General features: G+C 48.3%; 2 protein-coding genes, 1 long non-coding RNA gene and 1 other non-coding gene across 16 annotated transcripts; 2 read left to right on the top strand and 2 right to left on the bottom strand.

Moving 5' to 3' along the window:
* Positions 1-794: 794 nt before the first annotated feature.
* Positions 795-46,634, top strand: TRAF5 (TNF receptor associated factor 5). 13 transcript variants are annotated; one of them, XM_060396213.1, is made up of 13 exons: positions 795-856; positions 1,375-1,526; positions 21,790-21,855; positions 30,650-30,868; positions 31,588-31,645; positions 33,261-33,362; positions 35,971-36,135; positions 36,755-36,832; positions 37,141-37,215; positions 39,498-39,590; positions 42,370-42,510; positions 43,841-44,009; positions 44,666-46,634. In XM_060396213.1, the coding sequence occupies exons 4-13, from the start codon at positions 30,651-30,653 to the stop codon at positions 45,241-45,243; spliced, it is 1,677 nt and encodes a 558-aa protein (XP_060252196.1). In that variant the 5' UTR covers positions 795-856; positions 1,375-1,526; positions 21,790-21,855; position 30,650; the 3' UTR covers positions 45,244-46,634. The 13 variants fall into 13 exon arrangements, with proteins under 13 accessions (XP_060252196.1, XP_042085172.1, XP_042085171.1 ...); XM_042229238.1 differs by having other exon boundaries at positions 21,787-21,855; XM_042229237.1 differs by lacking the exon at positions 1,375-1,526.
* On the bottom strand, positions 43,093-54,849 carry LOC132657481 (uncharacterized). The gene is made up of 2 exons (XR_009595760.1): positions 54,592-54,849; positions 43,093-47,568 (listed from the first exon to the last, which is right to left on the bottom strand). It is a non-coding gene; the product is annotated as an uncharacterized LOC132657481 (long non-coding RNA).
* A 12,539-nt stretch (positions 54,850-67,388) lies between these two features.
* RD3 (RD3 regulator of GUCY2D) lies at positions 67,389-84,378 on the bottom strand. Its single transcript, XM_042229234.2, has 3 exons — positions 84,101-84,378; positions 73,083-73,557; positions 67,389-70,859 (listed from the first exon to the last, which is right to left on the bottom strand). Exons 2-3 carry the CDS (start codon positions 73,376-73,378, stop codon positions 70,568-70,570), a joined length of 588 nt encoding a protein of 195 aa, XP_042085168.1. The 5' UTR covers positions 73,379-73,557; positions 84,101-84,378; the 3' UTR covers positions 67,389-70,567.
* On the top strand, positions 80,456-80,528 carry TRNAF-GAA (transfer RNA phenylalanine (anticodon GAA)). Its single transcript has one exon. It is a non-coding gene; the product is annotated as a tRNA-Phe (tRNA).
* Positions 84,379-121,896: the final 37,518 nt, after the last annotated feature.

Below are 121,896 nucleotides of genomic sequence, written 5' to 3'. Positions count from 1 at the left end.
ACTTCACAAAGTTTCTAAGATCACAGGAGACGTCTGGAGAGTCCTAGGTACAATGGCAAGCCCTACAACTCTAAGGGATTGCTGGGCCAGCAAGGAGGGGGCTGGCAAATTGGTCCTGTTGTAAAGGAAGGTCAGGAGGGCTAGATTTGAACCAGACCTCTGGTGGCTGAGATGTTAAAGAATCAGCCTGCAATGCAGGAGACCCGGGTTTGATCCCTAGGCTGGGAAGATTCCCTTGGAGAAGGGAATGGCAACCCACTCCAGTATTCTTGCCTGGAAAATCCCACGGACAGAGGAGCCTGGCAGGCTAAAGTCTGTGGGGTCCCAAAGAGTGGGACAAGACTGAGCGACTAACACACTTTCACGAAGGGAAAGGAAAGAGAAGTCAGTCGTGTCCGACTCTTTGCGACCCCATGGGCTGTAGCCTGGAATTTTCCAGGCAAGAGTACCGGAGTGGATTGCCATTGCGTCAAAATACGAAAGGACTGGTTGAGCTTAGTTGTCCCTGATTGAAGGGTTAAGACGAGTACAGTTCAAATGCAGCCAGGGAAATCAGAGATGACTTCCTTGTAGACACTCAAGATTCGAGGGAGGGTCGGCTAGGTTTCCAACTGGCCGGTTTTCTCCCAGTCTCTCAGCACCCCGCCCAGCACCTGCCTGCGGTCCGCCCTCCCTGGGGGCCCGGCGCCCCCGCCCGCGCTCGCTCCTGGGCCCCCCAGGCCCCGCCTCTCCGGGGCCCGGGCCCGCCCCCCTTCCTCGGCGGGCGGGGCCCCGCAGCTGGGAGCCGAGCCCCTGCTTCGCAGCCGCTGCCTTGGAGCAGCCAGGCGCCCTCCGAGCGCCCGCGCGCCGAGCCCAGGTGAGTCCCGGTGGGTCGCCGCGTTGGGCCTGAGGGAGCACACCGAGCACCGCTTCTCAGCGCGTCGCGATGACTTTGAAACCGAAAACACATCGGCGGCAGGAGTCCGGCAGCTGCCTCCCCGCAGCCCGGCCCCCGCTCGCGCCCGGCGAGTCCCCGACGGCCGCGGCGGGTGCACGCGAGGAGGCCCAGGGGCCCGGACCCCGGGTCGGGAGAAGCCGGCGGGGCAGGTGGCCCCTGATGCGGGCGAGTGGGTGCGGTGTGTATTGGGTGGGGGGCGGTTGGGTTCCGCGGCCCGGAACGAGTTTTCTGAGCAGAGAAGGGGTATTCCGAGGATGGAGACTGGGGGTCCCGAGCTGGGGAGCGCCTCCAGGGCGAGGGTGTCCACTCCGCGGACCAGAGGCAGGTCGGGGTGCAACGGGCCGGGGAAGGACTTTAGGCGTGCCTGGCACGCGTGCCTGCAAACCCTTGTCTTCCCGCATGGCGCCGTGAGGCATCCGCTCTTTCCACTTTTGCAGGACCTTCCAGCCAGAATATTTTAGAATGAAGCTTAAATACTGGCATGCGTGGAACCTCAGGGGAGCCGTTCGATTGGGCGTGCTCATTTAGAACCACCCTCACCCCCAGCCAAGGAGAGCTCGAAGGGGTCTTGCAGGAAACCAAGACTCAGGTAGGAACGAGTTGCCCAGGGAACACCCAGAGAATTCGTGGAAACTGGGTTCTCCACAGCAGATGGCCTCGCCCTTGTTACTGCTCTGCAGGGTTTTGGCACTTCTGAGAATTCTCAGTGAATTCTGGGGCCGCTGCTCTTGCTACTAACCCCCCAGGGTGTCTCCTCTGACTCTCTGGGCTGTTTCTGCCCCCTCCTGCAGAGTTTCCATATTTGGCTATTTCAGATTTACTTTCATCAGAAGTCAGTTACCTCGCAGTGACGGTACCCAGGACTGCTAAGCGCTCGCGGTGGGGTTGGTGAAACGAGGCGTGGCTCCCAGCCGGGACTGTCCCCTGCGCACCCCACCCTCCACAGCCCCGGGCTCTGACCCGTGTCCCTTCCGGACAGGCCTCTAGTAACCAACTGAATTCAGTAAATATTTATTGGGCACCAGTGCTGGGTGAGAAGTGGGGAAGGGCCAATGGAATACATTCCTTCTTTCAGAGATACTTGCATTTTGAAAGGAGACATAAAATGAAAAGAAATTGGTTGAAGTGCTTCTGGGTATAGAACAGTTCTGGGGAGCGGGGGTGAGATAATTTTAGGCAGGGAAAGCCTGGGCTAGAACCTCTCAAATGGAGCATGCAGCTGCCTGCCTTGCCTTCCCCGCCTTCCCCACAGACAGCTGCAGACAGGGCTGTTAGCGCGATTGATGGTTTGGATGAAAACCTTATCATCTGAACACTCTCACCTCCAACTTCAATTTGAACAAGGGAGACAGACGTTGCTGCAGAAGAGATGAAGGTGCATTGGAGGCAGAAAATGTCCAACCTTTATTTATCAAGGTTGTTGTTGTTGCTGTTTTGGTTCTTGTTTTGGACTCGGTGGAATGGGCTGACCCTCAGATGCTGGAATCTCTCTCTCCCTGGGTTCTGGACACTGGGAGAAGAAAGCCTTCTGTCTGAGCCAAACTGCGGAAGCCCTGCCAGAGGGATGGTGGTGGAGGGGGAGACTTTCTCCGGTCCTCTGGGCTGAGGTCTGAGGACAAGCAGGGTTTCCACTGATCCGCAAGCATCATCCACCCGGCCTGGGTGGCAGAGTAGTGGAAAAACTATGGAAAGGCGATGGGGTCCCATTCGCTGGAAGTACTTGCTGTCACCACTGGAATGATTGCAGAGAGAGGGGGCTGGATGTCTGTGAGTCAGTCCCATCAGGCCAGCCTGAGAAGCAGACCTTCCGTGATTATCTCAGCTTTATTGAAGAGGACCCTGAAGGAGAAATATGAAAGCCTTGCTCATAAAGCCCTTCCCCTTTCAAAGCCTTTCCCCATTGCTCTGGGCATTTTGTTCTCATTTTGTCCTCCATGATACCCTTGAGAGTCAGGCCACAGCAGGATTATTGTTCACATGGCCCAGATGGGGAGGGTGAAGCACTGAGTGAAATAACCCTTTGGGCACCACTGCTGGGTGAGGCCTGGGTCTCCAAGGACTGTGGTTCCTCTGCCCCAGGCCCCTCACCTTGGTTTCTCAGAGCTACATCCACCCACCTCCAGCTCAGTGAGGGCTAAACAAGGGGAGGTGCCTGCATGCTGCCGCGCTTGGTTGCCTCTGACTCTTTGCGACTGTAGCCTGAGGACTGTAGCCCACCAGGCTCCTCTGTCCCTGGGAGTCTCCAGGCAAGAATACTGGAGTGGGTTGCCATTTCCTCCTCCAGAGGATCTTCCCAACCCAGGGACTGAACCCACATCTACCCAAGTCTCCTGCACGGTAGGTGGATTCTTTACTGCTGGGCCACCACGGCTTCCCTGGTGGGAAGAATCTGCCTGCAGTGTGGGAGGCCCAGGTTCGATCTCTGGTTTCAGAAGATATTCTGGAGAAGGGAATGGCAACCCACTCCAGTATTCTTGCCTGGAGAATCCCAGGGACAGAGGAGCCTGGCAGGCAAGGAGTCAGACGTGACTGAGCAACTAACAAGTGGACTCAGACTCTGATCATGCCTGGATGATCTGTTTCCGGTAACACAGAGCAAGTTTTCCTGGAGACTCTGCCCATGGCATGAACAGATACCACCTCTGTTAGTTCCACCTCCGCTAGCAAACTCAGGGTGAGACTCAGGGTATCTGGTCTTGTTTGTAGCCTGGCATCTAGCACAGAGGAGGACTAAACAGATGCTGGCATTGAATTCAGTGGAAGTGTGTCTCCCTTGGGCTTCGAGCTGCCGGGGTCCAATGGCTGAGAAATGCATCCTGGGTGGGGCTCTGGAGACACTGCGCTGCCAGCAGGACTCATCTGCACCCCGAAGTCAGCATAGCGCCGTCCAGTTGACAAATAGCTGTCTCACCTGCTGAACCACTCATCGCCTCGCCAAGAGCAGGGAGAGGCAGCTGCTGTCCTTGTACATTACCAGGCTGCAAGCTGGGCCTCAGACGTGACTTCAAACATCTCACAGCACGTGGGGAGTGGCCGGGACCCCAGCCCATGTCTTCTGACTCTAGTTCATGAGCTCTGATAGTTTTGTGGCTAGAGGAAACCAGGATTCTGGGCAGGAGGGTGGGGGGACCCAAAGAGCATTCATCAAAGTTTGCCTGACACCTCTGTCACCCATCCGGGTTCTTTAATAAGAGTCAGGAGACCAGGGCAGGAGGGCAGCAGCTGAGGCCTCCTCTGAACAGCAATACCTGTTCAGATGGTGGCTTTTCCCAACGTTCCTCTGGGGCAGGAGCTGTCACCCCAGTAGTGTTGTAGGTGGGGTGTGTGTGTGTGTGTCGGGGAACAAGCTGCAGGGCAGAAGTCACCCCCAGGGCTGCTGAGGCCAGAGCCAGGCTACAGCGTTTGCTGCTTTGCTCAGAGTGAAACTGCGTTTGGAGGGCCAGACAGCAACCGTTCCCCTCGGGTCCCCAGCAGGCCTTGTCTTGTGAGGAAGTGGGCTGGAGGGCCAGGGGGAAAATAAAAGTGAAAACACTCAGCGGTTCTCATAGAAAAATTCAAAGTCCCTTTGCGGTGACAGTGATAAGTCGTTTCTGCCCATTGGCACCTGGAGGCAGGCAGTGGTACATACAGGTGGGGATGGGGCTGTAGAGAGACCAGTGTGCAGCCAAGTGTTGGCGCAAGTCCTGTGGCCCCGGAGGTGACTGAGGGAGCCCAGGGAGCTCCCCGCCCCAAGGTTCGCGTTTGCGGGAAGGAGTACCCAGCTCACTTCCTTCCAGGAGAGCCTCACGCCTTTTTTCTTGACCCGCGCTCCATCATCACCTCTCTTCTCCAAGCCAGAGCATCCCCGAGGTTTCCTCTACAGCTTTTTTCTCTCTCGAGGAAAAGGAGCTCTCTTGACCAGCGGGAGGGCACCTTCTCCATCTACACCCCCGATCCTGCCCTTGCCTCTCTTGGAGACAGAGACAGACCCACTCCCTTCATAATTCCCTGGCCACTGACTCCTTCCCCTCTGCCACATGCTCCGTCTCTGTTAAACAGGACCCCACGCTTCCTCGTCCTTTCACCGACCAGCTTCTGGAAAGAGCAGCTGGCACTCGCCCTTGCCCTTGGCGTTCTCTTCCTCATCAGCTCCGTGCACCTGCCCCGCTGCCTGTGTTGCCCTTTGCAGGCTTCCAGGGCTGCTAATCCTCAGTCGCCAGCCTGCTCTGCAGCTGCTGCTCGGCTCCTGGAAGGGGGCTGCACTGTCCCCACTGATGTTTCCTTCCTTAACCTGGAGCTCCTTGTCCTCTTCCCGCCCTGAGCGGGGCCACGGCTGTGTCTTCTGGCTCCCCTGGAGCCCTGCAGTGCAGCCAAGGTTAACCAGCGCTCCCAGGGAAAGGCTGATCAAGTCTCTGCCTCTCAACTTCTTGGCCAGTTCAATTTGTGATGTTTCAGGAGCCCCTTGGGCTTCCCTTGTGGCTCAGCTGGTAAAGAATCTGCCCACAATGTGGGAGACCTGGGTTCGATCCCTGGATTGGGAAGATCCCCGGGAGAAGGGAAAGGCTCCCCACTCCAGTATCTGGCCTGGAGAATTCCACAGACTGTGTAGTCCGTGGGGTTGCAAAGAGTCGGACACAACTGAGCGACTTTCACTTTCATCGGAGCCCCTTAGACACTCACCCAAGGCCCCCCTTCCCCCGTGTTCTCCCTGACCTGACAGACATCCCTGCTGGGCCCTCATCATCTCGTCCCCGTCTCCAGCCCGTCCTGACCTGCTGTCTTTCCCTGGGGCTGCTGCCTGAGTTCCCCGGTCCAGCCCCCTCCTTCCTGTGATCCCTGAGCTGTCCGTCTGTCTTCTCTCCACACCGCTGCAGGGGGGCCTCCTTACTGCAGAGTCTAATCAAGACCTACTCTTTCCACTCACCGCGTGGTAGAAATAGTGTGGACTTCAGATCTGTTATTTATGACTTGCCAGTTGTCGTATGGTTGGGGCAAGTTGCCCAACTTCCATGAGTTTCTGTATTCCCACGGGTAAACAGAGATAGTAATGTCCCCCACTTGGGGTTGCTGGAAGGATTAAGTGAGCCAATTATATACACAGAGCCTAGTGTCTGGCAAGTATTCAACAAAGCTGGGTTTCTTCTTTTATGTTTTCGGCTGCATAGGGATTTGTGGGGTCTCTGGGGAGGTGGAAAATGTTTGTCTAGCCTGAAAGCATTCAAATTTAAATTAAAAACAGAGAGCACAAGAGCTGCCACGTGCCAGGGTAGACCATCATTTAAACTAGCCTACTGCTTCCATTCTGCAGTCTCTAGACCAGGCCAACCTCAAGGGCCAGAGTAGGCGAACCTCCACGGGGCAGGGCATGGTTGTGCTGAGCCCACAGCAGGTAGAGGGCAGAGAGTGGGTCTAACAATCCCAGATAAAAGGAGGCCCAGCTCCAGGGGTGGATATCAAAGGGAGATTTCCAGTCCTTGAGAAAGACTCGTGGGCAGAGCAGTGCAACTTTGGAGGCATAATAGTGCTGGGCAGCGAGGCAGCATGGGGACCCAGCAGAAGAAATAAAATGGATTTGGGAAGCCAAATACAGGCACTGGCTTGCTCACCAGGAACAGAGCCGTCACTTCAGTGGAATCAACTGTGAGGTCAGAGCAGATTGAGGAGTGAGTCGACTTGGGGCCAAACTGCCAGCCAGACCCCTCTCTGTGCTCCCTTCCTAAGGGGGTGGCTCGGGACAGCCCCATCTGTGCCCTGAGCCTCCATTAGAGGAGCCCTTGATGCTGGAGGATGGAGGTGGGGGTGGGCATGGAGTTAAGCTGAGCTAGTCATGAAAGTCTGTCTTTTGCCTTCAGGATGTGGGGACTCTGAGAAAGAGACTGGGCAGATATCCCTGATACAACCTAAGATAACGTCCCATGCTTCCCTGGGTTAAAGGCAAAAAAGTGAAGGCTTGAATGCTAAGTAGATGCAGAATAAAAGAAATGACTTAAGCAACTGGTGGGATCATTCCAGGAAGCCCCTCCTGAAGAATGGGAGGACGGAGGGCTGGGAGGAGGCTGAGGAATACTGGGCTGTGGGCAAAGGCGTTTCTGCAGGACATAGGAAGGAATGTGTGCTCAGTGGGTCTGACTCTTTGCGACCCCGTGGACTGTAGCCCCCCAGGCTCCTCTCTCCATGGGATTTCTCAGGCAAGAATACGGGAGTCAGTTACCATTTCCTCCTCCTGGGGATCTTCCCAACCCAGGGATCAAACCCTTGTCTCCATTTCCTGCATCTGCTGCATTGGTGGCAGATTCTTTACCACAAGCCACCTGGGGAGCCAGGTGAATAGTTGTTCTTAATGGAGGGAAAGTAGATTATTCTAGAATGGATTGATATTGAGGTAGTTGTTATAGAAAAACACCCAATAATTGGGGATTTGCTGCAACCTCTCCATAGCGTTCCCACAGACCTTCCTCCAAAATGTCCAGTGCCATGTATTTGCTTTGGATGGGCACATGGTACACTCTTTCAATCTTTCCTCGATGCTGACAAAAATTCCATATGCATGAGTTCAGTGGTTCACTGACACTGGATCTGTCTAACAAGTGTGACTTCTATAGCCCCTATCTCTTCCACCTTGTGACTATATTGCTGGGTTACGCTGGGTTGAACAGCTGCAGGGCCTTGTCAACTAAAAAAAAAAGATGCACAACCTGAGAGCTGTGACTTCCCTTTTATTTGGGGCAAATTGAGGACTGCAGCCTGGGAGACAGCACCGCAGATAGTTCTGAGAAACTGATGCAAAGAGGTAGTGGGGGAAGGTCAATACATAAGATTTTGGTGAAGGGGAAGTTCAAGGCAAGCAAATGTTTACTTTACAAGAGGCTTCCTGCTAGTCACAAGGAGTTGTCATCATGAAGGGATTTAGTGCTTTTCTAGATATGAAGAGAGGCAAGGATTTGGGATTATGAAATTAGTTCCTGAAAATATCTAACTATCTAAAGACCTGTTCCCAAAACCATCCCAAAGAAAAAGAAATGCAAGAAGGCAAAGTGGTTGTCTGAGGAGGCTTTACAAATAGCTGAGAAAAAAAAGGGAAGCAAAAAGCAAGGGAGAAAGGGAAAGATATACCCAACTGAATGCAGAGTTCCAGACAATAGGAAGAAGAGATAAGAAAGCTTCGCAAATGAGCAATACAAAGAAACAGAGGAAAACAATAGAATGGGAAAGACTCGAGATGTCTTCAAGAAAATTGGAGATATCAAGGGAACATTTCATGTAAGGATGGGCACAGTAAAGGACAGAGATGATAAGAACCTAGCATAAGCAGAAAAGATTAAGAAGAGGTGGCAAGAATACACAGAAAAACTATATGAAAAGGTCTTAATGACCAGGATAACCACAATGGTGTGATCACTCACTTAGAGCCAGATGTCCTGGAGTGTGAAGTCAAGTGGGCTTTCGGAAGCATTACTACAAACAAAGCTAGTGGAGGTGATGGAATTCCAGCTGAGCTATTTAAAATCCTAAAAGATGAATATGTTGAAATACTGCACTCAATATGCCAGCCAATTTGGAATAGTCAGCAGTGGCCATAATACTGGAAAAGGTCGGTTTTCATTCCAATTCCAAAGAAGGGCAATGCCAAAGAACGTTCAAACTATCATACAGTTGCTCTCATTTTGCAGCCTTTGACTGTGTGGATCACAATAAACTGTGGAAAATTCTGAAAGAGATGGGAATACCAGACCACCTGACCTGCCTCTTGAGAAATCTATATGCAGGTCAGGAAGCAGCAGTTAGAACTGGAAATGGAAAAACAGACTGGTTCCAAATAGGAAAAGGAGTACATCAAGGCTGTATATTGTCACCCTGCTTATTTAACTTCTAAGCAGAGTACATCATGAGAAACGCTGGGTTGGAAGAAGCACAAGCTGGAATCAAGATTGCCAGGAGAAATATCAATAACCTGAGATATGCAGATGACACCACCCTTATGGCAGAAAGTGAAGAGGAACTAAAAAGTCTCTTGATGCAAGTGAAAGTGGAGAGTGAAAAAGTTGGCCTAAAGCTCAGCATTCAGAAAACGAAGATCGTGGCATCTGGTCCCATCACTTCATGGGAAATAGATGGGGAAACAGTGGAAACAGTGTCAGACTTAATTTTTTTGGGCTCCAAAATCACTGCAGATGGTCATTGCAGCCATGAAATTAAAAGATGCTTACTCCTTGGAAGAAAAGTTATGACCAACCTAGATAGTATATTCAAAAGCAGAGACATTACTTTGCCAACTAAGATCCGTCTAGTCAAGGCTATGGTTTTCCTGTGGTCATGTATGGATGTGAGAGTTGGACTGTGAAGAAGGCTGAGCACCGAAGAATTGATGCTTTTGAACTGTAGTGTTGGAGAAGACTCTTGAGAGTCCCTTGGACTGCAAGGAGATCCAACCAGTCCATTTTGAAGGAGATCAGCCCAGGGATTTCTTTGGAAGGAATGATGCTAAAGCTGAAGCTCCAATACTTTGGCCACCTCATGCAAAGAGTTGACTCATTGGAAAAGACTCTGATGCTGGGAAGGATTGGGGGCAGGAGGAGAAGGGGACAACAGAGGATGAGATGGCTGGATGGCATCACTGACTCAATGGACTTGAGTCTGAGTGAACTCCGGGAGTTGGTGATAGACAGGGAGGCCTGGCATGCTGCGATTCATGGGGTTGCAAAGAGTCGGACACGACTGAGCGACTGAACTGAACTGAACTGAACTGAACTGAAAGAGTCGGCACGACTGAGCGACTGAACTGGAACTGAAGGTTATGCTCATCACTTCATGGGAAATAGATGGGGAAACCATGGGGAAAGTGTCAGATTTTATTTGGGAGGGCTCCAAAATCACTGCAGATGGTGATTGCAGCCATGAAATTAAAAGACGCTTCTTGGAAGGAAAGTTATGACCAACCTAGATAGCAAATTCAAAAGCAGAGACATTACTTTGCCAACAAAGGTCCATCTAGTCAAGGCTATGGTTTTTCCAGTGGTTTCGTATGGATGTGAGAGTTGGACTGTGAAGAAAGCTGAGCACTGAAGAATTGATGCTTTTGAACTGTGGTGTTGGAGAAGACTCTTGAGAGTCCCTCGGACTGCAGGGAGATCCAATCAGTCCATTCTAAAGGAGACTGGTCCTGGGTGTTCTTTGGAAGGAATGATGCTAAAGCTGAAACTCCAGTACTTTGGACTGCAAAGAGTTGACTCACTGGAAAAGACTCTGATGCTGGGAGGGATTAGGGGCAGGAGAAGAAGAGGACAAGAGAGGATGAGGTGGCTGTATGGCATCACCAACTCTATGGATGTCAGTTTGAGTGAACTCCGGGAGTTGGTGATGGACAGAGAGGCCTGGCGTGCTGCAATTCATGGGGTCGCAAAGAGTCGGACACGACTGAGTGACTGAACTGAACTGAAGGTTATGCTCAAAATCCTTCAAGCTAGGTTTCAACAGTATGTAAACAGAGAACTTCTAGATGTACAAGCTGGGAGGCACCAGAGATCAAATTGCCAACATTTGTTGGATTGTAGATAGCAAGGGATTCCCAGAAAAACATGTACTTCTGCCTCATTGACTACGCTAAAGCCTTTGACTGTGTGGATCACAACAAACTGTGGAAAATTCACTTAATTCTTTAAAGTGATGGGAATACCAAACCACCTTACCTGCCTCTTGAATGTAGGTCAAGAAGCAACAGTTAGATATGGACATGGGACAAACGGACTGGTTCCAAATTGGGAAAGGAGTACGTCAAGGCTGTATATTGTCACCCTGCTTATTTAACATATATGCAGAATACATCGTGCGAAATGCCGGGCTGGATGAATCACAAGCTGGAATGAAGATTGCCAGGAGAAATATCAATAACCTCAGATATGCAGATGATATCACTCTAATGGCAGAAAGAGAAGAGGAACTTTAGTTCCTCTTGATGAAGGTGAGAGAGGAGGGTGAAAAAACTGGCTTAAAACTCAATATTAAAAAAAAAAACTAAGATCATGACATCTGGTCCCATCACTTCATGGCAAATAAAAGGGAAAACAGTGCAACAGGGACAGACTTTATTTTCTTGGGCTCCAAAATCACTGTGGACAGCGGCTGCAGCCACAAAATTAAAAGAGTTGCTCCTTGGAAGGAAAGCTATGACAAACTTAGACAATGTATTAAAAAACAAAGTCATCAGTTTGCCAACGAAGGTCCACCTAGTCAAAGGTGTGGTTTTTCCAGTTGTCATGTACAGACGTGAGAGCTGGACCGTAAAGAAGGCTAAGTGCCAAAGAACTGATGCTTTCAAATTGTGGTACTGGAGAAGACTCTTGAGAGTCCCTTGGACAACAAGGAGATCAAACCAGTCAATCCTAAAGGAAATCAACCCTGAATATTCATTAGAAGGACGGATGTTGAAGCTGAAACTCCAATACTTTGGCCACCTGATGTGAAGAACTGACTCATTGGAAAAGACCCTGATGCTGGGAAAGATTGAGTGCAAGAGAAGGGGGCGGCAGAAGATGAGATGGTTAGATAGCATCACCGACTCAAAAGATACAAATTTGAGCCAACTCTGGGAGATAGTGAAGGACAGGGAAGCCTGGCGTGCAACAGTCCACGGGGTCACAAAGAGTTAGATGGGACTTAGAGACTGAACAGCAACAAAAGGTCTGTCCCACCAGTTTCCCTGGAGCACAGAGTGCTTCACTCTCCAGCCTGAACTGCCTTCAGGGGGTGGTGAAGGTCAGCAGCTGCAGCAGCACAGGGTTCCGTCTCCGCAGAGGGAGATGGCAAATGCCCTTGGCAAGCGCCTGTTTGGAGGTGATAGCCTTCTATACCTGACCTATCTGTTCCTAACTTTCTTCATATCATTTCTCCTGCCTGGAATGCCTCCTTGTTTTAATCTACTATTTCATGCCTCTTTCACTCTTTTCAAAGAAAACTCAAAATTTGTTTCTCATTAGAAAGGCTGGCCCCCAAGTCCATGCCCAGGTTCAATAATTTGCTAGGAGGACTCACAGGATTCAGGGAATAGTCATACAGCTAGGGTTTTTCACAGTGAAAGGATGCAAGACAAAATCAGCGGAGGGAAAAGGCACTTGGGACAAAGTCTGGAGGAGACCAGGTGCGTGCTTCCAAGTGTCCTCCCCCAGTGAAGTCACACAGGACGTGCTTAATCCATCCTGCACTGTGAATTGTGGTAACGCCTGTGAAATGTCATCTATCGGGAAAGCTCGTTGGATACTCAGCATTGAGGGTTTTTTCTGGAGACTGGTCATATAGGCACCTTCTGCATAGCATACACCAAAAATCCCAGACTTCCAGAAAAAAAAAAAAAAAAAAAAAACAGCAACAAAAACAGCAGATGTTCAACCCAAACCATATTGTTTGCACAGTTTAGGTACCACGAGCAACTCAGGGTGGGGAGAGCCCACCCCAAATCCACCTTCCCAGACATCATGCAAGGGCTCTCTAGGGGTGGCAGTTGCAGCCCTGCTATCTTAACCCCTTCCTGCCCAGCTTCCCTGCATAATCCCACCTCAGTCAGTTCACTCAGTCTTGTCCAGCTTGTTGCGATCCCATGGACTGTAGCACGCCAGGCTTCCCTGTCCATCACCAACTCCCGAAGCTTACTCAATTCATGTGCACTGAGTAGGTGATGCCATCTGACCATCTCATCCTCTGTCGTCTGCTTCTCCTCCTGCCTTCAATATTTCCCAGCAGCAGGGTCTCTTCCAAGGAGTCAGTTCTTTGCATTAGGTGGCCAAAGTACCGGAGTTTCAGCTTCAGCATCAGTCCCTAACTAATCCCACCTCAGTGCCTAACTATAATTATGCTACAGAGAGAATCCCCCCATGTGAGGGGCCAGAAGACCTGGGTTCAAGCCCAACATGGCCATCTACTTCTGGGTGATCCTTTGGATCCCCCAAACTTCATTTTCTTATTTGGAAAAGGAGAGTCGTAGTTCTTCTTTGTAGATTTCCAGGGTGACTGTGAGGATCAAGTGAGATGACTTAGTAGGTATCCACCCCGCTTGGTTGAGCACCTGCTATGTCCAGGGCTGTGAGTGAGCTTGCAGGGCATGGAGGGAATCGTGGTGCAGTGGCTTTGATAGGAGACAAGCCCAAGGTTGAGTCCCGGCCCGGAAGTTGGCAGCTGTGTCACCCTGATCATGCTCTTTGAGCTCCCTGAGCTTCAGGACCTGATCTGCAAAAGGTGAGCGTGAGTCATGAAACTAGTGCCTATCGTTCATGGGGCTGCTGTGCAGAGTACATGCAACAACCCAAAGGAAGCAGCTAGCCACAGTATCTAGCACACTGCAGGCACCCAAAGGGGCAGCTGTTCGTTTACTCAGATATTCGAGTGCTTGCTTGAGACACAGTCCCAGCCCTGCTTTCCATGTGTGGATGCAGACTGATATTGAACAGATAATTGCCTTAAAAATGAGTGTACTCAGAAGTGCGATGAAGGAGAAGTCCAGTGTGATGATGGGCTTGTGCTGAGGAAGAAGGGGGCCAAGCTGGCTGAGGGGGCCTGTGAGGCTTCACTGCATAGCGAGGCTTAAGCTGGGCTCGGATGACTTGAGTTCAGTGAGAGGTGGGGGTCGGGGAGGGGATGTTTCCAGAGCAGAGACAAGAGCGTGAGCAAAGGGAGACCAGTCTTAGGATGAGGGCTGGGGGAAAGAAGGGTCTCCACTCCTGTGAGGAATGGCAAAAAAAAAAAAAAAAAAAAAGCCAGAGAGGCTGGAGAATAAGGGGTGGGGAGTGAGGTGCCCTGGAGAAGTGGGCGGGGCCATGGTTAGCTCAGTGACGGGTTTGGAACCGTGAGAGTGATGCGAGGCGGTGGAAAGTCTGTGGGAGTAAGAACACTGTGACTTTTTCAGAGGCCAGTCAGGCTGCTGTGTGGGGGATTCCTGGGGGCGGAGCGGTGAGTAGGGTAGGGAGACCCGCTTTACGAGGGGAGGCCCATAGCAGGAGACCGGTGCAGAAGGGAGGGTGGTGTGAACTGGGTTTGAGAGGAGGAGGGAAGGCTCTGCCAGGGATGATTCCAGTTGTCTGGGCACAACAGCAGGATAAAAAGTGGCCCTTCCTGGAGAGGGAGCCCTGCAGAGAGGAGATATCAGTTCCGTTTTGGGTGTGTTGGTGCTGGGGTCCTGTGAAACCCTGAAAAGGAGACACCAGGTGAGCAGTAGCCCATGTGGGCCCAGACGCAGTGGGGACACTGGGGAGCGGCTAGTTTGTTTGTGGTCTTTGATGGCAGGACACTGTGGTTTCGGGGAAGCTAAAGGGAAAGAGTGTTTTAAAGTGTGCCTTTGGGGTGAGGGTGGGGGTTGGGGTCACTAATATCTGATGTAGCTGGGAAGCCAGCTGAGATAAAGTTGGGAAATTGACTACTGGCTTAAGTGACCCGGAAGTCCCTGGGCCCTGGGTGAGAGCAGCATGGGGCGCTTGGTAGGGGTGTTAGCCAGGCCCAAGTGGGCTGAAGACTGGATGGATCGGCTTGACCAGAGGCCGGTGGGGATGGTCACTCCACTGCATGAGGCGGGGTGGGAGGCGGTGTCAGGAGGTTTGGCTGGGAGAGGAAAGCAAGCTCGAGCTTCTTAGGCAAATGTGAGAGTGGGAATTTGGAAGGTGGCTTGCCTCTGAGAAGAGACCTGTGCTTCTGTGAGTGCCAAGGAAGGAGGCAGCTGAATGGGAGAGGCTGAAGGGAGGAGGCTGAAGTCTGGGGCATGACGAGAGCCTGGTGCAGAGGCTGCCTCTGCGAGGGGGTGTGGGCCGCGGAGCAGACCCCCCACCCCAACCCACACAGGGGGACAGAGCATGCAGGACAGAGCTCTGCTCAGTGGCAGGAAGTGGAGGTGGCTCTGGTCGGAAGACGTTTGTTTTCTGTGCAGTAGGAAGGGAAGTTTCCTGGTGAGATGGAGGGAGATGTGATCAAGGTCTGTGGAGAGGAGAGAGGCTTGAAACAGATGTTGGAAACGAGAGAGTGAGCTGAAAGGCAAGCTGGCCCAGAGCCCTGTGACCTGTTCTCCTGAAAGAAGTCTCTGGTGAAATACTCAAGCCAACGTGATTTTGAATCTCTAGAACCTTGTGAGGTGCCTCAGTGAGGATCCCATAACTATTTGGGGGGGGGGGGGAAAGTCCTTCTTAGCATTTTCCCGCCTTCCCACATACCTGTCTGCCCACCCAGGGGCTGCTTCATGCTGGTGGGACCGAGGAGCATCATTGAGGCTCCAATCTTCCAACCACCTCCTCATGCCCACTACCCCTCCACCCACCAAGTGCCCATCATCGGCCAGCTTTGCCTTCTCCAGCTGTGACCAGTAGACCACCAGGACTCAGAACAGACTGTCAGGCCCTGGGAAGCACGCTCAGTGGGAGAGAGCCTGTCCTGCCTCCTCCAGAAACTCCTGAGGCTGTTGTTCAGTCTTTCGTGAGTTCTTACTGATCGCCCAGCATGTGCCCTGTTCTAAGTATTGCTTTCCTCCAGAAGCAGAAGAAACATTCCCGGAGGTAGAAGAAACATTCCCGCCCTCACGGAGCTTATATTCTGGCAGGAAGGTAGTAAAGAAGCAAGCACCTGGCATGCTGCATGGTAATAATTGCTTTGAGGAGGAATGCAGCAGGCTAGGGGGCTGCTGGGATGTTATGATTCCAGATGGGTTGCGAAGTCCTTGCCTGTGAGCTCACGTATGAGCAGGGAAGTGAGGAATGAGCTATTCAGGGGTCGGGGGTGCGAGCATTCCAGCAGGGGGACAGCACGCAGGAGGCGCGTCTGCCAGTCAAGAGAGAGCCAGGCTCGTGCGACTGGTGTGTCCTGGGAAATAGAGATGGAGAATGGAGACCAGGTCACAGGACTCTGAGGACACCGGCTCATGCCCTGAGTGTGATGGGGTCCTTGGGGCAGAGGAGGGACATATATCTGACTCTATTTGACTGCTGGGTTATGAACACACTGTGAAGGGACAGAGGCAGAGGAAGAGACCAGCCAGGGGACAAGGGCTGTACCTAGTGGGGATGATGGTGACTTAGACTGGGATGGTTATGCTGACAGTATGAGACATGGGTAGATAATGTTTGGAGGAACAGCCAATAGGATTTGGTGTTGTGGGATGGAGAGAGGGAGGAGCCAAGGATGACTTCACAGCTCTTGGTCCAAGCTTCAGGTGGATTGGTGCTGCCCGTTTACTGAGCTGGGGGAAGGTGGTGGGAGGAGCCAGCTGGATGGAGGAAGACGGGATGACTCATGTTTGAGATATTTAATGAATAAATGTGGAGGTCTGGACTAGGCATTCGGGATGACTCATATTCAGGACGGGGACCCAGCCTGCAGATAGGAACCAGGAAATTTTCAGCCTTAGATGACATCTGAGCCCCGATGAGCTCACAAGAGCACCAGTGTAGGTGGAAGCGGGAAGAGGGACAGCACCAGCCCAGGTGCCAGAGAGATGGGGCAGTGAGGAATGGCCAGCGAGGAGAAGGTGATCTGGAAGCTGGCACATGTCACACTGTACCAGGCTAGAATCCAGCTGGGGAACTTGTTAAAAAGGCAGACTTCTGGGTACTACGGAGGGATCCTGATTCTGAAACATGTTAATTAGGGCACTCTCAACTATTGTGGGCTTCCTTAGGTGGCGCTAGTGGTAAAGAACCTGCCTGCCAATGCAGGAGACGTAAGAGATGATGGTTCAGTCCCTGGGTCGGGAAGATCCCCTTGGAGAAGGGATGGCTACCCACTTCAGTATCTTGGGCTTCCCTGGTGGCTCAGACAGTAAAAAATCCGCCTGCAATGTGGGAGACCTGGGCTTGATCCCTGGGTTGGGAAGATTCCTTGGAGGAGGGCATGGCAACCCTATTCTTGCCTGGAGAATCCCCGTGGACAGAGGAGCCTGGTGGGCTACAGTCTGTGGGATTGCAAGGAGTTGGACACGACTGAGCGATTAAACACAGCACAAACTATTGTAACAAATGGGCCCCCGAAACAGAGGTCTGTTTCTCTGGGGTATGGTGTCCAAGCCAGTATTTTTTTTAATATTTTATTTATTTGGTTGTGCTGGGTCTTAGTTGCAGCATGTGGGATCTAGTTCCCTGACCAGGGATCAAACCCAGGCCTTCTGCATTGGGAGCATGGAGTCTTAGCCACTGGACCACCAGGGCCAACATTTTGATCATGTCCCAGGGCACATTCTTAGCAGAGCATCCAGGGACCGAGCCACTCTGGAAACTGTTGCTGTGCTTTGCACCTAGGCATGCTCCCCACTGAATTGAAAACCCCTTGGAAATAGGAACTTGGGGTCCTGTCCCACTGCACCCTTTCCCACAATAGAATGAGATTCAGACCTCTGCATGCAGCAGGCACTGAATAAATGCTGGCCAGGAGTAAAGAATAGATAGACATGGATATGAAGTGTTAATTTTTGTGCCAGACACTGTGTGCTGGTAATTTATGTGGATCAACACATCTAATCCTAACTCTTAGGATTAGAGTTAGCCTTAAAGGCAGGTGCCTTTAGTGTCCTATTTTCTAGATGAAGGCAAGATGACACAGGTAAGTGAATGGCAGAAGAGGTTGGACCCCAGTGGTCTGGTTCCAGAGCTGATCTCTAACCATCATGCTGCACTGCCTGTCATTCCACACCTCCTTTTTGGTACCAGGTAGTATGTGATACCTTTTCTTTCAGCTGTGACATGAAGTAAACAGCACTGGATTTGGAGGCAGAAAGCCTAGATTCAGATTCTTGCTGCGTCACATGTTGGCTGTGTAATTTGGGGGCATACGTACTTCACAACTTGGGGCCTCAATTACTTCATCAGAAACATGGCTGTGATTTCCCCCATGGGGTTCGTATGAGGACTGGGTGTGATCTTGTTTATGAAAGTACAAACTGCAAAGTCCTTGTGCAGGAAAGGTATTAACTTGAAAAAAAGATCAAACCGTGGAACCCCTACGATTGATTACTGAAAGAGCTGCCAGAGGGGTGTAGACTGTAGGAAACCCAACATGCCCTGTTTAACCAGATCAGTTCCTCTGTACCACCCTTTATGTATTGATGTTTCTTCCTGACATTTGGTTTGATAGGTTTGCTGTTTCTGAAAAACTGTTACGCTTTTGTTCAGCTGATAACCGTTAAGTACCCTCCACAGCTGACTGGCTCAGTTGTGGGAAGCCACTCTTCAGAATCTGTCTTCTTCTCTTGGGTCCCCTTTCCGGGCTCCCCACCCACTTTCCCTCTCTGTTGTCCTGATCAAGCCCATCAGTCCCAATAGCCTGACATCAAGCATTGAACTGAGGGGACTCTAGGCTGCCTGCCCATGTGTGGGCTGGGCACCTGGGGTAGTGGGCCTCGAGAAGCTTCTCTCCCCAGAGCTAGGCCAAGAGGACTGCCTTTGGTCCCATCTGCTTTTTCCCCAGGCTGCTGGTCAGGTGGGGATTGCCTGTCTGCCTTTCCAAGGCCATTGACTCATGCCCCAGCCACAGACTCTCGCAGAGCTCCGGGCACTTTTGGCAGCTGACAGAATGTCACTGGTCTGTGGTCAGCTTTGGAGATACGAACTGAACACAATGGCAGATGTGCGTGAGCTTTGTGGGAAGCTGAGGCCCAGCTCAGATGAGGTTGGCCTTTGGTAGCTAAAAGTCACCAAAAGGTCAGGTCAGGGTTTCTGGATCCTTCTTGGCATGTCTGTTCTGTAGCCTGACAAGCGTGGTCCCAGTCTCTCCTCTTTCCTTAAAGCACCCTTAGGCCATGGAGGGTGGGACCTGCCCCAGTCCTCATTTCAACATGCTTTGAAGTCCCACGCTAAAATCTGAACTGCTATTCTTTGGTTATGTTCGCAAGCTCCTGTGTTGCTTTGCTAGTGGGGCCACTGGAAGTCTCGTCACTTTCTGAGAACGTATGCTCTGCCTGCCTGTCTTTAGGAGAAAAAGGACCATCAGGAAGGGAGAGAGAGCTGAGTCTGAGATGGTAGCCCGGTGACTCGCTGAAGCAGGTACCCTCACCCACACTCGGAAGTACAGTCTGGCTGAGGATGAGGGAGCCTTTCAAATGAGGAGAGGTGGGAGTTGTGGCAGGAACTAAGGGCAGAGGGTGAGCCCTGCAGGGAGCCACCCAGAGGTGTGGTCTGGGGTGGGAGGGGAAGCAAAAATACAGTGTCCCCAGGGGAGTTCTGAGAAGGAAGTGCCAAATGCCACATAAAGGGCAAGAGGGCTTCAGGTTGGGAGAGGCCAGGTGGCAGGTCTGATTCTGTGGTTATGGTTTAGAGTTTAGATCACCAACTGAACACAACGTGCTTTTCCAGACCGCTTACGTAGTAGGGCCCGAGACGCGGGTGATTTGGGCCCCCAACTTGTTCAAGGGCAAACGGAGGGTGGTGGGTGGATGAGATATGAGGAGGGACACGGGTCTGAAGGGATGGCTCTGGAGCCAGGAGGGGAAGGGAGGGTAGAAGGTGGCTGGTGCTGGTGTTGCTGGGCTGGTTGCTGAGTAGCCTGGAGACCGCTCCCTGCCATGAGGTGGTGGTGCTGGTGTGAGGATTCCTCCCTGCCCCATGCTACATTTCTTTTTCCCTATCAGTGGAAATGTAGTGGTTTCTCAGGAAAAGCATGATTTACAAAAGTGACTGATTGACCGTGTTTAGTGGGAGATCTTCCAGTGTAACCAGGAATTCAAAACCACGCATTGGGTGAAGCTAGGAGGAAAATGTGTTTGGAGGATGAAATGGAGACATGAGAAAATTGCAACAGAAAGGGTAGAGGAGAAGCAGTGAGCTTAGTCAAGGGTCCCAGAGGAGAAGGGGCAGCAACTTGTGGGGTGGGAGGGGGGGTGTGGTCTCTGGAAAACCCACCTTGGTGCATGCATGGGAAGGTGAGTCAGCAATGAGCTGTGCCCACCCACAAGATTATCAAGGTCTTAGTAAGAGGGCTGACTGAAGCAGGGTAGGGGGGCGGAGAGTAGGGGACATGGGGGGAGGGGTGGGCTCACAGGACTCTGTCGTCAGACTTATACTCACCACTTTCACTTCTGGGTGAGGGCATGGGAGTAGTAACGTAGATACTTGTGGTGGAATCGCTAAGTTGTGTCCAACTCTTGTGACCCCACGGACTGTAGCCTGCCAGGCTCCTCTGTCCATGGGATTCTCCAGGCAAGGATACTGGAGTGGGTTGCTGTTTCCTTCTCCAGGAGATCATCTTGACCCAGGGATTGAACCCAGGTCTCCTGCATTGCAGGCAGACTCTTTACTGACTTGAGCTACAAGGGAAAAAGCCAAGTCCATTCACAGCAAACAGGTGAGTGAGGAAACGTGAGAAGATAAGAAGAACATAGGAAGCCTTTGGGAATATTTAGGCAAGTCTCCATGGGCTCACCTGAAGGAAGGAGTGCCTTCAGAAAAGGAACCATTGATGGAGGGCTCTGTGCGGGCTCTCAGCTGACTCTGGGGCCTGGAGACTAATGAGGACAGCCCCCTCCCCCAGCAGCTCATCGAGCAGACCCCAGACCTAGAAGTGGGGACAGCAATGGACATGGAGTTGAAGCTGAGGGTCCTTGAGTCAAAGTTTCTTCTAAAGGAAGCTCTTGTGGGAAGATCAGCGGTCCTTTCTCCTCTTGTTCTAACTTCTGAGCAAGCACATCCCAAAGGTCTCCTGCAGCATCACCTGGACTCTGGATGGTTCTGAGCAGGAGAGAGATTTCCCTTCAAGGCTTCCCCGAAAGAGACTTGATATGAAAGCAGCAGCTGCCTTAGAACCAGGAGCCGGGCGGGAGTGCCCTTCAGCCCCTGACCACCCCCTTCTCTCCACCAACAGTGCTCTGCTGCTCTCCCAGGAAAATAAGGAACCAGAGGTTTCCTGACAACTTGGAGAGAAATCACACTTCTCTTCAAAGGAATTAAAACCGTGCCCACGTCATCCTTCATCCTGCGTCCAAGAAAAGCCTCTTCTGCAAAAGTATAAGGAAAAGACACCCTCCTTCTGCCTCTGTGACATCAGAGCCAGCCATCCTGTGGGTGGATGGCTGGGGTTGGGGGCCAGTTGTCATGTGTCATCAGGCAGGAGTCACCTGCTTCCTATGTGGTCTCCTGTGTGGTTTCCCATCCTGTTAGACCTGATGGAAAAGGACCTCGCTTTGCCTGCATTTCTCCAAGGCCGTTCTGGGTCTAACCTTCATGGTTCAAGGTTAATGAAAATAAACCCAGTCTGGGCTTCCTTGGTGGTCCAGTGGTTAAGAGTTTTCCTGCCAATGCAGGGGACATGGGTTCCATCCCTGGTCCAGGAAGATTCCCACATGCCTGGGAGCAACTAAGCCTGTACATGAGCCACAACTATTGAGCCTGTGTGCTAGAGCCCAGAAGCTACAACTACTGAAGCCCTCAAGCCCTAGAACCTGAGTTCCACAAGAGAAGCCACCGCAATGAGTAGCCTCCCACCCACCGCAACTAGAGAAGAGCCTGCACGTGACATTGAAGATGCAGCATGCCCATAAATAGATGAATAGATAGATCTTTAAAAACAAAAAAACCCAGTCTGTCCCAGAGGTCACAGGGAGGTGGTGCAGTTGTGTTAGGCTGTGGGAACAGCGGAGAGGCAGAGAAGGTGGCGGGTTGGAGCAGAGACCTGGCGGTAGTCTTGAAGGTTTTCACCTTCAGAAGAAGCAGATTTCTGGGCCATTGCAGACAGAGGCTTTGGGGACAGCTTGGGGCCCATCTCGGTTCTCTCCCCATGGAGGAAGCATGCTCCATAAAGGGTTTTTCTTTTTCATCTTCCTCTTTTGCCGCCTCCTCCTTCCTCCTCCTCTTCCTCTTCTTTTTTGTTTGGTTTTTAGTTACTGTTGTTGTTTTAATTTTCCTGCTTGTCACCCTTCTTCCTAGAAGAGCAGTATCTCAGAATTCAAGGCTCAGATGTGGTGTTGAGAAAGCGGACCGCCTGTCCTCCCACAGGTGGGTGTCTGGCTGTCCCTGCTATGGCTGTACTCTATTAGATCACTGCCCAGGGCACAAGTTCTGGCATCTCCCTGAGTCACCCCATCTTGGGATTCCACATTTTAACTTTTCCTCATCACTAACCGCCATCTCCCCTCCTTTAACTTAAGCCCAGGACCCGTCGCTGGGTCTCAGGTGGGTTTGGGGAAATAAGGTATTTATTTGCACCTGCCCGCTGTTGCCAAATATGCCCCTCAGGGGGTTGGCTTCTCATGGTCCCGGGGAGGCCTGAGCAGAGCTGAGAAATGGGCAGTTTGCCGTCCAGCAGCCCATCCTGTGACTGGCAGCTTCATGGGCTGGTGTGGTGCTACCCATCTGCTGCCCACAGCTCAGGGACCACCCTGGGCACCTGGCCAGGCTTTGTGCCCCCATCTCGTCACCCGGGCCTGCAGGTCTCACCTCCCACAGGAAGCAGTGTCTCAACTCTCAGAACCCTGTCTTACAAAGGGGCCTCAGGAGGGATTGCAGGCCTCTTCCACCTTCCCCAGACCACCCCGCTCCCCCAGGCACCAAGGTACCTTTAACAACCATCCCTGGCCCCTGGGAACTGTTGTCAAATCCAATCACTGGTTCTAGGGATCTCACAGAGGGGTGGGGGGTGGGGTCACACCGGCTGAAAGGGGGTTACCCTGGAGGGAAGCAGCACCTATTAAATCTCAAACAGGGGGCTTCCCTGGTGGCTTAGTGGTGAAGAATCCGCCTGCCAATGCTGGAGACACAGGTTCCATCCTCGATCTGGGAAGATCCCACATGGCGCAGAGCAACTAAGCCCGTGCACCCCAACTACTGAGCCTGTGCTCGAGGGCCTGGGAGCCGCAAGGACAGAAGCCCTCATGCCTAGAGCCTGTGCTCTGTGACAAGAGGAGCCCCGGCAATGAGAAGCCCGCATATCACGACTGAAGAGTAGCCCCACTTGCTGGCCCTTGTGTTCTGACATGCTGCTCTTCCAGGAAGAAGAGTGACTAGCAGGGAAATTAAATGACAAGAACTAAAAACCAAATGAAAAAGAAGAGGAAGAGGAGGAGGAAGGAGGCAGCAAAAGAGGAAGAAGAAGAAAAGCCCTTTATGGAGGACATTGCCTCTATGGGTGGAGACCTCCATGCAGTGACAAAGACCCAGCACAGCCAAGAATAATAAATAAACGATCCCAAGTAGGGAGAAGCAGGGGCTGTGCTGGGGCAGGACCAGACCGCAGACTCCAACACTAGCTTCCTGGAGCTCCCCCACAGCTATTGCTCTGGGATGTCTTATCTCTCCAGATCCTGTGTTCCTGACATAGTTATAAACCTGTTATGTTAAATGTCATCACTAAAATGACAGCCAAGGTAAAAAAAACCCCCAAAGGTAAATATATATATATGGTAAATATATATATATTTATATCTATATATATTTATATATAAATATATATTTACCCTATATATATATACCTTTGGTTTATATATATTTACTAAATATATATAAACCAAAGGTATATATATATATTATATATATCTATAATATATAATCAATATATATATAAATATATATTTACCCTATATATATATATCAGTTCAGATCAGTTCAGTTGCTCAGTCATGTCCGAATCCTTGCAACCCCATGAATCGCAACACCCCAGGCCTCCCCATCCATCACCAACTCCCAGAGTTCACTCAGACTCACATCCATTGAGTCAGTGATGCCATCCAGCCATCTCATCATCTGTTGTCCCCTTCTCCTCCTGCCCCCAATCCCTTCTAGCATCAGAGTCTTTTCCAATGAGCCAACTCTTCGCATGAGGTGGCCAAAGTAGTTTCAGCTTCAGCATCATTCCCTCCAAAAGAAATCCCAGGGCTGATCTCCTTCAGAATGGGCTGGTTGGATCTCCTTGCAGTCCAAGGGACTCTCAAGAGTCTTATGCAACACCACAGTTCAAAAGCATCAATTCTTTAGCGCTCAGCTTTCTTCACAGTCCAACTCTCATATACATACATGACCACTGGAAAAAGCATAGCCTTGACTAGATGGACCTTTGTTGGCAAAATAATGTCTCTGCTTTTCAATATGCTATCTAGGTTGGTCATAACTTTTCTTCCAAGGAGTAAGCATATATATATATATATATAAAATATATATATATATATATATAAAATTTACCTTTGTTTTTATATATATATATAATTATACATTAATATATATTAAATATATATAAATCAAAGGTGTATATATATATATATATATGGCCTTGGGCAATTCTAAAACAATTATCCTTAGCCCAAAGAAAATGTGGCCATTCCTCTGAACCACGTAGTTTATGGTGGAAGAGGCGTTAGAGGTCGGCTGGTCTGAGTCACTCCGGTTGCCCTGAGGCTGGCCCTGGCTCTGTCTCTCCCCACATTCTCCACTTGCTCTGCTTCCGTCCTGCCTCCTGTCTCATTGGTGCCCTCGTCGCCGTCACTCGGTCCTCCGCACTGGAACCCGCAGGTCCTCCTCCGTGTCCTCTCTCGCAGCACTTCCATCAGACCCGTTTCGGAATCTATGCATTTTTTCTCAGAAACGGCTCACGAACATGGCTCCTCTCTGCCCCTGCCTTAGATCAGGCCATCGTCATTCTCCTTTGGCCCGTTGTGGTGCTTCTTCTCCTCAGCTCCCCTCCTGGGCCCGTCTTCTGTGTCTGTCATCCACCCAAAGATGAAAACCATGGAGTGAAAACCGGGACTCCTTACCGGCACCCCCTCAGCCTTCACGGCGTGCCCTGCCCGCTCACCACAGGCCTCTCACAGGCGCCTCGCGAGGCGCTCCCGGAAGGGGATATGGTTACACAGGAAACGGCTCCACGACAGGGGACGGCGAAACTGGGAAGCCACACAGAGGCTGGAGTGAGGCCCCTCTAAGAGGACTCACAGCGGGAAGCTGCCCACCCGCTCTAGAGCGGACGGGCCAAAGAGAGGAGGTGGTGTTTCCAGAGCTTAGGAGCTGGGAACCTGTCTGCTAGAGCTCGTCCACAGAGAGGGCGGCCATTGGTGGGGATGAAAGCCACAGAGGAGCCCAGTCACTGTTGCGATGCTGCCCAGCACCGAGGGATTAGGGGAAAACCGTCTACGTCTCCATTCCTCCCACCCTGCAGTCTCCTGCCAGTGTCTTGCCTTGGCTGAACCGAGCCAGAAGCCAGGGAACCCTGCAAACAGTGTTTTGGGGGGCAGCTCCCTTCACAGTGCAGACCAGGGCAGAGGGTGGATCTGAGAGCGAACAGGCAGGTGACTGGTGTGTTCCCCTAATTCCAAGTTCAGCTACAGTTAATCATTAAACTACTCCAGACCTTTGTAATACCCTCTGGGAAATGGTTTTATCTCCTTCATTTTAGAAAATGCCTCCTCCTTCTGCAAGACCAGTGGGGATGTTTTCTTCTCTCTGGAATCAGCACACACCTCAGAAAGTGTTAGCTACCCCTCACCTGGGCTCCAGCAGCTTGTTTAAATCTCTCTTGATGGGACTTGCCTCCAAAGTGTTGTCATGTATCATTCCCGGGTCTGATTTCCGCCGCTCCTCTTGGAGACCCTCAAGGACAGACGTGTTGTCACAGGTCTACATGTTCTCAGGACCCAACCTGGGGCGTGTAGGTGCTGAGTCCATATAGGCATGTACAAACAAGGAAGCCATGGGGTGTCTCCCCGCCGTGTCACAGCAAGTGAGTGGCAGAGCAGGGCTTGAGCCCAGGTCTCCGGTCCAGTGCCCTTTTCACTCTGGGATTTGATCTTGAATTTTCAAGGATCAGAAATTGAAAACCCTGAAGACAGTTCCTGGGCTTATGTATTATGAAGTAAAACATGATATATAGAAGCATTCCTGAGTCTTCCAAACCTTCATTAATCTGTATGATATGCTGGGAGACTGTGGAGATAGTGTGGACAGACAGACACAGACCTTCCTATTTTTTTGTTAAACCTGAGACTGAATTCTGCTAGACTTGTGTCCTTTTGATTCTAACTAAAAGCCAAACGCATGCTGTTTCAGAATGTTAGTTTATTTATTATGTGTTCCCCAAAAATGAATAAGAAGACATATCTAAGTGAAGAAGAACAGTGGGGTCAAGTTGAGGCCCGGGATCTACCAGATATTAAAGCACATGACGAAGCGTCTCAAGAAAGGAAGAAAGAAGGGAAGGGAGGAAGGAGAAGAGGGAGAAAATAATTTAAATAGCGACATCACAGACTTTCTTTGGAATTTCTAGAAAATTCTCAGCTAAAAGATGCATCAGTTTATGAAGCTTAAACATAACATTTAAAAGCAACTCAGTATGAGTTCTTAGGGAGTAGATGGGATGTAATTTTCTCTTGTCTTTTTTGGTTTGAGTTAATAACTCTTTGGTAGGAGGACCATCATAATTCCATTGATGGCAGGAATAAGGCACTGTTTACTGCAGTAAGGAGATATACAAGCTCTAAAAGTGATTTTGATGATTTTTTTTTTCTTATTTATAAGAACTGAAATCTTTGGCTGTTCCTGTTACATAAGCTATTATACCCAGAGGGGAAAGATTTTAATAAAATGGAGCTCTTACTCATTTCCACTAAATAACCTCCTAGGAATGACAGCGTGCCAGCTGGAAATGTTGAAGTGGTTAGAGAAATGTATTTGTTAGACAAAGAAACATCAGCCTTTATAGTTCTATTATTGGGGCTCTCTAACGTCAGCAAGCACAGTGCATCGATTCCATTTTTGGAGCTGAGTCACAGGCCTGATGGAGCTTCAAAGGAAGGAGACAGACCCTGCCCTGGGAAAATTTACTGCTTGGTTCTGCTTGGCTAAGAACATTGCCCTGAAACATCTCAAGTCCTTATTGTATAGCAGAACACAAGTGCTTATTTTTTTGTGTGTCTATGCATCACTGACTCGATGGACATGAGTCTGAGTGAACTCCAGGAGTTGATGATGGACAGGGAGGCCTGGCATGCTGTGATTCATGGGGTCACAAAGAGTCGGACACGACTGAGCAACTGAACTGAACTGAATGAGATGAAAATTTGATTGCTTGAGGACATATATTGGACAAGACAACATCTTGGAGAGTGAACAAGGTCAGTGGATGACCTAGGCATACTGACCAGAACCGGGCCAGACAAACAGTGGTAGGGTGAGTGGTCCTCTGTGGGCCATTCAGCAGGTGGAAGGAGACTATCTGTGAGGGTCACATGCTGGGCCTGTCGGAATAAAGACTGACAAGGGGCAGGCCACCGGGCAGCCTGATAGAGCAGTAGTCCCCAAAGTGGACTTCAGGGGCCCTGAGGGTACTGGAGCAGCTGTTACTAGGACGTGGGCTTCCTACAGCCAATGGGCTCGTACGTCATTCAGGTATGTTTCGACACAGAATTGACAACTTTCACTTGCAACTTTTCCACACGGAGAGCAGATGTTTGGCATATACCACCACACCATTGCCTGGAGCTCCCTGAGACCCTTTCAGGGGATCTGCATGGGCAAATTGTCTGCATAATAATACTAAGATGTCATTTTCCATTTTTACTCTCCTTTTATGAGTGTGCAGAAGCTACGTGACATGTGATAATGCAACACTGAATGCAGAGTAGATATGAATATCCAGCTATCTTCTCTTAAGCCCAAACAGAGATGTGCAAAAATATAAATGCCACTCTTCTCACTAATTTTTTTCTTTTGGAAAATGATTATTTTTATAAAAATATGATTTATGTTAACATATAACTGGCTCATTATGATCTTGTGTGCTTGCATGCTAAGTCACTTCAGTCGTGTCCAACTCTTTGTGACCCTGTGGACTATAGCCCGCCAGGTCTCTCTGTCCATGGGATTCTCAAGGCAAGAATACTGGAGTGGGTTTCTATGCCCTCCTCCAGGGGATCTTCCCAACCTAGGGATCGAACCCACATCTCTTATGTCTCCTGCATTAGCAGGCAAGTTCTTTACCACTGAGCCACCAGGGAAACCATTCCCTTCTCCAGGGGATCTTCCCGACCCAGGGATTGAACCCAGGTCTCCTGCATTGCAGGCAGATTTTTTACCATCTGAGCCACAAGGGAAATCCCATTGTTATCTTAAAGTGAATTAATTAATTAAAGAGTTTTTTTTAGTTTCTCAATTTTTATCTCAAATATCGTAAATAATAATACATAAAACCCACATAAGCAAAATCTCTTTGGTGTCCTCAGACTTCTTAAGGGATTTTATTTTGTGGAGTGGCTTTGGGTTCCTAACAAAATTGAGTGGAAAATAGAGAAAGATGGACAGACACACAGATGAGTGCATTAGATTCTTGTGCTAAGAAAGAGGAGAGAATGTGGTGGAGGGGAACTCTAACTGCGTTTTGTACATCCTCCTACCTTGTTCTGGAGTTGAACAGGCCTGCTGCTTTATGGTATCTCTGTGAGGGCCCAAATTTAGATGCTGTGTGACTCAGACATGAGCCTGGTCTCCAGAGAGGGTCCTCCAGGGGCAGAGAATGCAAGCTGTCCTCCTGCTTGGGACTAGATGACACAGGGCTGGTCAGGGCAGTTGGGATAGATTCTCCAGTCTTGGTTATCAGGTCATGTGTGTAGATCAAGTGTTATGTCTCTTTATCTTCATAACTAAAATTTTGTTAAATCTCAAGAGTAAACCACGTTAAAAAGGGAACAACCACATCTTGGTCTGCTCACCTGCCACCTTGAAGTTCTGTAGGAAACACATACAGAGAGGAGAAAGGGGGAACTTTGGTCTTAAACCCCAGGATAAGGGGGAGAAAAAAAAAATCCCCTGGTCTGTCAAGCTTGTCCAGAGAGAAAGCTTGATTTGCTGAAAGAGGTCAGTTACTTTCTCTGCTCCATTCCCCCGGGCCACAGCCCAGCTTTAGACCACGGCAGCAGTGGGACAGGCCCGCAGCTGACCTGGGCAGAGCTGAAGGTTGAGTGAGGCTGCTCCTCTCCCACCGATGTGGTCAGGCCACACACAGCTGCTCCCAGACCCAGCTGACTTCATCCGCTACAGGAGACTCATGAGGGATCCCGAGAACAGGCCAAAGCAAGCAAGCCTGAAAGCCAGGCCTTCCTGTACTACAACCACACAGAAGGACGTCACTCCTGTCCTTTTGCCAAGGACCACCCACACTCTCACCGTTTGTGGACGCAGAGAGCATCACTCCTGGCACTGGGCCAAGGGTAGCAGCATGCCTGCGGGGCAGGCAGAGCTCTTGTCAACCTGGGGACCACAAGTGGGGGTCCCCAGGGTCCTTAAAGGTCCAGGAGTGAGGTGTTTGTGCTATTTCATAGGTAGAAGGGTCTAGAGTTTTCATTAGATTTTCAAAGGTGGGGGGAATCCTTGCTCAGAAAAGGTTAAGAATCACTGTGTTATGACTCATTTATTTTTGTAACTGGAAGTTTGTACCTCTTAATTTCCCTCCCCTATTACAACCCCCCACCCCCACCACCAAAAAAAAGAATCACTGTGTTAGAGGCCAACCCTGCTTATAGCTGCCCTGTTGAGGGTTTTGAAAAAAAATTCCATTCAATAGCATTAACTCAGCAAATAGGTGAGCTGTTCTCCATGCCTGGCTTGATGCTATGGGCTGGAAACGCAACAGTGAGCAAGACCAGATGCTACCTGTTTGTCACGGAGGACCATAGATATAAATAAAATAACAACAGAAATGCATATCCAGTCTCAAATCAAGCATTGCTCTGAAGGGAAAGAACCTGGTTCTATGATAGACACAACAGTGGGTGAATAGCGTTTTGGTTTTGTATATTTTTAAATTTTTGGATAGGTAATATATTCATGTTCAAAAATTAAGTAGAATTATATAGCAAAAATTCCACCCCTCACACATACCTTTACTCATAACTCCCAGCTACTCCATGGAAACTTTAAGTGTTTTACAGACTAGTGAATTGGCCTCCTAACAGATTAGGGGAAAAAGAGAAAGCTTACCTGAGAATATGAAACTTGAAATTTGAAACACGAATGTGAGTTAACTAAGTGAAGAGGAATGAAAGGGGATGAGGGGAAGCACAGAGGCAACAGCTTGTGCAAAGGCCCTGGGGCTAGAGACGCATGATATATTAGAAAGAAAGCCTGTGTGGCTGGAGTGCATGAAGCAAGGGGAGGGACACACAAGAAGCTACTGAATGAGGAGTATGCTTAGCACTGTGGGCTTTAACGTAAAAGCCCTGGGAAGCTACGGAATGATGAAGGGAGATAACCTTCCCTCATAGTGTTTTTGGGAAAATACCACCCTGACTATAGTATGGAGAATAGATTGGAAGGAAAAGCAATTAATGGGCTTTTATTCAGCTCAGGTGAGAAACAGTGTGGCTTGGTGGTGGTGATATATCTATATATTTTGCAAGAAATATATTGGCATGCAAGATTCTTGCTTGTCAACACATTTGTTTCAGTTTTCTTAACTGAGTGGAAGAAAAATCCATAACGAGTTTATTCCGAATGTAGTTAACACTTGGCTCTATTTTGTCCAAGCATGTAGCCCCACTGAAGGATAATTTAGCTCTTTGACGGGCAAAGAGCTGAAGTCTCATACAACACTGCTCGAAGTCATCTGGTTTAGACTGCCACCCGAGCACCCCAAAGCCATCTAGCTCCCTGCTGCGGGAGCCCTCCAGTGGCAGGAGGTTGTCAGTTACACAGTCACGGCAGAAGGACCCTGCGGGTGATGTTCACCAATTCGGGAGCAAATGATTAAAGCACCCGATGGCTCCAGCGGCTTTGGTGCTTGCATGCTGAGTTTTCCTTCTCTTCCGACCCCCAGGATGGCCTATTCTGGGGAGCAAGGAGGTATGCCCTGTGGTTTCACCCGCCAGAATTCTGGCAACTCCATCTCCTTGGACTTCGAGCCCGACACGGAGTACCAGTTTGTGGAGCGGCTGGAAGAGCGCTACAAGTGTGCCCTCTGTCACTCCGTGCTGCACAACCCCCACCAGACGGGCTGTGGGCACCGCTTCTGCCACCGCTGCATGCTGTCCCTGAGGTGAGCTCCGGCCAGCAGCGGCCAGCGTGTTCCCGGGAGCCGTCTGTGGCGGCTCAACTACCATCAGGTTTTCGGGAGTTGCTGTGGTTGCCCACAGAACCACAAATACGAGGACGGGCTTTCCCAGGGCCCTTCTCTGAGAGCCTGAGGAGTAGAACCTTCATCTTCTTCCCGCTATCCTATTGATCGTCACCTTTTCTTAAAATTCAGACCACACCTGTTTTGCACGTGAGGGCCAACCTCGGCACACAGCCTACAAGGGGAAGGACCTGTCTCCCAAGAGGGTCTTTCTTGTAGGCACCCTGACCTTCCCCTGCCTTGAGGCAGGGCACAGAGGTGAAGAGTTAGAGGTTCAGTGTGAAACAAGACCCTCTAGAATCTTCTATTCTAGTGGAGGAGTCAGGTGGTGGTACAGTGTGATAGCATAGGACCGCCAAGGGAACGTTGGCAGAGAACATCTGACTCTGCCTGTGGGACTTCCTCTTGGACTCACATCCTGGAGGATGAATGGGACTTTCAGGACTTTCACTGAGGTGGTGCTGAAATTGGGGTACCAGAGGGCCCCTTCTGGAAAGAGGGAACAGCATGAATAAAGACGGGCCTGGCCTGCCCGGGGGGAACTTCAGGGGGTCAAGTGTGGCTGGAGCTCTGGGGGTGCTCCTAGAAAGGTTGTTGAGGTCAACCCTTAACTCTGGCTTCATTTTGATTTTTCTTTGCAGAGAACTGGACACAGTCCCACTCTGCCCTGTAGATAAGGAGGTGATCAAATCTCAGGAGGTAAGACGATCCCTGGTTTGGGATGGAGCAGCCAGTGTCCTGGGTTGAACTGGACAGAGGAGTTGGAGCAGGAGAGCAGGAGGGGGACCCTTCCTTGGAGTCCAGATTCCTCTGCTGTGTGGTCAGGTTGGACCCCACTCCCACCCCTGTTCGAGAGAGGAGTGTTTGGGTCCTTACTGAATCCCCAGGTCTTTTCCCCCACATCCTCTTTACCCTCTTTCTATCCGAGCTCTAGTTACTGTGAGTTGCTTGCAGAAATGAAACATCCTATTTTCTCCAATTCACTTTCTCATGTTTCATCTCTCAAACTTTCTTTTATTAAGTCTAACAATAGCTTTATTGAGATACAATGCATATGCCATAAAATTTGCCTTTAAAGTGTGCATGTTTCTGGGGTGTGTGCCTAGGAGCGGAATGACTGGGTCATGGGATAACTCTATGTTTAACATTCTGAGGAAACGCCAGATTGTTTTCCAAAGCAGTATTCTTCCCAGCAAGGTATGAAAGTTTCTAATTTCTCTAGATCCCTGCCAAAATTTGTTGTGGTCCATCTTTTTTATTATAGCCTTCCTAGTGGTTATGAAGAGATACCTCATGGTTTTGATGCTCCAGTGTTTGAAGACTTTGAGCATTATTTCATGTGCTTGGCTGATTGAATATCTTCTTTGTAGAGATTTCTATTCAAATCCTTTGCCCATTTTTTTAAAGTGGGTTATTTGTCTTTTTAGTCAAATGTACATGTGCCTTCTCTTTGCTCTTATAATGTGTTTTCCATATGCCTAGCTGTACTGGTGTCTGCCTCACCCACTAGCCAGGGGTTGGCATACTACAACGTGGGATTTGTTGGGACTGATCCAGCCTGCCACCTGTTTTTGTATGGCCTGTGAGCTAAGAATGGCTTTTATATTTTTAAATCATTGAAAAAAATCAAAAGAAGGGTACACAAGAACTCTGTACTATTTTTGCAACTTCTTGTGAGTCTATTTCAAAGTAAAAATTTATAAATCAAAAGAATAGTGCTCTGTAACATGTGAAAATCATATGAAATTCACATTTGTGCCCATAAATAACATCTTATTGGAACACAGGCATGCCCATTCACTTAAGTATTGTGTACAGCAGGGCTGAATAGTGACAAGAGAGGACATCACAATGTAGATGACAAAGCTGAAAATAATTTATTCTCTGAACCTTTACGGAGAAAGTTTGCCAACCTCTGGCTTGTGCTGAAACATAAGTCAGCAGAGCTTCAGTGATACAACCTGATGACTAATACAACATTTACCCTGGGACAGGAAGCGGAAAGCATCGCCCCCATCCACAGCCCCACCTCCTGACCTTTGAGCATGTGGGGTCAATTTCACCGCTCGATTTCCCCCAGCTTCAGCCTACTGCAGTAAGCGTTGAATTACCTGGCTTGTATGTTTGGTGGCCTGTCAGATGTATCTGAGACAGTCTTTTCTTATATGGTGGCGAATCTGGTATTTCCATTCCAACCACTGACTGGAAGTTTCCACCCAACTTTTGAGATGAACTGAAGACCAAATTAATAATAGATTCCTTCACGTTGCTCTAAAGCTTTGGAGTGTGTGAATCTATCATGTTTATCTTTTAGGTGTTTAAAGACAACTGCTGCAAAAGGGAAGTCCTCAATTTGTATGTTTTTTGCAAAAATGCTCCCAGATGTAATGCCAAGATTACTCTGGGACGATACCAGGTTGGTATTACTCATGAACGGTGTCTGCCATTTTCCAGTGTCATGTACTGAACACATTTTTATGTGTCATTTCCTGGGCTACGCGTGGTACAGGGTTTTGGTGGGTGGTCCTCAGAGAATTTTTGTCTAGCAATACCGTTGGCTACAGTGTAGCATACCAAAGGCTAAGGTATGAAATGAATCTCACAAGAAGAGATTCATTTTATATGGAACACATGGAGAACATACCAATGTGTGCTAGACCTTGAATTGCAGGTCAGGGTTCATTGATTCAAAAGAGAATGGGACATGCTGGGCAAAAGAAATGGTCGAGCCAAGGACACGTCATTTTGGAAAACTGTGAAGGACTTGGGATTCCAGGGCATGACTGCAGAAAGACATAGTTGTAAGGGGTCCCTGCCTGGAAGCATTTCAGGTGCTGGGGTGGGTGTTTCCTGGCTGCTATGGGCCCTGCTCTCTTAGAAGTTATGATCTAAAGGAAGACGACACAGACCAGAACAGAGCTGGGATGCAGTTTGAAGGTGAAGCGTGGGTAAGAGATGCAGGCAGACAGGGAAGGCGGGGGGGTGGGGGGGGGGGGCGGGGCGGGGGGCAGTGACGGGATGTCGAGTTCCTTTCAGATGAAACTGCCCTCCGTTACTCTCCCATCCATCAGCAGAAAGCCGTTAAATGGGAAGCAGGAAGCGCGGCTTTGCCAGAGCGAGCCCAGGTCAGGTTCCATCAGAATATGAGGCAGGCATCTCTAGCTTCCAGGGAACTGTTTGGAGACTGCTGCAAGTTTCCGCTCCCCTCCTCCCACACCACGCTGTGGAATGCATTTCTAGTGACCCAGTCCTTTCCCCAGCATTCCTCCAAACCCCCAGGCACTGAGCTCAGAAATGTGTAGATGATTTCCCTGTTAACCCAAGAATTTCTTTGGAAGTTCACGGAAGGTTTTTGTGTTTTCTGAGACAGTCCCTCACCACCTGTTTTGATAGCCAGGTCCAATAGTAGGGTCCCTTGACCAACTTGGTTTTCACTAAGCCTGAGAAGGAAATGAGGCTCAAATGGCCATTGGTCAGCTCTCGTGACCAGATCGTCACCTTCTGGAGAACAGTGGATGGTTTCTCTTCACCTGTTTCTTTCGTATTAATATTTCCTCTTACTCTCTGTTCTCCGTCACCTGTGTGGTAAGCTGTAGGATTTCACAGGATGCAGAGTCTTGATGAATGTTGACTGTTTTGGTGACAGCTGAGGGGTAGCATCCGTGAATTTTGGAGAAGATGTAGATTTCAGCTGTCACTGTCATTACTAGAGGCAAAGGAGAATAGCTATAACGTGTATTTACCTCCTGTAGAAAAAGTGTGTGCCCTTTTTTTTTTTTTTCCCTTCAGAGGAGGGGTCAGCAAACTATTTCTCTCAGAAGCCAGATAGAAAATATTTTAAACTTTGCCAGCCAGTGTCTGTCACAGCTGCCTGACTCTCCCATCTTGGAGGGAAAGCAGCCGTAGCCAGCATGGGAAGAAATACGTGTGGGTGTTCTCAGTTACACCTTCTTTACAGAAACAAGTAGTGGGCCAGGTTTGGCCCAAGGGCTATAGCTTGTCAGCCCTGTTTTAAAGGATCTTGTGGTGGGGAACAAGCCCACTAGGATTTTAATACCTTGTCAGCATCACAGGAACTTGCAGTGTTATCCCCAGGTCTTGTTAAGACTTGCCTGCTTGTAAAAGTCTGTAACATGAGCAACACTGGACCGAACGATGTCCATGTCATCATTTTCTAATGTGCTGGTTAAGAATGTCTCCCGACTTGACGAGGCTGACCCAAGCTTCTCCTGGGCCTGGGATTCTGATTCCTGAATTCCTCTCACTGCTCTGCTTTACTGCTTCTGGGACAGCTACCCCTCCCTCTCTTTCCTTCCTCCAGTCCTTCCCCTCCCTTCTCTTACTTAGGAGCTGGCCTTCTCTTCTTCCCGCTCAGCCCTCTGTTTCAGCTTTTACCACCCGGTGCTTCCCTGGTGGCTCAGCAGTAAAGGAAATGCCTGCCAATGCTCAGCATGCAGGTTTGATCCCTGGGTCAGGAAGACCCCCTGGAGAAGGGCATGGCAACCCACTCCAGTATTCTGGCCTGGAGAATCCCCATGGGCAGAGGAGCCTGGTGGGCTACAGTCCATGGGGTCGCAAAGAGCTGGACACAACTGAGCGTCTAAACAACAACAGAGGGCAGAGATTTGGACTTGGTGCTGGGGGTGGGCATGGAGGGCGCACAAAAGAAATGACCTTGAGGAGCTGGTAAATTAATTGGCAGCGCTAAGGAAGATGTTCAAGGACTAACCTGAGAATGTGAGCAAGTTAGTAGATGATCTAAGGTAAACTCAGCATGCTTCCTTCACCACCCATCTTCGAAGCCCTGTCCTCCAGCCCAGGCTGGCTTTCGCAGCCTCCATGCAGACGGCCCTCTCCATGCCCTGTTCTCAGCAGAGGCAGCAGGTGGTTCCCCCCAGCCCTCCCAGCTGTCCTCCTGCTGCCCTGGGGTCCTCCCCGCCTCCGCCCTCCCCAGGCCTTGCAGCCACTCCCCTTCCCAGTGCCCTGCTCAGTGTGCCCCACTGGCCTGTTGTTGCCTGTTGCAGGACCACCTTCAGCACTGCCCGTTCCAGCCGGTGCAGTGCTCTAATGAAAACTGTCGGGAGCCAGTCCTTCGCAAAGATCTGAAAGAGCATCTGAGCGCATACTGCCAGTTTCGAGAGGAAAAATGCCTTTATTGCAAAAAGGATGTGGTAGTCATCAATCTACAGGTAAAAAAAAAAAAAGGCATCTTTATGGGACTGAATTCGGCCTGAGTGGCACAGTGAATCAGATGGGGTACCGGAAGCACTTTTCTGAATTTATTTTCGTGCAGAAAGAGGTCTAAAGAATAGCTTATCTGGGGGTTCTATAAAAAGCGGAAAGCCTTCTTGGTAGGACTCTTTCCATGTATCGTTGGCAAAAATGCTGTTTGATCACCTGCTGAGTGTGCGTGGGCCAGGAGTGACACTAGGAGCTGAGTCACAAGGTGGGGACCACACTCTCTGTCCTCAGGATGCTCTGACAATTGGCGAGGCAGGATGCAGGCGTAAGAAGAAAGCATGGGTACCTTTTACATGTGCCAAAGGAGCCATGCCAGTGACTCGCATCGTCTGTCTTCTGTCAGCCCCATGACCTCTGACCTTCTTTGGAATAATTGGAAAATTGACTTCATTTATACTGAGAAAGCAGCCATCTGGAACCTTTTTGCCACTAGGCTGTACCTTCTTGTAGAGGATGAGCCACACTGCATAGAGCCCCAAGGGGTTATGTGTACACGCACTCTGAGGGCATACAGAGAGCCTTTGGAAGCCAGGCTGGCTTTATTTCACCATCCTTTCATTGTTTCAGAATCACGAGGAAAACTTGTGTCCTGCCTACCCAGTATCTTGTCCCAACAAGTGTTTGCAGACCATTCCAAGAACTGAGGTAAGTGTAAATAATTCTCTCAGTGATTTTACGTAAGATAAAGTTTCAGTGTTCATTACAGTGTGTTTTTGGTAAAATCCCATAGGCGGGGACCCAAGGCATGCCTTATCCTCATGAGGACCATGGTTTTGTCTTCCCTCACCTTCTCCCTGAGATTTCTCCGTTTCCATGTTAGCTCTCCTGGCTCCAGCCTCAGCTTGGCTTTTTTTCCTTCTGTTTCCTGTCTTCTCCTCGAGCTACCCTTGGCTCCCTGCTGACTGCAGTTATACCAGATGCATTTCTATAGCCTGAGGCTGTCTGTTTCACAGGTGGATGAACACCTGGCCGTGTGTCCCGAAGCTGAACAAGACTGTCCTTTTAAGAACTATGGCTGTACCGTAAAGGTATGGAGTGATTGTGTCTGTCTACCTTCTGCTGTATCATTCATTTGTCAAGTTCATTTTACTCTTTGATTCCATTCAGGAGGCAGGACATTCAGTGTCTGTGAAACTGTAAGACTGGTAATAACCAGTGGTTACCAGTAGGGAGAGGGAAGATGGGAGTAGGGAATTAAGAAATGCAAGCTACTATGTAGAAAATAAATAAGCTACAAGTATATATATAATGCACACAAGGAATATAGCCAATGTTTTATAACTATATATGGAATAGAAAAAAAAAAAAAAAGACTGGCAATTGTATTAGGGTTCTCCAGAGAAACAGAACAAATAGTTTATATATACATAAAATTTATAATACCTACTTTTTGAGGTTTGCTTATATCTGTGAAAATAAAAATGTGACCTGACACATTGACCTTGCAATTTTACTGCTAGGAATTTATTTCACAGATATCCTTTCATAAGTATGCAGTGATCACACACCTACACAAACACACATACACAACAAATATATCTTGTCCATGGAGGATAGATTCCAAGAGCCTGGATGGATGTCTGAAACCATAGTTAGTACCAACCCTATATATACCATGTTTTTTTCCCCTATAACATACATATGATAAAGTTACACATTTATAAATTAGGCACAGCAAGAGGATACCTGAATTGCCTGCATCATTTGGGGCCATTATTGAATAAATAAGGATTACTTGACCACAGCACTTTGATACTGCAACAGTGAATCTGATAACCGAGATGACTAAGTGACTAATGGGTGGGTAGTATGTATAGTTTGGATACCTGGACAGTGGGATCACTCACCTCTGGGGCAGGATAGAGCAGGAAGAAACAAGACTACATCATGCTACTCACAACAGTTCGCAATTTAAAGTATGAATTATTTTCTAAAATTGTCTATTTAATATTTTTGGACCATGATTAACCATGGGTAACTGAAACCACAGATATCAAAACTGTGGCTAAGCTGGAACTACTGTATTTAGCAAAAAAAATCCACAAAAGTGAAATATATATATGTGTATATTCATATTTTAGAATACTATGCGTCTGATAAAAAGCATGAGGCATATATTTTTTAAATTACTTACACTATGACCTCACTGTGTTGAAAATGTATATATATCTTCACTGACTCTGGTGAGTGAGACTAGGGAACTGGATGTGGAGATAGAGAAAAGGGGACTTCTACTTTGCATTCTGCTGCTTGCTGTGTTGTTTGACACAAGAACGCTGTACCATGCTCAGTAGCTTCAGTCCTGTCCAATTCTTTGTGACCCCATGGACTGTAGCTGCCAGGCTCCTCTGTCCATGGAATTCTCTGGGCGAGAATACTGGAGTGGATTGCCATGCCCTCCTTCCTCCAGGGTATCTTCCCAACCCAGAGAACGAACCCATGACTCCTGCGTGGGCATGGCTGGGGGAGTTGTGCTCTGGAAGAGGGCCAACCCTCAACTGAAGGGAAATTGATGATAAATGTTTGCTTAGAGTCTATGGGTCACCCATACCATTTGCTTTTATTAGTAATAGAGGCAACCACAAATTTTAAGGATCAGGGAAAAAGTAACCATTTGTTCTTACAAACATATAATTTTATTTTGAGGGCAACAAATTTGCATGGGCTGAAACTACAGTTCGGTTCACCTTCTGCCCATAATAGCAAGACAGTGATAAAAAGTGGTAGAGAAGTTTGCTTGGTAGGCTGATCAGGAGGTAACCCACTACCAAAGAGACAGGTTTTATATGGGAATAGTTGAGAGGTGATGATAACTACATTTAGCCCTCAATCATATGCTCCTAGAGCAAGGAGAGGCTTCCCAGGTGGCACTAGCAGTAATGAACCTGCCTGCCGGTGCAGAAGATACAAGGACTTGGGTTCAATTCCTGGGTTGGGAAGATCCCTGGAGGAGGAAATGGCAACCCACTCCAGTGTTCTTGCCTGGAGAGTCCCATGGACAGAGGAGCCAGGCGGGCTACAGTCCATGGGGTCACAAAGAGTCAGACACGACTGAATGTCTGAACACAGCACAGGGCAAGGAAGGAAAGCAGCACTGAGAATTTTGACGGTGGCCTGACTCTCTGTGTCTTCTGGGTACCAAAGAATCGTAAAGATGTAAAAGGGGCCTGGGAGGGATCCTTTTCCCTGAAACCCACCTTGAGACAAGTCAGCAAAGTTGTTGAAGTTCTGCTTTAGCAGAATGTCCTGCCACCACCCTCATGTTGGAAGCCTTTCAACAATCTGACTCACGTTTCTCTTTGTCTTAAAGGATAAACGGGGGAACCTGCAGGAACATGAGCATTTGGCCTTACGGGACCACATGCTTCTGGTTTTAGAAAAGAACTTCCAATTAGAGGAGCAGGTAATCAAGGGTTCAACTATAAAGGGAGGCATCAGAATTGCTGGGATTTGTACTTGATGGCATTTTTATAGTCTCCTCTGTTTTAAGCGGAAGTCTACTGGAGGTAGATGTTTTTCTACTAAGTCACCAGACAGACTCCTAGGATTAGAGCACATCAAAATAGAAAGTGCCTTTGAGATCTTTGGGTCCAGCCCCCTCAACCAACAGATTAAATAACTAAATTCAAAGAAATTTTGGTGTGTTTATGACTTTAAGGGGCAGAATTCAATCTCAAACCCATGTCCCCTGATTGTCAGTCCAGTGTTCCCCAGGGTACTCCACACTGCCTCTCTGCAGCCTACCCACACACCTCTTGGTTATTCCCTAGTAGAAACCTAGTAGGTGTTTGGTGTTTTTAAATGAAATCAGTATTACCCTGAAACAACGTTTGACTATCTGTTCTGGGCACTGTGGGTATTATACATTTTGTAATAAGTCTTAGCTTACTAACTTTGCAACCTAATCAATGCATACGTACATATTTATTTCACTGAATTGTGATTATTAAGTGAAATTATGTATGCAAATGCAAGCCGTAGTCCCTGGTATGTTCATAGTGGACCACATCCAATGCTGATTCTATTCAGTCATTATTCCAACAGTTCATCATCTTGTTAGGGCATCACAGAGGATCAGACTTTTAAAACCCTGGTAGGGAAGGAAACCATCCATCTGCATAGAGGGCGCTGAATTTTACTGCTACAGATTATTTTATGTTGTCTGATTCCATATTAAAGTAGGTATATGAGTTTCAGGGTCAGATGGTGGAGAAAAATAGAAAGCCTGATTAAACTGTAACTGTGGTAGAAGGCATGCTGTCTCGAGCCATTCCTAAGTTCTTTCTGTAACAGTTGCCTCCTTCACCTATCCGTTCATTCAACAAACACGCGGCAGGTGTCAGGTACAAGGCTAGTTGCATGGACACTGGGTCAGGGGAGACCCAGTACCTACCCTTGAAGATCTCACCAAAATGTAACTGTACAAGGTGCTGTCCCCATAGCACATGAGATGGGGGTGCCCTGTGTTGGGGTACAGAGGCTGGAGCAGGTTGTCCTGTGGGAAGGTGGAAGGCTTTTCAAGGTAACACATCCGAGCTGCACTGACTTGAAGAAAGAGAAGGTCTATCAGTTAAAATGTTGTAGAAAGAGGATGGTCCAGAAGGGGAAAGTTTATGTGAAGGCAGAGAGACATGATGGTTCAAGGAAATGGGGTTCAGGGGGTGGAGAGACACCAGAGTGTAAGAGAGGGAAAGGCTGGAGGCTGGGTGTGCTAGGTCCAGACTGAAATGGCCTTCCGTGTAAGCCAAGAAGTTTCGAAAACTATACATTCAATGATTTTAAAAATTTATTCATATTCTGCCCTATTTCAGAAAGGATTTAAGGGCCAGAGTTGAAACTAATGTTTGCCGGTATAAGGAGTGAACAGGTATTTTTAAATAGGAAGATACTTGGCCAGTTAATTGTTTGGATAAGAATAAGACAGCTGGTGGTAGCATGGAAGATGGATAGAAGGAGAGATGAGAACGAAGACAGAGAAGCAGGCAGAAAGACGCTGCAGACTAGACAGTGTAGCAGAAGAGCCTGGCCGTTGTTGAGGGAGGGCCCTGGAGCCAGAATGCCTGGGTTTGAGACCTGCTTCAGCTTATATGAGTTTGGGCAAGGTACTTAACCTCCCTCTTCCACAATATCCTCATTTGTAAAATGGGGTTGTAGTGAGGGTCAGGTGTGTGTGTGTGAGGGACAGTGTATGACTGGCTAAGAAGCTATCATAGCAGCCCAGGTGAGAAGCAGTCCAGGCTGAAACAAGATACAGTGAGAAGTGGTTGTAAGAGTTGTTTTGTTTTGTGTCAGGAGTTAAAGTTGGCAGGTATTGCTGATTGAATGGATGAAGGGGTAAGAGAAGGTTGTCTAGGATCACTCAAACATTTTTAGTTATTTCCCTCAAAGGGATTACAAATCCTGAGAGGTGGTGTGTTTTGCCTACCACTTGCCAGCAGTATTCTAGGCAGGTTAAACTCTCTGCCTCTGTTTCCTTATCTATAAAATGAGGCTGACCATTGTCTCCAACTCATGGGGTTCTTTGAGGATTAAAAGAGCTAATGAATGTAATAATTGGATAGGAAATTGCAGCTGTTGCTGTTGACACCGTGCATACAGCATCTAATATGGTGTGATGATCCCAACTCTGGGGTTGTTTAGCAGTAGTAGTTAGTTGCTCAGTCATGTCCGAATCTTTGCAACCCCATGGACTGTAGCCCACCAGGCTCCCCTGTCCATGGGATCCTCCAGGCAAGAATACTGGAGTGGGTTGCCATTCCCTTCTCTGGAAGATTCTCCCAACACAGGGTTTGAACCCAGGTCTCCTGCATTGCAGGCAGATTCTTTACCATTTGAGCTACAGGGAAGTCCTGGTTGTTTAGTAAGTGCGTACTAAATGAAAGACAAGAACCAGTTCAGCAAATTTAGTCAAGTGATGTCACTAGCTTGAGATGATCCCTCAAAGTGGGTTACACACAGCAAAGGCTGGCAAGAAATCTATGGATCTCTCTCTCTTTTTTTGAAGTACCTTCAAACATTTTCTTAGAATTATATAGCAATCAACCTGTAAATATTTTCTATAAATATGTGTATATATTTTTCCTTAAAATACTTTACCTGTAGTATTTTCCTAGAACTTTATTCAAATTATTTTAACTTGTCTGCATGCATTTAAATGACTTCATTCATATTCCTGTTATTAGATTTCTGACTTATACAAGAGCCTAGAACAAAAAGAAAGCAAAATCCAGCAGCTAGCAGAAACGGTAAAGAAATTTGAAAAGGAGTTCAAGCAATTTGTGCAGTTGTTTGGCAAAAATGGAAGCTTCCTCTCAAATATGCAGGTGAGAAATGGCCTTTCTATTTTAACTAACTTTTAAACTGGAAAAACTAACTTTTTAAATGGAGATGATTTCAAATGTGCAAAGCTGAGAGTACAAGGAACACCTGTGTGTTCTGCACCCAGATTCACTCGAGTGTTCTGTCTGGTTGCTTCCTTCATCCTGTCTCCCCCGCCTCATCCCAGCCCTGTTCTTAGCCCCCATCCTGTCCCTCTCTCTCTCTCGGTGGGTGTTCCTTCTGAACCCTTTAAGAGTAAGCCGTCTATTATAGCCCTTTACCCCTACATACTTCACAATGTATTTCCTAAGAATAGAGATCTTTTACATAACCCGGTACACGTAGCCATGTCAGTACACATTTGCACTGGTACAGTACTTTTACACAATTTATGGCAATGAGGGTTGTCATTATTGACCCAATATTAGTCACTTGACTTCAGATTTATTGAGCGCATCTGTAGTTCTGCATTTTGCAGCCAACAAAGTGAAACTATTAATTCCTTTGGGGAGAAAATGCTTTACACATCACTAAAATAGAGCAAAAATTACTTTGTAAATCATGAATGTTAAATAACCATAAACAGATTTCTAAAGAATAATGTCTTTATTGTGATTATACAATTTATAGTGCAAAATACTTCATAATGTGATATGGGCAATCTTTTTGAGGATTATACCAGAAAATGTAGGCCATATCATTTCCATACTTTGTCCACATACTGTATGGATGTGTGTGTTTGTGTATAACAAAAAGGAAATCCATCAATTGTTATTATCTTAATTCTGACCTTTTTCTAGCACAAAAACCAGTCAAGAGTGAAGGCACTGAGGGCAGGAGAAGTATAGTTTTATTTAATCCCTTCCATCTAAAGAGAGCAACCAAATGTTCAGGCCTTATCTTGGGGCACTGAGTGCCACCTGATGTGCTCAGACCAGAACAGATGGGCCTTCTTCCAGCACATCCTCTGCCCTCTTGCAGAGTGGGAGTCAATCAGAAGCATTGTGACGGAGAAGGAAGTGATAAGGCAAGAGGAAAGACAGGGAGAACATAAGTATAAAGATAGGTTGAAGAACCAAGAGGAGAAAATCCAAGGGAGAAGTAAGATTCAGGTGAAGAACAGTTCAAAGATTTGAAACAGGAGCTGAGATACTGCGGAGCAGGGAGGAAAGTATTAGGTGATTCATCTCTCTGACATCCTACCCTCTTTCTTCTGAACCGTGCATTTTTTCACTGCCTTAATTGGTTAATTCAAGGTGAAATGTTTGAGTTGAAAAATGTGATCTCAAAGAATCATTCACATTTTTTGACATGATGATCCATTTGTACTGAAAGGTTCTTGCCAGTCACATTGACAAGTCCGCTTGGCTAGAAGTTCAGGTGCGTCAGTTATTACAAATGGCTAACCAGCAACAGAGTAAATTTGATCTGAGGCCTTTGGTGGAAGCAATTGATACAATGAAACAGAAAATCACCCTGCTGGAAACCAATGACCAAAGACTAGGTATGTCTAATGTTTTCTGCTTCTCTTCTGGTGCTTCATGACTTCTGCATGTGTTCACAAAAACAAGCAAACGGGCCAATGGACAGGCACAGCCATCCGGGGTCAACAGTGCTGAGTCTGGTATTTGTGAAACAGAACAACATGAGGTTCTGGCCACTCAGACAAAAACGATAAAGGGCCCTGAGTGGGAACTGGAACAAGGACAGGGTGGAAATGGGCCAGGAAATTCCAAGAATAGGGAATGATGGTTTGTTAAGGAGAGCAGACAATGAGAAGGCTAGGAGAAAGATGTGGTGGGGAACATTGTTTCAAGTATAGAAAAGCAGACACGTTTGGCTGTTTAAAAGCATCCCAGTTAGAACCTAGTGAGGCTTACCATACCAAAGTCTGCTAGACGCATGCTGAGTGGGTCTTCTCTACACTTCAGGGAGCTTTCGTTTAAGAGGACGCATTGGGGTTTTCTTGGGGCCAGTCTTTCCAAGACATGAGAATCACAGAGTCAGTATTATTAATATGGATGTCACATTGGTGGACATTGAACTCAGTTCGTCTTGGGAATGTCAGAATTCTGTTGATTCTCTTTGGATAACCAAATTTCACTTTGGGCATATTTGAAAGACAGCTTTAAGGCCTTCAGAATCTTTTCTTCTTTGCAGTTGTTTTGGAAGGGGAGACTAACAAACATGATGCCCACATTAATATTCATAAAGCACAGCTGAATAAAAATGAAGAGCGATTTAAACTGCTAGAAAGCGCCTGCTATAATGGAAAGCTCATCTGGAAGGTGACAGACTACAAGCTCAAGAAGAAGGAGGCGCTGGACGGACACACAGTCTCCATCTGCAGCCAACCCTTCTACACCAGCCGGTGTGGCTACCGCCTCTGCGCTCGAGCCTACCTGAACGGGGACGGGTCTGGGAAGGGGACGCACCTGTCGTTGTACTTTATGGTGATGCGAGGGGAGTTTGACTCACTGTTGCAGTGGCCGTTCAGGCAGAGGGTGACCCTGATGCTTCTGGACCAGAGTGGCAAAAAGAACCACATTATGGAGACCTTCAAGGCCGACCCCAACAGCAGCAGCTTTAAGAGACCCGACGGGGAGGTGAACATCGCCTCCGGCTGTCCTCGCTTTGTGGCTCATTCCACTCTGGAGAATGCCAAGAACACCTACATTAAGGATGACACCCTCTTCTTGAAAGTGGCTGTGGACTTAACTGACCTGGAGGATCTCTAATCATTGCTTCCGGGGGGATAAAAGGACTCCTTGAATCCAGAACCTGTGGTTAATGTAGTGACTGAGTCTGGGCTCAGTGCATATTTGAACTTGGCTTTTTGTCCTTAACATGTGAAGTCATTTTAAGGCTTCTCAAGTGCTGTCTTCTTTTTACATTTTATTGTCCCAGTTTGAAACTTACAATACTCAGACTATCTTCTCATTATTTATATTTTTATATCTTTTGAAAGATGTTAACTTCCTTAAATGTCAGGACTGAAGCATACCTCTTTAACTGGTGCTTAGTGTGGGGTCTCAGGGTCTCAGCCTTCTATAATATTAAATGTCTTTGAGGACACAGATGTATTAATAGGGCTTTCAGTCGAAAGTGCTTTGGTATTTTTATATTTGGCCTGTGGATTCTAGAACTGACCTTAAACCTACAAAAGCTATCTTTTAGGATGGGCTATTTCAGTTAAGTAGATGGGTGGTGGTTATTATTTAGTCACTATGTCATGTCCGACTTTTTGTGACCCTGTGGACTACAGCCCACTGGGCTCCTCTGTTTGTGGAATTCTCCAGGCAAGAATGCTGGAGTGGGTTGCTATTTCCTCCTCCAGGGGATCTTCCCAACCCAGGAATTGAACCTGTGTCTCCTGCTTGGCAGGCAGATTTTTTTACCTATGCCTCCAGGGAAGCCCAAGTAGATGGATAGTGTACTTCAAAGTCAGTATACCCAGTTTGAATCAAACTTTTTTGGGTTAAATACTGTATTGTGGAAGCTACTACACTTTTAATATTTTCATGAAATTTACCAGTAGTCAGCAAGCACAGTTTTGCAAGGCTGCATAAGAACTTGTGAATAGAGTAAGTATTTTCGTTCTTCCTGCTGAAGTAAAGCAGAAAACACTGCAGAGTATATATGCATAAGGAGATACAGCCATCCAGCTAAAGTTCATATTAGGTCAAAGCACATGAAAAAACTATTTACAAACAAAATGATCAAATATTAGCAATTTCATAAGATTCAACTTAATATATACATACATGTTTAAACATAGTTTAGAGGTATTTTGGTAATTATAGTAAATTAATATTAGGATGGGCAGAATTTAGTATATGATGGAGAAAATGTCATATATGGATAAGAGGAATTAAAACCTAGGGAGAACACCATTACAATTTCCTCTGGAAATCAGAACTCCCATCTGACATTGATGGCTAAGAAGAGTGTCTCTTTTTCTTTTTGAGTAGAATTTTGAGTTCATAAATTGGTTTGAAAATTGGCATTTATGTAAACTTATCATGTTTCTTGTCAAAGTCCTGAGTACTTTGTGAAGAACAGAAAGAACATGTTCTTCTGTATCTATCTGTATGGGTCTGAGAGTGTAAATACAAGTCTATACAAAGTCTCCTGACTCTTGACGTGATGGTAGTAGTTTAGTCGTGTCCAGCTTTTGCAACCCCATGGACTGTAGCCTGCCAGGCTCCTCTGTCCGTGGGATTTCCCAGGCAAGAATACTGGAGTGGCTTGCCATTTCTTTCTTCAGGGGATCTTCCTGACCCAGGGATCAAATCAGCGTCTCCTGCATTGGCAGGCGGATTCTTTAGCAACCGAGCCACCAAGTCAGGAAGCCCTGACTCTTGATAAGCCTGAAGTGAAGTCACTCAGTCATGTCTGACCTTTGCAACCACATGGACCGTAGCCTGCCAGGCTCCCATCCATGGGACTTTCTAGGCAAGAATACTGGAGTGGGTTGCCATTCCTTTCTTCAGGGGATCTTCCCGAACCAGGGTTTGAACCTGGGTCTCCCACACTGCAGGCAGACTCTTTACCACCTGAGCAACCAAGGACACCTAGACTCTTGATAAGCCTGAGCTTAACCCAAAACTACCCAGTTTTCCTGGGCCTTCACTTTTGTCATGCCGTTGAGCACTACCCACACTAGGCTGGCTCCCTTGAGTGTGTACGGGCAAGCACACGCTGAAGTGATGACCACATACCTTACAAATCTTGATCGGTTGACCTCACAGAAGCAGCATGATTGATACTAGTGGCTTCTGGAATAGTTGGAACTTTCTTCCTCTCTCCCTGTGAAAATTTCAAGATACCAAAGACTCATACTACATAAATCTTCCCAAAGGGTTAAATTCAAAGACCTGAGTTCACAGAAGAAATCTGGTAGAGAAGCACCATACAGGTGCTGGTAAACTCGGGTGCAGCTGGCGGTCAGCCCATCCGCTCAGGCAGTCAGCAATCTTTCTCTAGACTGCGCAGCTGGATGCTGGTGGTTCTGGGTGCCAGTCTGCAGTGTTTCTCATCTGGTCCAAAGTCATCCTTGTGTTCTGAAGAACGGGAGAGCACACTGCTGTGACTAGTTTGAAGCCTTTGATGTGAAAAACATTTCAACGTGAATTTATCAAAACAGTGATTTTGTGTTTTAACCAACTTCTCTACATAAAAAGTATAACTTATGGCATGGTTTACTTATGAGTTCCTTCATCATTGAAACAGTGAACACAGAACAAGGTATTCTATCATAAAAAGCACATCTTTCTCACAAAATAAGAGTTATGAATTTTGTTGTAAGGAAATCGATCCACGGAAATTATTTTTCCATTTTTATGATCCAAACAGTCATTTTTATTCTGTATCTGTAAGGTTTAAATTTTTATTCCACTTTGGCCTGATTCAGTTCCCAATGAAACTGACACAGCAGGCATAAACAAGGAGTTAACAACCTTGAGAAAGGTGCGTGCAGGATTCAAGGAGGGTATGGAAGAGAAGTACACACTCATACACCTCGACAGATCTGAATTCTGACGCTTGGTCTCCAAACGTGATGATTTCAGAGAAACAAGAAATAGTCACAGGCTCCATTCCCAGCACCTATCTTGAACACACACAAATGGGACAGAGTGCCACGAACCCTTTGTGGAGGCCCTCGGACAATCAGTCCACGCTGCAACAAACTCTTTTCTCTTGAAAGTGGTTGCAGACCTGGGCCTTCACCTTACATAAGAATTCTGGGCTGCAGAGAAAGCTTTGATGGATGCACAAGAGAGGACTTGAGTATTGAAATTCCCTGGGAACATCACATTTTAGGGAGGAGGAAGAGCAGCCTGCCAAGCACTTGGAGAAGAGATCAGAGGTTAGATACCAAGGGAGATGGGAAGAGAACTGAATGTCAGCAGGGCCAAATCTCCGCTGAGAACAGCAGTCACTTCCAGAGCACTCCACAGCATCCTTGAACTCCTCATCTCCCTGAAGACTCCTCTGTCCAAGTACCTGCTGAATATCTAAGCACAGAAGTCCCGCAGGTACCTTCAAGTACACTTTACCAAAACTGAATGGGAGGTCTCCACTCTCCACCACCGCCAGCCCATGACGCCCCATGTGTGTTCTCCCTCGAGGAGTGACGTAAGCATCAATGCCAGAGCTTGGACACTGTGCATTCCCCCTCACTTTCCCCATCCAGTCGCCCAGCCAGTGTGCCAGCTGAACCTCCAAATAATGCCTTAAAACTATTTCTACTATTCCGTATCCCTCCTGTCTACTGCTGCCCTGTTTGCTGGCCTACAGTTATTGCTTCACAACTGTTCTCGCTATATTTTCTTTTGCCTCTTTCGGATCCAGCCTCACACTGACACCCAATAATCTCTAAAATGAAAATTCAAGGGTGACTCCCCACCTCACCCACCCACTGTGGCTCCATCACCCAAGGACAAGACTCCAGCCTCACTGGCCTGGCAGGCAAGGCCCTTCATACCTGCTTCAGCCTCTCCAGCCTCACCTCCTGACCGTTCTGCTTTGCATTTAGCAACAGCATAGTAACCCATTTTGACCTTTGTCTGTGCTTGTGCTCATTTCTATCTGGAATATTCTTCTCCAACCTCACCTCCTCCATTGCCTGGTGGATTCTTGCTTTTTAAGATTCTGCTTTGGCCTCGCCTCTCCAAGAGGCCTTCTCAAACTAGCCCTTACTTCCTTGCACTCAACCCCTACCCTCCACTAGGCCAGGAGCCCTTGCTCTGAGCTGTATACCTCCTTGTCTATAACTCACTTCCTGTACTTTTCTTTTCTCCCAGAAAACAAATGTTAACTGACTATATTTTTGTCAGATTTTACTTTAGCTGCAAATAAAACAGATGTCGTCCTTGTCCTCCTAAAACATAATCTGGAGGTCATCACAGCAGTGAACCAAAATGCCCACTGTGTGCATGTTCCCAGTTGTCCCGATAGACTTCGCCTCCTAACTTCCCCTGCCTCCACTCACTGCCAGAAACATGTCTCTCTCAGACCATTCTGAATATTTATGATGCTAAATAAGAGAATAGGCAGAAAACACTTGAAGGGAGAGCCCAAGGTGAAATTTATAAAGAAAAGCCAAAGCAGCCCACTTAAGTGGGACTGCGGAGAATTAGAGGAGAGAACAGTTCAATGGGAACTGATGCTTTTATTCACCCAAGAGACCTATGTTAAAGACTAGAATACATGTTTATCAAAATGGATTAAAGACCAAAATGTCAGGCTGGATACTAAAAATCTCTCAGAGGAAAATATAGGCAGAACACTCTTTGACGTAAAACATAGCAAGACCTTTTCCAAGCCACCTTCTAAAATAATGAAAATAAAAACAAAAATTAACAAATCGGACTTAATTAAAAGCTTTCCCACAGCAAAGGAAACCATAAACCTCAGAATGGGAGAAAATATTTGCAAAGGAAGCAACTGACAAGTGAATTATCTCCAACACACAAACAGCTCATGCAGCTCGATATCAGAACAACAAACAACCCAATCACAAAATGGATACAAACCTAAATAGACATTTCACCAAAGAAGACATACAGATGGCCAACAGACACATGAAAAGATGTTCAACATCACTAATTATTAGAGAAATGCAAATCAAAACTACAATGATGTATCACCTCATACCAGTCAAAATGGCCATCATCAAAAAATCTACAAACAATAAATGCTGGAGAGGATGTGGAGAAAAGGGAACACTCTTGCACTGTTGGCAGGAATGTAAATTGGTTACAACCACCACGGAGAACAGTATGGAGATTCTTGAAAAAAAACATAAACAGAACTACCATTATGACTCAGCAATCCCATTTCTAGGAGTGTATCTGGAGAAAACCATAATTCAAAAGCATGCATGCACCCCAGTGTTCATCACAGCACTATTTACAATAGCAAGGACATGGAAGCAACCTAAATGTCCATCAGCAGAGGAATGGATAAAGAAGATGTGGTATGTATGCAATGGAATATTACTTAGCCATAAAAAGGAATGAAATAGTGCCATTTGCAGACATGTGGACGGACCTAGAAATTGTTATACAGAGTAAAGTAAGTCAGAAAGAGAAAAACAAGTATTGTTTAATATCGCTTATATGTGGAATCTAGAAAAATGGTACTGATGAACTTGTTTGCAAAGCAGAAGTAGAGTCACAGATGTAGAGAACAAACATGGTTACAAAGGGGGACAGGAGGGATGGGACAAATTGGGAAATTGGGATCGACACATATGCACTACTATGCATACAACAACTGATGAGAACCGGGCTCACCTGGTGGGTCAGAGGGTAAAGAATCTGCCTGCAAGAGGCCTGGGTTCAATCCCTGGGTTGGGAAAATCCCCTGAAGGAGGGCATGGCATCCCACTCCAGTACTCTTGCCTGGAGAATCCCCATGGACAGAGGAGCCTGGCGGGCTACAGTCCACAGGGTCTCAAAGAGTCAGACACGACTGAGCAACACAGCACGATGAGAACCTACTGTAGAGCCCAGGGAACCCTACTCAGTGCCCTGTGGTGACCTAGATAGGGGGGAAATCTGAAGAGTGGATATGTGTACACACACAATGGAGTCACTTTACTATAAAGCAGACACTGACACCACATTGTAAAGCAACTATACTCCAATAAAATTTAACTTCTAAAAAAGACTAAAATACATGTTTAAGTTATTTTGGCTGTTTGAGTCACACCTGCTTGAATACAACTCCTTAGACCTTAGACTCTGGCTCCAGGATAAGTATAGAACAATACAAATTGTGATAAATGCCTTCAAGAAAATGAGACTACAGGGAAGGAGTAATGGCGCTGGGTGGGGAGAATATGTACACACTCTGGGTTGTCAGGGAAGGTAACACGATAGTCAGTGCTCAGGTGACGTTTCCTGGCTGCTCAGCACTTTGGAACACCCTTATAAAATCTGAGCAATTTCCTGTGAGGAAGCTTGCCTCCTTGACCTCCTTTGCAGCACAGGAATGTGGCTCAGGTCCCAACCATCAGGCAGTGAGGCAAAACAACTTGAAAGATGAAGTTGGAAAGACGCAGCTTCTTTTTTTAAGAAGGTTTGCAAGATGCAGAAGAAACGTGCCAGACTCTGACTTCGCAGGGGTGAGTGGACTGGAGGCAGAGTTTCTGGAAGGCCGTCCTTACTTCTTCTGTAGGTTGTGTTTCTAGAAGCTGTGGTGTTGCTGTCAAGTGACGGTGGCCACTGTGATGGATTTTCGCTATTGCCTCTTGTGTGTCTTGGTGTCATACCTGGCTGTGCTGTACTCACAGCCGGCCTCTGTGGTCTTCCTGGAGCTTCCGTGGGCAACATAATGTTAAGGAAGGCCCTGTCACGTTCACAGTGGACCCTGTGGTTTGTAATTAACCCTGACTGAATCAAGCTGAGACCTGAAAGACGAGTGAGCCCGGGGGGGGGGGGGGGGAGCAGGTGGGATGAGAATTCGGGGCAGAGTGCACCAAGGAATAAGTAAAGAATTGCTTTAAGGAGCTGAGGCGGGGCCAGTGTGGTGGGAGCCCATTAGAAGAGGGAAAGGTGACACCTGATGAGGTTAGAAGAGGAGGCAGGGCCCAGAATCTAGTGCTGAAGTCATGGTGAGGAGGTTGCGGTTTATGTCAAGTGCAGTGAAAGTTGACCTGATTTGGGCTGGGGAAGGCATGATCTGATTGACGTGTTCTAAACAACTGTTCTGTGTAGAGCACAGATAAGAAGGGGACACTGAGGTCACGGGGAAAGTATTAAGGTTACACCATACCGCAGTTCTTTTCAGAAGTCTGTGCCCTTACTAGATCACAAACTCCTTGAAGGCAAACACCATGTCTACTTCAAGTGCATGAAAAGTGCTCAGTGTATTACACAGAATTGTACATAAACACTAATGCACAGAATCTTCGTAATGAATCTGTTAGGCAGGTATAATGCCCATTTCATAGTTGAAAAAAACTGATGATTAGAGAGAGCTATGTGCTATGTACTAAGTACTGTCCTAAGAATTTTACACACCCAATATATATTAACATGCAAATCCTCTCAGCAATCTTATGGGGTATATGAAATTTTATCCTTGCTTACAGATGAGGCAATGGGCACAGAGAAGTTATGTAATAAACTCTAGTTTACACAGCTAACAAATGGTAAAGCCGGGATCTGAATCCAGGCAGTCTGACTTCAGAGGCTCCACTCTTACTATGCAAGGCTGCCTCATGTGGGTACTGATGAACTCTACATGCTTCTAAAAATATATAAAATTAAATGAGTTAAAATATAATAAGGATAACCATTTGGATAAAGACTGAATGTATAACTTCCAAACCATTAAAGAAAAAAAAAAACTGGAAAAAGAAACATCAAACCAAACACAGAAAAGAGATGAATACAACAGGAAGTATGATACATAGAAAAAACAAGTTAGAATTAAACCCAAACACATAAATAAGAACGAGTGAACTTTTAGTATTAAAAGAGGAAATATCTCAAACATGATGCTTTTAAATATTCATCTAAAACAAAACAGAACAACTAGGTATATATTCAGAGATGCTCTTGCACAAGCCCAGAAGCCACATACAAGAGTTTCCACCAGGATTGTCTATAATAGCAAAGAACAAGGGGGAGGAAAATCTCCCAGCAAACAAGGGATGGCATGGGCGTGGAGCATCACATGGCTGGTGGAAGGGTAAACTGGTGCTAGCGCTGGAGAACGATATGGCAATTTCAAAGAAAGTTGAACTGTACAATTTTATTTCTAAACATGTACCCAAAAATTCTTGCCATGGGCCCAGTAAGATGTGTACAAGTATGGCCATTAATTCATACCATAACCACATACATCAGGAATCATTAAATTACTAGCAACAGGAGAATGGATAAATTGCTTTATAGTCCTACATGTTCAGCACTTAAGATAAAAAAAAAACTAGAAACACGTGAATCAACATGAATAACTTTCACAAATATAACAAAATTTACACAATGGTATCATTTATGTTAGGTTTAAAAACATATGAAATAATACTAATTATATATATATGAATATAAGCTTTCATGGGAATGACAGATACAACATCCTTTGGAGAGGAAGAAAGGGAGAATGAGATTGCAGAAAGGTTCCCAGGAGGCTCTAACTGAATAGGTAATATAAAATCTGAAGCAAATATGGAAAAGTGCTAAAATGCAGTAGTTAGGTGGTTGGTATATAAGTGTTCATTATATTCCCTGTAACTTTATACATGTGTGTAACATTTCATATTAAACATTATAAAGACATGAGCTTTCTACAAAGAACAAAATAAACCAAAGAAATAAGATGGAAGAACTTAGTGAGTGAGTGAAGTCGCTCAGTCGTGTCCGACTCTTTGCGACCCCGTGGACTGTAACCTACCAGGCTCCTCCGTCCATGGGATTTTCCAGGCAAGAACCCAGGGATTGAACCCGGGTCGCCCGCCTTGAAGGCAAACGCTTTAACCTCTGAGCCACCAGGGAAGCCCGGAAGAACTTAAGTAAGGCCCATTAATGAAAGAAGAAAATATTCTATGATAGAGGTTATCAATAAAATTAAAAGTTGATTCAATAAATCTGATTAAGAAAAGACTTCAATAAAATATGTAAGAATGAATTAAGAAAAATATGAGATCAAAAAATTTTAATACCATAGACAATTTTATACTGTTTGAAAATGTAGAGGGCTTCCCTGGTGGCTCAGAGGTTAAAGTGTTTGTCTGCAAGGCGGGAGACCAGGGTTCAATCCCTGGGTCAGGAAGATCCCCTGGAAAATAAATGGCAACCCACTCCAGTATTCTTGCCTGGGAAATCCCATGGACGGAGGAGCCTGGTAGGTTACAGTCCACGGGGTCGCAGAGTCGGACACGATTCAGCGACTTCACTCACTGAAAATGTAGACGAAATGGGTAATTTCCTGGGGGGGGGGGGTACTTATCCCTTAAAAAGTCACCACATCTTGATGACTTTAAACATCAGTTCTTCAAAACCTAAGACTAACAGACTAAGACTAACCAGAATAACAAGGGAGGCCTTGAATTCCCGGAAAAATAACCCCACCTTTCTCCATGGTACGTCTCCATATTATACAAGTACCGTATCTGGGCAAACAAATCTACCGAAAACTGCCATCCGGCGACAATCTACTCCAGATTTGAGACGGAATTCCAAGCAAGTTCCGGGAAAACGTTGCCATTTGGTGACAACCTGTGACAGAACCCGCACCTGGTTTGAGGTTCGTGACGCGTGGGCAAACGGGTCTGCATTCGGTCCGCGAGCAGCCCCCGCGGAGGGCCCAGAAGCCGGAAGAAGCCCTTTGGCTCCGCCCCGCTCCGCGTGGTGGGCGGGGCGCTTCCGGCCGGCTGACGCGTGCGCGCCCGAGACGCCGCGGGCCGTACCTGACCCGGCGCTGTGCCGCCGCCCTGTCCCCTCAGCTTCCTTGCGCCGCGGCTGCCGGTCCTACCCGGAAAGGTCGTTTCCCATCCCCCGCAGTTTCCAGTATGTGACGGTCCCAGTCGGAGCTGCGACTGGAAAGAGGCCGCAGGTTCCCTCTCCATCACCCCCCTGTGAAGTCCCTCCCTGGCGTCTGGGCCCCTCCAGGTCTAGTCTGCCGCCACTCCCCGCGCTCGAGCTTTCCCCAGAAGCTGTGTCCTTTTCCGTGAGCTCTTCGGTGATCTGAAACGGTCGCCAGCCTCTCACTTGTATTCTGGAGGGTGTGTTCTTTGTGCACACTCGTCTCAGCCCTTCCTCGTCCTGCTTATACACCGTGGGAATGCTCCCACCATCACTTCTAACCCTACTTGTCCCGGGAATGCGACCTTACTTTCTGCTTCAGAATCTTCCGGTCTTCTAACTAAATCGGTTACCAAGGGATCAGCCCTTTCAGCGCAACGCCCCTCCTCCCCTCTAAAAGCCCTCTTCCTTGTTAAATAATCGCAACAACTAACGAAAAGAATGTCGTAAGAGCCAGTGATCTGTGTGTTTAACAGGCATTGTTTTTTTAATCATCGCGAGTAGGATGTGATGGAAACTGAGGCATAGGAAAGTTAATTTGCTCGAGGTAACAGTGTGCCTGGGGTTGAACTCTGAATCCATTGTGTAGCTGGCTCCAAAGCTGTTGGACTCACCCCTTCCTCTTTCGCAAATCCTGATCATTCTCCCTTTAGTTGCTTCTCCTGAGAATTTTTTCTGAAAGCTGTCTAAAAGGTCCCTGTTTATGGAAATGTGACCTCTAAGAACTTTTCAGAGCCTCTCCTCAGGCAGACCCTTGAGTGTTCCATTTTATCAGGCAACTAGACCCTGAGCTTAGTAATATTTTGCATCCCCACCATGTGCTTGGAGAATTTTGAGCATTACTTTACTAGCGTGTGGGATGAGTGCAATTGTGCGGTAGTTTGAGCATTCTTTGGCATTGCCTTTCTTTGGGGTTGGAATGAAAACTGACCTTTTCCAGTCCTGTGGCCACTGCTGAATTTTCCAAATTTACTGACATATTGAGTGCAGCCCTTTCACAGCATCATCTTTTAGGATTTGAAATAGCTCAACTGGAGTTCCATCACCTCCACTAGCTTTGTTGTGATGCTTTCTAAGGCCCACTTGACTTCACATTCCAGGATGTCTGGCTCTAGGTGAGTGATCACACCATCGTGATTAACTGGGTCGTGAAGATCTTCTTTGTACAGTTCTTCTGTGTATTCTTGCCACCTCTTCTTAATATCTTCTGCTTCTGTCAGGTCCATACCATTTCTGTCCTTTATCGAGCCCATCTTTGCATGCAGTGTTCCCTTGGTATCGCTAATTTTCTTGAAGAGATCTCTAGTTTTTCCCATTCTGTTGTTTTCCTCTATTTCTTTGCATTGATTGCTGAGAAAGGCTTTCTTATCTCTCCTTGCTATTCTTTGGAACTCTGCATTCAAATGGGTCTATCTTTTCTTTTCCCCTTTGCTTTTCGCTTCTCTTCTTTTCACAGCTATTTGTAAGGCCTCCCCAGACAGCCATTTTGCTTTTTTGCATTTCTTTTCCCTGGGGATGGTCTTGATCCCTGTCTCCTGTACAATGTCATGAACTTCTGTCCATAGTTCATCAGGCACTCTAGTCTCTTAAATCTATTTCTCACTTCCACTGTATAATCATAAGGGATTTGATTTAGGTCATACCTGAATGGTTTAGTGGTTTTCCCCACTTTCTTCAATTTAAGTCTGAATTTGGCCATAAGAAGTTCATGATCTGAGCCACAGTCAGCTCCCAGTCATGTTTCTGCGGACTGTGTAGAGCTTCTCCATCTTTGGCTGCAAATAATATAATCAATCTGATTTTGGTGTTGACCATCTGGTGATGTCCATGTGTAGAGTCTTCTCTTGTGTTGTTGAAAGAGGGTGTTTGCTATGACTAGTGTGTTCTCTTGGCAAAATTCTATTAGCCTTTGCCCTGCTTCCTTCTGTACTCCCAAGGCCAAATTTGCCTGTTACTCCAGGTGTTTCTTGACTTCCTACTTTTGCATTCCAGTCCCCTATAATGAAAAGGACACCTTTTTTGGGTGTTAGTCCTAAAAGGTCTTGTAGGTCTTCATAGAACCGTTCAACTTCAGCTTCTTCAGTTACTGGTTGGGGCTGTCACACGAGTATATGTTCCTTGGTTCTTTGTCTCGTTGCAACAAAGATTTGGAGTGACGGACATAAACGCCCCCTCGGCGTGTCACAGCTCTCAGGTCTTGGATAGACCATGTTATAGCTCTCAGGTCTCGAATGGACCATGTTATAGCTCTTGGACAAATCAGTGTTACAGCTCTATTTTATTTAGAAGATAGCAGGAAAATCCATCTTCGAGGCATGAGGGCACGTTGATCCAAAGACACAAGGAGAAGAGCACCCCAGCGCACAGGAGAGAGAGAGAGCGAGCTAGCTTTGGCTCCTCTATTTATATGTTTATCTCTCCCTGGGCCTGTCCTATGTAAATTGGGCCAGCCAGGAGTGTTGTTTGTTTTACTGGAGGTCTGGTCCTTGGACCTTCTTTTGTTCCATTTTCATGGGCTTTTCCCTTCCTTGTCTGGTAGCCACCACCATTTTGGACTCCTTTTCCCTGTTCTACCTACCTAACAGGGCATAGGCTTGGATCACCGTGATATTGAATGGTTTGCCTTGGAAATGAACAGAGATCATTCTTTCATTTTTGCATTTTGGACTCTTTTGTTGACCATGATGGCTACTCCATTTCTTCTAAGGGATTCCTGCCCACAGTAGTAGATAAAATGGTCATCTGAGTTAAATTCACCCATTCCAGTCCATTTTAGTTCGCTGATTCCTAGAATGTCGACTTTCACTCTCGCCATCTCCTGTTTGACCACTTCCAATTTGCCTGGATTCATGGATCTAACATTCCAGGTTCCTATGCAGTATTGCTCTTTATAGCATTGGACCTTGCTTCTATCACCAGTCACATCCACAACCAGGTGTTGTTTTTGCTTTGGCACCATCCCTTCATTCTTTCTTAAGTTATTTCTCCTCTGATCTGATGCTTTTGAACTGTGGTGTTGGAGAAGACTCTTGAGAGTCCCTTGGACTGCAAGGAGATCCAACCAGTCCATCCTAAAGGAGATCAGTCCTGGGTGTTCATTGGAAGGTCTGATGTTGAAGCTGAGACTCCAATACTTTGGCCACCTGACGGGAAGGGCTGACTCGTTTGTAAAGACCCTGATGCTGGGTAAGATTGAGGGCAGGAAGAGAGGGGAAGACAGAGGATGAGATGGGTGGATGGCATCACCGACTTAATGGACTTGAGTTTGGGTGGGCTCCGGGAGTTGGTGTTGGACAGGGAGGCCTGGCGTGCTGCAGCTCACGAGGTTGCAAAGAGTCGGACATGACTGAGCAACTGAACAGACTGACTGACCATGTGCTTTGTTATTGTAGTTCATTTGCTAAGTCCTGTCCCACTCTCTGCGACCCCATGAACACTTCCCTGTCCTTCACCGTCTCCCAGAGTTTGCTCAAACTCATGTACTTTGAGTTGGTGATGCCATCCAACCATCTCAGCCTCTGTTACCCTCTTCTCCTCCTGCTGTCAGTCTTTCCCAGCATCAGGGTATTTTCCAGTGAGTTGGCTCTTCATAGCAGGTAGCCAAAGTGTTGGAGCTTCAGCTTCAGCATCAGTTCTTCCAATGAATATTCAGAGTTGATCTCCTTTAGGATGGACTGGTTGGATCTCCTTGGAGTCCAAGGGACTCTCAAGAGTCTTCTCCAACACCACAGTACAAAGCATCATTTCTTCAGTGCTCAGTCTTCTTTATGGTCCAACTCTCACATCTGTATATAAGTACTGGAAAACCCATAGCTTTTCACTATGTAGAACTTTGTCAGCAAAATGATGTCTCTGCTTTTAATACACTGTCTAGATTTGTCATAGCTTTTCTTCCAAGGCGTGAGCGTCTTTTAATTTCACGACTACAGTCACTGTCCGTAGTGATTTTGGAGTCCAAGAAAAGAAAATCGGTCACTGCTTCCTCTTTTTCCCCTTCTGTTTGCCATGAAGTGATGTTACGAGATGCCATCATCTTTGTTTTTTGAATGTTGAGTTTTACTATGTGCTTACGCTTCCTTGGGCTTCCCTTGTGGCTCAGATGGTAAAGCATCTGCCTACAATGTGGGAGACCCTACAATGTGGGTTGGGAAGTTCCCCTGGAAAAGGAAATGGCAACCCACTCCAGTATTCTTGCCTGGAGAATCCCATGGACAGAGGAGGCTGGTGGGGTACAGTCCATGGGGTTGCAAAGAGTCAGACACAACAGAGCGACTTCACTTTCACTTTCAGATGCTGTTGTAGGCACAGGGACTGTGCACCTAGTACAGTGCTTTGCCCTTTTAGGGCCTCAATAAATGTGTGATGGATTAACCAACTTTAAAACGCGTAGAAAATAAAAACCATCACTCTGTCTAATAAAAACCAGTCACTGTTAGCAACTTAGAGCATAACAGCATTCAATTTTCCTACAATCTGACATTTCATATGTTATGCAGCCCTAACCACTGTTTGTTTGAAGAATTTTGTCTTTCATACTTGAGCTAAGAGCCAGCAGCAGAGCAAATAGGAAATATGGCCTGCACCCAGCCAAGGCCACAAAGTAGAGTGTTTGCAGACCGAGGTCTATGACATCAAAGAACTAATGGTCAGGTTGAGGTGCCCCCCTCAGCTCAATCCTTTTAGTCCTGGGGGACTTGGGATGGGTAACAGAAGGTAAAGTACCTCTTTGCCCCTCCCATTTCCTCACCCTCTTCTCAATGGACTTTGGCTATGGCCTTTGAAGCTAGGTCATCCCATTGGATTCTACTTGGGTATATTTAGGTAGAAAAACATTTTGCATCCTGTGCTCAGATACATATTATCTTTTTTCTTAGTTTATGACTTAATTTTTAATATTTAGAGCAATAATCAGTTTGGGCTTATTTTGATATATATGAAAGATAATTTTTTTAAACTTTCCCAAATGTTTACCCAAGTGTCATTTAGCATTTAATAATCCAGCCTTTCCCATTGATTTAAGATGCCCTCTTTATCTTACACTGTTTAGAGGTTTTGAATCACGAGAACAACCAATCTATGTTTTAGAAACAGTACTGCAAGAGTTGGCTTAAAACTCAACATTCAGAAAACTAAGATCATGGCATCCGGTCCAATCACTTCATGGCAAATAGATACAGAAACAATGGAAACAGTGATAGACTTTATTTTTTGGGGTTCCAGAATCACTGTAGATGATGACTGCAGCCATGAAATTAAAACACTTGCTCCTTGGAAGGAAAGCTATGACCAACCTAGATAGCATATTAAGAAGCAGAAACATAATTTTGCCAACAAGGATCCATCTAGTCAAAGCTGTGGTTTTTCCAGTAGTCGTGTATAAATGTGAGAATTGGACTGTAAAGAAAGCTGAGTGCCGAAGAATTGATGCCTTTGAACTGTGGTGTTGGAGAAGACTCTTGAGAGTCCCTTGGACTGCAAGGAGATCCAACTAGTCTATCCTAAAGGAAATCAGTCCTGAATGTTTATTGGAGGGACTGATGCTGAAACTAAAACTCCAATACTTTGGCCACCTGATGCGAAGAACTGACTCACTAGAAAAGACCCTGATGCTGGGAAAGATTGAAGGCGGGAGGAGAAGGGGATAACAGAGGATGAGATGACTGGATGGCATCACTGACTTGATGGACATGAGTTTGAGTAAGCTCCAGGAGTTGCTGGTGGTGATGGACAGGGAAGCCTGGCATGCTACAGTCCATGGAGTCACAAAGAGTCAGTCATGATTGAGCGACTGAACTGAACTGCAAGAGAAAGAGTACGGCAAGAGATAGCTAAAGAATATTTGTTGCTAGAGCCCCATCAGAGGTTAATCTGAGAAACAATGCATTGGTCCCTTTTTGGAGCACTTCTTCTGGCGGTGGGCACTACTGCTGGGGTGGAGGAACAGCAGTGGTTCATGCAAAAAAGCTGAGCTCTATAAAGTGTGGTCTGTGGACTTCAGGGCCCAAAGCATCTTCAGGGGGCCTGAAAGATAAAACGTGCTTCCCTAAAAGTACTAAGGTTATTTTACTTTTTTCACTGTGTTAACATTGGCACTGATGGTACAAAAGCAATGGTGGGTTTTCATTTACCAGCAGTTTTCTGCTGATACCTTAGCATGAATCAATGCAGTGGCACCAAACAGTGCTAATGTGTTCTTCTCTGTCATGCACTAAAAGAAAGACAGAAGGAAGAAAGGAAGGAAGAAAAGCCAGCCAGTTTCAAAAAGAATGCTCTTGGTGAGGCAGTAAAAATCATTCATTTTATTAAACTCAACCCTTGAGTATTCATCTCTGTAGTATTCTATGTGACAGAATATGAGCTGTGCACAGCGTACTTCTGTGTGCTGAAGTACAATAGTTTTTCAGGGAGAAGCACCACGTGATTGTTGGGAGTTTTGAGCTGAAATAGCTGCTTTTTTTCACAGAACGCTACTGTTACTTGAAGAAAGAGGACTGACAAATATGATTATCCAGACTTGAGTATTTGGCAGATGTTTTCTCTAAAATAAATGAAGTGAGCTTGTCACTTCAAGGATATCATCTGACTGTAATTGTTGCCAATGACAAAATTTGAGTACTCAGGAAAAAAATGACAGTTTTGGAAAACCTGTATCCACTACTCATTTTCCTCATTTTTTTCTTACATGATGAGTTTGACAGTTTCTCCAGACTTAGTGACTTTCCTGATGAGATTACTAGTGATATTAACGAATATGAACTTTTTATATTGTATAATTAACTTTTTGAAGATCTGCCTGATTCAGTAAACTAGTACTTTTCAGATTACCAATGCGTGATGTTACAAAGTCAGGCATGGGTAAGAGAGCCATTTAAATATTTGTTTATTCGGCTGCCCTGGGTCTTCGTTGCAGCAGGCGGGCCGTCTAGTTGTGGCACGAGGGCTCCAGAGTGCATGTGCGTGGGCTCAGTAGTTGCAGCACACGGGCTTAGTTGTTCCTTGGCACATGGGATCACTGTTCCCTGACCAGAGGTTGAACCCGAGTCCCCTGCATTGCAAGGCAGATTCTTAACCACTGGACCACTGGGGAAGTCCCAAAATAGCCATTTAAAGTACAAGATAGACTAATGGATTTTAGCATGACACAGTATGAATATTGATATGATTTCAGATTCCACATTGCAACTAACTATTTTTTGGTCTCTGAGTCATGGGCAATTTATTTTTTTTAACTGTGGTAAAATATGCACAACATAAAATTTGTTAACCATTATTAAGTGAATAGTTGAGTGGCATGAAGTACGTTTATATTAGTAATGCAATTATCACCACTCTATCTCCAGAACTTTTTTATCATCTCATACTGAAACTCTGTTCCCATGAAAAAATAATTCTCTAGTCCTCTCTTCCACAGGAGAGGATCTGAAGAAGCTATTAAAACATGGTTCCTTTTTCTATCTAAATGTCTGTATGAGGATGGATTTTCTTCATATACTTCAATGAAAACAACTTATCACAGCAGAGTGAATGCAGAAGCTGATATAAGAAGTAATCTGTATTAGTTTCCCATTGTGTGTGCACTCTGTTGCAATGTCGTGTCTGAGTCTATGTGATCCCATGGGCTGTAGCCTGCCAGGCTCCTCTGTCCATGGGATTTCCCAGGCAAGAATATTGGAGTGGATTGCCGCTTCCTACTCCAGGGTATCTTCCCAACCCAGGGATCAAACTCACATCTTTTGTGTCTCGTGACTGGCAGGCAGAGTCTCTGGTGACCACTGAGACACCAGAGAAGTCCAACTATACCATAATTTAAAAAAGAAGAAGAAGCAAGTGACAGCTTCTCCCCCATTCATTGACTCATTTGAGTCACCTCAGGGTGTGCCCACCATCCCAGACGTTAAGGATACGTACAGACATATAAAATAAAAAATAATAGCACTCTTCTTTGTTTTTAAAACATGATTAAAAACATGTTACTATTCTAATATGTAATAGATTTCTAGTTGTTATTTTAAATGAATTAGTAAGATTTTTTAAATTTAGTATCAAAGTAAATATTGATAGATATAATCCACATAAACAACAGCTCTTTGGGCTCTTTAATAAATTTTTAACAGTATAAAGTGTCCTGGGAGAACTGTTAATATAATCAATCCCAGTGGCAAACAGATTATGAACACCAAATAGCTGGAATTTTCCAAATGCCTTTTGTGACCCACAGAAATACAGTTTACAGTGTGGGCCAGCAAATATATACATGTGCATATACGTACATACACAGATGCATAAACAAGGCAAAAGTTTCATGAAGTAATTCTTATTCGTGTATGTGTGTGTGTGTACACTTAGTTGTGTCTGCACACTATTTTCTACTCAGTTGTTTTTCTTCTGAAAGTTCCTGGTCACAATCCAACACATTGATTCCATGATCCACTCAATAGGTCAGGACCCGAAGTCTGAAAATCCTGGCTGAGCATTAGAACCACTTGAAAAACACTTAAAAATATAGATTTCCAGGGCTGAGAACTATTAACATGAAGAAGAAAGGTCAAGGGAAGAGGGAGTCTTATGTTTCTCCTTTGAGAACATGGCTGGGCTGCTAGTTTTCTGATGATTAACTGATTACGACCATCAAAGGACTGAGTCATGAGAGACACACGTTCTGGGTTCAGCATCAGGCAACACGTTATCCTAGGCAGAAAAATCTCCAGGCAAAGAGAAAGCATTACTGAAATGTCCAGGGCTGTGCTTCTGGCTGCAGCTCTGAGCTTGCCAGGCTGTGCTTGGTGGATAGGACTGTGCTGGGAAGAAAGCAGTTTTCCAGAAATCCAGAGAAGTAGGTTCAAGTCTCTGCCACAGAGGCAGGGCAGAGTTTGCAGCCGATGAGAGAGGGGCTCAAGTTCTGGTGCAACCTGGGGAAAGCTGCAAATGATCTAGACCTCTGCCTGCTTATCTCTGAAGTGGGGAGAAAAGTGCCTGCCTGGCTGTGTTGTCCGTGAGCGTCAGTAAGCTCTCCGGGCCTGGCGCACAGTGTAGGTTTTCCGAGACGGTAGGTGGTTTTCTCACTGCTCTGAGCAGTGCTGTGCCGTGTGAAGTTGGCCAAGTCACTGAGCTCCTGGGTGTACACTGGACACAGCGCTGCTGCCTCAGCTGCCTCCCACAGTTAGTGTGGAGGCCGAGTGAGAAAATGGGAGGAAGGAAGGAAGCGTGATGTGCTCTTAAGGGAAGGTGCCCAGAACAGAGCCTGGGGCACAGAGCTGATGCCAAGGGGACAGGCCCCTGGCCATCTAGAGGGCAGGTGAGCAGGTGCAGAGCAACACACGTACCTCCTGCCCCAGCTAGGGGCCTCTGAACACGTGGGGAGGGAGGCAGGAAATAAGCCCCTCGGCTTCAGTGCTTCATCCCTGTGCCTTCATCCCAGCTCATCCCTGCCACCCCAGCGTCATGAAAATATTACTACTCAAATGAGAAAACAGACTCCACAAGGTTAAATAGCTGGCCAAGGTCACACAGCTTATAGATGAGAGTAGATGCCCCACTTTGGTGGCTGGGCAGCAGTGGCTGCTGCCCAGGCCTCCTGTCCTTCTGAGCAGACTTGCTAATGGGGGTGGGGGTTGCTGGCTGCTTGGGGCTGGGGAGGACCAGTGCAGGGCTCACCCCTGGGGACCCTGCAGCCAGCTGACGGACTCTCTAGCTGGGCTCCCCCTGACCACCAGGGGGCCTTCTGCAGACGAGGGGCTTGGTTCCCAGCACCGGCGTGTGTGTGAAGATGGCCCTGGGATGAGAGCGTAACACCGGTGACAACACCTCTCCCCGCTCGCTCACCTTGGCCAGCTGCCTCACGGTCACGGCACTAGGCACGAAAAGGGAAAAAAAGGTGAGTAGCGCCTCTCCCCACCACCCTTCCACACAGTGGATTCTAACTCTTTGTCTCTCTTTCACCCTGTCTCTCTGTCTCTCTCATACACCCTCATGAATAGTTTCTACAACAGACATCAGGTAATTGTCATCCTACACAATTATATTCTTTCCAGTTGGTAAGAAACAGCACTGATTCCATCATCATCTCCATCTTTCCAGCTGCAATAAAATGGTACTTGCAGCACTCTCTACAAGAGACATCTCATCTCACCTCCAAGTATCTCCTGATACTGCTAAGCAAAGATGAGAGACATCTATGTGATAAGCAACCTTGCAACCATCCGTCTCTAACATAAGATAACACATGGTCTTAGCAATGACAATTGCTCCAAAGTGCCTCCATCTCCTGTTGAGATGAAACCATTCAGGCGTGTGGTAGATTCAAATAGATTCAAGACGTGACAACAGAGAATGTCCTGAGACCCCCAAAAAGAGTAACCTAACAGTCAGGGTTCACAGCCCTGGCTGCACGGTGGGATCACCTGGAGAGCTTTAGATGGACGCCTGGGTCTCACCCCGTGTTTCTGATTTACTTGCCCTGGAGGGCAGCTGGTACCAGAATATTTAAAAGCTTTTGCAGCAGGCTAACGTGCAGCCAAGCTTGAGAACCAGAGATCTAGACGAATAGGGAAATTGGGCTCAGGAACAATGATTAAAGGGCAGGGTCTGGTTATTTCAGAGGAAGGACGATGACAACTGCTCCTCGGTGTGTGTTCCATCGACTGTCTGGAGGACTGTCATGAACAACTGGCAGATCTTACATTTGAAAGTTCTTTTATAGTTTGCAAAGTATTTGATCTTATTTTAACCTCGCCACAATTCTGGGAAGCAGACAAGACGACATGCTTAGATGAGAAACAAGAGCCTCAGAGAGCTGAGGGATTTGCAAAGACATAAATGGGAGAATCACTTTGGGAGAACCATCATCCAGAGTTTCCAGCAGCCCAAAGTCCCAACGAGTTCATTTGCACTATTAAATGCCTTTGTCCTCTCTGAGGCAGAGCAAAATCTATTCATGGGTAAAAGGTAGGAAATCTTTTAAGAGAAGATGAAGTGACGGAGAGAAAACCAACCAAAATGGAAAGTTCCTCAGAAAGCAGATTAACAAGGAGCTGTCTTCCTACGAGGGACAAAGAGCAATGGTTATTGTTTTATTTTCTCCTGTGTATATAGGGCAAAAGATTGATATGGCAACAGAAGGTTAGATAATTGAAGGAACTTTCTAGTTTTCTCATCTATAATACCATCAGCTGGAGCTAGGTGCACGTAGGATCTGTAATCCTGAGAACTCTGGCTTCCATTCCAGGCAGGCCACTTGCCTGTAACCTGCGACAAAATATAATGCTCTTCCTCTCAGGGTCACAGACAAATGAGATACGGTGGGTAAATGGTAAAGGTAAACCATTCAAAGGTCAGTAGTAGTAGTGGTGTTAGTTGCTCAGTCGTGTCTGACTCTCTGCGACCCCATGGACTGTAGCCCACTGGGCTCCTCTGTCATGGGATTCTCCAGGCAAGAGCACTGGATGGGTTGCCATTCCCTTCTCCAGGGGATCTTCTCGACCCAGATACCTTACTGTCTGAGCTACAGGGAAGCCCTGGATTAACCTTTATTCAAAGGTTAATAAAGGAATTTTCTTGATGAAGAAGCCATTTCTATTCATAGCAATATTGTTGGACCAGCTCATTTGGGTAAAAGATGTATTTCTCACATCCATGAAGTCACACATTGGTGCAGCTTCTTTGCCTACTGGCTTGATTTCTTTTCTACCCAGGAAAGGCTGACCTCAATCCATGCTGCCCTTTGTTCTGGATCCTGGATACTTGGTGAGAGCCTCGCAGAGGCCCCCAGCCCCCCACCAGCAAGCAGGAGCCAAAAGCAGTTTCTAAGCTGTTAGCCTCAGGATTCTGGCTACATGGAGAGGAATGGCTTGTTCCCGGAGTGGAATCCGGCTGGAGGACTGCCAACTGCTGGGCTCTGGGAATGCTGCATTTGTTCCAGCAAGGGAACTGGAACTGGAACGCAGCACAATCAGATGTGCTAGAGAACACTCCCCAACTCTGGTCAGTTCCTAAATGCCTTCCTTTGTTAAAAAAAAAACAAAAAACAAACCCTTGGACATTCTTAGAAACTTTAAAAAATAACCTTGCTATTTCTGCCTTGATTATGATAAAGTCATGATGTTTAGTCATTGTTTTTATTTTTAGATTAGCATCTTACTAAATATAATAAGGCTAACTTGATATAATACATAATAATATTCATAAGGAAACAGATGCCAGTTTCTCTGTTTAACAAATGATTGAAGGTGTTAAACTGATTTTAAATAGCTGTCTAAAAATGATTTGTCATTTAGGTTGAATGAATTTTCAAATAACATATTGTGTTTCGTTAGAGAAACACATGAATATAAGACAGACTGACAATATTTAGCTATACAAGAATTTATTAAATAAATATACAAATAGTGCTTTATCCTGAAAAAAAAAATGACAGACTGAATTTCACTATGTGTTGATGGCATTAAAAGATAATTTTTTCATTACCTACTATTAGAATTCTTGAGATCTCCTTCGAGTTATTTTGACAAATTTTAGTGTTTTGTTTCTAAATGAGGAAAAGAGGATAAGGCTTACAGTTGCCATTTGCATGAATGTCTCAAAAAAATAAGATACATAAATGTGAAGAGTATTTTCACCAAATGAAAAGTCAAATTAACTTTAACAAATTATTGTCATTATTATTTTTGATGTTGTTTTTCAAGATAATAGAAAATCTTGGTTGCTCTGGAAGAACTTTAATCAGAAGACTAAAACAGGATCTGAGTAAAGAGCATCCTTAGGCTGATTTGCAGAATTGTTATCACTTATGTGCCATCATTAACTTACCACACACTAACACTCATGTTTCATAAGCACTCTTTTTAACCAACACTTTATTGTGGAATTAAATAAACACTATATGACCAAGAATAAAACAAACTACTTGATTAGAGCCTCATTCAAAGAAATAAACTGCAAAGATCATTGGTTGGGAAAAGCTAGAGAAATGTCAATGTGGTTTGGGCATTAGATAATACTAAAGAATTACTGTTAGTTTGGGGAGGAGTGATAGTATTCTACTGTAGTTACACAGGAAATTTTTCTTATTCCTTTGCAGTGCATCCTGAAGTATTCAGGGGCAAAATACTATGATGTCTAGGATTTACTTTTAAATACTTCACCAAAAAGTAGAAAAGCAAATATGGCAACATGTTAACCTTTAAGCCTTGGTGATGGGCATATGGAAACTCCATACACTTTCCTCTCTACCTTTCTGTACCTGAAAATGTTCATAAGGCAAAACAAGGGAAAAACGGAAACAACTCAGCAAAAGAAAATGTTATCAGGAAGTGGTTCCCACACCCACTGACTCCCTCTAGTGGCCAGTGGCATTAGCTGAGTGCAAAGAAACTACCCAGTCTGGAGCAGACTCAACCCATCTCCTCCAGATACCACACTCACAAGGAGACTCTCAAACTATTTTGTTCTTTCATTTGTTGTCACTGGGTTTATAAAAACAGAAATTTAGGTCTCATTACTCCATTTAATGACCTGAATCCAGAGGAGTAACTTATGGGTCTGAGTGTCGCCAGCTGGGACTTCCTCCAGTAGGTGACTAGGGTCTGAAGCTGGTGGGGGTCAGTCTGTCTTGATTGAGGTGAGCAGGAAGGGTTTTCATAAGAGGCCAAAATCTGTTTTTACCAGTTGTTCTTGTTAGGATTATAGTACACACAAACAATAAAATGTAAGTGCAGAACTCCCATCAGACAACCCACACATGTCACCAGAAAAGTGAACACAGCTTCGGTCTACATTAAAAGTTTAGCAATTGAACGAACGTCTTTATGTCTTAGAATATGTAAGATACTTGAGATGTGTTGGTTTATTTAAGTGATTCTCAACTTTCACCAATTGTGTTCATAAGTCAATTAACTCTTTCATCCTATTAGCATTGGATGAGAGGTTTTCCACCATCCTATAATTCTCTTGTTCAAATCTGAGTGAAAATATCCAAAACCAGATCATAAAAAGAACTTTTTCCCACTAAGTTTGGTCAGGGAATATACAGATCTCCCCCCACTGTTGAATTGTCTCCTTCTGGCATTTTATTTAGACCTGGGCCTCCCAGGCAGTGGTAAAGAACCTGCCTGCCATTACAGGAGGCAAAAGAGACACAGGTTCAGTCCCTGGGTCAGGCAGATCCCCTGGAGAAGTGCATGGCAACCCACTCTAGTATTCTTGCCTGGAGAATCCCTTGGTCAGAGGAGCCTGGCAGGCTGCAGCCATAAGGTGGCAGAGAGTCAGACATGACTGCAGTGACTTAGTGCACACAATATTAAAACCCACTTGCATTTTCTGAGCACACACTGATAACTGGGGCCAGACATGTTCCCCACCCATCCCCCACCCACCCAACTTCAGCCCAGAGTGTGTGGGGAGGCTGCCTGGACTTCCACGTCTGCCACTGTTGATCCATGCACTGGATAATCATATGCCCATCACCAAGCTCTAACTGGGTTAGAAATGGAACGACAGTGAAGCCTGTGGGGAGGTTCTGGAATATTTCACTTGGGTACCTTGAGGTCAGTTACAAGTCTGGACATCACTTCTCTGAAGAAAGTCAAAGAGCAGGCACAACCAGGTAGAGAAGGGACCCTGGAGTCAAACACCTGACTTTCTGGAGCAGCAAGTCCGAAGGCCTTGAAGCTTAGCTTCTAGAAGTTTCTGCTGGGGACTGGCCCCTCCCACGTGATGACACTGTGGGGTGGGGTAATAACAACCCACCTCTGCCCCCGAGCTACTACAGACCCCTACACCAAGTGCCAAGGTAAGAGATGGGTCAGAGCACAGGCAGGTGGAGATCAGCCCTTGGGCTTGTTCCATTGTAGTCCAGGACTCACAGATTCAGGGGCAGAGACACGTGTGTAAGGGAACAAGCTCACCGCCCAAGGGGATCAGGCTGCAGTTAACGGTGGCAGAATCCCGCCCTCTTCCAAGCCTGTTTCCTTACTCACTAGTTGAGGAGAGTGGACTGGTCATTCCTTCCAGCTCTGCCCACCCACCAGGCTGGGACCCACTGGCTGTCGTGGGGTGCACAACAGTCACCAGCAGAGAATGACCACCAGCCAGCGGGTCGTCCCTCATCACTATCCAGGGAGTGGGGGTGATTGGACATCCTTAAGTTGGAGTGAGAACTCATGACTTGGCAAAAGGCAGGGCCACTCTTCCATTGCAGACAGAAGCAGGAGATGGGGAAGAGGCGGTGGTCTGTCCGCTGAGACCCCAAAAAATCTCTAAGGGGCAGGGAAAGGGCTGCTCCAGCCAACTTGCGCAGGGGAGCAGGGGGCTCTGGGTGCAGCTCCAATTCCTGACTCCAGGCCTGGTGGTCAGTGGGAGAGGCCCCGTGGGGAGGGGTTGCTCTGTCTTACAGGCATATCTTGGGATGGGCGGTCATTTTGGCCCCACGTCGGGGTCCGGGCAGAGTGGGAAGGTTCCAGGACTTGGGATGGTCCAGGTCTATCATACCCTCCCAGAGGGAGCCCCGCCCCGGGCAGGGGAAGCAGGATCAGTCCTCCTTCAGTGCCCGGAATTCGGGCAAGCTCCAGGCCCGCGGCGGCGGCGTGTCCCGCTCCACGTCCTCGGAGATGGTGTGGATGTCGCTGGCGAAGGGGGTGATGCGCGCACGGCTCCTGAAGGTGGCCAGGCTGCCTCGGGGGGCCCGCAGGCTCCACTGGCGCGTCAGCCGTTGCGCCTCCTCCTCCTCTTCCATCCTCTCCAGGATCTCCTGCAGCACCGAGCGGAAGAGCCGGGACACCTCCTGCACCTCTGGCTCCTGCTCCGCCACCAGCTGCCGGAACCTGGGTGCCGGGGGCCGGAAAACAAGGCAGGGGTGTGGTGGGTGCAGCGGCGCGTGACCCCAAGGGCGTCCCTGAGCCCCCCGCCCCCACAGTGGGAAATTCCCAGCTTCTCCACTTGCCCACTTCTTCTGAATCAGAAATCCACGCCACCTCCTGACGCTCCAGCCCATCCTGAGGTCCACCCCTGCCACTCCTGGCCTCCATGAGACTCAGCTTCCCCATCTGTAAACTGGGGTCACAGCTACTTTTTTTTGGGGGGGGGTGAGATTAACGCGCTAACATAGGGAAAGATACTGGTAGCTGCTTCTGGTTATCGATGTAGTGAGGAGAGCCCACTGGGGTTTTTCTGGCCTCACTGGTCAGCGTGATCTCCCAGAAATGTACATCCGGTGGTGTCACCGCCCTGTGATGGTCCTTCCGTAGCTCCCCGCCACCTCCTGGCTGAGGGTGCGAGCTGTTTGGTTCTGCTCATCAGTCTCCTGGCTACTTCCTGTCTGCGCTGCAGCCAGGAGTGCGGTTCGCCAGGGCCCCAGGTCCTCCAGGATTCCTGCGTGTGTTCCCAAGCTGTATCCTCTCTCTCCAAGGTCTCTCTGGCTTGGAGCTCCAGAAAGAACCACCGCTAGCAAGTTCATGTAATACCTGGTTCCCTGGTGTGACCCCGAACAGAACACAGACTCTACATTTGCTAATAGTTTTTTTTTCCCCCAAGACCGTGGTTTCTATTGCAAATAAACATGGGTTCTTTTCTGAAAAACACCGGCAAAAGCTCACGTGCCTCTGGAGCTGCCTCCTGCCTCCCTCAGCCTCTAGCACTGACCTGGAAACCGTGGCCCCTTTCTTCCTCCTGCCTTGCTCCTTGTAACGGATCCCTGCTCATCCAGGCCCAGGCTCCAGTGCCATGAGATTATTAGTCCCTGGGGCTCCAGCTGCGCACTTCCGGAGCCTGGGAATGTCCCTGCCGGGTGCCTTGAGGGGAGTTACCTGAGGATGTCTGGAGTTACCTGAGGATGGTGGGGAGTTACCTGAATTACCTGAGGTTGTCTGGAGTTACCTGAGGATGGTGGGAGTTACCTGAGGATGGTGTTACCTGAGTTACCTGAGTTACCTGAGGATGTTTGGAGTTTCCTGAGGATGGCGGGGAGTTACCTGAATTACCTGAGGTTGTCTGGAGTTACCTTAGGAGGGCTGGGAGTTACCTGAGTTACCTGAGGGTGGTGGGAGTTACCTGAGGATGGCAGGGAGTTATCTGAGTTACCTGAAGATGTATGGAGTTACCTGAGGGTGGTGGGAGTTACCTGAGGATGGCAGGGAGTTACCTGAGTTACCTGAGGTTGTCTGGAGTTACCTGAGGAGGGCAGGGAGTTACCTGAGGATGTCTGGAGTTGCCTGAGGAGGTGGGGAGTTACCTGAGTTACCTGAGGATGGTGGAAGTTACCTGAGGATGGTGGGAGTTACCTGAGGATGGTGGGGAGTTACCTGAAGAGGATGGGGAGTTGCCTGAGTTACCTGAGGATGTCTGGAGTTACCTGAGGATGGTGGGAGTTACCTCAGGATGGCATTACCTGAGTTACCTGAGGATGTCTGGAGTTTCCTGAGGATGGCGGGGAGTTACCTGAGGATGTCTGGAGTTGCCTGAGGATGGTGGGAGTTACCTCAGGATGGCATTACCTGAGTTACCTGAAGATGTCTGGAGTTTCCTGAGGATGGCGGGGAGTTATCTGAGGTTGTCTGGAGTTACCTGAGGATGGTGGGAGTTACCTCAGGATGGCATTACCTGAGTTACCTGAGGATGTCTGGAGTTTCCTGAGGATGGCGGGGAGTTACCTGAGGATGTCTGGAGTTGCCTGAGGAGGTGGGGAGTTACCTGAGTTACCTGAAGATGGTGGGAGTTACCTGAGGATGGTGGGAATTACCTGAGAATGGTGGGGAGTCACCTGAGGAGGGTGGGGAGTTGCCTGAGTTACCTGAGGATGTCTGGAGCTGCCTGAGGATGGTGGGAGTTACCTGAGGATGGTGGGAGTTACCTGAGGATGATGAGTTACCTGAGTTACCTGAGGATGTCTGGAGTTACCTGAGGATGGCAGGAAGTTACCTGAGGATGTCTGGAGTTACCTGAGGGTGGTGGGAGTTACCCGAGGATGGTGGGGAGTTACCTGAGTTACCCGAGGGTGTCTGGATTTACCTGAGGATGTCTGGAGTTACCCGAGGACGGCGGGGAGTTACCTGAGGATGGCGGGCCCACAGTAGGCCGGGTGGATCTTGGCGCAGATGTCCTCCAGCTGCAGCCTCTCGCCGGGGCTGAGGTCGTAGGCGGGCCGCGGCGCGCTGGCCAGCCAGCTGTAGTCCACGCGGGTGCAGACCTTCCTCACCGCGTGGCTGCGCTCCCGCTGCTGCCGCTCAGCCTCGCGCATCTGCCCTGCCAGCTCCACCATGAGCGTCTCCAGCACCATCTCCGCAGGGCTCCGTGACGCCGGTCGCGGCGGCGCCTCGTTCCCCCGGAGCCACGGGAGCAGGGACATGGCCCCCAGGCCCTGCCGGGGCCGGGCAGGGGTGCGTCTTCCTCAGCCCCTCTGTCAGCCAAGGTGGGGAGAACGGGGTGAGGCGGGGAGAGCAGAGGCCCAAGTGAGAAGACCTCCCCCTTCACAGCTGGGCAGCCTCGGGTAAGAGGCTTAACCTCTCTGAGCAATTGTTTCTAGGTCTGTAAGACAAAGTGGTGGTGTTGTGAGAAGCAGTTGTGAATTAACTTGGGAAGCTCCCAGCACCGCATAAAAGTAAGATAATCTCACGGCCATAAACGTCTCTAAAGCATCCAGATGATTGAGCTTCCAGATCCTCGGTCACTCCAAACAAAGATGGAAATGTACTGTTGAAAATAAGGCAACAGGCCCCAGATGGAGTCCTTATGCTAAGCCCCACGTCACCAAACCAAGACTTAGTTTCACCTCTCACAGGAATCACTTGATCAGCACTAGTTAAGTAATCTGCCTGATAGCCCTCTGCCAGCCCCTAAAGGATAATAACTTTGCAGCAACCAATTTGCTTTTTTTGCTTTAACATCCTTGTTCCTACTCCCTTTTGACTATAAAAGTGTTTCATTTGGTACAGCTCCTCAGAGCTCCTTGATATTTGCTAGATTTGAATAGACTTTTTTTTTGCTCAAATAAACTCTTTAAAAATTTTTTAATATGCCTCAGTTTACCTTTTAACAATGCTGTGTGGCTGAGCATAATCTTATCCCTATGGTTTAAGGGGAAATAAACACATACATTCAGAACAGATGTTTTCATAACAGGAAATGCCCCCAGTATGTTACTGAAAAAAGCTGAAGATTGTCTGGGACTGATACTGTCCTGCAAATGATACAACTTACCCACCATTCATTCATTTACTCATCATTCATCAGGCAAAAGCATTAATCAAGCACAGTGTACACATCTGCGGAGGAACAACAAGCATGATAGCATGTCTGGACCCTGCTCTCCAGCAGATACAAGACTTGATGAGTAAAAGCCATAATTTAAGTGGAAAGGGGTAAATGTGACTGGTGAAGCATGGAGTCAGTATTGCTGGGGTAGGAATGGGGAAGGAGTGACTCTGGATGATGAAAGGGGTTTTGAAAAGCTTTGTGGACGAGAGAAGGCTGAATGGTGAGTGCAGCCTTCAGACACACGGACTGATGGAGCAGATATCCCAGGTAGAGGCTCCTGCCACGGTACAAGGTGAGATGTGTGCAAGAAGCGTCAGGTGTGACAAGGATCCTAACTCATCATATTCCCACTGGGTCTTGCTCAGTGTAGGTTTGGTGAATGACTGAATGACTAGATGGATGGATAAGTGAATGATGGATGAACACGTGAGTGAGTGAATGTACTGCCATCTCAGGCATGCCCTGCTGCCTGCTGGAAGTGGGTTCATGCCTCTGACAACAGTGAAGGTGAGCTCCATTCCTGGGCTAAAATCTGAACTGGGTCTTTGAGGAGGCTTGCCTCCCCTTCCTATGCCCTTCTCCTCTCCAAGGAGCTCCCCCTTGCATGCAGCAATGGTCTTATTCCTGCCTAGACCCTCTAGATGCAGACAAAAGAGGTTCAATGAACTCATAACAACATGGTGATGAGGCACACGTCACCTCCTGAAGACTCACATCTTTTTTTAGGCAGCCTTCTTGCCACCCTGCACCAGAGAGGGTTAGCCCATAGAAATGAGCTGTTGACGTTGGGGAATCAAACACAAATGGGAAAATTATTGTGGGGTATCAGTAGCTTCTGGGAGTGACACAAATCAAGCTTCCTACTTGCCCATGGAGAAAACAACAACTTCTCTTAGCAACCACCATAATTAAGAAATATAATAGTGTTCATCCTCCACTTAGTCTGAGTGCATCACCATCATGGAGGCTGCAGATTACATATCCTGACGCCTTCTGGGAGGCTGGGAGGGAAGAAGAGACCATCAGACTGTGATACTGGGATCAGGGGCAGTTAGCAGTTTTTCTTCTCGGTCTTCACTGCTTTATATGTCCAGAATCATGTAGTTGGGCAATAGTGTGGAGAAAGGCTGAGAGATGGGGTGGGTTCTGCTCTGAGAGCCCTGAGGCCCCAGGAATCTCTGCCTAAGGCCAAGGGATCTGATCAGTCAGGCAGAGAGATGTTGTAACTGAATGTGTTATTTTTTCCTGGAGTGCTTGTGTTTTTAAAAGAACGCAAGTCAGGACTTTTCTGATGGTCCAGTGATTAAGAGGCTGCGCCTTCACTGCAGGGGACATAGCTTTGATCCCCGGTTGGGAGGATCCTGAGATAAACTATCAGAGTTCAGATATGGACTCTGAACCAGGCAAACCAAAATGACTGGCCAAAGGAAACTTGGAAGAAATGCCCCATAAAAGTAGTTCAAACTACCACAAAGGTGCGCCTCAGTGATTCTCTAAGTCTGTCCATGTGTCTATACATATGAACTATACTCTTTTCCTCCTAATAAATACTTGTTTCAATACTTTCCATCTTTGAGGGAGTTCTTTTCTGCAAAGCTGAAGAACCACGGCCTTGTCACTGACCACGAGTCTAGTGGCTAGAATTTGGTGCTTTCATCGCGGTGGCCTGACTTCAATCTCTGGCCAGGAGCCGAAGCCTTGCTTCAAGTCTCTGCAGGCCGAGGCTACCTGAGATCAATTAGATACCATAACACCGTGCCTGGGGTCTCTGAGCTGTATAAGGACCTGTCTGCCCTCATCCCCTCAAAATGTCACTGGCCTCAAAATATAAGTAGAGATCTACAAAATTGAAATTAATAAAAATTTCAAATTTAAGTAATGAAACTCCTTTCTACATTTTTATTATAAAATAATTATAATGTGAATTCATTTGATGATGTTTGAGGTGATGTGGAGTGAGGCCTTCAATAGCAAAGGGGTCTAGATTGAAGATCTTCGCATCATCCTAGATTTAAACCCTGGGGTGCTTAAAGGCTTTCAACAATTCCTGATTATCCTTGAGATTAGACTCAGACCCCTTAAGTGGCTTCAAGGCCCTTCATCATGTGGCTCCTGTTTACGTCTTCAGCTTCATGTCTCACCAAACTTCCCCTTACCCCTATGTTCCCCTAACACCCTCCCCAACTCCACCCTCCATTCCCTTAATGCACCCTGCTGCCTCTTGCTTTTAGGGCTTTGTACATCCTCAATTCCTGAATAAGCCCCACCTCAGCTCTTAGCTCATACTCTTGTTTGCTTTAGGAGCCTTCCCGATCCTCCCTGACCAGGCTCCCAGGTGTGCTTTCCCCATCATGGCATGGTCAAACCTGGCTCAGCGAACGATGATGGCCTGTGTGTCTCTCTCCAGCCAGAGCAAGGACCCAGGTCTTGAGCATCATCCTACCCAGGCCCCAGAGCCAGGCACAGGGTCTGGTCTAGAGCAAGTGTTCAACGTGTACTCAGTCGCTTCAATCCTCTTCTACTCTTTGCAACTCCATGGACTGGAGCCCACCAGGCTCCTCTGTCCTTGGAATTCTCCAAGCAGGAATACTGAAGTGGGTTGCCATGTCCTCCTCCAGGGGATCTTCCTGACCCAGGGATCGAACCCACATCTCCTGCATCTCCTGCGTTAGCAGGTGGGTTCTTTGCCACTAGCACCACCTGGGAAGCCCCAGTGTTCAACAGACATCCATAATAAATGGAGTGATACTTGCTTTCTAACTTGTTTGAATAAATACCAGAGTAACGGATAAAGTTGCCCTGTGGGGCTTTAGTCCTTGCTCTGTGTGTGTGTGTGTGTGTGTGTGTGTGTGTGTGTGTGTGTGTGTGTGTGTGTGTGTGTGTAGCTGGGCTAGAAATCTACCTAGACAATCCCTTCCCATTCCAAAATTTCTCCCCCTTCCTAAGGCCCATTTTGAAGGATTCATTTTGGGGTCAAGCACTGCCCTCCTTAAGAGCATTTTTTTTCTTCTTAGTCTGGGATTACATTTAAGTTGAAAGGAGAATGGTTTGGTCTCGGAAGGTCTTCCTGCAGTGGGGAGAAACATACAGAAAGAGGAGGTGGGAAAACCCTAGAGATAACTTATGTCTCCAGGAAAACTGTCCTCTTAACATCCACTCCAGGCCTGGTGGGGGCACCAGGCTTGAGCAGCAGGCCTACAGCTCCCACGTGCAAGGGCCTTGGGGCAGTGCTGCAGATGGAGGCTTGCATACCATATGTTTAAATATTCGCAAATTACAAATTAAGCTAACAAACTATTCAATAAAATACGTTCTCTCCCTTCCTTGTCAAATAAACCTTCATAACAACTGGAAGGGTCTGATTCAAGCTGAGAATTCTTGGATTCTGTGGAGTTCTTCGCTGGTATGTGGAAATGTGGGTTGAGCCTGTTCCTGGCCCTTAGCCTGTCCCCTCTTTCTAGCCACACCCCGAGGGGCCTTGCAGACATGCAGGGAGACGCTGAGCTTCATGTCCAGGCCCACCCACATCCCTGCCAACAGGGCCTCTTAGCCTCCCTCAGACCTAAGGTTGCTCCCACTGTGCTGTGGCTGGAGGTGTCCTGCTCCAGCTCTGGAAGTGGGCGGGTGACTGTCCAGGCAAGGATTTCTGGATCTCAGCACCTAAGGCCTGACCTGGAGGGGATGTGACTCAGAGTGGGCACATCTCTAGACTTCCCCAGACTCCTTGCTCTGGATTGGGGAAGCCAGAGTGCAGACCAGGATGGGGCGGGGGCCCTCTTCCAAGGTAGAAGCCTGTGCCCTTGACCCAAGTTGGCTGCCAGAAACGGGGTGCTCAGCCCACGGCAGATGGCAGAGCCTGGGCAGGGATTCCGCCTGAGTCCCAGGCACAGTGGGCTCTCAGTTTCTCTGGCCCAGGGGCTGGGCTCTCAGATGGTGGAGAGGGGTGGGGTGTTTTGAATTTTCTCCTCCCCCCAATCCCTGCCTCCTAGCCCAGGCTGGAGGCTCTGACAGAGACAAGGCTTCTGCTGGAGCTATATCTGTCACGGGTGCCAGCTGTTCTCCTGGAGGCTCTCCAGCAGGTCTGATTAAGTTCTTAAGGGCAGAGGAGGGACGGAGGGGGAGATGGAGGGAAGGAGGGAAGACATGAGGGAGAGGGGGAAAGGTAGAGGGAAGGAGGGAATGCAGAAACAGAGAGGCAGGCAGACCAGACCATGCCAGAGCTGGCTGCTTGGCTTATCGCTGGGCCTCCCCGGGACCTGAGTCTGTGTTGGGAAGCACCTGATGCCAAGCTGTGGTCTGATTAAGACTAAAGACACCCAGAAGGCTCATCAGAATTGCTGTTAGGTGGTCTTGCCCAGTTGGATTCTGCCCGTCCCTTGCGTTGGATTAACCCCCATGGCAGAGCCAAACTCCCAGCTAAAGCCCTCGCTCCCACTCAAATCCTGCCAAGTGACTCCAGGACCTTCCCATGAGGAATATCTGCTTCCTGTTCAGGCAACAGCACCTGCAATCTGCATCCAACACACAAGCATTGTTTGAATCTGTGTTTTTAAAACATTAGGACATCTGGGAAAATCTGAGTATGAGCTGTATGTTAGGGAATGGGTGTTGCTTTTCTCGGATATAAAAATGGTAATTATGGTTCTAGGGGAATCTTGACAGTGCAATCTTGGGAGGCAATGCTGGACTGTTCCTGGCTGAGTGTCAATGATTGTCTACAAGGTCTTACATTCCAGTCATTCAGATGATGCCACATGTCCAGCTACACGCGTGCATTCAGGTAGGGTAAAATACTTTGTCCAGGGGGAATTTATGCCTGGTTTTTTTTTTTGCACTATTATTCCAATTGTATTGCGTGTTTGAGAGATTCATAATTTACAAGTTGGAATACATCTGGCTCAAAGCTCACTTCTTGCAGGAAGCCTTCTCAGTCTATTCTATCTAGCGGTTGACTTGCCCCTCAGCACCTCTGCCCACAGTTTAGACCTGACTCGTGAGTAGTGCTGTGGTGTTTCTCCACAGCTGGGGGTGGTGTTGAGGTAGTGAACGGTGGCGTGTGCTGGGAGGCTCTGGGTGGGCGAGACCAAAGCCCAGGCCTGAATTCTGACTCATGATGCACTTGCAACTCAGTAAACATGGGTAGGGGTGTGTGCAGTGTACCTGTCCCTGTGCAGGTCTGGGGCCCCCTCCAGGAGCGTGCATTCAAGACAGGAGTGGGCACAAGGAGACAAGCCATCTCTGTGCTGTCTGGAAGGGTGCTGCCATCCAGTAAGGGACACTGCCCTTTGGTTCCTCACCAGCTCAGGTGAGGCAGGCTGGTGTAGTAGGGAGAGCCAAGGTTTTAGCAGAGAAATCCTAAATTCAAGTCCTATGCCCTTCTGGTCCCACACTGTGCTGCCTTCCCAAGTTACCTTCATTGCTCCAAGTTTCCCCATCTGTAAGATGGGGTAATAAGGTACCTACTTGAAGTTACTGTGAAGACTAAATAAGGTAATGCGGACTTCCCTGGTGATACAGTGGATAAGAACCTGCCTGCCAAGACAGAGGACGTGTGTTCCATCCCTGGTCCAGGAAGATTCCACATGCCGTGGAGCAACTAAGCCTGTGTGCTACAACTGCTGAGGCTCACACACCTAGAACTCAGGCTCAGCAACAAGAGAAGCCACTTCACTGAGAAGCCCACGCACCATAAGAGTAGCCCCTGCTCGACATAACTGGAGAGAGCCTGCGTGCAACAATAAAGGCCCAGTGCCATCAAAAATAAATAAATTTAAAAGTTCTCACAACCAATTTGAAAAAGCAAGGTAATGTCCCTTTAAGTGCTTTGTAAACTAACAAGAAGTTGGTTGATCTGGGTCTATGACTGTTCCTTGGCGCAAGGGCTTCAGGAGAATTCAGAGTTTTAAAACTTGGATAGAAAAAAAAAAATCTTTATCTCCTCTATCTTTAACTGAAATGTGATATTTTTGTCAGTTATGAATACTGGCCCCTGACTACGGCAGTGTCAGTACTCCTGTGTCGGTTTTATCTCCCTCAGAAGTCAGATTCTTTTTTCATAATACTTTAAAGTTGTTATTCTTGAAATATGGTTTGTGCTCATCAGGGCTATGAAATCATACTCATTAGCCCTGCCACTAGAGTTTACTATTTTACGTGTGGCTACAGGGCTTCCCTGATAGCTCAGTTGGTAAAGAGTCTGCCTGAAATGCAGGAGACCCAGGTTTGATTCCTGGGTCAGGAAGATCCGCTGGAGAAGGGATCGGCTACCCACTCCAGTATCCATGGGCTTCCCTGGTGGCTCAGCTGGTAGAGAATCCACCTGCAATGCAGGAGACCTGGGTTCAATCCCTGGGTTGGAAAGATGCCCTGGAGAAAGGAAAGGGTACCCACTCCAGTATTCTGGCCTGAAGAATTCCATGGACTCTATAGTCCATGGGGTCTCAACGAGTTGGACATGACTGAGTGACTTTCACAGAGGCACATACATTACTGTATCTTAAATTGCTTCTTAAAAATATTTCAATAGGAGCCTGGTTTCAGGGAAAAAGCGTTCAATAGCTGCATTTCAATACAGCGGTTTCTTTCGTAATTGCAGGAACTTAGCTGTATGCATTGAGGAACATTTCACTGAGAATGCGTCCACAGGCTTCACATACTTCCAAAGGGTCAAGGACCCTTGGCTTGGGGCAAACCTGACCCCAGTCCAGCTCCTAACTTGCTGGGCCTTGGCGCTGGGAGAGCTGTTGAAGGGAGAACTCAGGGGTGGAGTCTCACGTCCCAGCAACCTCTCGCCTGTTCTGGGGCTGCGGTCCCCAAGTCCTTTTTCTTCCGTTCTCTGCTCTTCCTTTCTCTTCCTTTCTGCCTCATTATCCTCCCACCTCACAAGCTCTGAGCCTTCCCTTCAGCCTATTTTTGAACACCCCTGAGGATAATGTCTTTTCCGTGGCTCCCTGGGTGACACTGGCACCAGCTGTAGCTCGTTGATACGCTGGAGAAAGGAGCCCCATCCCTTGAGGGCAGGAGGAGTCTGGTTCCTGGCAGTTAGCACAGGAGGGGAGCAGGGGTGTTTCTGCGGTGGGAACAATGCGGGGTGTGCCCGTGGAACAGGCAACAAGGCTCTGACCCATCCTTGCCCCCCGCCAGAGGTGTAAGAGACCATCTGCCTCTGGTGGGGACCGAGGCCCCTTGCCTCTCACCATCCAGGGAAGGACCATGCACTTTCTGCCGGGAAGCTGTTTTCTCTGGACAAAACCGCCCACCCAGGCCCCGCCTCTAAAGCTGGGCCCTAACAGCTGAGCTGGGCATCTGCAGGCTGGGGCAGGGGCTGCCCTGTGTGCCCCCCAAAACCCATGATCCCAGAGCAGCACCTCCAGAGTGCAGGCTGTGAGGCTTTGTGGGAGCTGGCCCCGAGGGAGGGGCAGAGGCCTCCAAGAAGCAGGTGCAGAGAGTCTGTGCTCCCTCCGCCGACCCACCTTCCTCCCAGCCTTATTTTTGCCAAGACCAACTTCACAGAGTACAAATTACCTTATTTCTTTTTGGCGTCATAGAAAAATAGCCTGTAACCCACCAAGCCAGGCGGGACTCAGCCAGTCCTGTGGGCCTCTGCCCACCCGAGAAACATCCGCTCATCTTTTAAGATGCTACAGCCTGCCCCTCACTGGCCCCCAGAGGCTAGCAGAGCTCTCATTGCAGCATCTCTAACAAACATACGTCTCTCTTCTTTGGTTGTAATTCTCGCTCCCTGACTCGGCTATGAGCTCTATGAGGAGAAGAGCTTTGTTGAATCTGTTGAGTCTGTATCTGTTGAATCTGCTGGGAGGCAGTAGGCCCTAATGAGTGGTTCCTGAGTGAATGAATGGACAAATGAAGGAATAAGGCAATCAGTCCTCCTCAGACTGAGGCAGGAGTGAAAACAGAAGGGGGATGAGTGCTCAGGTCCAGCTTGCCCCTTGGAGATCTTTGTCAGAGGGGGAAACACCCTGGTCTCTTTCTGAGAGAAACTGCCCTAGTCTTTATCTGAGAGGATATGCTATCCATGGTCCTCATCTGAGGGGAGAGGCTCTGGTCTCCATCTGAGGCGAGAAGACGTGGTCACTTTCTGAGGAGAGATGCCATGCTCTCTCAGTCTTATGGGAGGCTCCTGGACTCTGTCTGAGGGGAAAGCCCTGGTCCTTATATGATAGTAGCACCCTGGTCTTTGTCTGAGAGGAGACACCATAGTCTTTTTCTGAGACAAGTTACCCTGGTCTCCAAGAGGAGAAGCCATGGTCCTCATCTGAGGGGAGAGGCTCTGGTCTCTGTCTGAGAGGAGAAGACTTGGTCCCTTTCTGAGGAGAGACACCATACTCTCACGATCTTAGGGGAGGTTCCAGGACTCTGTCTGAGGGGAAAGCCCTGGTCTTTATATGATAGTAGCACGCTGGTCTTTGTCTGAGAGAAGATACCTTAGTCTTCTTCTGAGACAAGCTGTTGTGGCCTCCGTCTGAGAGAAGAATCCACAGTCCTTATCTGAGGGGAGACAGAGATGCTCTGGTCTCCATCTGAAGGGACAGTCCGGGCCTTTTTCTAAGAGAAGTCACTGTGGTCCCTTTCTGAGAGGAGATGCCCTGGTCTTTTTCTGAGACAAGTTGCCCTGATCTCTATGTGAAGGGAGGACTCAGGTAGTTTTCTGAGAGAAGTCACTCTGGTCCCTGGCTGAAGGGAGATGCCCTGGTCCCTGTCTTAGGAGAGAAGCCCTTCACTTTTTCTGTGAAGAATCACCCTGGTGACTGTCCCAGGGGAGACTCCCTGAGCACTGTCTGAGAAGAGGCACCTGGGTCTCGGTCTGAGAGAAGTTGCCCTGGTCTTTATGTGATAGAAGTCACCAATATCTGTCTGAGGTGGGACACCCTGGTCTCTGAAGGAAGAACCTTGGTCTTTTTTGAGAGAAATCGCCATGATCCCTTTCTGAGGGGAGACACCCTGGTCTCTGTCTTGGGGGACACTCTGCTCCGCAGACTCTGCCCGAGGGGAAGTCAGAAATATCATATATTTCTTTATATGATAGAAATATCCCTTCAACTGACCAGTAGGAGGAGGCTGGTCCCATGGTGGATGCTCCTTCCCAAGCCTGATCTTGTCCCTGAGGCCCCATCCAGGCCTGTTCTCCCAAACGTATCTTGGGGACTCACGGGCAGCTCTGTAGTCAGAGGGACTGAAGCCCACACATCGCCCATGTACCGTGGTCACTGGCGTGTCCTGAGATGCTCCAAGCCTTGTCCTTTGTGGTTCTCAAGTCACAGGTTCAAATCAAGGAAACTCTGATTTGCATTTCCCCTCGCTTCCCTCTTGAGCTTCTCTGGTGGCTCACATAGTAAAGAACCTGCCTGCAATGCAGGAGACCTGTTTGACCCCCTGGGTTGGGAAGACCCCACTCCAGCATTCTTGGCTGGAGAGTCCGGTGGGCTATAGTCCAGGGGGTGCAAAGAGTCGGACACAACTGAGCAACTGACACACTTGCTTCCCCCTAGATGGATCCTCCCTGTAAAGGCAGAAGGGAAAAGCCTTGGGCTGGGTCCTCCCTGACAGGCTTGCTGCCTCTGGAGTAGACAGAAACCATGACTTCCTGTGAGTCCGTGAAGCAGGGACCAGGCCATGGCACGGAGGCTGCTGCAGAGTCTGCCGCCTCTTGTGGGACAGACGAAGACAGTCGGGGCCTCCCTGCGGCCATCGGGGCCCTACGCTCAGATGGCGCGGTGGACTGTCCCCTTCTACTCAGCTCAGCTCAGCCGGCCACTGCTGTAACTTCTGTCCCCTGGGGAGGTGACCCTCTTACCTGGCTTTCTGAGGTCAGGCTCTGCAGAGGTGAAGGTCCCAGGGGGTCCTGATTCTGCTTCCCTGTCTGGGAGACGAGAGTGTCTGGATCCTTTCAGGGAAAGACAGGAAGTTCATCGGCCACAGGAGGACAGGGTCAAGGGAAGACTACATCCAAACGCCTCCCTCCTCTTCCTCTTGTGCTGTGGGCTCCTGCCTCACGCTTCTTCCTCCTTCTACCTCTCAGAAGTTGTGCTGAGAGAAAACAATGCTGACCAGAGGAGGGATCCACCCTGGGCTGGAGTTTGCAGTGTGTGTGTGTGTGTGTCTCCAGAGGCTGGAACCACACAGCTCCTTGGATGAACCCCAAGGCAACCCAGCTCCTGATTGGTGGTTGCCATGGAGACCCACCTAAGCCTCTTCCACCTGAGCTGTATTATCTGAAGAGGGAGTCTATTTGACCTGACAGTCACCTGAGAAGACCCAGGGGGTGAGAGCAGGCCCGTGTCCGGATGGCCTTCTGCCCTGGCCTCCCCCAGCTGGCGCTTGGGCTGGCACAAGCTGGGGAGCCAGGACATGCTTGCTGCACCCTCTGTAGAGCCCTAGGAGGACCTGCTTAGAGCAGATGTTTCCAGGTACCAGCTGGATGGTTCCTGGCCAAAGCACGCTCTTTCTACCCACTCCCTCCGCCAGCAGAGGAGTGATTCAGGTGCCGAGAGCAGGAACTCTCACCTTTAATCACAACCCTCTCACCTGCCCTCCTCTTGGCTCATGAAAATTCTCTCCTTCCCTCAAGGCAAGCTCAAGTGCACAGAGTTCTTCTTCTGATGCTCTGGAGGAGGGGCTAGGCTGAGGAAATAATCCCAGCAGAGGAGGCAGGGTAGACTGTGATTACTGACTTTGAGATAAGATGGGGGGCCGGCAGGAGTGGGCCCCTTGCTATTCCTCCTGTTGCTATTCTTCCAAGTCCTGCACTTGCCTCTGGGCCTCCTGCCTGTCTCTGTGCCCTGCACACTGTCACGTGGAGACTTTTCAAGCTATGGGCCCCGTGTGGGCCAGCCTGCCCCCATCAGACATTAGAAACCAATGCCCGCTGCCCCGTGGGGGCATCCAGGGTGCCCTAGTGGGCACTAAGCTGCCTTGTAATAGATCTCAAGTGATGCCGTACCAGGTAGTACCAGGTACCAGGCAGTAGAGTGACTTCTGGATATGTCTAGTCCTGAGTGTATCGAAAATAAAGCAGAAAGCATCACCAAGAAGAAACCAAGCCATGCCTGATGAACCACCTCACTCCACTCACCTGCCTGCCTGCATGTTTTGATTATGTCCCTGAGTGCTAGGCCGCTTTGCGCTTCCTTTGTGGCTGGATCCATTAGATAGATCTGCCTTTCCCCCCTCCAGCTGCTCAAGCAGGGCTCTGGAGTCAGGAGCTGCGTCATACACCTCTCTTGACCAGTTCACAGTACAACAGTCCCAGTGATGGGGAAGGTCCTTCGGGGATAGGACACTCCCACATTTTTAGGAGCTTAAGTTGACCTCCTCACACTCACAGATCCACGGTGGCCTCCACACCCAGGATAAGCCACAGCCAGAGCAACCTGGGGCAGGTAACCAGGAGTCCCCACCTCTGAACATCCCACCACTATGCTGACACAAGGGCAAAAACTCTGAGGTGTTTCCATGCTGGCAGGGAGGGGACCAGTAGGATGAGAAGGCTCTGCTCTCTCTTCGGGAAAGTTGCTAGAAGTGGTAAGAAGAGGCCTGTGACTAAGTCACAAGTTCGTTCATGCAGCACGGATGTCCAGAGCACTCTTCTGTGCAGGCAGGATACCAGATGCTGGCTGAGGGTTCACAGTTCCCTTCCTCACCTCTCTCACTCCACACTTCCCAGCCAAAGCCCCTTGAGGCTGGGTCAGATGAGGAGAAGATGGAATTCTTGGGATTTCCCTGGTTGTCCAGTGGTTAGGACTCTGCACTTCCACTGCTGAGGGCATGCATTTAATCCCTAGTTGGGGAACTAAGATTCTTCAAGCCTTGAGGCACAGCCAAAAAGAAAAAAAAATTATTTAAAAGAAGAAGAAGAACATGGAATTCTTACAGGAGAGTGCGGAGCAGGGACAGAATTAGAGTTCGGCGCAAAATGCCTTTTTCTTCCTGCTGTGTAGTCTTGGGTCAACTACAGACCATTCTATTGGAATAAAAAAATTTACCCTATGGATTAGGCTTAAAACCTCACCCTCACACATACACACACACGCGCGCACACACACACACACACACACACACACACAATTAATGTAAATGAGATCATGCCAACTCTGAGCCATTAAAGGAAGATCCGTCTGCAGCAGTGTGCTAAGGACTCCTGACCTGTGACTCTGGGGAACATGCACACAGATGACTAGTTTCTCAGCGTCCTCCCCTCCCAACACAGCTGGCCCCTTCCCTCTACTTTTCAGTGACACCTATGCCCAGAGGAGGGGGGTTATGCCTTCCTACTTCCCTCCCTCCCCCACCGCCCTGACACCATAACTCAAACACAGCTTGGTGTTGGTGCCGACTGCTCATCTCTTTTCACCCGTTAGCCTGTGGAGGCTTTGTGATTATCCACGCTGAGTGTGAGTTTTACTAGGGAGAGAAAGTGGTGGTGGTTTTTCCCTCATTTGGCATCCCACAAAGTCGCTGAAGTGTAGTTAAATATTCAGCAACCATTCAAATGGAGAAATACCAGCAGGGCTGTGACATTGCCTCACAGATGGCATTTGATTAATAAATTGGAGATGTGGAATTACGAAGCCACTGGGTGCAGAACTGGATTAAAAACTGCAAGGAGATTGGAGGAGAGCCCTGATCCCAGATGTCAGGCTGTGCCATGGGCTGCTCTTCCCGATCCCTCCTCCCTGGCTTCCTTCCAGGCTGTGGGAGCCAGTCCAAACCATTTCTAAGCGCTCTGTCATGCATTGGGTTTTCAGAGCCTAAAGAGGGATAAAAGTGGCATAGTAGTCACAGGCAGACCAGACTCACACTCACCTGTGCCTCCCTGGGAATGGCTCCCCATCCAGTATTCCTGCCTGGAGAATCCCATGGACAGAGGAGCCTGACGGGCTACAGTCCATGGGGTCGCAGATTGGACACAACTGAGCGGCTAACACTTTCACTTTCCTCCCTCTGGGCAGCCCTCTTTGCACTCCCGTGGCCACATTTCCTTCTAGCCAGAGGCAGCTTTGCAGATGACTGCAGGGAAATAAGAACCTCACCTTCTCCCAGCTGGCTTGCCTAAGTCCCTGCTTCCTCACTCTCTCCTTCTCGCCCCTCTTCTCCATTTAGTCTCACACTGTTGTTTTTTTCCTCTTAATCTGTATCATCTAACTATTTATCTATCTAAAATAATGAAAGGGAACTAGGGAGAGAGACATAATACATCTCTCATTCATTTATTCACTAGGTGTCTGTTGACCATCTACCCTGCGCTAAACAGTAACTTGATGCCTGCTTTCTATGGAATTCACTCACCACTGACTTCTTTTAGGTTCTGCCCTATGGTTTGACTGATCTTGAGAGCCTGGGCAAAACCAGCTAGCTGTCCATCAAAGATTCATGCCCCTCTTCCAGAGTGAGACATACTTTGGGGAAGCTGCTGTCCAACCAGGGACCCCATTACCCAGCCTCCTTCACATCCATACAGGACCATGTGACAATGAAATGTGGATGGAAGGCCTGGCTTATGAAACACTGCTGTGCAATTCTCCACTTCCCCTCTTTCTCTCACTTGCTGATGGTCGATAAGGACTCTGAGGCCCCCAGAGGGTGGTAGAGCCCCAGTTTTGAAAGAGCCCAGGTCCCTAAATTACTATGCGCCAGGCCACCCATCAGTCATCCGTGTTGAACTCCAATATGTGCAAGCAATGTATTGGGTCAAACACTAAGACTTGGGGTTTCTCTCTCACAGTGATTGGCACTCTCATGATTAGTGCAAACCCTGTGGGAAGGGATGGATGTGGAAACTTTCTGCCTTCCTTGGTTCCTGAACATCAGAGATCTTCTTGATGGGTCCCCTCTGGTTTCTCCATCTTCATCCCAAAGAACCAATTACTCTACCCTATCTTGTCTCATGCCTTTGTGCGCAGTGCTCACTCTGTTCCAAATGCTGGGGGTCCAGGGGGCTGTCTTACTCATCCCTGAAAATCTACCCCAGTGGTGAGCCTCAGTGAACCTTCTGTCTGCCCAGCTGCCCCCTCCTCTCCATTCTCCAAAGCTTCATTCTTCTCTCTGTGTATACAATCAATCCTCATTACTCACAGTTGCAAAGCTGGCTACTCACTAAATGTATTTGTAATCCCCAAATCAATACTCAAGGCACTTTTGTGGCCATTCTGGACATGTGCAAAGTGTTAAAAATTCGACATTCCCAACTGAAGTGAAACGAGGCCATCTCCTGTCTTCCTGTTTTGGCTCTCAGATGGTCAATAAATATCCTTCCCCTGGCCTATTTAGTGTCCACTTTGTGCCTTTTGCTGGTGATTTCACTGTCCAAAATGGTCCCCAAGTGCAGTGCTGAAGTGCTGTCTACCGTTCCCAAGTACAAGAAGGAGAGAATGCATGGCTTAGATGCACTTCGTTTAGGCATTAAGTTGCAAGTTATATTGCTGTTGGCTGTGATTTCAATGTTAATGAATCAACAACGCACAAAAATAAGGAGTCTTTGAACAGAAATACACAGAAGACAAGGTTGTATACTGACTGGCTGATGAAAATGTCCTGACCAGAGGCTCACAGGAACCTAACCGTGTGTTTCCCCTAGAAGCGGTGGTTCAGGGCTGGCAGTGACATTCAGAACATGACGACTGCAAATAATGAGAATCAGTGGAGCATCACATTGTTGGCTGAACTTCCCTGCAGAATAAGGACTGCTCGAGGGCCAGGAGCCCAAGCCCCAGCGTGTGGTGAGAGGTCAATGCTTTTAGACACCCTGAACCTGCTGTCTGCACCCAGCAAATGCCCTGGACCTGCCTCTGTCCTCCTGAGCCTGAGATCAGCTGTCACAGGCCCGAGGACCCACAGACCACAGACATAAGTAGACAGGAGTGGACTGTGAGGGGCTGAGGTCACCCACAGGTGGGAATGTGCAGAGGCCAGAGGAAGCAGGCGATGTGAGGGCTATGGGAGGGTGGTCTGGGAGCCTGGGCACTCGACAGTGTGGGAAGCCAGTCCAGGTCCAGGGCTAAGAAAGCAAGAAAGCTGCTTCCGCTCAACCCGGAAATGCTTCTGGGAGGAGGCTGAGTACCAGCAAATCAACGGGAGAGGGGAGCCAGGATGTGCCCTGCATTAGAGGGATAAAACCTGAAATGACATGAGCTGGTGCAGGCCCTCTGGGTGGGTACTGACTCGGGGCCTGAAGGGATGCCTCGGACCCGGGAAGGAAAAGAGGTGGTGTTAGTGATAAGACAAGGAGCAGCTGTGACGCACAGGGTGAAACAAATTGTCACATGTGGATCTGAATGTAGATTCTGAAATCAGTTTCCAAAGAAGAATGCTGGTGAGTCCAGACCAATAGTAGCAGCTTGGTAGTTAGTACACTGCCTGGCTCCTGGAATAGTGCCCCGAATAGTGTGGAGGATGACGGAGAGGGTGGAATTGTCTGGAAATCCTGACTTGATGGTGGGGAGTCACAACACCCTAGGGGAGGAGCAGAAAGGAGGGGAAGCTGACTTGGGGTCCCTTGGTGGTGTGGATGGGAAGGCGAAGGTGTCTTCATGACTCCCAGGAGGACAGACCCAGTGACCAGCCCCACACATGGAGGATGGGTTTAGTGAAAAAGTGAAAGTTGGTCAGTCATGTCCGACTCTTTGAGACCCCTTGGACTATACAGTCCATGGAATTTTCCAGGCCAGAATACTGGAACGGGTGGCCTTTCCCTTCTCCAGGGGATCTTCCCAACCCAGGGATTGAACCCAAGTCTCCTGCATTGCAGGCGGATTCTTCACCAACTGAGCCACAAGGGAGGATGGGTTTGGCTGAAGATAAAGATCTGGGGGTCATCTGAGTCAAGGGAGGCGTTTGATGTTGGACACAGGGGACTGACTCAGCTCACATGGGACCTGGGATTGACTTACAGGCCCAGGGGAGGGGCGGGCTGAGAAGGGCTTGGGAACCTAACCCTGTGCACTTGTTTCCACTGCATTCCCACCGCAGTCGGCTCTAAGGAACCAAGGGGAGCTAAGTGGGCATTGTTCGGTAATGTGTCTCCCTGACGCTGCTGCTGCTGCTGCTAAGTCGCTTCAGTCGTGTCCGACTCTGTGCGACCCAATAGACGGCAGCTCACCAGGCTCCCCCGTCCCTGAGATTCTCCAGGCAAGAACACTGGAGCGGGTTGCCATTGCCTTCTCCCATGTGTCTCCCTAGTGTCCAGTCATCGTCTTGTGATGGCCCAAGTGATAGGAAGTCTGTGAACTTTTAGAAGTGTGGGGACTTCCCTAGTGACCCAGCGACTAAGACTCTGCGCTCCCAAGGCAGGGGCCCTGGGTTCAATCCCTGGTTGAGGAATTAGATCCCACATGCCACAACTAACGATCACACGTGCTGCGAGGAATATCAAAGATCCAAGACACAATACAGCCAAATAAGTAAATGAACCTTTAAAATAAATAAAAGGAGAAGAAGAAGGAGGAGAGAAAGTGCTGATCATGCAGAGTTAGCAGGCGCCTACTGACAGGAGGTCAGGGGAAACACCCCAGAGAAGTTGAGGATGGGAGGTCGAGGTCAGTGTCGGTCCTTTGCAGCCCGCATCCACATTGCATCCCCCTGGGCCCTGGCGGCTCAGAGGGCAGCTCTGGCAGGCAGTTCTGTTTGAACTCAGAGGTTCCTTTCATTAACAACGCCCCAGCCCAGGCTCACAAGCCCCTGAGGCCTGGGATGCACACTGAGCCCACCGACAAGTGTTGTTCCCAAATGTGAGGCGCTCAATATCACTGGGGATGATTTTCATCCCGTGAGGGGTGCGAGTGGGCAAAGAAACATTCCACATCCCCACCCACCAGGGGGACGGTCCTTGGAAGGCAGGCCGTCCCAAGTCCCAGGGGCTTCCTGGGGCTCGCACCCCGTTGTCCTCAGGATTGGCCCTGAAAACACACTCGTAGGTGGTTTCTCCGCCTTCCTGTCTCACTCTCCTTGTGCCCTCCTCACTCCTGTTTCCCAAGTCACCTCCCAAATCCTGGACTCTGCACCCAAATCTCAGGCTCTGCTTCCGGGATGGCCCCAGAGGAAAAGCCAAGAATAGGGGCGTGGTCTGTGACGTTAAACGCCACCAAGACGTCAAGCAGAATGATGGCAAGGAAGAAGCATCAGCAGCAGGGAGGTGGCGCAGGTCACTGGGGGATGCTGCCGTTGGAGCACTGGGCTGGGAGCAGAACCCCAGCAGCTGCCACCCCAGGGTGCAGAGGCGGTTCTCGCTCCGTGAGAGCTTTAACCCGGGGCTCAGTGCCTCCCTCAGTCTCCAGGAAGAAGCTAAACTTCTAAACCAGAGTTTACTGAAGATTCTATCAGTTCCTTCAGTGGCTCAGTCATGTCCAACTCTGCAACCCCACGGACTGCAGCACGCCAGGCCTCCCTGTCCCTCACCAGCTCCCAGAGTTTACTCAAACTCATGTCCATCGAGTCAGTGATGCCATCCAACCATCTCATCCTCTGTCATCCCCTTCTCCTCCCACCTTCAATCTTTCCCAGCATCAGGGTCTTTCCAAATGAGTCAGTGCTTTGCATCAGGCGGCCAAAGTATTTTGGCCATTGGAGTTTCAACTTCAGCATCAGTCCTTCCAACGAATGTTCAGGACTGATTTCCTTTAGGATGGACTGGTTGGATCTCCTTGAGGTCCAAGGGACTCTTAAGAGTCTTCTCCAATACCACAGTTCAAAAGCATCAATTCTTCGGCACTCAGCTTTCTTTACAGTCTTCTTTATAGAAGATTCTATAGACAAGATGAATCAGGGAGTTTTCATTGTGTCTCGCACTGCAAACTCTGTCAGTTTCCTTTGGACACTGACTGCTCAGCCTGTCTTTCCAGCCACCACCAGGGCACCCCTTTCTGCTGGATCCTGTCCCCGAATCCTGGACACCCCACCTCCACATGGTCAGGCTACCTCTGTCAGGAGCCACCTCCAGGAGGGCTGGGCTCACATACCCAGGGATGCTGGGAGGTAAGCCCAGCGTGAGGCTTGAGGCATTGAGTGCCCTTGTCCTCCTGGGGTTCCCACATCAGTGATGCATGTCCTCCCGCAGCAGCTTTTTATAGAGAAGACATGCCAAGGACAAGATTAGATCCCTGCTGATCTAATAACAATCTTCCCCGCCCATCAGAGTGGACGCCTTGCTGTTGCTCTCGAAGGGCTGAGAACAGTTCTCTCTGGAAGACTTTCCCCCGAGATGTTCTCCAATAGACTCATAACTGGCTAGAATTCCCTCTAGGAACTCCAAGCGCTCGGTTTTTCCTTCACCACCTCTGCCCCTCCCTGCACACCCCAGCCTTCATCCACTTCCCCAGCAAAAGATGACTTGGCACCAGGGCTGGGTGCCAAGGGTGGAGGTGCAGTAGGCAGGCTCATCTGTGTCCTCAGGGGCTCCCAGCCAGAGGAGGGAGCCAGGCCATGTGCTGCTGGGCTGGGGGTGCTTCAGAGACTCAGAGATATACCTCCTGCCCCTAGAGCGACCCCTGGCCTCCCGGCTCCCATGCATCTCCCATATCATCCACACCTCGCTCTTGACCCTAGGCTGTTCTCCTGAGAATCCCAGAGCAGCAGGGGGTTTGGCTGTCCCTTACTCCCACACCTACCAAGTTCAGAAAGGGCAAGCGACTAGCTCAGACACCGCAGCAAGTGAGTAACAAAGCAAATCCTGCAAACAACCAGGCTCTTCTCTTCCAAACTATTGCCCTGCCCGCTGCCGCCTTGGTGCATCCACAAATCAGGCAGAAGCCTGTGGGCATGTAGACCTTAAGCCTCAGCCATGGCCACCAGACACAGCTCATTTTTTGTGTGTAACGAGTGTGTTTATCTAGAGAGGGTGAGGTGGTATGTGTGTGGAGCGGAATTCCATATTACGTGAAAGTGTTCGTTGCTCAGTCGTGTCTGACTCTTTGTGACCCCGTGGACTGTAGCCCACCGGCTTCTCTGTCCATGGAGTTCTCCAGGCAAGAATACTGGGGACGGTTGCCATGCCCTCCTCCAGGGGATCTTCCCGACTCAGGGATCGAACCTGGGTCTACCGCATTGCAGGCAGTTTCCTTACTGTCTGAGCCACCAGGGAAATCCATGTTACTTACTCTTCTCATAATCCTGGAAGCCTGCTTGGAAGAGGAAATATTTCAGCCATCTCCCAGTTATAGATTTACTTGTTGGGCCGATGAAGGAGGGCCCCTAGAGACAGGAGGGGTGGGATAGAAATCTGGGGCTGATGAAGGAGCCGGGATACGTGGTATCACTGTGAGCTGAAGCTGAGCACCCATCTTGTAGCAGACCCCGTGCTGGCTGCTGGAAGTTGCCAGAAGGCAGCAGCAGGCTCTCCAGTGCTCAGGGATCTTTTCCCAGAAGATAAGCCAAAGGGCTTTAACCTCCTGCTGCCAAACAAGCAATCAGGAAAGCGGAAAGACCAGAGCCATCCAATCCACCCCAAGAGAAGCAAAGCGAGCAGCGACTGTGTGTTGAGGCACCAGCGTGCTCCTTGCGGGGCTGAGAGGCCGCTTTCTCTTCTGGGTAGAGGCCAAGGGCCTTGTTGGAGTTGCCAGATGCCTAGAGTCTCTGGACACTTCATGGAGAGGAAACCGGAAACAGGTATTGAAAACGTTGAGATTTAGACTCTGGCATTGACCACAGTGGAAGCAATCTAGCTGTCCAACAGTTGCGGGGGCAGGGGCTACTTACAAATTAAGGTACCTCGGTATCCCAGACTTGATGATGACAAAGCATGCTTCTAGGCTCCCAGCCTGTGAGAAACAGCAGACCTGATCACGGTGGGCGTGCCCAGGGATGGAGCAGGGAGGTAAAGAGTGTGGAAGAGACACCCGTGTCAAGGTGGAATTACATTACTAGCCTGGGTGAAGATAGGGACTGCGCATTTGCTGGAGTTCTTTTCAGAAGATGCAACTTGCAGGCCCGGAGTATTATACAAAAAAGGACTCTTGAAGCAAAAAAGAACTTTTCCATTTATTTCCTAGCTGGTAGCTTCTCTGTTTCCACTGAGTTCACATATTTTATTGACATACATGAAACTCAGAGAAAACTGAAGCACTTCTTTTGAGCCTGCTCATTTCTTCAAAGGTTAGTTGAGTTCAGACTGCCTGCCTTTCTTGGTTTTCTCTGCAGGCTGAAAAGGGACATGCGCATAATTGTTCAACTGGTAGGAATTAAAGCCTCTTCCTGTATTTAAACTCAGGAAACCTCTCTTGGGGAATGTGTACTGCCTACTATCTGGACTACACTATACAGGGTGAAAACAAATTGCATAAGACCACGATTATGGGACATATTTGTTTTGTGACTTCACCAAAGAAGGACTAAACATAGACATCCAACCTCAGGGACTTCCCTGGTAGTCCAGTGGCTGGGAATCCACCTGCCAACACAGGAGACGCGGGTTTGATCCCTGGTCGGGAGGCAGCCAAGTAAATAAATAAATAAATATTTTAAAAAAGAAATCCAATCTCATAATTCATTGTTAGAGTAATTATTTCCTTGATAAGTTGCAATCATATTGCAATTTGCATTGCACCTGGAAATTTACAAAACACTTCCCCGTCCTCAGTCTCATTTCACTAACAAATACTGCTCCTCTCTCACAGAGCCTGATGAGGAGGGCAGACAGAGTCCTGCGTGCTGGAGCCAGCAGGAGCCCTCAGGGCTCACCCTTATCACCATCACAACTGGCCTCTGGAAGGCCATGGACATGTCAGGCAACCTCACTCTCACAGTGGCTCCACGATGGTGTTCTTTATTCCCCATTTTGCCAGTGAGAAAACGAAAGCTCAGAGGATGGCTGTTGAAAGTTTCAGAGCTGAAACTGGCCAACTCTGAAGGCCAGAGCCTTTGTGTTACACCAGGGGCTGGAGCTGTGACCTGTGGTTCCGGCAGTGGCTGCACTGAGCCACAGGCCTGCTCGAGGTGATGGATCACGGACGGAGGCCTGGTTCCTAAGGGGGCTGGACCTGTGGCCAGGGCCTCATTCCCATGACTTGTGAGACAAGGAGCCAACACTAGACATGACCGCCATCCCCCCTGCCTCCATGCAACCTGACCCAGAGCCCCAAGTCCACAGAACTGTCCAGCAAGCTGCCCCAAGTCACCCTCCTTGCCTCCTCCTTCTCAACCTTTATTCACCGGGGCAAACTCAACCACCCCCAGCTCCCTTGTCTGTTCCCTCAGACAAGGGATGCCCTGAACTGCAGCGCTCAGAATTCCCCGCTGAACCCTGCACCTACCTGTTAACACAGAAGTCAGGTGCCACACCTGAGAGGCTGCTCGGAGAGCTCAACGGAGCTCCGCTGGTCCACCTCAGTCCCCGGGGCACCTAAGCCAGTGCATGTGGCAACCAGAGCCACCTGCCCCCGTAACCTGGCATCATCCTGCGCTCAGACCTCCCTCCCCCACAGCCGAGCAGACACAGAAGCACTCAAGCCCGGGCTCCAGCTGGGAGACCAGCTATTGTGCTCACCACACGCAGAGACACTCTGTCCCCAGGGGCTCACTGAGGCCCCAGCGACCCAGGGTCCTAGGGCAGCTTCCCACTTTGGGATCTTGAAGTTTGGTGCTATCAAATGATGCTTGTTGATAATGCGTCTTCTGCCAAAGACTGTCTTATACACAGTAGGCACTATACACACTGGTTAATATATATGTATTTATACATATTTATGGCTTCCCTGATACTCTCAGTGAAGAATCAGCCTGCAATGCAGGAGACCCTGGTTCGATTCCTGGATCAGGAAGATTCACTGGAGAAGGGATAGGCTACCCACTCCAGTATTCTTGGGCTTCCCCTATGGCTCAGCTAGTAAAGAATCCGCCTGCAATGTGGGAGATCTGGGTTCGATCCCTGGGTTGGGAAGATCCACCGGAGAAGGGAAAGGCTCCCCACTCCAGTATTCTGGCCTGGAGAATTCCATGGACTGTATAGTCCATGGGGTCGCAAAGAGTCAGACTTGCTTGAGCAACTTTCACTTTCATTTTCATAATTATATGCAATAGAAGATCAAACTAAATTAAAAAAAAAATAGATACCAAGACACAGACTAGAGACCTCCCTAGTGGTCCAGTGGTTGACTCTGGGCTTCCATTGTATGGGGCACGGGTTTAACCTCTGTTAGGGAACTAAGATACTGCAACCAGTGTGGTGTGGCAAGAAAAAAAAAAAAAAGGACAGTTCTTAGACCCAGACCGTGGTCTTAAAATTACATTTATCCCTGAAACTAATGGTTTCTTGGAAAGAAGCTGATTCCAGGTCTGGGCAAAGTGAAAGTGAAGTCGCTCAGTTGTGTCTGACTCTTTGAGACCCCGTGGACTGTAGCCCAACAGGCTCCTCCGTCCATGGGATTCTCCATGCAAGAATACTGGAATGGGTTGCCATTTCCTTCTCCAGGGGATCTTCCCAACCCAGGGATCAAACCCAGGTCTCCTGTATTGCAGGCAGACGCTTTAACCTCTGAGCCACCAAAGGAGAGGTCTGAGCAGGAAACAAATGAACCCGGAACTTTGTAGAGCACATAGCAAAGAAATAATCAAAGGTGGCTAGGGTCTACAGACTGGATGGTAATGCTGGATTTAAGTGGTTTTACGAAGTACCCAGCCATGTTTGGGAGATGCACATGGCAAGGTCCTGTGGGCAGACTCTCATAAATGTTGGCAGCCTCTAGGAACTGACGGGGGCCTCCAGCCAGCAAGAAACCAGGGCCCTCAGTTTCATAACCTCAAAGAAATGCTTCTGTCAGCAACTTGATTGAGCCTGGAAGCAGAGTCTTCCCCAGTCACATTTTCAGATGAGAACACATCCCAGCTGACACCTGGATGGTAGCCTGGAGATTCTAAGCTGAGGACCCAGCTAAGTTTGTGGTACTACTATTACACAGCAAAAGAACGCTAGTACAGTTTTCTATTTCAGTCCCAGGCCACAGGTAGGGAAGGCAGCACACCCCTTCTCCCACCTACCCTTGTCCCAGTGCACGTATTCCCAGCTAGGAGAACACTGAGGACTGTGGCGGCTTGGACCCAGGAACTGCGGAGGAGATGAGATGATGCTCATGTCTCCTCAAGCCCACTCCCTGCAGGAGGCTGGCCAGCCTGCCACCCTCTCTAGACAGACAGGCAGCAGAATCGTTCCTCACAGGAACACAGGAAGAAGCCAGGGGCTGCCTGGAGATGAGCAGTTGGACCAGACCAGGATAGATGGTGTGCCTGTGACATGGGTCAGCGCCTTTCCCTTCTCCAAGGCAAAACTGCCAAGGCCACTAACTTGTAGCCTTTCTGGACAAACTGGGGAAAGATGGGGAAAGAGTCACGAAATGTAGAGCATCCCAAAACCCGCCGGAGGGGGTGGAGGATGAGGAAGCTGAGCGAGGCTCCCCCCAGCCGCCTCCTCCTGCCCCTGGGGTTTGCCTCCACCCTTTCTCTTCCTGTAGCCTGGGGCATCCTTCCACCAGCCGTTCACAGCTGATCTTGTTTCTCTGCTCCAAAAAGAAAAACAAGGCCACTTCCTCCCTGACACTCTCTAATGCACGTACCCAATCCCGGCCCCCTCCGAGATATCTCTGCAACCAGGTTTTATTTTTGTCACACTACCATCTGAAGTGGCTCTGTATTCTTTTTGCTATTATCTGTCCCTACTTGTCCCACTAGAATGCAAACTCAAGCCTTATCTGTCTCCTTCACAGTTATTTCCCTGAGCATGCATCACAGTGCAAGCCTCCAAGAATTATTTGTTGAATGAATGAGCTCCTAATCAATGCAGTACCAGTCTAGTGCTTCTGACGTCGTGGTATTTCACCGGAAGCCCACTGATGCTGGCAGGGCCACCTCTCAGGCCTGCGCACTTGGCCTAAGGGTAATTTCACAGCGTCTGAGCCCAACTGTTTGAAACCCAGGTCTGTCTCTTCCTACCTTTGGGATCTTTTTTTTTTTTTTTTTTTTGTGGTGGGGAGGGGGTGCAGCAGCTGGGGAGCAGAGATGGGGGCAGTGTTTCCATGCCCCAAGGCGTTCAGGATCTTAGTTCCCTGACCAGGAGGGAAGTGCAGTGCCCTAACCACTGGGATAGTAGGGAATTCCCTAAACCTTAATTTCTTCATCTGTAAAACAAAATCATAATAAAACTACCTACCTTGTAGGTTACTATGAGAATTAAAAGAGATTAGCACAAAGAGTCTGGCACAGAACAAACAATAAACATAACTTTTTCAGCCTCAAACCAAGAGCACACCAACTTTTAACAACAAACACTTTCTTGCCCTGCTAGCTATCCTCTCTTGGCTTTATCTTTTATTTTTCCCCTACTTTTGTTTCTCCTTTGGTCCTGATGTTCTGCCCTCAGTTGAGTTCAGTGGCTCAGTGTCACTCTTTGTGACCCCATGGACTGCATCACACCAGGCCTCCCTGTCTATCACCAACTCATGGAGCTTACTCAAATTCATGTCCATCGAGTCGGTGATGCCATCCAACCACCTCATCCTCTGTCATCCCCTTCTCCTCCTGCCTTCAATCTTTGCCAGCATCAGGGTGTTTTCTAATGAGTCAGTTCTTCGCATCAAGTGGCCAAAGTATTGGAGCTTCAGCTTCAGCATTAGTCCTTCCAATGAATATTCAGGACTGATTTCCTTTAAAATGGACTGGTTGGATCTCCTTGTAGTTCAAGGGACTCTCAAGAGTCTTCTCCAACACCACAGTTCAAAAGCATCAATTCTTCGGTGTTCAGCTTTCTTTATAGTCCAACTCTCACATCCATACATGGCTACTGGAAAAACCAGAGCTTTGACAAGATGGACCTTTGTTGGCACAGTAATGTCTTTGCTTTTTAATATGCTGTCTAGATTGGTCATAACTTTTCTCCCAAGGAGTGAGTGTCTTTTAATTTCATGGCTACAGTCACCATCTGCACTGATTTTGGACCCCCCGAAAATAAAGTCTCTCACTGTTTCCACTGATTCCCTATCTATTTGCCATGAAGTGATGGAACTGGATGCCATGATCTTAGTTTTCTGAATGTTGAGTTTTAAGCCAGCTTTTTCACTCTCCTCTTTCACCTTTATCAAGAGGCTCTTTAGTTCCTCTTCACTTTCCACCATAAGGGTGGTGTCATCTGCATATCTGAGGCTATTGATATTTCTCCTGGCAATCTTGATTCCAGCTTGTGATTCTTCCAGCCAAACATTTCTCATGATGTACTCTGCATATAAGCTAAATAAGCAGGGTGACAATATACAGCCTTGACGTACTCGTTTCCTGATTTGGAACCAGTCTGTTGCTCCATGTTCAGTTCTAAATGTTGCTTCTTGACCTGCATACAGATTTCTCAGAAGGCAGGTAAGGTGGTCTGGTATTCCCGTATCTTTCAGAATTTTCCACAGTTTGTTGTGATCCACATAGTCAAAGGCTTTGGCATAGTCAATAAAGCAGAAGATGTTTTTCTGGAACTCTCTTGCTTTTTCAATGATCCAATAGATGTTGGCAATTTGATCTCTGGTTCCTCTGCCTTTTCTAAATCCAGCTTGAACATCTGGAAGTTCATAGTTCACGTACTATTGAAGCCTAGCTTGGAGAATTTTGGGCTTTATTTTGCTAGTGTGTGGGATGAGTGCAATTGTGCAGCAGTTTGAAAATTCTTTGGCATTGCCTTTCTTTGGGATTGGAATGAAAACTGATCTTTTTCAGTCCTACAGCCATTGCTGAGTTGTCCAAATTTGCTGGCATATTGAGTGCAGCACTTTCACAGCATCATCTTTCAGGATTTGAAATAGCTCAACTGGAATTCCATCACCTCCACTAGCTTTGTTTGTAGTGATGCTTTCTAAGGCCCACTTGACTTCACATTCCAAGATGTCTGGCTCTAGATTAGTGATCACATCATCATGATTATCTGGGTCGTGAAGATCTTTTTTGTATAGTTCTTCCATGTATTCTTGCCACCTCTTCTTAATATCTTCTGCTTCTGTTAGGTCCAGACCATTTCTGTCCTTTATTGAGCCCATTTTACATGAAATGTTCCCTTGGTATCTCTAATTTTCTTAAAGAGATCTCTAGTCTTTCCCATTCTGTTGTTTTCCTCTATTTCTTTGCATTGATCACTGAAGAAGGCTTTCTTATCTCTCCTTGCTATTCTTTGGAACTCTGCATTCAGATGCTTATATCTTTCCTTTTCTCCTTTGTTTTTCACCTCTCTTCTTTTCACAGCTATTTGTAAGGCCTCTCCAGACAGCCATTTTGCTTTTTTGCATTTCTTTTCCATGGGGATGGTCTTGATCCCTGTCTCCTGTACAATGGCACGAACCTCCGTACAAAGTTCATCAGGCACTCTATCTATCAGATCTAGGCCCTTAAATCTATTTCTCACTTCCACTGTATAATCATAAGGGATTTGATTATAAAGAAAATCAGAGTGAATGTAGTTGCACCAGGATTCATTCACACAGATATTCACAAGAAAGACTTGAACGAAGAACATTTAAAGAAGAATATCCCTCTGGGAAGGCAACAGAATTGACTCAGGGCAGGCTGCGATGGCGCAGGAGTGGCCAAGAGGAGCTACCCCATGTCCGAGGTCAGGGGTGGCAGCCAAGAGGAGCAACACTCCACTCGAGGTCAGGGGTGGTGGCTGGGAGGAGCTACCCCACACCAGAGGTCAGGGGCCATGGCCGAGAGGAGCAGGGCCACGGCCGAGAGGAGCAACCCCACGTCCAAGGAGCGGTGGCTGTGCTGGTGCAGGAGGGCCTAGAGGAACTACTCCACGTTCAAGGTCAGGAGGGGCAGTGGAGGGGAGATACCCCTCGTCCAAGGTAAGGAGTAGCGGCTGCGCTTTGCTGGAGCAGCCGTGAAGAGATACCCCATATCCAAGGTAAGAGAAACCCAAGTAAGACAGTAAGTGTTGCGAGAGGGCATCAGAGGGCAGACACACTGAAATCATAATAACAGAAAACTAGTCAATCTAATTACACAGACCACAGCCTGGTCTAACTCAATGAAACTAAGCCATGCCCTGTGGGGCCACGCAAGATGGGCGGGTCATGGTGGAGAGGTCCAACAGAATGTGGTCTACTGGAGAAGGGAATGGCAAACCACTTCAGTATTCTTGCCTTGAGAACCCCATGAACAGTATGAAAAGGCAAAAGATAGGACACTGAAAGAGGAACTCCACAGGTCAGTAGGTGCCCAATATGCTACTGGAGATCAGTGGAGAAGTAACTCCAGAAAGAATGAAGGGATGGAGCCAAAGCAAGAACAATACCCAGCTGTGGATGCGACTGGTGATAGAAGCAAGGTCCGATGTTGTAAAGAGCAATATTGCATAGGAACCTGGAATGTCAGGTCCATGAATCAAGGCAAACTGGAAGTGGTCAAACAGGAGATGGCAAGAGTGGATGTCGACATTCTAGGAATCAGTGAACTAAAATGGACTGGAATGGGTGAATTTAAATCAGATGACCATTATATTTACTACTGTGGCCAGGAATCCCTTAGAAGAAATGGAGTAGCCATCGTGGTCAACAAAAGAGTCTGAAATGCAGTACTTGGTGCAGTCTCAAAAATGACAGCATGATCTCTGTTCGTTTCCAAGGCAAACCATTCAATATCACAGTAATCCAAGTCTATGCCCCAACCAGTAACGCTGAAGAAGCTGAAGTTGAATGGTTCTATGAAGACCTACAAGACCTTTTAGAACTAACACCCAAAAAAGATTGTCCTTTTCATTATAGGCGACTGGAATGCAAAAGTAGGAAGTCAAGAAACACCTGGAGTAACAGGCAAATTTGGCCTTGGAGTATGGAATGAAGCAGGGCAAAGACTAATAGTTTTGCCAAGAAAACGCACTGGTCATAGCAAACACCCTCTTCCAACAACACAAGAGAAAACTCTACACATGGACATCACCAGATGGCCAACAGAGAAATCAGACTGATTATATTCTTTGCAGCCAAAGATGGAGAAGCTCTATACAGTCCACAAAAACAAGATCGGGAGCTGACTGTGGCTCAGATCATGAACTCCTTATTGCCAAATTCAGACTTAAATTGAAGAAAGTGGGAAAACCACTAAACCATTCAGGTATGATCCCAAGTCAGTAGGTACCCAATATGTTACTGGAGAAGGGTGGAGAAATAATTCCAGGAAGAATGAAGAGACAGGACCAAGGCAAAAACATCACCCAGTTGATTTCCTTTAGGATTAACTGGTTGGATCTCCTTGCAGTTCAAGGGACTCTCAAGAGTCTTCTCCAACACCACAGTTCCAAAGCATCAATTCTTCGGCGCTCACCTTTCTTTATAGTCCAACTCTCACATCCATACATGACTACTGGGAAAACCATAGCTTTGACTAAATGGACCGTTGTTGGTAAAGTAATGTCTCTGGTTTTTAAATTTTTTTTTTTTTTGTCTTTGCTTTTTAATATGCTGTCTGGATTTGTCATGGCTTTCCTTCCAAGGAGCAAGCGTCTTTTAATTTCATGGCTGCAGTCACCATTTTCAGTGATTTTGGAGCCCAAGAAAATAAAGTCTCTCACTGTTTCCATTGTTTCCCCCTCTATTTGCCATGAAGTGATGGGACCGGATGCCATGATCTTAGTTTTCTGAAAGTTGAATTTTAAGCCAAAATTTTCACTCTCTTCTTTCACTTTCATCAAGAGACTCTCTTTAGTTCTTCTTTGCTTTCTGCCGTAAGTGTGGTATCATCTACGTATCTGAGGTTAGCTTTATCTGTAAGAATGTTCTTTTTCGTTCTTGATATTGGCTGTCAGTTTGGGGTTGGACTTATTTTCCTTAATCAGTATCAACAGAAGTTTGTAATTTTTACTGGTTTTTTTCAAGGACCAATTTCTAGATTTGTTTGTCCTCTCATAATATGTATTTTCCCTGCATCCTTTTTAATCTCAAAGCATAATTTATACATAATAAAGTGCACAAACTTTAAGTGTACCATTCTCTGAGTTTTAGTAGTTGTATTTACACTGTATGCCCAACATTCTGAGTCAATATATAGAAACATTTATCAACCAGAAGGTTCCGTTTTGCCTCTTCTAGTTAACTCCCCACCCTCCCCAGAGGCAACAACTGTTTCGATTTCTATCTCTATAGATTAGTCCTGCCTCTTCTAGAAACTGATGTAAATGAAATCACACAGTGTGCTGTGTTTTGCATATGGTTTCTTTTGCTCAATAATTTTTTAAAAATAATTTCAAATTTAAAGAAAAGCTGCAAGAGTGGTAAAAGAACTCTATATCCTTCCTTCTCACCCAGATTTCCACAACTGCTAACATTTCATTTGCTCATTTCCTCTATTTTTCTAGTTTTCCATATAATCCGTTGTCATTGGTCTTTTTCCTATGTCATTTGAGAACAACCTTCAGACAAAAATAAGCAGTTACCTTTAAGTACTTCAGGGTGGGCATCTCCCAAAACAAAGAGCCCTCCCCTCCAGGCTCCAGGTGTGAACACAGGAGGCGGGGACAAGGCAGGGGTCCACCTGGAGTATTGTCTGCGACAACCAGAGCTTAGAGTTCATAAATAAGTATAAATGTTCTTTCTTCCATGATGTACTTAAAAAAAATATCGAATTGGGATTTATCTTCTGTTGGAGAATGACCTCTTTCCCCTGTGAATAGTCATTATTGACAAGAGTCAATGTGTTGTCTTGCTCTTCTCCAGCCAAGGCTGTTCCCAAAACCACAGCTGGACAATTGAACATACGCTTTCTAGGGACTTTGACTCTGGATAGATTCATGCAAAGGATGGAAAGCTGCATCGTTGGTACAGGAGTGAGTCTCTTTGCGGGGAGTCAGGGCATGTCAGGAATTCACACACCTCTATAGGGGTTGCGAGGAAAGGCATGGGGAGGGGTGCTTTCTAGGTAAACAGAAGCTTCAGGTCAGAGCTGAATTAGGACTAAAGGAAGAGGGCTTCCCTGATGGCTTAGCAGTAAAGAATCTGCCTGCCAGTGTAAGAGACGCAGATTTGATCCCTGGGTCGGGAAGATCCCCAGAATTGCCTGGGAAATCTCATGGACAGAGGAGCCTGGAGGGCTGCATGGGGTCTTAAAAAAAAAAAAAAACAACTAAACTAAAGGAACAGCACCATTTGTTGGGCTGGTGGGGGGCGCAGGGTGGGGAGCCCTGCTGGCTGGCAGAGGGTCAGAACCTATATCAATTCTCAAACTTGAGCTTGCCTCAGAATCTGCCAGAGGGCTTGTCAAAAACCCAGATTGCTGGGCCCACCCCCAGAGCTTCTGTCGTTGGGACCAAAAGTTGGTCCAGTCCAGTTCAGTTCAGTTCAGTCACTCAGTTGTGTCCAACTCTTTGCGACCCCATGAACCGCAGCATGCCAGGCCTCCCTGTCCATCACCAACTCCCGGAGTTCATCCAAACTCATGTCCATCGAGTCACTGATGCCATCAAACCATCTCATCCTCTGTCGTCCCCTTCTCCTCCTACCCTCAATCCTTCCCAGCATCAGGGTCTTTTCGAATGAGTCAGCTCTCCACATCAGGTGGCCGAAGTATTGGAATTTCAGCTTCAACATCAGTCCCTCCAATGAACAACCAGGACTGATTTAGGATGGACTGGTCCAGTCCCGTGCCCTCTAATTTGAGCGGCAGCGACATCTTGTGGTGAGGATGGGAACGAACCTTGCCTGCCCTGAACCTCAGCCCCGGCGGTGCCCTTGGGTCCAGGATGGTGAGGCCCGCCCCACAGACGCCGGTAGGCCCACTCCTCGCTCCAGAGCGGGCTGGACACTGAATGCCTCATTTTACCCTAGAGACAGGGAGGCCTAATCTTGTTTCCTGGAACTTTCAACTTCATTTCAAATGACTTCCATCTTGATTTTTGTCAATAAATTTTTCCCCTGGTCTTTCTACTCCCCAAAGGCCAAAGCCCATGAACCCACATACTGAAGTCTCCGCCACACATGGGATGCTCCAGTGTCAGGAGACTGACTTCTGAAACGAAATGCCTCACTGAACAATCGCTTTCAACCCAAAGGAGCGTTTTATGACACGAGCTATAAATACCCCTGGAAGCTTGGCATGGGCCTTTGGCAGGATCTCCTGACTGATTAAGGCTGCAGTAATGACTCGTGAGTGGGTGAAGAGAGCCTGTAGGCCTGGGCACTGCCCACCGTATTTCCTCTGCTCTGGTAGCTGCTAACCCAGTAGACTGGGGTGTAAGGATTTCCGGAGCTGGGCGGTTGTTGGTAAGTAAATTCTCACTGGGCTTGTGTCTGAAAGTTCTGGGTTTCGTTCTTGGCCCTGCCTCTGTACTGCGAGCCTGGGGCACCTCACCTCCGACAGACTGAGTTTGTTCATCTGGAAAATGGGGGTGGAGGTGGAACCAGTCACTTTGAAAGCATCCTGTAGGGTCTGGCATAGAGAGGCGGCCCTGGACGAGCTCCGGGTCAGAGGAGGACAGAGTGTGGCACCCGGACCAGGCTGGGAGGGCACCCAAGAGAGAGGTGCTGTGAGGCGTCCAACAGTGAACGGTTCCTTCCCCATCCCCAACCCCATCCCACCCCAACCTCCCAATCCCCCAACCTCCCAATCCCCCCACCTCCCATTCCACCCACCCACCCCTACCCCGGCGGGCACCCCTGACCTTCCCTGCCCTGTCCTCACCTACCCTGGCAGAAGGAGCAGCTGGACGCACCTCCCAGCTGCCTCCCTGTCTGCGTCCTGCGTGATAGGAGGAGAAATTAATTACTAACCACCAGGTTAATGGAGCAGGTGGGGTGCAGAGGCAGTGGGGGGCTGCCCCCAGTCTGGGTGACCCCGGGGTGGTGCGGGAAGAGGGGCACAGGCCACCCCCTGCAGCTCCCCACTCTGCACTGTGCTGGCGGGGTGCTGGTGCTGGGTGTTAAGTCACTGTGGCCTCTGCAGTCTCCCCTGCTGTGACCTCCCCCCCAGCCACTGGCTCACTGCCCTCGGCCCCCAGTATCCTCTGCACCCCTCACCCCAGATGCTTCCCATGTGTTTGTGGCTCCTTGGGCCCTGGGTGCAGGGCCTGCGGTGCTGTGAGATGTGAGTGAGTGAGCAGGTGACACCTCCCCCCAAAACCATAACCCTCCCCACTGAGAAGACTAGGCCACCTCAGACTCACCCCCCACACACACCGCATTTCCTGTCCTGAAGCTGCCCAGTTTCACCGAGGTCAGGAGGTAGAGCAGGTCAGCCTCTTGCCTTCCAGAAAGTGGAACTCTCTGTGATGATGGAAATGTCCCATATCTGTGAGGCCCCATGCAGTAGCTAGGGAACACTCCAAATGTTTAACTTGTGAAACTGAGGAATTTTTAAATTTCATCTTATTTTTATAAACTTAAATTTATTTATTTGGCCATGCCGGTGACTTGAGGGAACTTAGCTCCCGAAACAGGGACTGAACCCGGGGCCCCAGCAGTGGAAGTGGGGAATCCTAACCACTGGACCTCCAGGGCATTCCCTGAACTAAAATTTAAATAACCACAGGTGGCCAGTAGCTTTAGGCATGCCCCCGTCACTCCTCCATTAGCCCCTCCCCCAAAAACAAATTGTTCTGGAAAAGATCAGTTAAATTAAGGATAATAAGAGGTGTGTAACTAACATGTGGTTACAAGCCTCTTTTTAGTCGGCTCCAAAAATCTGGGCTTCAAAATCACCTCAGATGGTGACTGTAGCCACAAAATTAAAAGATGCTTACTCCTTGAAAGAGAAACTATGACAAACCTAGACAGCATATTAAAAAGCTGAGACATTACTTTACTGACAAAGGTCTGTATTGTCAAAGCTATGGTTTTTCCAGTAGTCATGCACAGATGTGAGAGGTGGACCATAAAGAAGGCTGAGCACTGAAGAACTGTTGCTTTTGAACTGTGGTGTTGGAGAAGACTCTGGAGAGTCCCTTGGACAGCAAGGAGATCAAGCCAGTCCATCCTAAAGGAAATCAACCCTGAATATTCACTAGAAGGACTGATGCTGAAGCTGAAACTCCAATACTTTGGCCACCTGATTCGAAGAGCCAACTCATTTGAAAAGACCCTGATGCTGGGAAAGACTGAAGGCAGAAGGAGAGGGGGATGACAGAGGATTAGATGGTTGGATGGCATCACCAACTCAATGGACATGAGTTTGAGCAAGCTCCCGGAGATGGTGAAGGACAGGGAAGCCTGGCATGCCGCAGTCCATGGGGTTGCAGAGTCAGATGTGACTGAGCAACTAAACAACTAATATAAGACAAAACAGCTCTACCCTCCCTCCTCGGGGTCAGGACTTCACGCTAAAGCAACAGCTGCACAGAGACTGGTGCTGGGGTTCAGGGGGCAGGGCGCTCTCCCAGTATCTCAAGGCCCTGGAAGCCACTCCTGAGGTTAAAGCCTTCATGGGTGTCAGGAGAGCTCCCCCAATTCTGATCATCAGATCGTCAGTGGAGATGCTCCAGAATTTCGGTGTATCCCATCTCCAAATCCCAGGGAATTCTCCTTTCTCGAATTCCCTAGTCATGAGGTCAAGGAAGTCACTTAACATTTAATGTGGGCCCTACCTGCCAGCCCCGTTTCCCCAGCCCCCCGAATCCAGTGCTCCACCAGTGCCCACTGCCTGTCCCTTTCACTCACCTGCACCCTCTCAGCTGCCCCTTAGGGTTCAACGGGTCACACCCGGGGAAAGCTCAGGGATCACGTGGGCAGATTTGCCCCCCACAGTCCGAGTCCTTTGGACAGCAAGGAGATCCAACCAGCCATCCTAAAGGAAATCAGTCCTGAATATTCATTGGAAGGATGGATGCTGAAGCTGAAACTCCAATACTTTGGCCACCTGATGCCAAGAACTGACTCAGTGGAAAAGACCCTGATGCTGGGAAGGATTGAAGGCAGGAGAAGGAGATGACAGGAGATGAGATGGTTGGATGGCATCACCGACCCAGTGGATATGAGTTTGAGCAAGCTTCAGGAGTTGGTGATGGACAGGGAGCCTGGCATGCTACAGTCCATGGGGTCACAAACATTCGGACACGACTGAGTGACTGAACTGAACTGAACCTGCCGGCAGGTAAAAGGTCACTGTGCATGTCCCGCAGGTTTTACCTCACCTGCAGTGGAGGCTCTGGTGTGACTTCTGCCCCCTGGTGCTGTCCCTGCACTGCGTGGAGTTGTGTGAAATGGGAGAGGCCCCGCAGAAGGCTGTGACCCCAGGGACGAGGCCACAACAGCAACCGGACAGACCAGCCCATGACTGTCCCCACAGTCCTGAGCCTGTGGGGGGCAAATCTGCCCATGTGATCCCTGTGCTTTCCCCCGGCCTGACCCGCTGAACCCCAAGGGGTAGCTGAGAGGGTGCAGGTGGGTGAAAGGGGCAAGCAGTGGGCATTGGTGCAGCATTGGGTGGGGGGTGCTGGGGGAACGGAGCTCTGACCCTCGTTAGTCACTGCAAACTTATGTGATGACATGGAGTTTCTGTGCCTCGGTTTCCCCAGTTGTAAACGCCATTAATGATAACCGTCTGGTCTGCCTCCAAGGGTTGCTATAGGGTGCAAATCAGATAACCAATGTCATTTATTAATCTGTTCATTTATTGTTTGTTAAGAAAATGCCTTGAACTTCCCTGGTCGTCCAGTGGTTAAGAATCTGTGTTTCCAATGCAGGGCGTGTGGGTTTGATCCCTGGTCAGGGAACGAAGATCCTACATGCTTCACAGTAAAGTAAAAAAAAAAAAAAAAAAAAAGGAACCTGTTGGGAACATGAAAATCGGTCTTTCTAGTGGCAGCAGAAAGATTTAGAAGAACCCCCTGCCTGTGGCAGCTTAAACACCAAACCCTGGAAGGGGAGATTGGGAGAGAACGGATACATGTATACATATGTCTGAGTTCCTTTGCTATCTACTTGAAACTATCACAACATTGTTAATCAGCTATTGTTGCTCAGTCACTAAGTTGTGTCCAACTGTCTGCAACCCTGTGGACTGCAGCATGTCAGGCTTCCCTGTCCACCATCCTTTGAAGCTTGCTCAAATTCATATCCATTGAGTCTGTGATGCTATCTAACCATCTCATCCTCTGCTGCCCCATTCTCCTCCTGACCTCAATCCTTCCCAGCATCAGGGTCTTTTCCAATGAATCGACTCTTTGTATCAGGTGGCCAAGGTATTGGAGCTACTGGTTCAGCATCAGCCCTTCCAATAAATATTCAGGGTTGGTTTCTTTTACGATTGACTGATTTGATCTCCTTGCTGTCTAAGGGACTCTCAAGAGTCTTCTCCAGCCCCACAGTTCAAAAGCATCAATTCTTCAGTGCTCAGCCTTCTTTATGGTCCAACTCTCACATCTGTACATGACTACTGGAAAAACCATTGCTTTGATTATACGGACCTTTGTTGGCAAAATGACGTCTCTGCTTTTCAACACTCTGTCTAGGTTTGTCATAGCTTTTCTTCCAAGGAGCAAGCATCTTTTAATTTCATGGCTGCATTCACCATCTGATGTGATTTTGGAGCCCAAGAAAATAAAATCTGTCACTGTTTCCATTGTCTCCCCATCTCTTTGCCATGAAGTGATGGGACCGGATGCCACGATCTTAATTTTTAGAATGTTGAGTATATTCCAATATAAAACAAAAAGTTAAAAAAAAAAAATCAAACCCTGTCATGTGTGCATACAGACTCAGCACCAGCCTTCCTCAAACCCTGTGGAGGCCTTCTTAGGGTGGAGGAGGGGAAGGGATGGAACTGGAGGGAGTAGGGAGGAGTGTCTGCAAGGCTGGAGGAAGAAGGAGGAGGGTGATGGGGAGGAAGCTGTGAGCTCACCAATCCCGGTAGAGCTGCTGGTTCCAGCAAGGCCCACCCAGTTGCCCCAAGCAGGTTGTGGGAATTGTCTAGCTGGGTGTGACGTGACTGCCCATGTCTGCTCAACCTAGTCTCAGACCTCTCAGCACCATCTTCTCTGTCCCTGCCTCCGCTTTCTCTCACTTTCTCACCCAGCCTCACAATCACTTTCTACTTTACCTGTCTCCTCCCAGCCTCAGCAAGGTGGGTTTGGAAATGGAGAAGCCTGCCAAGAAACAGACAAGAAGACCCAGCGGGAACCAGCTTGCTCCTCATTTCCGGTCCAAGCTCCTGGGCCCTCTCCCTGTGGCAGAGACTCCACCAAGAGCGCCTGGACCAGCCTGGCCTTATGGTTGGTCCTTCCAGGCAGATGAGGGGCTGGGCCGGGGCCAGAGGGTGGGGTCCGGTCATCCGTGCAGGTGCTGGGCTGGGACCCTGGGCACAGTGAGTGGTGAACCAGGCCATGTGGTGAAAACGGGCTGGGACAAGAAAAGCAGAGGTAATGGAATGGTCATGGGAGGCCGGCCTCATCTGTGCTTCCGGGTGGTCAGCAGGCTTCCTCTGACAGAGGCTGGCACGTCAGTCTGATGCCCCGGAGCACAGACTTGACCTTGTCTTGTTAGGTTTCTCCCAACGGACTGGGAATTTCCCAAACGTGCGGCCGTCTTTCCTCGTCATCTCATACGCTCCACCCTTGGAGTTCGATCAGTGCTCACTGAGCATCTGCCAGTCCGTGGGCCAGGCCTGCTGGAGAGCAGGCAGGGTGCCAGGTGCTCCTGGGCATCCTGAATGGCTCACTGAGCCAGTCTGGGCCCCCAGTGTGCCAGTTACCAAGCTCGGCCTCCTGGGCACATAGTGCTGGGTGAAGCTCACGGCCATCTTCCGTGCAGCTGGTCAAACATCCCTGTCCACCTTCTCATCACCTTCTGGGATGTGTGTGGACCAGAATCCCTCTCTTAGGATGTTCAGATGAGCCTGTTGGTATAGACAGAAGTAGGTGGAGGTCCCGCAGCTGATGGGGGACCCAGAAAGGTCCTGCTACCTTGCTCTTCCCACCCCTTGCTCCCCAGATAGTTCCAGCCAGAGGTCAGCCAGTCAGCTCAGGGGGTTGGGCACCTACTGTGTGCAGAGCTGGGTGCTCAGTGTATGGAAATCACTTTTCCTGATGCTGCCCGTCATCCCTTCCCCTTAATTCTGGCAAAAGCATTCCAGTTCTGACTCACTCCCTGTAGTCTGTTAGGGTTCCTGTAAGTGTCATTGCTGGGAGGAAGCACATGGCCCAGGCCCGGCCAGTACCAGACGTAACACCCCCCACCCCGCCACCCCACCAGCTGTAGCAATCAGTGCAGAGATCAGCATCCAAGTTTTTGCTGAAACTAGTCGGGGGGGGGAAACTCTGTCTGCTGGTAGGACTTATGAAACTGGGATTGCTGGTGGGCATCTTGCCACCATGGGAGAACCAAGGCAGGGAATCAAGAGAGTCTAATTCCCTTGAGGTCCTAAAGTGACCGAGCCTAGAACTGTCCAGCATCTACATTTCCTTTTGGTTAATTCAAGTTGAACTTTCTGTCACTTGGAGCTGAAAGAGAGGAGGGTGTAGGGAGAAATAAAGAGAGGAAGTGAAGTGGTTTCTACCTTCAGAAAGGTCCCAATCTGCGAGAAAATATGGTTTCTTTCTTGGGGGTCTCTGAACACATGATCTTTCATTTTTAAACCTTTGTGTGTGTGAAGTATACATTCAGAAGAGGTCTTATACTTTTGATTTCTCTACCAAGCAATACATATTCATAAAGAAAAATTTAACAACAGCCAAAAAAAAGAAAAAAAGGATGGTCCATTGTAAGCCATTGTTACTATTTTTTCTAAGTGTTTAAAAACGATAGTAGGGTCATACTGTACATATCACTTTAGTCTATTTTTCTCCTCACCTAACAGAGCATGGAGATCTTTAGGAACATAAAAAGAAACCACTAGGAGACAAGTTTCATGGCGTGACTGAATCCACAAACACTTTATCCCCTAGCCTCTCATTTTGTTGCAGGAAGGGACACAGGAGGCCCTCTTTGGACAAAAAGTGGTGATTTTTTCCACCATGTCACCTTCAAGGAGGTCTAAAAAACACAAAATTCAAATCCAAATATTATCGCTCAGTTGTGTCTGTTTGCACCCCATATAGCTCATCAGACTCCTCTGTCCATGGGATTCTCCAGGAAAGAAATGAGTGGGTTGCCATTCCCTCCTTCAGGGGATCTTTTTGACCCAGGGGTCAAACCTGTGTCTCCTGCCTTGCAGGTGGAATAGTATTCATTAATTCACTCATCCAAAGTGTAAATGCCGAAGAATGCTCAAACTACCACACAGTTGCACTCATCTCACATGCTAGTAAAGTAATGTTCAAAATTCTCCAAGCCAGGCTTCAACAGCACATGAACCATGAACTTCCAGAAGATCAAGCTGGTTTTAGGAAAGGCAGAGGAACCAGAGATCAGATTACCGATATCCGTTGGATCATCGAAAAAATGAGAGGTCCAGAAAAACATCTACTTCTGCTTTATTGACTATGCCAAAGCCTTTGACTGTGTGGATCACTACAAACTGTGGGAAATTCTGAAAGAGATGGGAATACAGACCACCTGACCTGCCTCTTGAGAAATCTGTATGCAGGTCAGGAAGCAACAATTAGAACTGGACATGGAACAACAGACTGGTTCCAAATAGGGAAAGGAGTACGTCAAGGCTGTATATTGTCACCCTGTTTATTTAACTTATATGCAGAGTACATCATGAGAAACGTTTGGCTGGAGGAAAGCACAAGCTGGAATCAAGATTGCCGGGAGAAATATCAATAACCTCAGATATGCAGATGACACCACCCTTATGGCAGAAAGCGAAGAACTAAAAAGCCTTTTGATGAAAGTGAAAGAGGAGAGTGGAAAAAGTTGGCTTAAAGTTCAACATTTAGGAAACGAAGATCATGGCATCTGGTCCCATCACTTCATGGCACCTAGATGGGGAAACACTGGAAACAATGAAAGACTATATTTTTGGGCTCCAGAATCACTGCAGACGGTGACTGCAGCCATGAAATTAAAAGACGCTTACTCCTTGGCAGAAAAGTTATGACCAATCTAGATGGCATATTGAAAAGCAGAGATATTACTTTGCCAACGAAGGTTGTCGAGTCAACGCTCTGGTTTTTCCAGTGGTCGTGTATGGATGTGAGAGTTGGACTATAAAGAAAGCTGAGCACTGAAGAATTGATGTTTTTGAACTGTGGTGTTGGAGAAGACTCATGAGAGTCACTTGGGCTGCAAGAAGATCCACCCAGTCCATCCTAAAGGAAATCAGTCCTGAAGGATGGATACTGAAGCTGAAACGCTAATACTTTGGCCACCTGATGCCAAGAACTGACTCATTGGAAAAGACCCTGATGCTGGGAAAGATTGAAGGCAGGAGGAGAAGGGGATGACAGAGGATGAGATGGTTGGATGGCATCACCGACTCAATGGACATGAATTTGAGTAAATTCTGGGAGTTGGTGATGAACTGGGAGGCCTGGTGTGCTGCAGTCTATGGGGTCGCAAAGAGTTGGACACGACTGAGCAACTGAACTGAACTCAACTGAAATTGTAAATATTTCAGTGCCTCCTGTGTGCCAGGCACTGAAATATTTACATGCTCGGGATGTGATGAGCAAAACCAGACATAATCTCTCTTCTTGTGGAGCTTATCAGAGGGTGAGGGAAAGCCATTCATCAAATACTTGCCAAACAAGTGCCACATTTGGGCTGTGAGCACTGCTCTAAGTGCGTACCTTGAGAGGACTGGACCCCTCAGGGAGGCTTTCCTGAGAAAGCAGGCTTTGGGCTGGAAGGTGTTGACAGGCCAAGGGAGGGAGGCGAGAGTTTCACAAGAAGGAACAGCACAGGATGGGTGTCGTAGCTGGAGAGAGTGCAGCGAGTGTGTGTGAAGGTCAGCGTGGCCGGCTGCAGTGGAGGGAGCGGAGGGTGTGTCACGTGATACAGAGTAGGTAGCAGAAAGAAGTCAGAGCCAGGTGGCATGGGACCCTGAAAATCACATCAAGAAGCTTTATCTTTAAGAACCAAGGGAAGTTCCTGGAGTTTTCCAGAGCAGGTGTGTGTGACATGAGTAGGTCTGTCTGTGTTCTGTGAAAGGCCGTGTGATAGCCTGGTGAGGATGAGATCGGGCAAGTCCAAAATGGGCTCAGGTGTAGCAGATAGACGGCTGTTGCAATCGTCAAGTAGCGAAAGGTCAGGGTGCTAGGGTAATGCCAAAGGAAATGGGTAAAGAGGGGAGACCGGAGCAGTATTTCTTTAATATTCATTAATAAGTGTTTTTGAATATTTATTAATTAATATTCATGTGGCCACGTTGGGTCTTAGTCGCAGCACACAGGAGCTTCCTTGCATCCTGCGGGATCTTTCATTGTCTTCTAGCACAGACTCTAGCTGAGGCACCCGAGCTCAGTAGTTACGGCATGTGGGTTTAGTTTCTCTGCACAGCACGTAGGATCTTAGTTCCCCGACTGGGTATCAAACCCACATAACCTGCAATGGAAGGCGGATTCTCAATGACTGGACCACCACAGAAGTCGCTGGAGAAGGATTTAGGAAGTAACATCAGCAGAACTTGATAACTAAATACAGAGGTTGAGAGAGAGAGAGAGAGAGAGAGAGAGAGAGAGAGAGAGAGAGAGAGAGAGAGAGTGTGTGTGTGTGTGTGTGTGTGTGTGTGTGTGTGTGTCCCAAGGGAGATTCCTGGGTTTCATCCTGGCTGGCTCAGCTAGGCAGGTAGAGCTACCAGTCAGCGAGCCAGGAAGCGCTGTAAGAAAAGCTGGCTGGGAAGAAACTTAAGTGCTCAGTCTTAGACACCTCGAGCTGGAGGAACATTTGACACGTCCCGAAAGAGATGTCAAGCAGGCAGCTGGATGTCTCAGTCAGGAACTCAGAGACTGTGCGGTGTCATTTGCAGGCTGTGCGCACTGGCCCATCAGAACAACCAGCTGGGGTGGCTTCTGATCCTACTCATTGTGCTTCAGGGATCAAACCGCTGACCCCTCTGGGACCCAGGGTCAAGTGTTTGATGAGGCTGGACCAAAGCTTCTGTGCTTGGAGATGAAGTATTTCCCAAATATCCCAGAATCCTCCTCACCTCACTCCCCCTTACCCCCCGACCAAAGCCAGAGAAAGAAGCTTCCCAGTTTGGGGAGAGTTCTTGGTTCTGTTAGGTTGGCCACTGGGATGTTCTCGTTGTGACCCTGGCTGTCCCCTCCCTGGTCAGATCATAGACCATCCTAAGCATTCCAGATTCATATTCTTCCGTGAAAAACCCCAGCCCACCCCACCCCCCACCCCATCCTTGTTAGAGTGGAAGCATGATGAGCTGCCTTGGCCCATGGTGAGGCAGATTCAGTGAGGAATGTTAAGGTCAAAGGTGTGAACTGGAAACAAAGATACTTCTTGCCACTGACCCTCCAGGGCACTGTTCCCAAGATTTCCTCTATCTTCCTTGTCCCTGGCTTGCCCTCCCCTGAACTCTTTTCTTTCTGAACTCTTACCAAAAATGTGTTGCTGGACGTCCATGCTGTTTGCTTATTTCACAAATCGCCCAGTTCTTGGTGATGTCCCAGGTTCTACTGACCTTGCTTGACCAGAGTAGCCCATGGAATCATGCCTTCCTGGAATGCTTTGATACCCAGCTCCCTCTCCTGGGTCCTGGCTAAGGGCTAAAAACCACTCAGGGCTCATTATTAATGTCTACTACTTAGACACTGGAGAGGTGAAATGAAAGAAACCCAACCCTGGCCCCGGAGAAACTTCCCTGTCAGTGGTTTTGAAGTGTGATCCGGACTATTTTTCCCTAAATTCATTACCAACATTTTCACCATATTGAAATCTCTTTTCCATTCACACACTTAAGTTTTAAGTTTGTCCCCCCAAATCATAGATACAGCGGTTATCATTAATGAAGTCTTATTACGTACCAATGTTAGTGCCAAGCTCTTCATATCCCTTTATTTCATTTAATCTTCAAAACAAGGGATGTGTGGACACAGGGGGAAGGAGAGGGTAGGGAGATTGGGAGACTGGCACCAACATATATATACTACCATGTGTAAAATAGATAGCTAGTGGGAAGCTCCCACAGGGAGCTCAGCTCTTATTACTGCGTAATTAGGTTAGAAATCAATATCTGAAGATATTTTAAAATAACCCATATGTTTTCAAGTGCAGTGTGACATTTACCAAGATAAACCCAGCTTTGGCAACTATCAGCTACAATATAAGTACATTAATAACATAATGAAAGTGAATCTCTAGCTGGGTGCTCTGGTACCCTTCAAGTTAAAGGCCTAAAGCAGGAGTCAATGAAGCCATCAGTAAGTAGATAGATATTTAGATTTTTCACATATGTTTGAATATCTTCCTTTAGACCAGAGAGCCTAGATCTGTGCCAACACTTGCATTTGTCAGTGACCTTTATTAAAGGTAAAAGGTTTTTTAGCAAACAGTGAAGCAACACTTTTGAGAAGAGTAAACTGAAGCAAAGTTCATTATTTTCTAAATTTATTTTCCTGCTGAGAACTTTGGGTGTTGGCAGGGCTGTATTCAAAGGATCGATCCCAGCCCTTCAGATCCAAGCAAACCCTCCTTTCTATACACCCATTTCATCCCAGGCTCCCCTTCTGTCATCCTCAGCAACCATGGATAGCAACCATGTCAGACTTTCCCTCACTTCGGGGTCTTTATCCTTGCTCTTCTCTCAGCTTGAATCTCCTTTCCCCTTCCTCTTCACCTGGTTAAGTTTTACTCATCCTTCAAATTTTAGACAGCCTTCACTAGTGCCCCCTGGCACACCCCCACACACCTCCCTGCATGCACCACCTGGGGTCAGTGACTCTCTCTGTGTCCCTGTGACACCAGACATGTGACACAGCAGGACTGCTGTTATCCCACCCTCCACCTCCCCAGACTCCCTGTCTGTCAGCAACAAGCACAGAGCGTGGCCCCCGGTAGGTATTAGCAAATAACACAGTGGTCCATTGCTTAAACACCTTAGCAGATAGTTGTATGTTGAAAAAGAATCAATCAGTCGACCTAAGAGAGAAATGGAAAATTTTATGTGAGCCAAACTTGAAGGTTACAACTTGGGAAGAGCATCTCAGAAAGCTCTGAGAGCTGTTCCATCCATTAAAAGTCAAGGCATCGTTGCTGCTGCTGCTGCTAAGTCGCTTCAGTCATGTCCGACTCTGTGTGACCCCATAGACGGCAGCCCACCAGGCTCCCCCATCCCTGGGATTCCCCAGGCAAGAACACTGGAGTGGGTTGCCATTTCCTTCTCCAATTCGTGAAAGTGAAGTCTCTCAGTCATGTCCAACTCTTCGTGACCCCATGGACTGCAGCCTACCAGGCTCCTCCATCCATGAGATTTTCCAGGCAAGAGTACTGGAGTGGGGTGCCATCTCCCACAGATGGCTGTACATCCAGTGATGTGTTATTGACAGTTTACAGAATCTGGATCTAAGCATCATCGTGGTGGGTCACGTAACCCCTTATAAGCTCAGGCCAAAACACTGTCTTGTTGATGCTGGGAGAATCTTGCTGAGTAATATGGTTGAGCAATATTTCTAACAATAGGGTGGTTTGGTCCATGAGTAATGCAGATAACACAGTGCACATTGCGGGTGGGAGGGCAAAGAGCAGAGAAGTTTTCTTTGTTTAAATTTTTCTTGTCTTTGCCATATAATCTGAGTTTTATCTCACATGTAGGACCACTTGGTAAGTACCTAGACTTCGTGCCAGGCCTCTAACATGTGTCATTCCTAAGCCTTACAACCACCTTGCAGAGTAGTTTTAATCACTCCTCCTTGAAGCAGAAGGCAGCTGGAGCTCAGAGAGGCTCAGTAACTTGTCGAAGGACATGTGCTCAAGAAAGAGACGCAGTTTGGGTGGGAGTTCGCTGCTTCCCGGAGGGCTCAGCTGGTAAAGAATCCTCCTGCAATGCAGGAGACCCTGGTTCGATTCCTGGGTCAGGAGGATCCCCTGGAGAAGGGAGAGTCTACGCACTCCAGTGTTCTTGGGCTTCCCTTGCGACTCAGCTGGTAAAGAATCCGCCTGCAATATAGGAGACCCTGGTTCGATTCCTGGGTTGGGAGGATCTACTGGAGAAGGGAGAGGCTACCCACTCCAGTATTCTGGCCTGGAGAATATCATGGACTGTATAGTCTATGGGGTTGCAAAGAGTTGGACGTGACTGACTTTCGGAGAAGGCAATGGCACCCCACTCCAGTACTCTTGTCTGGAAAATCCCATGAGTGGAGGAGCCTGGAAAGCTGCAGTCCATGGGGTCGCTGAGGGTCAGACACGACTGAGCGACTTCACTTTCACTTTTCACTTTCACGCCTTGGAGAAGGAAATGGCAACCCGCTCCAGTGTTCTTGCCTGGAGAGTCCCAGGCAAGAGTACTGGATGGACGGGGGAGCCTGGTGGGCTGCCGTCTATGGGGTCCACAGAGCCAGACAGGACTGAAGCGACTCAGCAGCAGCAGAGCGACTTTCACTTTCCCGCCTTTAGGACATTCTCCCATTTGTGCCAGCTCCAGGCTTCAAGCCGCCCAATTCTCTGTCATCTCCAATTTCAAACTCCGCGCACAAAAGATGAGATTGTGATCCTAGATAAGGCATTTGACCCCACTGGGTCTCAGTTTGGTCAAGTGCAAAGCGGGGATAGGAGAGTGGGGAGGTTGATCATATGAACCCCCAGGTGGGCTGTGGCGTGGTGGTGGGGTAATTATACAGATTAGGAGAAGGTGAAGCTTACAACCCTAAAGGCGAAGAACCCTGGGACATAAACCTATCCAGGGCTTTGGGGAGTGTGCACAGGGCCTCCGAGCTTTCCAGATTGCATGTGCCAAGAGCCCCTGAGTCTGCCAGGCCTGTGGGTGTTTGGCGTCTGTCTTGACATGGCCTCCTGCCCCTTCTAGACTGACCTGCCCTCAGGAGGGGTGGACTCCGGCCATTCCTGGGGAGAAGACTCCCGCAGTGTGCTGCTCTCACCAGGTTCGGCCAGGCTGACCTACTCTCTGGGCCCTGCAGAGGCCTCCCCAGGGTGCCAGGCCTCCCTGGCCCTACACAGCCCTCCTGCTCCCCCCACCGCAGCCCCTGCAGCTGTCCACCACCCAGTGGTCTGCTTCTCACGTGTGGAGCTGTGTCTGCAGAAGCTCGAAACAGACCGCTCTGCACCCAGAACAGGGAGCCTGTCAGCTGCAGTGGGAAGGCTGGGGTATCCGTGGAAAACTGCCCTGGAAACGCTAACAGGGCTTGAGGGGCACAAGTCACATAGATTTCCTAAAGGAAATCAACCCTGAATATTCACTGGAAGGACTGATGCTGGAGCTGAAGCTCCAATACTTTGGCCATCTGATGTCAAGAACTGACTCACAAGAAAAGATCCTGACGCTGGGAAAGATTGAAGGTGGGAGAAGGGGACAACGGATGAGACAGTTGGATGGCATCATCAACTCAGTGGATGTGAATTTGAGCAAGCTCCAGGAAATAGTGAAGGACAGGGAGGCCTGATGTGCTGCAGCCTATGGGGTCACAAAGAGTCGGACATGACTTGGCGACCGAACAACAAAAGATGGTAAGAGAATAAAGAAAACTGAAAGAAAGAAATGCAAAGATGTAGGACCTCTGCAGGCGGGGGTGGGGCTGATGTGCTCCAGGTTACCAGGAGTCCTGCCCCAGGGCGTCCTCAACCAGTCAGAAGCTGGCTGGCGTTCAGTCACCTCCCACCTCCGCGTCCCCCTCCTCCGTACTCAGGAGCCCCCTTCTCTTTTGATCAGGAACCCTGCAACCACTGTGAATCCCTGTGGAAGGGACCTGGGCCCAGCCCCTGATGGCCCCCCTCCATCCTGCCCTGAGATCCCCCCAGATGAACCCTGAGATGGGCTGTGGCTGGAGCAGGGCAAGGCTGGGCTGGGGAGAGCAAGGCATCTGGCAAAGCAAGGCGTTTGATGTCAAAGCCTGCTTTGCAGCAGGAAACAAAACTTCACAAGGATTCAGGGGCCGGCCCCTCATCTGGCTTCCTTCCTTCCGGGCGCTGGTCTAGAATAAAGCTCCCCTTCCCCACACACCCCGCATTCTTCTACCCTCCAGCCTCCCAGCAGGGGGGCTCCTCCCTTTCCCCCACACATCCTCTCCCTCCAGGCCCCTGGCTTCCCTACTAGGGGGTGGGGGTGGGGGGCCCAGTCTCTGCTGAGGCTCAGGACACAGGGTCCTCACCCCTGCAGGCCTGTGGTGGAGGGGGAGCCCAGCCCCCTTCCTGCCCCCCTGCGCCCTCCACCCCCCCACCGGAGCTCATGGGCCCCAGCACCTCTAGAAGGCAGACAGGGAGAGTGCAGCCCAGCGGGGAATCTCCCTGGGCCTACTCTAGACAGTACATGAAGAGCGTGCAAATATGGTGCAAAAATAGCATGCAAATCAGCGCGTCTTCCACCACCTCGTCCTCTACGCGCCCCTCCTCCCCCAAGGGTCCCCTCTCCCTTCAGACCACGGAGGGAGAGGCTTTCTTACCCTCCCCACCTAACAGCCTCAGCGACCTTTGTTCTGCTCTCCCTCCTGACCCCTAACTCCAGCCCTTCCTCATCCTCACCCCACACCTGACCTTCAGCAGGTTGAGAAACACAGTGTTTGCCACCTGGACTGTAGCACCTTCATGAGGGGCCTCTTTGTGGGTTCAGACCCTAAAACAGTGATGGGATGGAGCGGGAGAGGAGGAGCCTTGCTGGGGAGTCCATTCCTAGCTTCAGACCGCCAGGCACTTTGTTGTTGTTCAGTTGCTCAGTCGTGTTGGACTCTGCAACCTCATGGACTGCAGCACGCCAGGCTTCCCTGTCCTTCCCTGTCTCCCAGAATTTGCGCAAAGTCATGTCTACTGAGTCAATGATGCCATCCAAGCATCTCATCCTCTGTCGTCTCCTTCTCCTCCCGCCTTCCTTCTTTCCCAACATTAGGGTCTTTTCCAATGAGTCAGTTCTTGGCATCAGGTGGCCAAAGTATTGGAGTTTCAGCTTCAGCATCAGTCCTTCCAATGAATATTCAGGACTAATTTCCTTTAGGATTGACTGGTTGGATCTCCCTACAGTCCAAGGGACTTCCAACACCACAGCTCAAAAGCATCAGTTCTTCAGCGCTCAGCCATCTTTACAGTCCAATGCTCACATCCGTACATGACTTTGCTCAAGTTCAAAAACTCCAGGTAAGGGTTGGCAAGGGTATGCTTTGCCTTTTACCTGGCTAGACCCCCTCTTATTATGATTACTGCTGCTCTTGCTATTTTGTCATTAGGAGGAAGCCCCTGGGCCCCAAAGAGTGGGGTTCATGATAAAGGAGCAGAGTGGAGGACTCTCCTGGTGGTCCAGTGGTTAAGAATCCACCTGCCAATGCAGGGGACACAGGTTTCATCCCTGATCTGGGAAGATTCCACATACCAGGGGCAGCTCTGCACCACAACCACTGAAGCCCGCACACCCCTAGAGCCTGTGCTCCAAAGCAAGAGAAGCCACCACAATAGCAAGCCCATATACTACAGCTAGCGAGTAGCTCCTGCTTGCCACAACTAGAGAAAAGTCTGAGCAGGAACGAAGACTCAGCGTAGCCGAAAGGAATTAATTACTTAATTTTAAAAAAAGAAACAGTGAAGTTTGATTGTGATAATAGCTACTCAGTATACACACATATCAGCATAAACATTGTAAACCTTAAATATCTACAATGTTTAG

Source organism: Ovis aries, chromosome 12 (assembly GCF_016772045.2).
Source record: "Ovis aries strain OAR_USU_Benz2616 breed Rambouillet chromosome 12, ARS-UI_Ramb_v3.0, whole genome shotgun sequence".
NCBI classification, from domain to species: domain Eukaryota; kingdom Metazoa; phylum Chordata; class Mammalia; order Artiodactyla; family Bovidae; genus Ovis; species Ovis aries.
The sequence above is the reverse complement of the archived record's forward strand: the minus strand, read 5'-3'. Positions and strand labels throughout refer to the sequence as shown.

Bases quoted from the DNA above. Each gene is read 5' to 3' on its own strand.
- TRAF5 (XM_060396214.1), top strand. From the start codon at position 30,576: ATGATTAAAGCACCCGATGGCTCCAGCGGCTTTGGTGCTTGCATGCTG. The intron at 30,869-31,587 runs GTGAGCTCCGGC...TTTTCTTTGCAG, and splicing joins CGCTGCATGCTGTCCCTGAG to AGAACTGGACACAGTCCCAC. The intron at 44,010-44,665 runs GTATGTCTAATG...TCTTCTTTGCAG, and splicing joins AACCAATGACCAAAGACTAG to TTGTTTTGGAAGGGGAGACT.
- RD3 (XM_042229234.2), bottom strand. From the start codon at position 73,378: ATGTCCCTGCTCCCGTGGCTCCGGGGGAACGAGGCGCCGCCGCGACCG. The intron at 70,860-73,082 runs GTAACTCCCCGC...CCCGGCACCCAG, and splicing joins TGTGGGCCCGCCATCCTCAG to GTTCCGGCAGCTGGTGGCGG.